The 144,179-nt window shown below is 36.2% G+C and overlaps 2 protein-coding genes across 3 annotated transcripts; one reads left to right on the top strand and one right to left on the bottom strand.

The window, feature by feature from the left end:
• Window positions 1-19,424: 19,424 nt before the first annotated feature.
• Window positions 19,425-22,263, bottom strand: LOC131031161 (uncharacterized). The gene is made up of 2 exons (XM_057962206.2): window positions 21,743-22,263; window positions 19,425-20,344 (listed from the first exon to the last, which is right to left on the bottom strand). Exons 1-2 carry the CDS (start codon window positions 21,908-21,910, stop codon window positions 19,778-19,780), a joined length of 735 nt encoding a protein of 244 aa, XP_057818189.1. The 5' UTR covers window positions 21,911-22,263; the 3' UTR covers window positions 19,425-19,777.
• A 5,466-nt stretch (window positions 22,264-27,729) lies between these two features.
• On the top strand, window positions 27,730-139,234 carry LOC131031137 (probable N-acetyl-gamma-glutamyl-phosphate reductase, chloroplastic). 2 transcript variants are annotated; one of them, XM_057962176.2, is made up of 14 exons: window positions 27,730-27,883; window positions 28,050-28,110; window positions 28,280-28,441; window positions 61,076-61,183; window positions 68,116-68,202; window positions 68,441-68,491; window positions 68,635-68,706; window positions 93,194-93,313; window positions 103,375-103,435; window positions 103,597-103,677; window positions 131,168-131,247; window positions 131,362-131,451; window positions 138,681-138,809; window positions 138,918-139,234. In XM_057962176.2, exons 2-14 carry the CDS (start codon window positions 28,054-28,056, stop codon window positions 139,023-139,025), a joined length of 1,206 nt encoding a protein of 401 aa, XP_057818159.2. In that variant the 5' UTR covers window positions 27,730-27,883; window positions 28,050-28,053; the 3' UTR covers window positions 139,026-139,234. The 2 variants fall into 2 exon arrangements, with proteins under 2 accessions (XP_057818159.2, XP_057818160.2); XM_057962177.2 differs by lacking the exon at window positions 93,194-93,313.
• Window positions 139,235-144,179: the final 4,945 nt, after the last annotated feature.

Below are 144,179 nucleotides of genomic sequence, written 5' to 3'. Positions count from 1 at the left end.
ACTAAGACATTCTTAGCCTCATACTAGTGCTCAAAGCATGCATGGGGCATCCAATTATCTTTTTAGTGTTTTACCCTGAGTTTTAATCAAGTTATCACTTGATTATGAGACTCCACTAATTGTTATTACCAGTGTACCACTTAGGGCCAAGGATACATTGGGTTTCACTCCCCACAATCAACTCTAGTACTTGATCCTATGGCTCATATCATTTAAGATGAAAGAGGGAAGAAAATGAATCTCAATGCAATGCCACATAGTGTCACATTCCACATTTTCTGCATAAATACTCAATTGACCATATCAACATAAAAACGGATCCGAATTGATCCAAATTTTAAATCCCATATAGTTTTTCCTTCATTCCATATCATAATATCACATAAAAATCATGTAATTTCAGTTTTGAATCATATCATAAAAATTCCCAAAAACCAAGGAATGGTTCATTCCACCATGGATGGACCTTGAAGAACACCCATAAATCAAAGTGCAAAACTAAAAAAATCGAGGGTACCCTTTTGGTTCATACTCCCCAGCACCACATTTTCACATTTATGTTTATGTTAAAAATTGGGCATGATAACATTTCTTGGAGCAAGGTTTATTAAATTTGTCGAAATCTATTGTTTAAATCATTAGAAAGTGTTTACTTAAACTAATGTCGTGTTCCAAATCACCTTACAAATCAAATGCAAGTATTTTATATTAAAATGAACGAAAAATCATGGAGGATTTAAGATCCTACCTCAGATTTGTATAAAACCTTTAAACACAATTTGTTTTGCACACACCAAATGGATGGATGAATCCTTTGAGCAACAAGCGAGATCTTTGAATGCAAATCCAATGATCTAATACCCATTAAATTCTTCCTAATACTCTTCCCAAATCAACAATTCAAATCTCCATTGTAGGTGGGTTTTTTAGCAAGAAAATGCACAATAAGTTGTGTTGAAAAATAGCTCTAATTCCACATTTAAAAATTCTATTACTATTCACTTTTTAAAATAAAATAAAATAATATCAATATTTCTTATTTCTAATTTCCTAAATGACCCCATTAGTCTAATTATGCATTTGCTAGCACAATAAATACAAATAAGGCACATTTAAGTTCTATTAACTAATAAATTGTAATATAATACTTAATAATCATTTTCATATTTAAAACTGATGATTAGATGTTGTTAAGATGATATGCACTAATAGTCTTTATTGGTTGACCACAAGGGTGTAATATGGCTTTTTGGACATTACCATTGTGGTATCTAAGGTGTAAACTTGCAAACACATGGGAATCACCCCTTACTTAGGTAGGATGTGTAGGGTTATTGCCCAGTGTTCCATCTGATGTAAACCACTGTCAAGAAAGGGTACACTTAGAATTGTGGGACCAGGTGGAGTTGATATTGATACGCAACACTCAAAAAATATTCGGGATAGCAGAAGTGCATATAAATCTCCCAATTAAGATCAACATCATAAACATAGTCAGTACATTGTAACATAATCATATCATTAGGAATATAATCAATCATTGAGTCTAACATGTATAATCAACTACAATGATAATCATGTAATATCCACATGATAAAAAATGTGATAATTGTATCAAGGGATGCACCACTTGGGTACCAATACAAAAGAATGATAATGCACACAATGCAATACAACATATACAATATCGACAAGAGATAAAAAAAAATAATGATGGCATAATGCATACACGAAAGGCATTACAATTGATTTGAGTATACAAATCTTAGTTATTTAAATCATAAAATTTTGTCCTCAAATTTTAGTTCAATTATTGTATGCGCTTTCTAGTGGCTACCATTAAGCCAAAAGTTGTGCGTTTTTGTGTCATCATAAGTTAGTCACTAACATTGGTCATAAAATATAAATTTCTCTTTTCTTGTGTCGAAGAATTATCAACTATATTATGCTCATATCCAAGATCAAAAGTTAGGCTTGTGTTTTTAGTTTGATTGCACAATATATTAAAAAGTCAACAAGATTATTTTTTATATACTACAAAAGATTAAAAAATCTCCATATAGGTAAAGCTAAGGATATTAGTTTAGTTTTTTGTTACAAGGGTGTTTTCCCTTCCAATTTGTTGAAAGGTTTTACTTAGATAAAATAATTTTAATTTGCACTAACTTGAAAGGGGCACAATAAGATTCTACCAATCTTCACTCTTGTTAATTCACACTGTATGCTCAGATTGTAGTACTTGCAAAAGAGACACAAACAACACAAACACACCAATGAAACATTATGTAGAGGTTAGAAAAACATAAGACAAGCAAATGAAACAAAATCTCGAAGCACGTCTCATTGTCCTCTATCTCCAAGGATCCCTTTAGATTCAAGGTGGCTCTCGGCTTGGAAGAGCACTTGATCTTGGGATGACTACTCAAAGAACAAGAGATTGTGTATATTTCTAAGATATAAATGAATGCAACTAAGATCCTAGTGATGAGATATGATATAGATATGAAACTATGATATGGTGCAAAATGATAAGATTAGTGTAAGATTAAACTAGCATGAACTTGATATGGATATGATGTGAGACTAGCATGATATACTAAGACATGATATGGAAAACATGATTATTATAAGATTATAATGCTATCAAAATGATCTAAAAATTCTATGAGAAGTAAGATGCTTAGTGTTATGAGACTATAGTGGAGATGCATAAAACATGGATCTTTGGATTGAAGAAATGGGCTCTATTTTTAGACAAATTGGTCAAATGGATGGCCAAGATTGAATTGGCTTGAGAAGGGTTAGGATTGAAAGTTATCAATCCATGTGAGATTTTCAACCCAATCTCATGTTGACAAGTGTCATCATGAGGAGCCCTGAGAGGATGTTAAATACACATTACATGCTTATTAAGCTTTGAGGGTTAACCTTAAGAGGATAAGCCATTGGATAAAGCTATTATCCAAGGATGAAGGCTATTGTCCAAGAGTTAAACTCTTGTGCAAAGTTGGAAGATGGTCGAAGGGACAACCATCATGGGCTAGGGTGATGTCTTGTAAGAGGCATTAAATGCTCTTTGAAGACTTTGGAGGTTAACTTGTTGGAAGGTAGATAACCTTCAAGGCTTTTGTAAGGTCCTTACAATTTTGGAAGACTCAAAAAGTTAACTTGTTGAAAAAGGTTAAGTCTTCAACACATTTTGAAGACTTTCCCCAAATTTGGAGAAGTTACTCCCCCAAATTTAGGGATGTGACATGATTAGAGGAATTTAGGCTAGTTAAGTAGGATTTGAGGACTTCTAGAAGAAAGATTAGGAGGTTAATGAAAAATGTAGGAGAATGCAAGTGGCATAAATAGGAATTTTATTGAAAATAAAAAGATTTATTTCAACTAAAATTAATGCATCTTGCATTTGTAGGAAAATGCAAGTGGGGGGGGATTTTACAAATAAATATTGATTAATTTATTTGCAGAAATGATTTTAATTAAATGTAAATTCAATTAAAATGGTGGAAGAGAATTTAATTAAATAAATAAAATTTATTCAATTAATGGAAGAAAGGGGATATTAATTAAATGTTGTATTTAATTAATGGTTAGATAGAAGAAAAGGGGATATTATTTAAACTTTAGTTTAGCTAATAGGATGGATAAATGATAATTAAATAAATAAAATTCATTTCATTAAGTGTACAAGTTTTAGGCGTCTACACATACATCAAACCAAAATCTCGAATAAAACACCTATACATTGAATAGACCCACCTTTAATTCTTTCTCTTCCATGTTATCTTTTCAAAATAGCGTTCATTGTTAAATTTACATTGATTGATGGTCATTGGACATTATCTATGTTGTTAGAAAGTTTTCAAACCCTAATGCTCTAAAATGTTTTCATATGCATTCTCATTTCCACACGACATTTCTTAATAATATTTGATGATGGTTTCAAAAAATTGGTTAAGTTGGAAGGAAATTGATGGAACTGCAAATTTTGTAATATTTTTTAGTTGCACTATTCTTTAGTAAAATTCTTGTTGTCCTTCCAAATTCATTTCTTGTTGATTCCTTTGAAATTTTATTTAATACTTGGTCAAATCAAGCCTCAAATCTAGTAGATGTGATCATATAGAACATGCCTAACTCTTGGTTTTCACCTCTACTACCTTGATTGAACTTGGTTTGATTGTCAAGCATTTCCTAGATTTTCTAAGAAACCAACCAAGGAGCGTATATACATAAATATGTCTAATCGATGGTTATCCATGCCTTATTCTCTTTTCAATTACCCTTTGTTTCTCATTATGGATTAAAATCTGTGTATCCACAAGTTCATTATAGTGCAAGCCATGCCGACCCAAGAGAATAATAAACACTTTTGCACCCTATTTAATGGATGAATTTGTTTGAAGAGTATATATTTATCATCAATAAATTATTTTATAATTTAGAATCTACTAACATTTAGTTGTTGTTGGTCATGAACTTGCTATGCTCACAATGTAGCCTCAACGTCCTTTGATGATTAATTATTTAATATTCTTCTCACGAATCTCCTAAAGTTATTTGACTATCTTCATTCGCCCTCATTAACCTCTTGAAGTTGATTATGACGCTAAATGTTTTTTAGGTTGTTAGTGTACTGATTCATTTTTACTCTCCTCTCCCTTGGATGATGATCATCGATTCCCTTATAAAATGGGTATTTGAGATTTTAAAATGAATTAATGCAACGATATAGAGTTGAGCATTCTGTAGAAAAAAACTCCATAGTGAACTCAAGGTTCTTTATTATTGTGACTTTATTGTGTTGAATCCGCTGGGTGCTTGAGATTTTGGGTCGATATCCTTCCTTATTGCAAGCATTCAAGGAGCTTTCCCTATCAATTTTCAATTTTATGTGAGTGCTTAGAAAAAATGGGACTAGTCTATAACAAACAAAAACCACTACCTTCCTTAAGATATAAAGGACAATATCCACCATATTTAGAGAGTGACTAAAACAATGATATAAGTTGGACTTAAACAATACCTAGAGACTTCACCGACCATGTATGATTATCATGAGCTATGAAATGACTCAAAATTTGAGTTAGTTTGATCCACGAGGGCTTCACTTAGTGAACCTACGTTATATCATGTGCATTCGTGACATACTAAAGAATTCTCCTATTTTCAAAAAATATTGCCCTTAACTCCTTTCTTGTCAACCCCTCCCAATACATAGCCCGAATTAAAAAAACTCCCTTATTTTCACCAAATATTATATGATCAATTTTTTCTTTAACATTTTCCATACCCCTTTATATTTCTATCTTATGTTATTGTTGAGGAAGTATGCCTCAAACTTACTGGTTGGAACCTCTCATAGAAGACTAGTCTCTTTAGAAAATTCGGTGTGACTCTAATATGTCTTGGCGATGAGCTGATTTCGGTATGACTTCAGAGTTCGGTAAGGCTCTTCAATCAGCTAGCCGAAGTCAAGTATTTCTCTGATGAGTTATTGTTTCGTTGAGACATTGGAGTGGTCTTCATGAAGAGTTGATTTCGGTGTAACCTTAGTGTTCGGTGAGACAGTTTGAGTGGTTAATCGAATTCATACTTCTTACCGATATTGATAAGATAGTTGACGAGTCTTGGCAACAAGCTATGATTTCAGTGTAACATGTGAGTTCGGTAAGATGCTTCAAGATAGTAGCAAAGTTCGCTTTCCTTGGTGATAAGATTATTTCAGTGTGACATTAGAGTTTGGTAAGATTCTTCAAGCCGGTAGCTGAAGTCACTCTTCTTATCGACAAGCTATGATATCGATAAGACAGTTAATGTGCTCTAGCAAAAAGTTGGACTTCGATGTAACATTAGTGTTCAATAAGACATTTCAAGAAGGATGTTGAAGATAGTCTCTACTGATAAGACCATATCAATAAGACATTGTTGAGTGTTGATGATAAGGGGATAGATTTTGGTGTAGCCTTGTTTTTCAGTAAAGCGTTTATGAGAGATTGTCGAAGTGATAACGCTTGCCGATAACCTTTGAGACTTAGTGGGGACCATGTTTGACTAGTTTTCTCCTGTTGATTTGGATGTCAATGGTTGTAGAGGTTAATCAATGACTTGACGATACCAATGTGGACAGATCGGTGAGATCATGCGCTTAGGAGAGGCTCTGATTCTATCTTTCCAACTAGCCTATGCACATGTAGATGGACACTCAAAAAGAGTTACCCATGCAATCCTTGTCTCTTTTTCTAATAATCTTGTGGTGACTTCTTGTAGCTATTTTTTGGTCTCTTAAGTCATGACTTAAGCCTTCTCATCATTTTTGTGATCGACGCCTTCTTGCTAGCCTCTCGGTTGCACGTTCTTTAAGTCACTCCTAAGTCATGGTCCCACCGAGAGGTCATCAATCCCAACAACGTGATGATACCAATGTGGATGGATCGGTGAGATCATGTGCATATGAGAGGCTCTAATTCTATCTTGTCAACTCGCCTATCCACATGTGGATGGACACTCAAAAAGAGAAATCTTGTTGGTGAGATTCTACGTCTCAGTGACATTTAAACATCATCTTGTCGACTTGTCGATGCATACATGGATGTACACATCAGAAAAAATGACCATCAACAAAATCTTCTTACACATCCCAACGACTCGGTGATGGAGGAGGTTGCTAAACCATGACAGATATGTGGCATCCAAATCATCAAATAGTGCAAAATTCATCAGTGATGGTTTTAAAATGTTTCAACTACCTAACGATGCCAAGTGTTGCAAAACTAATCACCAGTTAAAATATTTATAATTTTTTTGTAAATTTTACCGATAACCGTTGATCAAATCAAATCAACAACAAAGTTTTAAAGTTGTTCAACTGCTCGTTCCAAGGAATGAAAGCACCAATTTGAGATAATTTTCTCAATTTTGAGAAAAAACTCGATTGAAGGCGAAAGAAAACACAAGCTCAAGCTCTGGAGATTGTGTTGCAAAGAAGATAAAGAAGAATTGTAGACAAGGAAATTTGGATAGTGAGTTGCCTTCTTTCCCCTTTGCTTGCATTAGTCTATAATTTGTTAAAGTTTAAAGGCTAAAAAAAATAGAAACCATAGCCATAGAAAGAAGAAAACCAGAAAACAATCTTTAGGATTCCTCCGTAAAATTAAGAAACTAGAAAACATGTCAACCTTATCCAAATCCTCTACGATAGAGGGCCCTAAACCCAAAAGACAAAAGGAGACGAACCTCTATGATGACCTAAATGCTCAATTGCCAGGGTCTTCTCAAAGGCCAAGAACTGTAGGGCATGCAAATAGATTTCATGACTCACAGAGGAATTGTAAAGAAGCTTATATGTCATTTAGAGGCCATAACATTTTCAGATATTTTTACATCAAATCAAATAGAGAAGTGCCTGAGTGTAAAATGTGGAGACTAGGGTTGGCTTGATTGGTAGTCCCAAATGTCTTTGTAAATGTGGAATTGATTAGAGTAATTACAAAGCAATACAATCCCAATACAAGGTGTATTCAATCAATTTACGAGAATCTGATTGAAATCAGTAAAGCCACTCTTTGTAAAGTGTTTGGCATGGAGGATATAGTAGGTACTGACATGGTTATCAACCTGGGTAGCTTGAAAATAGAATACCAGAGTGTTGAGGGGGTTTATAGGAGAAAGTGGCTATCACTTCATAGGTCTAAATTGGGTTAAATTTTTTAAAAGTTTGACAAAACAAACCTACCACCTTATAGTGTTGATTTGTTTCAAAATTATTTTCAGATGACTTATTATGTTGTGTGTCAAGTGCTTGGTTTTGAGGGACAGTTACACATGCCTAAGGTACTTATAGTATTGATTTGTGATGTCCAAATAAATGTTGAAAATAGACCTTTTGACTATCCTTGCTTTGTAGTGGAAGGGATTCACAATGCCCTCATCCGTATCCAAAGGGATAGTTCAACTATCACATTCAATTGGTATTCCTTATTGATGCATATACTATTATTTTTTGGATAGAGAAATAGAGTCTAGAGTTATAATGAATCGTGCATTAAGGAATTTGATGATGATGGAGAAAGGTGTCTCGTGTAGTTGTGGACATCTATTTGGGACTGTGGTTTTATGCGTGCCCAATGTTGTTGTTTTGAGGAGCATTTTGTTAAAAAACTATATGGTTTATTTGGTCATAACCCTTCAAGGCTGTTAGATAAGATCATGAAGTTCTTGAGGCCTAAAGGAAGGGAAAATGAGATAAAGGTTAAAATAAACAATAATTGGGGTGATTGATACATCATAGAGAAGCATACTTACATAAAAATCTATGGATTTGAGGGATAACCACATTTGCTACCTTTGATAGTTCTCAAAAAACTGACATATCTAGAAATAATCAGACAGATGTGTGGGGAAGATTCTCCTATTGATAAGTCACATAAGGCCTCTTTTCTCCCTTCTTATCTTCAGATTGGAGATTTTCAAGTTTCTTCATCAAGTGGCTTTGCAAAAGCCATTAATCTCTTGGATAGCTATAAGTTAGCCCTACATTCAGAGGGCCAAAAATTTGATTCAGAAGGATACATCACATTTGTAAGAAGTTGTGTAACTTTGGGCTCATACAATCACACATTTGTGCTCAAATAGGAATTAACAAGGAATTTCCCCACTTATGAAGCCATTGTGGAAAGGGTTAAAGCATAGATAAGAATCTGACAAGTTGAGAAAGCAAGAAAGCTGGTAGACCCTACATATAAGGGTGCATTTGCAGACGTTGATGATAAAGTTAGAAGAATGGAGTTGTTACTGCAACATGAATCTAGGTTAACATCAAATGTACCAATCATTTCCCCACCTTCATCCATTGTCTTATCCATCATGGTGTAAGGACATAGGGATGTTTCTCATTTAGCTCAAATGTCTCCCGCTCCATCAGTAAGATTGGAAGTATCACAAGATGTGGAAGAAAGTGCAATAATCCATGGGGAAGAGGAAGAGGTTATGCAACAAATGCAAGTGCATGTACCATCTTACCAACCCCCAAATGATCAAGATGATGACATTGCTGAAATTGTTGATTTCTTAACAGATGAAGTTAGAGCTCTGGCTTCCAAGAAGTTTGTATCTGATGATGATTTCATCAATACAAGTGAGTTCAAAGTGTTTATTGGTAAATTCATGGGAATGAAATTGAATGAAATAACTCTTGATACTCCCTCAGAGAAAATAGATGAGGTTGTCAAACAATTTTGGGCAAAGGTCCGTGAAGAAACCAAGGACATGACCCCAAAGAAGGGAAGACAATTGCTAAAAGAAGCAGGATGTATGCTCCTTCCAGGGGCATATATGTCCTCTTCCATTTCCTTTGACAATCTCGGGAGATATCAAGATTTGGCTCTGAAGTTAAGTGATGAAGAAATAGATAAGTTGTGCTATGGTTCAGATTTTAGGCCTAGTGACAAAGTGTTGGCTATATGATGTTTGTATCCACCTTACAAGAGGCCTATCACCATTGTAGATCCACAAAATATTTTGGGGAAATTTATGGTTTACATGGTGGAATATGTTATTACAAAATAGGTTGTAGATTCAAATTTAAATACTGCATTATTTACCAAGGTTGCAGTAGAGAAGCTCATAACTAAGAATGAGGAGTTGGATCAGAAGAATCGTGAGTTAAATGAGAGATTAAGCACCTCTACACAACAAGGTCTTCTATTATATGTAGAGCATCATGCTACTCAATTGAAGATTGGCCTAGCCATTAAGAAGGAAAAGAGGATAGAAGCATAAATATGATTGATCAAGGCTTAAGATTAAACTAAAAGGCTTAGTAACGATCTTTGAATTTATAAGTTCAAAATGGCTCAAAAGTTTATCGAAGATAAATTTGCACGGATGCTACCTTATTTCCAAAGAATGTGGAACAAGTACCAAGATATTGTTGGTCTTCTCAAAAGACAGAGGAAGGTAGAGTTTGGATTGAAATTGACTCAAAGGTACATAAAGAGAGAGCAAGAATTGTTACGGTTTTTGAGCAAGATGGAAGTCATTTTAATAACGATGTTCAATTGCAATTAGTAACTATAATGGATGAGACAAAGGCTATATTATCAAATATCAATCTATTATTGAATGAACATCATAAATATTATAGGCATCTAGGGAAAGCTTTGAAAAATTTCAATAAACTACAAGGAACACAACCACTAGCATTTTTCAAGGACAGGAGAGAAGATAAAAATGAAGCTGAGTGGAAAGAAGATCTTGGGAAAGTATTTCTCCATGACACAATGAATGAAGTGTGTTGATGATGCTGACAAAGTAGAAGAAAACCTTCATAAGCAACAAGAAGGAGTGTCACAAATGGAGTTTAGTGTGAGGTTCTTGAATAGACAAAATGCTTTGGTGGCTACTAAAGCTTATGAAAAGTATATAAAGACCTGCACTGAATTCTTGAAAAAGGAGAAATGATTGCTCATGAAGATCATATTCTAGTTGAGGCTAATGAGATTTTGAAACATGTGCAAATAGCTTGAAGCTTGTTTGGCTCCTTTACCATTATAAAAAGGAATTCAAGGTCATCTGCAAGTTGTTCTAAAATTGTAAGATAAGTTGGTTGTTGTTATGACATAATCAAGTTCCATAAAATCATGATCTGTCAAATAATACTTGTACATGCGTTACCCCTTTATTCTATTGTACCAACATAATTGAAGCTTGAATCCTTCTGGCCTATCGAAAAGGTCAATATCATTATGGTAATCAAACACCTTATTACCATCCTTCCTCCATATTCTTTGAACCCTTCCAATGTACCAGGTTCCATAAGAAACACCTTGTCTTGTACTTCAAGAAATACCTTTTCTTGTAGCACGTTCAATGGGAGGTATTGAATTTCTCTCAAAAAACACCCCACAATCTGATCCAATTACAAAGCTTATTGAAACACTCTTTTGTGAGGCCCTCTCATCTCACATAAAGTAGACCCCATTCCTTACTTTAGTCGACCTATCTTTGGATAACATCAGATTTTCATTCAATTGACTAACCAAGCAAGCTTTGAACATATCCTTACCATCAAGTTGTGCCACTATTTTTACAATTTTGTTTTACATTTTCATCAATGGAATCTAAAATTTAATCTAACTCATGCCTCCACTCACTTTCCATTATTTGCAATTCACCATGATTGTTTGCCACTGAATACATAGATGGGAATAAAGAGTTGGAATGAGTCGATGCAGAGTCATCAGATACTTCATCCACAACTTGGAATGTTGGATAATTTTGGTCCTCCATCCATGGTTTAACCCACCAAGAAGATTATGTGGGATTCTCCAGTCGCATGCCAAGAGATGATAAAATATCTTGTGCATCTTTCATTCCTATCTTGAGGGCTTCTATAATTTTATCATTTGTAAATATTAAATCATACTCTGATAATATGTTAATGTTTAGTATCTTTTCTTGGTGCAATCTATTCCAGATACTTTATTGCTTCTTATGAGATTTATTAAAATGAAGCCCTTAAGGATTAAATTATTCTTCTGCAACTCAATTTAGGGTTCCAATGGTGTGAAGCAAGTTAGTGAAATCATATGCCTTTTTTCCTCCAACCATCCCACCAACTTTGCTAAAGAAGTTCTCACGTACATCTAACCCAATCGGGTGCAAAACATATGGCAAGTAAGAGTATTGATCTCAAAACAATCTCAACAACAAAACTACAGAGTGGCAAGAAATTTTCATGTCTTGATATGCCTCTCTGCTAATGAAATTTATGTTGACATTATTATTAGATTCTTTTCATAGCCAACATAACCATAACGTGAAGAAATGATGAACTCGTGAAGCATTTCACACTCTTTCCAAAGAGTCAAATTTTGAGAAATAAAAATGTCAATGTAGTTGGCTACAATCATTAGATATATCTTTGTACCTAGTGTCCTCTCTACCCTTTTCGTGGATGTGCTTCTCATCTCTTTCAAATAACTTTGAACATGCCTCAAAGCAATTCATTGTGACGAACCCGAATTTTGTCCATCTATCCTCTCTACATCTTCACTTTTAAGCTTGTGATCATCCACTTTAAAAGTGATGTAAACCATTCTAACATGATTAAAACTTATCATCTCTTCTCCTAAAATAAAATCTCGTCGACCGCTAAATAAAGGATTCACTAGCTTTTTGTCGTTGTGGATGTAGTCTTGGTCATGCAATCCTGTTACATTGTGATAATTTGACAACCCACTTAGTCTTCACCATTCCCAAGGGATTTGATATTGAGTACCTTTTTTTGAACAATAGTCCATCAACATAGGTTGTCTTCTTCTATTATCCTCATCTGAGGAATGACCAACAATAGGTCCCAAATCATATTCCATATGTCTCCTCCACAAAAAATTCAATTCTTTCCCATTGTTGACGAACAAAATTTGTATTGAACCTATTGCATGTTGGATGAGCAACCACAACAAAACGAGGAAGGATTTCATATAAAGGGTTTGCAATAATAACACATGCATAGTGGCGAATAACATTGTTCTTAAAAGAATGTTATGATATCAAAGCCTGCAACTCCCTCACCAACTGTCACCAAGAAATGTGATTGGCATTGATGTTCTTCTTTATTACCACAAAAATCCACCAATGTATCACTTTTTGCTACCCACCTAACATACTTTCTCACAATAGTTTCATCTTCAGCAAGGTAGATAGGAATTGGACAATCTATACCATGTTTGATTTTATAAGAAGCATACACTTTTCCTACTACCTCAAATATGTAGTCGTGTTCACTCAGGATGTATGCCAATGACTTTCTAACTTGTCTCAAAGTTGTAGAAATTGAAGGAGCATCTAGATTCAAGATAATAAAGCTATGTAATCTAGGACCTCCCCATAACTTGATCATCTCATAAAGGGATTTAGTGGATGTGCTATACCTTCTCCCTACCTTTGGATGCATTAGATTATGAAAGATATCCTTGACAAAATCCCAAACTGCATCTTTACCTTGAAATTTTCCTTGTTTATGTGCCTCACAAACATCCTTGCAAAACCTAAAGACGTCCTTCCTTTCATGCAATTCAAACAACTTCTCCTTTAGGGATCTCATTCTAACAAAGAGTATAACAACCTTTGTCTTTTACCACCAAAGAGCTTGCATTCTTTATCTTTGGCTAGCATTTGAAACCTAGCAGCTATTCTGAGTTCTTTTTGAGTCAAATAGTCTAGTCTTCTCCCTCTCCCTCTATCCCTCCCATGTCTTTTATTGGCACATTTTGATTCATGATATAAATGCATCCTAAAGTTATCACATTTTGGAATAATCTTACAAAAGTTGCATGTCAATGATTCAAATGGGATCCCTATCTCAGAAGCCCTCTTGTAATGAATATGTCTATATGTGCCATCAATACAATTCTCATTACCCTCACAACGTAACATCATCTTGGTATGCTTATCTATGGCCCATAGTTTTCCACCCCTTTGATCATCCATTAGGACATTTGTGTCTAATCTCTCTCCATTTCTACTAATATAGGAATACCAATACCCCCAACATTGCAACATCAATGGCCATGAATGACCTTTAATAAGATGATAAAATAAAAAATGAACAAATTACAACTGTAGACACCTAAAATTGTCATGTCTAATTAAATAAATATCTCTATTTATTTAATTACTTTAGCCTAATTCTTCTATTAATTAAATGAATCTTTATTTATTTAATTAATTCATTTATCCTCTTCTAGCCTTATTTCTCATTTAAATAAATACTTTTATTTATTTAAATAACCCTTTTCCTAAATTAAATAAATATCTTATTTATTTAATTGATCCCACTTCCTCTATTAATTAAATAAATCTTTATTTATTTAATTTATTTATTTTCTACCCATGACACATGTCATTCATCTCTTAATTCCTACAGTACCTACCCCTTTCATTATTTTATTATTTTCTTTACCTACCCTCTAATCATAGCCGACCTCTTTTACACCTCTTAATCTTATCCCTCCATTTCATATAGTGTCTTCTATATAAGGAGATGCTTCCTTCATTATCAACCCTGATCAGTGGACTACCCTACATTACACTTTCGAACTTGCATATGCAATCAAGCCTACTTGCAACCACATTTCCGTTCTTTGTTGAGCTCTTGTGCACATATAAAATCTGAGAGAAAATATATCAAGAAAGATCAATGGAGATAGGAAGAATGGAGATCCAAACCCTATTGGACATGTGATGGTATAATCTTTGTGATTTCATTTGATTTGCATGGTCTTAGGTAATCTTCATATGTTATGGTGGATCTTTGTTGTTGTTAGGCTAGGGTTTTGAGGTTGAATTCATTTAGTCTTTCAACATTGTTGTTTCCATTCTCACCATATACAACAACATATCATATTCAAAATAAATTTGACCTTGGGTAGTTAATACACCTAAAGTAGAAGGATATGCAATTGTAGAACCCCTGTGTAATACAGATGGTGATGATGGGACCAAGAACCTAGTCAAACTTTGTTGGGACTTATCATTGGTAGGCTTCTTGGGTCTCTCGATTGTGCCACTGCTTAAAACAATCGTATCATGTGAATCCTTATCTGTAGCAATGGTGTGCTTCTTTGATTTCATGTGTTCATTTAGAGAAATGACAATATTACCTCTTGTTGGCACCAAACAAAACCATTTATTGCATCGTGTACATTCCACTCTTACTTTTTTCTTATCCTCATAACCTGCAAGTGTTGCTTCCACCACCTTGAACAAATTAGGATCTTGTGTCTTGTTGAAATCATCTAGAATTTTAATTGCTTGATCAATCTCAAATTGATCTCTAACCACAATTGTCTGCTTTTCTATGCTACTTGAATGATTTTCACCATTTCCCTCCATTAAAATGTGACGTTGATGGGACATTGCTTTCATATGATTATTTCCGAAGTTACGAATTGTTCATGTTGCCATGGACACTTCCCTTGTTCCATAATCAATGCCACAACTTTCACAATGGATCTTTATTTTAGGCTCTCCCTTTTGTGAATATACTTTGAGAGCAAGTTTCTCATTGATAAATTCTTCCATTAAACTATTCACTTTATGATTCCAAGACACCAATACATCAGGATCAACAACTATGGTTTGTTCCACTGACTTAGACCCATCTCCAACTCTTGGTTGTTTATGCATACCTACCTCCACACTCTCTCTATTGTGTTGAGGGATGTGTGTACTTTCTACTATATTTGACTCAACCGTACCAACATACAATGTGTCATGTTTCCTCTTGATGCCTATAAGTGTTGTTGTAGCTTTCATTTTTTGTTCTTGCTTTATATTTAAAGGATGCCCAAGCGCACTGATAAATGCGGAAATATATTCAATGAGTTCATCATCGACAATTTCATGACAGATGTCAACGAGTGTACAACCTTTTGGACAAATCACTATGCTAACAACAAAATTTTCTTCACCAGTAACAATTACATATTTCATATCTACAATTGGATACATCTGCATTATTTTCCACATGCAACTATTTGTTGGTTAAGTAATGGATAAAATTATAATAAAAAATTTAGAAGTCTATTTCTAACGTTGCTATGAAATGATGTGTATTTTCATCCTAGTGCATTCATACCTAAATGAAAAAAGAAAGTCAAATTTAGACATGAAGGGGTTAATTTGGAAATGGGAAAATTAAGAGTCAATGAAGGTGTTTGTTTTCCTTGGTAGTTAGCCTGAGGAATTGTTTCTTTTCCTTGCTATTTGAATTGGGCTTACCGAGGCATGATTTATGAGATCTTTTAGTTTCAGATAAGTGTAAATCAACATTTTTTACTTGGATAGAATGACATGGCTTCACATGGAACTGCAATTGCATTCCGTAAGATTGAAAATCTCCATTTTGGTGATAAAGTTTTCCATTCGTGAGGCCATTGAAAGGATAAAATTGATGCAAGAGCATTGTGTTAACTCGTGGTTTTAGTGTTTTGCTTAAGCTTTGTGTAGCCTGGATCCGATTGGATGGTCATAGATCATATCACCACATGGCAAGAAGTGGGACAAGATGAGTTATTTGCCTTTGGGAAGAAGAAGATGAGCATTTAAGGGTAAATGACTAGTTTAAAAGAATTCATTACAAATGCTAGTGAAACAGTTAAGAAAGGTGGAGAAGTCGGTGAAAACAACGAATGGTGAAATAGGGGGAGAACCAAAAGTAGAAGGTTGGTTGGTAGAGATAACCAGTACATAACAGAAGAGGCTGGAATCGGTCAAACAAAAGAGAATGGAATAACAAAGGGAGCAGGTCAAGTTCGAGAGGCCGAACAGAGGGGAAAGGTCTTGGTTGGGAAAGAAAACCCGATTCAAATATGGAGAAAACCAAGTAGTTTTAGAATGGGGAAAACCATCATAAAATGGTTGTAACATGAAGGACGACAAGAAGAGGTAGTGGAAGATCATTGTATGAAAGGTCGTCGAATGATAGAAGGAAGGAGCAAGTAGAATGAGAGATGGTGTGGGCTTGAAGATATAAATGGTGAGTGGACAGAGTGAGGGGGGATGATGAATACAGGTAGAAGTGTGACATAAATGATAGGAGCAAATTGGGTAAATGGGTTGAAGGTCGACATTGTAGTGTAAAGAAATTGATTATAAACTTGTAAACATATTTGTGGAAGATTGAATAAACAAATAAACGATTGTTGTTCATTGTTTGCTAATGTTGTTTCCTAGTTATTGTTGATCTATTGATTCACTGTAGTTCCTATTGCATACATTTGAAAATGTGTTAGTTATTTGAAAACTTACATTTTGTTGCACAAGTTCTTGTCACGGCTCTAACAGGTCACTTGTAGGAACTTGTTATTTTCTTGAACTTCCTATCATTATTTCCTATGTGTTCAAAGTGTGTTTAGGGTTTAGCTTGGCGTCCCAATCAAAAACAAAGATTACATTGGAACTCGATGAGTTGATTTTCTGCTAGAACTGAAAAGTAATTGATTGAATTATCAAATAGTATCTATTTTTGCAGTCAAAGGTATAATATGTAGGTTTGAACATAACAGGTTGCAGATGGATGAAAGGGTCTTATCCTTTTCAACAAAATGACGATGATCTACAACAAACTGAAAATTTGGGCAATAATTTCAGAAACAAATCCCAAAAAGCTTTGTTTTGAGATTTGTTTCTATCGTTAGTATATGAAAGCTATGAAGGCTATGAAGCAATGATTCCTTCATCAAGACTATGTATAGAAAATGGTGAATTTCTTTGGTGTTAAGTGTTTGTGTGAGAGCACAAACAATCTCAAAGAATCTCTGAAGGAGTAGATTCCCCACCTATTCAACAAAGGAAACGATGAGGAGAAGATGTCCGTGGTAAACATCTTAGGGATAAATTTATGAGCTAACAAGCATGTACATGATGGAATTGTTTATGAAAACTTGTTCTCCCCCATCATTCACATTTTGGGATATGCCCTTAATGCTTATGGTATTGTGCATCGCATAGTGAAGGAGGAGAATGCTCAAGGTGTGAAGACTACGCTGGGGACCCTTGAGATTGTGCTACAGTCAAAGATCATGCTTGATTTTTTTGATCTTAATGCAGAAGGTAGAAAGAGAAAAAAGGTTGAAGCATGGAAGTTATTCAAACTTGGGGTAGGCCATAAATACGACATGGATGAGTTTGAGGCCTTCATGAATGATAATGACGTTTTGTTCCCTACAAAGATCTTAGAAAGGTTGAAAGTGATTGGAAAGGGGATAGGTTATCTATAACACTGATCACCCCTGTGTCCCCTCTCTTATCAATGATCCCCCCTATGTCCTCATGGTGTCCCCCCTCTTAATATCTATGCTCTTGTTTTCAGTTTTTGAACATATGGGAGTTGCCCCCTTATGACAATACTTATGTTAAAAAAACTTTATAGTTTTTTAATAAATTATGTTGTTGTGACATTTTTTTTGGCTCTATTTGAGATCTCCATACTCGCTCATGGGCATTTTTTCTAGTGTTTTTCTATTGGTATTGTTAGATATTGTAAACTGTAATCAGTATTCACTAGCTCTTAGTTACAGATCAAATGATGGTTCTTCATGTGTTCTTCACCCTACTTTACTAATTTTTTTCACAGATGTAATAGCGCTTTCCATGATCGACATTACTAAGTTAAAACAAATGAATGAGAATAATAGTTAAATGGAGGGTACAAGATTTTTTCGAAATACCTGATTAAGTATTGTTCCTCGGTCCTCTTTGACTGTAAATCTTGATAAGGGCTTGAAGTTGCAAGTTTCCATGAGGTTTACTTCCCGCCTTCTAAATAAACACTGTTTGACTCAAATGAATATAACTTAAATTCAAAAATGCATTTATTGCATGCAACTTGTCCTTCACAACACCAGTTTGTGCCTATGTTCAAATTGTTCTCACTTTTTTGGCGGTGTCTAACACTAGCCGCAGTATATTTCTATTGGCTAGTTAGCCATTTCATCACTTTTTGCCCCTACTTTTGAGTTCCAGCAAAGTTCAAATCTCATCTTGCCGACTTGACGGTGTATACGTGGAGGCACACATCAGAAGGGATGAGCATTGACAAAATCTATTTTTGACTCCCGCGATCCACCGATGATGACACTTGAAAGTCGCTAATGAAATTTTGAGTTCCGACAAAGTTCAAATCTCATCTTGCCGACTTGACTATGTATACGTGGAGGCACACATCAAAAAGGATGACCATCGACAAAATCTATTTTTGACTCCTGTGATCCACCAATGATAACACATGTGGAAGTCCTATGTCCAACCCCTACTTTTGACATTTGATGAATAAAAAATACCTTCAAATATTTGTATTCGGGATGACATTTTATAAAACCCCTACGTCCTTAATATATCAACAATATATTGCTTTGGATTTTTGAGGATATTAAACCCCCTAATATGAATGCATGTGATATCATATTACCTAGCAGGTGAAGCCCCCGTGGTTTGATCAATAGTAAATCAACCAAAAATATTAAAATAAGCATAAGCATGGAATGAAATATAATAATATAAATTTAAGTAATAAAAAATTAATAAACTGACCCACTTACATGTCTTGAGTTGCTATCCATTTGTAAGTTACTTTCTATAATAGAACGTCTTATTCCATTATTATTTAAATAGGAAAGAATAAGTTGTGATCAAGTTTGAATTCACATGATCGCATGTTCCAAAAAAATTAATAAAAATCTCAAATCCATACTTTATATATAAAATGAATGATCTTCAATAATCTCTCAAGATTTTGGGTTTTCCCTTTCAAACAATAGACTAAAACCATTTTCATTGCATTAGTGCCATTCTCTAAGTCTCACAAATCTTTGGTTTTCACTATAAGTAATATTACTTATTTACTATAAGTATTTAGAAAAATGTATAAATTTCAATAATGAAATTACACACTCTTTTAGTGAAAAGGGAAAGTACATAATTAAATATTACAGTGGAATGAAAGATTCCTTGAGCACTTGTTACCTTCATTGCAGTAATGGAACTCTTGGATCTAATTTATTTTTAGAGCACATATAATCCCCTTACGAAGATCTAATGCTGTTGGATTATCTTGCATCTTGAAAGCCAAGAGGTTAAACTTAGATCTTTCTTCTCTTTGAGGGTGCTAAATATACAGTTAAATCACTCATCTTCCTTGTGGATAAACTCTGCAAACTGCGATTCAACAAGAATGGGCGTGATTTGAAGAGGAAGAAGTGCAATTCTATAAAATTCGATAACATAATTTGGTTTTTACATCTTCTACCATGTTTCCTGCACTTTTGCCCTGTTTAGATATGAGAAGAAAATCTAGATTGTAGAGCACAGGCAGTAAGGCCAGCGAGCATAGCAGCACTGGAAAGGGTCCAAGAATCCACATAAGCAAAGGGCATGCAATGTAGAGTATTCTTGTTGCAATTATGTTGAATACACAGCCCTTTTCCAGCAGTTGGCTCACGTACTCTGATGAAATCAAACAGGGTTCATGCAGAGGAACATTTATCAAGAAACCCACCTGGTTGAGGAAGCGGATGGAGAGTGAACTGCAGAAGAAACTTAAGAGCAAAAACATCAAAGGAGTGGCATATTTGACTGCAACTAAGAGCTCGTTGTGATGAGCACCAAAGAGTATGGTGTTTTCTGCAGGCTGCTGCTTGTTCAAGCTGTATGTGCTGCTCATCACTGCAGCCAATCCTGTTGACAACAAAGCAGAAATTGTGCCCACCAATGTGGATTGCATTATCATGTTTCGCATTGTTTGAACTGCCAGAATGTTCTTCTTATCTGTGTCCTGCATCAATGGTGATATTATGTTCAGGAGAAGTTAAAATTGGCTTATGAGATTATAAAAGTATAATAAAAAATAAGAAATAAAAAAATTATAGATTGTACTATTATCAAATTTTATAGGAGAGAAGATTTCCATCATGTTCTCAGTTTTATGTATCTTTGTTTTTTATATTTTTATTCTTCTTTTCAAAAAGATATGATATTAAAAGTATGAAAATTTTATAGTTCATAATGTTAGCTTGAAAGATTCTGGATTAGTCTATATGATCATTTTTCTTCATCAATATTTCAGATCACGTTCTTTGATTTGATCTGTCATTAGGACGCGCAAGCAATAGAAGAGAAATGAGAGTTTTGAGTAGCAGATGAGTTGCTCAATAGAAATGAGGTGACTTTGAGAACCAAGAAATTTAGTTGGGAACGTCAATCAGTTTTAAGACAAAAAAATGAGAATTGGAGAGGTATAATATAGTAATGGAGTTAAATTTAAAAGCATAACAAAAAAATAAGACAACCAAATTGAGTAAGAAAATGAGAACGTAATCATAAAATTGCAATAATATAGCGAAGAATGATCTGCTACTCAATTCTCATTTCTCTACTCTTGCTTGTTCATCCTGATGATAGAGTATGAAGTGTGATTGAAAAAATGCTCTCATAATCTAATCTACAAAAAAATATGTTATATCAAAAACATTATGCAAAAATCTATTCATATCAATACTTATAAAAATAAGGAGAACAAAAGCTTTAGGCCCCCGGTAAAGCAGATCTTACATTGTGCAAGTTGTATGAAAAATTCAAATGCTTGAAAAGATTGAATAACTAATTGATCATTTGTCTAAATCTACTGACCATATTTACCGCTTCAAAGATTACAACAATAATAAATGTGATATACCAATATCGATATATAAACAATTTCATATCGATATATGAAATCCAAAAACCTTTCAAGCTATTATGGCAAAATGTAGAAATTTTAAATCTTTAAGAAAACTTGACGATTTAATAATTATGTTGATTATTTAATAAGATTCAACTTCAATACAAACTAACATTCACAAATTAAACTAAAACCTACTTATCCATATAAATTTTAAGATTAAAACTCTAAATTTTTTTCATCTAACTTGTACCAAAAATCATAAATAAATTTCAATGAGTTATGCTTAAATGACAAAGTCATAAGATTCTCAACTGAAAGATCCATGTTCAAATCCAGTCATATCATATCTTGAAATTAAAGTGATAAACTTTTGATTCGAAATAGAATTTGATGATGGGATGAGGTCCTTTGTGACCTCCTGTGATATCGGACCAGTCTAAATAGTCCCTTTAACTGATAATTTTTTTATTCTACTCTATACCCAAAATAGTGGTTGAAATAAAATCTCACCTCTATCAGAGTTTCAACCCAGAGTCGCCTTCCAACGCTGTTAACCCCTGTAATTGTCTGCAGAGGCGTTTTCTTGATTTTGTAGCACAAAAAAATGTGATATAGCACCAACAGAAAAAGGGAAGGAGGCACCAGTGCAAGATCTAAGTATATTTTCTTCCATGCCATAGCTCTTCCCTCTTCAACAGGTAACACTAACAAAAGAAAAAGTTTCACCACTAAACTACAGAGCTTGTGATTCCTTAATATACCAGAATTTCAATCCAATAAGAAAGTGGTGACCCGTTGGAATTCGTGGCGCACTGCGGAGATTGACAGAGAATTAAGGAATATTGAAAAGTAGTTAATTGATTGAGTGGGGGTGGGGGCAGGAGGTAAAGGGCACTGAACTTTGTGCTTTCATCCTAATACGGCACAAATAATTCATAAAAAAACAAAGCAACAAGAAATCAATTCCTCATCTTGCTCGCCACGATGGGGGCTCCTCTGTTTCAGCCAGTAGAATAGCTTTTCCACAGCAATTTTTTCGTCAGTAAAGATAGTTTATGATTGTACGTAATGTTAGTGGGCATCTCACTGAAAAGAAAGCATATCTTGGGAATGGTCGACGTGGATGATAATGTTTGGTGAATGTTAATGTAAGAAAACTGTCTGAGTGCAAAAAAGAAAAAGAAAATCTGTCTGAGTCACGCCCCACACATTTCATGCAAAATACAGTCGGTAGATGTGAGTTTGTGGGCACAGAGATGCTGATTCAGATATCATTACCTCCTCAACTAAAATATTGCCCAATCTAAACAAGATCGGCTAGTTTTTCGAATATTATTATTGACTGTCAAAACAATAATGGAAAAAAAGGTACATGTTTGCGATATGATTGTACATCTAACCATGATAATGAAGAATGAATTTTAATATTAATAGTTTTTATCAATGAAGGGGTTTAAGGATTCAAGAGGTCTAATTGGGGAGACAAGATTTCAAAGAACCAAAGATTTCTTAATCGAGATACATAATAGAAGAATTGATATCGAAAGAAATTTGAAAATAGGTCAACATTAGGTCTCTTGAATCCTTGAACCCTTAAACCCTTCATTTTGTGAACACTTTTAAAAGTCTTATCTTTTTTTTTTTGAAATCATTTTGCAACTGGACAATTTGAATGTGATTTTTGAGGAGACAAGACTTCGCAAAATGAGAGGTTTCTTTCAATGTCGACTCTTCTATCATGTATCTTGATTAAGAAATCTCTCATTTTGTGAAGTCTAGTCTCCTCAAAAATCTCATTCAAATTGTCCAGTTGCAAAATGATTTCAAAAAAAAAAGATAAGACTTTAGGAAATGTGATTACAATATATTTACTACAATTTTCAAATAATAAGATGATGGTATCATTCTCTTATCTCTTTGTGCAACTGTCATAATATAATAATTATAGGATCTAACAAGACCCACTAGTTTATTATCAAAGCTATTCTATTATGTTTATGTAATTGTTGGAGATGATCGTACATCCAACATTTGCTTATCTTAGTGTGTTGTTAATTTGAAGGGTGTTAAGAGTAAATTTTTAGTGGTATTGTCTATTCAACATTCTAGATGTCCACTTAACATTAATTAATTGATTGAAATTCAAAATATAACATGATTTTGAATTCAAATAATTAGATATGCATCTTCAAATAGGCATTGTCAACTCTAATAAGTATCAACTAAATCTTAGTTTGTTGAACTATTCAGATCTAAAATTTATAGGAATTTGTTGTACTTCTTTCAAGCTATGTATTGTAATCATCTCTTATTGAATAAACAAAGCAATTTATTCTTGGATAATATTTTTGCTATATTTATTTTCATAATTTTATTAGTAATAAGTCTCTTTCGTAGGAACTTCCTCTAGTAGCATGCTTCAAATGTTTGAATTTTATAATGAATGGAAATGATTATAACATTTTTTTTTATTAAGATCTTTAATATGTAAAATATCTTTTGAAAATATTCTTTACAATTAGGGTTAGATTATTGAGAATTTCACGAAGTTAAGGTTCACATAGTTCAAATTTTTTCTTTTGAAAAATTTCTCATTTACAAAATTTACCTAATCATCGTTAAGTATACATGCCCCATGGTTTTTCGAGAGTTCGTATCCCATTTTCATCGCAAACTAGAGACTTTGATACCATTGATATGGATAAATTCAATATTCCCAAATGTAAACCCCTCAAGCATTTCATATGTCATGAGTAGAATAAAAAATATTTTTTTGGACCTTGGAAACATATGGATTGAAATCACAACACTACAAATTTGTCCCAAGTTTGATGTAAGTCACAACTACATGGCTATTGTGATAATGCATAGCTAGTTGCATTCCTTCAATGCAATATTGATCAAGTATGATTTTGGCCACATCTAATCATGGTAAGGATGTCTAAGAGATAATTATTGCTTGATTTGTACCCCAAACCATATTGATCATAAGACATTGGTATGACAAACATATATAAAGGGATTTTGTATTCCATTTGTCAAAAAGTAAGGAAAACTAAAGTGTTTGAGCTTAGATATTTGAAGGCATGCTTATATATCTTTCCAAATAAATTCAAGTTCCTTAAAGTATTATTTGGATTTTTTCCCTCTAAAATTGAGTTAACATTGGAAAAATTACTTTGACCCCTAATGATTTGATGATGTAAGAAAAATTATAATCTCTCTTTGGTATATCATATGTAGGTCCATCTATAAGTATTCCCTAATCATGATCACTTGATTATCTAAACACTCAGAGGATTATAATGAATAATTGAGATCTATCTTCCTTGGCAATATAATTTAGATAAAAATTTGAGACTCCCATCTTCTCTAATTACACTCAATTTATCCCCTTGAGATCTTTGTAAGTCTTAAAGGACATCATTAATGACCAAAGGACCTTCTTCAAGGCCTTAGAAAGTATACAGATTTTAAGATTTAGTTATACAACCATGAGGATATATAATGGAACACCCTCATGTGTCTGTTTGATTGTGTAAGGATTACATTGACAAAAAGTGAAAAAATATGTGGCTTTTAATCTAAATTTGACTCCACTTTAAACCAAACTAGCCCAATTAATCATTATAGCAATTTAGATGCTTCTAATGACTATTTTGTAAGGATAAAACCTAGGTATTTAGGAAAGTTTTAAACATAACTTAAATATTTATTCTTTGATGTACAACACATATGAAAAACATGACCAATGAGTAATTTATCATTATTATCAATCAAGACTTAACTCATAGCTTCACATTATTTAGGAGATCATGATTCAATGGTTTGAAAAGCCAATAAGTTAGTTCTAATGATAAAGGCAGCCTTGGGGTGATTTGAAGCATCACAAGAAGGTTAGAAAATAGGGGATTAGATGATGAAAACAATCAAAATTTATTGGTGATGAAGTTATTAGTTTACAATAAGAGTTGATTTTGATTCTTCTCTAAACTTTTCATAACATTTTTTTCCCATTCTTGAAATTTATTTTCACCACAAGAAAGCATGTGAGAGCTATATGAACATTTGAAATGTCATATGCAATGTTTGACCTTCTTTAGTAAATTCATATAATATTCATAATAAAAATAAATTGACTATAGAATAAGGATTATGAATTTGTAGACATTATTGTTATGGTTCCTCACTCCAACTTTCTCAATTTTGACTTCTAGGTTGATAGATGATTATTGTTATATGCTTTATTACATGTTTTGACAATCTTGGGTTGTATAAATGTGACAATGTCATCTTGTTTAGGAGATTTTAATTTCATGATGCAATTTTGTATGAGGTTTGAGAACTTACTTTAAGGAGATTAAATTGAGCAACCAAATAGAACATACATGTGTGATTGTGAATAATATAGGGATGTGGAAGATTACAATTTAATTATAGAACTATAAGCACCACAATTGTTGTAAGGCTAAACAATTATAAAATTGATCTCTATTTCTAAATTGTAAGTCTCCATGCCTAATTTTCTACTTGGCTAGAGATTCCTTTATTTTATAATATGAGTGTGCATTTATAGACACAAAGATCCCAAAAAACTCATTACAATCCCCCCAAAATTGGGATGACCCTCCAAATTTGGCATGTTGTCACAATTTTAGCTTATCCACTTAATATGGATTAATACCCAAGTGAAATCTTTAGGATACACTAACACATGCCACATTTCATATCGAGTGATATGTTTTCCTTTATAATTATTTTATATATATATTTTGATTAGATCAACTAGGCTTGTGCAAATTTTGGAATCCAAACATGTATTGATGCAAGAATCCATTTGTCAACAACTCCTTGACACACGTCCTTATAACATGAATCCATGGTACAAAAGATTTAAAAATTTAACAATTTAAAATAAGGCATAAGAAATTATTCCTCCATTCGATGTAAATATGAAATTTATACTTGAGGAAGGCTTGCATGTAGTCTAACTTTTGAAAGATCAAACATGGATATTCATGCTAGGATATAAGCAATAAACAACTTTTGTGTTAAAAATCTAACCAGGCCATCACCACATGGTTCAAATAATTGAATAAGTTGTAGGATGTGTGTTTAGACCCTCTATGAATATGTGCAAAAATAATGACATAACCATTTATAACTTTGCATTACCACAACAATATCTCCAAACATTTTAAAAACATATTGATGAAATTGTAAATTAATTCTAAACTTAGACTAATAAATTACAACACACAAAACACTTAGAACATGGAAATAACTCTAGTTTTAGTTGACATCTAGGGGTGCTATTACATTAGACACTCGAGGTACAATGAAAAGTGAGCCTCTATTAATGGCTCTACTACTGAATCTAAGTGTGTGACCATAAAGACCAATTTTTGCAAGTGAAGACCATGTGACTTCTTTTCGAGCTTTGATATTTCGTTTACAAAATACTCAACAAATTGTTTGGCTCTATTCCTTTTGGTTATCCTTTTTCGATACAAAATATTCTCAATCTCTTCTCCTCGTCTTTATGGAATCATTCTCTTCCATTTTGGTCAATTTGCTGAAGTACACCTTCCTCTTCTTCAACTTTTGTCTCTATTTATACATTGAAAATATATTGGCGACTTTATAGTTTTGACATGTTCTTGTAAGGTCCAAAAATGCCTACGCAACACTTTCCCCCTTTAGTTTTGCACTTGCTTCAGCTCTTGCCTTCTATAACCATGTTTTTGACTATTTTGACCCCATTGTAGTGTAAATCATTCCTAAATCATCATTGCTTACCCAAACGTGTCCTCTCTCATACTCAAACCCTTATATTTCCTTTTGTTTTTAGCCTTTCTATAATCTAAGATAGTAATGCATGACACCCCTCCTTTAGACAGGACCTCACACACTTGCATCTTACAAATTCAAATTTCCATCTTCCCACCCAAGTGATTGCCTTTTCACGAGCCTTACATTCTAATTCATGTTTTACGATTAAATTGGGTCCATAACTATTTTTAAAAGTGGGATAGACTAAAATGGAAAGCATCTAACACTCAACATACCCATCTACCTATACACATCCTTTTTATGCATTTAGAACCCATTTTTGACTACAAGACTTCCACCTATTACAAACATGACCAATGACCAACCTTCATCACTACGATAATTTACACCTCCACCCATATTCACACATACTTAAAAACCTATTTCATACTATAATATTGAATCAATGTAAATTCACACATACTTAAAAACCTACTTCATACTATATTGTTGAATCAATATAAGTATTTGATTGAGGCAAGTCATTGGATATACCATAGGCACTATGTTTTCTATCTTTAGACAATAATATCAAATTATATGAGAAGAGACAAAAATACATTCAATACAATCCGGAACAAATTTGTAACAAAACATACTTTCTACTCTACCTCTTCTTTGACATTCTATTTATAGTGCTTCTATGTATCTTTGATTGATAAATATGTGAAAACTATTATATGCTCTGCCTGCTTAAATCAGATTTTACTATAAAATAACACACTAACTGATTAAATGCAAATTGCATAGTCGGAGTTGTTTTTAAATTTTTTGTCGCAGTTCTGTACTTTACTGGTTGCCGCTTCCCCTCGCGAACAGGTATCATGGCCGGCCTAAAAGCATCTCGAATCAAATTCCAAATGACAGGCATCTAGTAAAGAAGGAAAATAATTGCAAAAAGAAATGCTTATATCAAGAAGCCACATTGCTTTAGAACTTGTGAACGTTCATAAGATCTTAATACTAATTCTTGCTTATCTTTCAGAGTCATGGAGACTGTTGCTGCAGCCAAATCGGTCTCCTTGGCCTCGAAAGCCTTTTCCAAGGTATTTCTCTACAGCTTTCTCTCGGTTAATACATTATATTGAACTGAACAAATCCTAAATGTTGAATTGGAAATTTTGTTTGTCTCTTTTCAAAATCTATCTGAAAGCTTACAATGAATTTGAATGTCATATGACTGGAGGGGAGGCGTTTTGTTGGTCCGAATTGCAGGATGGAGGAGGCAGGTGGAAGGGAAGAAGCGCAAGTAAATGTATCAGAGCTTCTGTAGCTTCGTCTCCGAGAAAGTTAGAATTGGCGAGGCATGGCGAAGACAAAGCGGGTGAAGTTGTACGTGTGGGGGTTCTCGGGGCCAGCGGCTACACTGGTTCAGAGGTACCTCAATTTCTTCGACATCATATGCGATACTGTTCCGTTTTTATTTTTATGCTCGTTGGGTTCAGGGTTTTTATAGCTCATTTATTCCTAATTTACATACTTTTAAAATAAATAGATCCCGCAATTAATAAATTTCCGGAAAATGTTTATTTTATAAATTAAAAGAGTCGTCCCAAGGCTTACGATGCATTTCTATGAAATAAGTTCAATAACCGGCCATTAATCCTGTGGGAGTGTTGTGGTATAATGATTATAGGTAGGTTCAATTGTGATCTAAGTGAACTGGGTAGATAACTCAGGTTTAATGGAGTATCCGGGGATCCATATTCAAATAAAGAGTAGTTCGGAGGGTTACCTTAGACTAGTATAAAATGAGTTCAATGAGCGGTCAGTAACCCATTAGGAGAGTCACGAGGTTGTAGTATACTGATTATAGGTAGGTTCAGTTGTGATTAAATAACTCAGGTTTGATGGAGTACTTGAGGATCCATATTTAAATCTTAAGAATGTGGGTTAAACTTGTCCCACATAAGAATACAGTACAATCTTCCTCCACACAAAACGAAAATAATCCATTGCAGTGAAAGTGGAACAGTAGTAGGGAAGGAAGTGAGAATAGTCAAGCCACCGGAACTGAACGTTCATTTGGGAGTGCTTTGCATTTTGATTGCCCTTTCAAGATGCTAACCAAAATGCCATGGAGTCGTACAGGAGGGAGAACACAACTTTTGCAGTCTTGAATGGAAGGGCAACCTTATGAGTGTCAATTTCACATGTCCTATATGCATCTGTTAAAGTGGTTAGGCCTCATATTAAGTTGGTATCTGAAAAGACGGTAGAAATAATTAGGTTGTTCAATGTGGTCATCTCTATGTTATCTGCATCTTCCTCGAAGACTTCCAGATAAGTATTTCCACCCCATGGAGTTTGAGAAAGGAAAGGCCATGGGTTTAGCAACAACTTCAAACCTAGTTACAAATTTGTCCCAAGATCGTGTTAGAGAGTAGGTGGATCATGCTATTGGCAATTTTTTTTGCCAATGGTATTCCATTTCATGTTACTTGATCTTGTTATTTCAAGCAGGCTTTTACGGAGGCATGCAAAGTAGGTCCATCATATGTGCTTCGTGGTTAAACAAAATCAAGAACAAGATTAATTGACCAATGGAAAAAATTTAAAAAACTATGCCAAGGTTAATTTACCAATGGAGGAGATGAAGGTCAAAAGGATGATAAATGGATGTAGCACTTTCATGGGCGGATGAAAAAACATTAGACACTGCATACTTATCAACGTGATAGTTACATATAAGGAAGGTCCTCACTTCTTTCGTACGATAGTAAATAATTCTGAAAAATGCAAGGACACAAAATCCCATTTTTAGATTTTCAGAATCTCTCCACCCTAGTGAAAGTGGTGATAGATGTAACACATGAATGCAGGGCATTGGGGAAGTTAGTTGAGGTTAACCCACGAATGATCCATTAGACCTTGTATTGCGTGCATGCACTGAACAATGCACTCAAGGACTTCAACACAATTAATTAGGTTGAATAGTTTGTGGCAGATTTTAGGGAAGGTGTAGAGTTATATATACAATGATTGTATGACATTTGACCTCTTTTGATTTTGTTTGAGGAAGGAATTCCCCAAGCTGGTGGAGACTGTGTTTGCATCTTACTTCATTTTATTAGAGAGGTTGTTTTAGTTGTAAACTTGTAGGATTCCTTGCATTTAATGATTGTAACATGGGCGTGGACTAGATGATTGTAGAATCCCTTGCATCTTGCTTCAATTTATTTCTACTTTGCCTTTGGAAGATTGAGCTACAAATGCTAGACTCTTAGAACACTGAAGAATGTCTTATTGTACAAGTTTAGCTTGCTCCCTAGTAAGACACTCAACAAAAAACTCAAAGGTTTGCATCTGAGACTTAGATCCCACCGCATTCATAGTGGAGCAAAAGGTAGAAGAGAAGACTTGAAAATGACCCATTAATCTAGACAAAATAAAAAATCTGCACTCTTCATCTATTTTCTTCTTTCCACAAGCCTTCAGTTGTGACAATAATAACTTGAACTTTGCAAGGAAATCCTCAATGGAGGGATGCTCATGGATTACAAGGGAAGATAATTCTACCTCTAATTGCAATGCTTTAAATTCATTGATCTTGCCAAATTGATCATTAAATTTATCCTGTACCTGCTTTAGTTTTGTACACTGTTCAATATGAACATTCTATTTGAAATTTGCAATCCAATCAAGCTTTTGGCTTCATCAAGTTTGATTTTGTATGCAATTTTTTCAAACTCCTTAGTAGATTTTGGTGGTTTGTCAATCAACATTTACCATAGACCCTTAGATTGTAGTAGTTGTTGCATCTTTAATTTCCATGTGGAGTTAGGAGCTCAATTTCCCTAGATTTTCCATTAGGGCAACAAACACGGACTAAAAAAGACAATGAGCACTTAAATTGTGCCTTGCAACTCCCCCAATTTTTTTTGTATTAGTTCAGAAAATAACCCCCATAGCAAAATATTTTGTCGCTTTATATGTAGTACGAGAACAATTGATCTTAATGCATTTACAAGCTCCAATGTTGAAAGTACAATTTTGTAATAGAATGAGATAAATCAGACTGCACCAATGAAAAGTACATGGAAATTTATGCACATAGGAAAAAGTTGCACCAAAAATGCTATTGCATGAACTATTAAGAAGTCCTGGAAGTTCTAAAAACAAGAACTACTTAGCATCACTTCTGAGAATCTACAATTTTTGGCAAATTTTGTGACCAAAATCTAAAACCATGTTCACCGCTATGAATCTCTTGGAAAATTTTTCCCTAATAAAAAAAATTTGTAAAAAAATGGAGCCAAAATGAACAAGAACGAGGTGTTTGAAGACCAAATGCCAAAATCAAAGCTCCATTGAGGGGGCAAGTTAGGGAAATAGGATGCTGATGTCACCAACACTAGATGACAGAACATTTGTGGTTCCACAATCGCTGTTAGATTATCACAAAATTGCCCTTACAAAGTCAGAAAATTGTTGATTGGGGGTGGGGTGGTTTGGAGTTGTTGACTTCATTGTAACGGTGGCGGATTAATAGGTATGTAAGGCTATTACTACTGGTGGATGCTAAATGGTAGAGCCTATGGTAGTCATTGGTGGCAAGACTATAATCTTGCCACCTACTATACATGCAAAGTATTGTGCCACTTTGTACCCCGCAGTTAGATCTATGAATATTGGGTACCTTGAGGTACTTGTCGCATTAGCTGTTGTGGATAGGGTACTTTCATACACTAAAAAACTTGGCAATTGAAAATAAAAACCTTAATATTTGCAATATACCTTGTATGATGTTGCACCAGCTGTCATAGAGAATATGCTAGAGAGATGCTGCTTACATAGGAATTTTGCTAGATTATATGATTCATACTTGTGTACAAACGTTGTACAAATGAGGATACAGAGTCCCACAAAAGTACCCTTCCTAGAACAGATCCAAAGCTTTGCAAATTTTGTCAATCCTAGTGGGTCAAATTTAGGCTAGGATGCACTAGGTGAAAAAACCTGGCAAAATCTTTCAAAAAGTTTAGAGCTCTAATACCATGTAAGAATTAGCTACCCATTATCCATAATGTCTGAGAAGTGGGAACTAATCACATAAAACCTAGAAGACCAAAATGACAAAATAACAATATTTTATGCAAAGATATATATATATACCAATGGCTGACCTAGGTAACAAAGGGGAATCATTGAGAAGAGCTGACCACGGGAAATATTTTAATTAACGGTCAACTTACATTCCTTTACTTAGGCAGCGATCGGTTAAAGAAAAATGTCATAAGCAGCATTTGAGGAGGTACGACTCTTTGTGAAGAGATGGGTGAAGAGGTGTAATTCCTCCCGCATCCACCTAAATACATAAATAGGAAAACAATTTCTTGGGGGAAAGGCATTAGAAGGGATCAAGAAAATGATATGTACGTTTTTAATCAGAAAACAGATAAAATAGAAAATAAGCAGATATCTGAGTTGAGAAGTTATCAACCCTGAAATTGTAAGTTGTATTTAATATGAAACAAAGAATGGAAAAAGGAAGTGAAAATTGGAAATTAAATATCGAATACAGAACTGATTTAGATCATGATCAAGGGACCAACCAGATTAGGGGAAGTTATAAGCAATATTCAAATATTATTAATTTCTTTTTGAAGAGTTGCAACTCTTGCTAAGGGTAAGTGGACGTTTTGGATGGACATGACTATCCAATGAAAGATATAAAAGGAATGAGAAAAAGACATCAAGGGATCAATCAGAAACATCCAATCTCAGAATCGAAGAAGAGAAATAAGGCAATCAATCAAGGCAGAGACTTTCAGTTTCATATTTGATAAAACTAGTCAGTAGACCTATATACTGTTCAAGTATTTGATTATATATATATTAAAGACTCTTTAATACTTTAACCAACGAACCGTCTCATTATGGAGAGTAGAATGGAATACATAATAAGGGATGCGAGTAGCACATAAGTTCCATTCAAGTACACCAACCCCGGGTGGGGCCAGGAGGCCGAATGGCAGGTGTCATTCTGTGCTCTTGGAATAAGCTTGAGGCGTCTTATATCATTTCCCAAGGGACTCCACAATGGGATAGGTTGTTAGGGAAAGTATTATTGAATCCCACATGCTCTCAGTCATAAGAGGATGAACAGGAAACATGGATAGGGAAAGCAGATACAAGCAGCCCACTAGGTAGACCACCTCGAGTGGATGTCCAATGTGTCTACCATTGGGGCCAGGAGGGTGAGTATCCACTCTTGAGCTTAGTGCGGGGATGGCTTCGGGCAGACCTATCATCCTGTCTCCTCTGAACGGAATTGTGATTGAATACTAGGTTTTAAATCAGGGTTTATCTTGTTAAAAGGCATTTCAAAAGGTAAAGTTATGCCTCTAACTATCTTACATTTCTTATTTGAATGGAATTTGGGATTCTACAGCAATTCCCAAGAGGGTACATTACACTGAAATGAGAGCTAGAGTTGGGTATATATAGGATATACAACCAAGAGTACAATAATAGAATCAATAAGGATAATAGGAAATGTAGTTGTGTAGTACATCTCCACCAAACAAGGAAAGTGCAAATGCCTCAAGTGAACTTAATATGCTAGGCGTGATTAGAAGACAAAAGGAAACTAGTTTAATAAAAGATATGTTCACACCAACATCAACCTTGGAGAGATCTATAAGTGCATAGATAAACATGTTTGGTTGGATAAACTTGTGATTCTTTAGATACAATTATATCCCATGAGCATGCTCACTCGTCATTTAGAAGAGGTGGGAGAAGTTGAACACCCCCCTACATATGGACATATATAGTGAATCCAAAATGTTTTGTGGAGAAGCTTGGTAGAGTTTTTCGCATTGATGATGAGGAGGTCAAGAAAGTTTCATGTAGGCCCTCAAGAAAATGTATAGTGTTGAGGAATATTGCAATAATGAGAGTTGAGTGGATCAAATATCGATGCCTATCAAAGTTTGGCAAAGATAGGTAAACACTCAATGGCATTAGACAAACCAATTACTGGCTGTCCATAATTGTTGCATACACTTGTTGTGTACTTCCTTCATAGCTTTTTATAGCTCATTTGTTATTGGGAGGAATCACTCTATATATAATGTTATCCATTCTGGTAAGAGCAAAGAAATTACCTCTAGGAGAGCAGAGATGTAGTAGTCCTTGCCAATCCGACCTCAAAATGCTGATTAGAGGCTCAAGGAATATCATCAAACACTTTGCATACAACCTCTTTACTTGCTGTTTCTATGTTTCAGTCTGATAATGATTGCTTCAAATGATGTCAAATGTGATTTAAATGCTTTCAAATGGTTACTAAGATGTCTAGGCAAAGAACCATAATGCAATGCAATTCTTTTTGTCTTTTTGAATGCTATAGATGACCCACACAATGTAAATATGCACCTACAGCAACTAGACATTAATACAAACAGTTGGCATGTAAACTAAATATGAGAGAGACAAATCTTGACATTCAAACTCCTTGTGACTACAATGATATTAGAATGCAATGAGATTGCTACAAACTGAAATGACAAGCAAAAGGTCAAGACTCTTGGCTTACAATGATGTATCCAATGCAAGTACCAAACTGATATAAATGTGCATCTACAGCCGCTTAAGAACAGCGACTAATACAACTGTAAAAATGATGCCAACTACACTAGGAAAACATGAAAGAATCTGATGTAAAGAAGTTCTTATGATTGATGAAGATGTGGCAGATCCTTGTGCAAAGAATGGAGTCTCTTTGAAGCCAAATCGTGCCTCTCATGCAGCCGCCCCTGTTCTAGCATGAACTTTTAATATTAAGTCGTAGCAGCAATAATGAAGATCTTCAACAATGTCTCCTTCCAATATATTTAAATCTGCAAAAGATATTCTTTGAAAACCCCTTGAAGATTCTGAAAGAAATGTAAATCTTGTCCAATGAAGCACCAACTGGACCTCTGTATGAAGTCCACAGTCAAGCAATGATTCAGATGGTATTTCACAGCCTCAAGATTGCATAAACACTGAAGAGATTTCGTTCTCCAATGCTGAAGTTGCCTGAAACCCTAGGTCTCAATGCACAACACCCAAAAAACAAAGACAAATGATCATCAATAATGAGTTTGATTTGCTTTTTGAAACCTTTTATATCCTCTCAACTCTTAAATGCCTTTAATTCCCTTTTGAAATCCACTTTAGGGTTTTAATAAAACTTTATAATAACTTTTCAAAAGGGTTGATCCCTTCATTTGGTGCAAAACAAAATAATATAAAGTATATATATTTAAAAATCACTTATATCTCCCTTGATATTGGTACTCTATATTTTTTTTGATAGATAATGGGCTTTTGGCTGAATAATTATATTAATTGAATGAAATTATATAAAGTTTACAACCTAATTTAGTGTGGGCACCGACAGGAAAGAATCGGGCAAAGAAAACCTCCGGTCTTGCTCAAGGAATAAATTTCCTGGAAATAATTAGATAAAATACAATAAGTGGTCTGTTGCCATTCCAGAACAATACATTTGATATTTCCTATCAATTACATCATACTAATTCCAACGATGATGTTCACAGAATTTAACTGCAATGGTGCCATATCCTGATAATAATGGGATGGGGCAGTTCTGATTAAACCACGTTGAATGCCTCCACCTGAATCCTGCAAAACCAAATTGCCAAAACAAACTACGCATTTCTCCTACATACTGTTAGACTAGTCTCAATCAGAAAGTATATGCAATTGTAACCAGACTTATTGAATTCCCCTGTTTTATCTAAATAGAATCATTTTCCATAGCTTTCCAAGGTGAAACTGCACCAAAAGATTGCCCATAAAAGATCATATTACTCTCGAACCAACCTGACCAATTCTTAACAACAGATAGAAAAGCAAATCGAAGTATAAAAAATCCCAAAGAAAGATTTAGCTAGTAAGATCTGTTGAATTTAAGTAAACAAAGCATATCCCAGTCTAGGGCCATGATAGCCGTGGACTAATTTAAGAAGCCTAGCCAAAGTAAAACTGACACAGAAAGCGAAATACAAAAAACCTGCAACTAACTACACAAGGAGAATGGAATACACACACACACACACACACACACATATATATCGAGGCATAAACAAGAACGAAGAGCAGTCAAGCAAACAGGGGAACAAGAGCCAGAGAAAGTGCCAAACGGATGTATGAACATGTTTATGAATATATATATTCACAAATCCGTCCGCTTATGGAGTGAGTAAAAGGGCCATGGTACGGGCCAAGTCCAATAGGCCAGACCATCTATATCAAATTATCAATATATACATCCATATATATATATGTGTGTAACTCTGTGTATAAATCCAATTCGGAGAAGGCTTGCAGTTTAGCTCGAGACGGAAGGAACAAAAATACTAAGAATTAAACAAAACTAACCATAACCTGCTAAGCGTCAGTAAGCATTTTCATAAACAACCCATATGTCTACATTGCATTCATCAGAACCTAAAGCAAAAGATGGCATTAAGTATCAAACTTGCCCTAGTAGAGCCAAAAGAGACGATAAAGTCTAGTGTATGTAGAAGGAGATACAATAAGCTACCCTAAAGATAGAAAACAAGCCCTAGGACTCAGAAGGAGCTAGATTCCTTTTCATTTGTGCCTTGCTTACCGCCGGTCCTGGATCACAAGAGGATTCTCTTGGGCTAGGCGCAGAAGCAGAGGGGAGCTCTACGTCGTCAGGCACTACATCAATGCCTTCCGCCTCCAGATAGTTAGCTAGCCATCTTTTACATGTCGGTCTTTTAACATGCAAAAGCCACATAAGAAAATAGAAATTTCGCTGCCTTATTGGATTATAAGCAACGAAGCCAGCCTCATCTTCGATTTCCAAGATTGGAAATCTTGGCATTGGTTTGTTCTTCCACATGAACCTGTCGTAGTGCTTTGGCTTAGGGACAGTTAAATCATCAACCACATTAATGACAATCCTATCCAATTCGCCCAACAAGTCCTTCTTGAAAACACTTTGGCATAACTTCTTAACCACCTCCCTATCCTTCTCAAAGTGCATGGCCACCGCAAGAAACATCGCAGCTATGTCATAATTGGCCCTGGTTCGGTCTTTATTCTTAATATACTCTTCCCCTAATGTTTTCTTTACCCCCTGAATCGCCAGGTCGTGAGGAAAGGCCATAATGCCTCTCAATCTATCCTCTTTGATTTCCCCTGTGAATGCCATTTGTCTCTTAAGCCCTACTAGTCTCAGCCGTGTGTCCATAAAATTGGTACTCTATATTATTCCTCATATGCACTTTATAATTATTAAATGTTCTTTTGTAATAAAGTCAAATAAAGTCATTAAATGCTCTCACTTTATAATTTGACTTCATGATATTAAATCCCCTTTAATTATAAAGTCACATGAAGTCAATATAATGTTCCCTTAAAATAATTAATTATTATTTAAGTAACACTTTTATAAAAATTAAATGTCATAACTCCACTAATAACCATTATTTAATGATTTTGACTTCATCACTGGCTAGCCCACTGCTCCCACTGTCAATCTGGATGCCTTACTAAAAATAGTAAGGGTCCCTCTCTAACATCCACTGACTTACTATAAATAGTAAGTCCCTCAAAACGGAACTAGAAACCTCTAAATATCAATGCCTCAGAACAACTGAAAGATCTGGTGAGATAAACACTTACAACGACCACTTGAAGAGCTCCAAAACTCCCAAACTGGACCCTCTAATCCACCATACTAGCTTACGAGGGTCAAAATAATAGGCTAATCCCTCAAACTCTGATGCTCACGAAAATGGGGACATTACAAGAGAAGGTTGCTGTTTTACATAATGCCTTATGTCTTGTTGGTCTTAGGACACTTAAGTACTAGGAGAGCCTAGTAACATGATGGGATGTGGAGCTTGAGAAGTTGAATTTTTTTTGACAAGGACTGCAATGTGTAGCTAGGATTAGTTGGGGTCCTATGATAGGAGTTGATTGAGTCCAACAATTCTAGTGATCAAAAGCAGTTCATGATATTTCCATATGATGATGATTCCAAATATTGACTTTTCCACTTAATTCAACTACACGCATCTTTTGTTTTGGTGTTTTCACCCTTAGTTTTGAGTTTGTAATTTTTTGGTCTGTACTTTGTTTTCATGAATAGTTAAAATGAATATCATATTATTAATTGGGTCGTGGGATCAACGAATTGTCATTGTATATTCAACACCTTATATTTACTTTTTACAACTTTAGCTTCTTTTATTTTGTTTATGTTATATATAGAATGTATTTGAGTTTTAATATTCAAATATTAATGTCTATATATTATTTTAATAGTCATCCACCTAGTTCTTAAAACCCAAAAACTCTTTTTCCTTGAAACTCACCCTTTGGTACAAAACTTGGAGAAACACTAACATTTTGTATATTGTTTTTGGGTTGGTTTTTGTTTCGTTTTGATTTTATATGGCATGCTGACTTTCTTGAAAGGAAAATGGAAAAATGGCAAAATTAGATAGTGGAAATGGGTAGAAGAATGAGTTGAGGGCACTTGTTGAAAGTTCTGTTGGTTCTCAAATCAATAGATCACCAAACCCTAAAGGTATGCCAAGCCTTATACTCAGATCTAATGCTTGGTTTGGCCAACGAATAGGATTTAACCAAGGAGGCTAACATTCCCTACACTTTAGGCTATGCAAAACCTTGGCGGGTAAACCACAATCTTTATCATTTAACATTTACAATACTTAACAATGATGTTATAGCAGATATAACTTCATACATGATTCTTAGGGTTTGTTTATTTGATACTTCAACTTAATACCCCTGATTTTCTATTCCGCACTGGCATGAAGTGAAATAGAAAAAACTGAAAATAAACCTTAAACAAAAATAAAAATACTTTCAAAATGTAAGTCGACTTTGATTATTGTTTTGGGACATGTAATAGATTGGTGCCTTAATCCTAGGGCAGTGGAGTCAAACTTAATAATTAGTACATGTTCATTCAATGGCTTAGAATCAAATTGCTTGGTACTTTGAATGTTTATGCCTTACATAAACGTGCCAATGAATTAACCATGAAACTCTGCTTACTGATCTTGATTGTTTCTCAAAATCACGGCAATCTATTTGACAAAATTTAATTTCTCATTAAGAGAACCCACCAAATGCATTACACATAAGCATAGAATTGCAATGACAAATCAAATATCTTTGATACATTGATTCATAAATACAATCGAGAGACAATTTCAATGATATCTTTCTGCTATGCTCTTCAAACACTTGAAATCAAATTCAGAGCATGAAATTGGCACTGGTTCTCCATTGAAATACTGAGACTTACACAAAATTTGCTGGCCAAATTAAGCATTAGACCTGAGTATAAGGCTTGGTATACCTTTAGGGTTTGGTGATCTGTTGTTGATTTGGGAACTAGGAAGTTCAATTGGAAGTTTTTTTAGTCTCTGATTGTTCATGAAAAATGTTGGCAAAATATGCATAGGGGCCATTTAACAAGAGAATACATTGTGGCAGTTTGCAATGACTATTGACAAAAACAGGCTGAGTTAATTTTCTGATGGAGATGAAGGTGATGTGTGATACATGAGTGTTTTATCATCACAAATGAGTGCATAAATACTAGCCATTGTCTACTCATCAATGTTTAGTCATGTGTAAAGAAGACCCTCATTTTCTTAGGTTTGTTGGTTGAATTAGAAAGTGCAAGGATGACAAATTTAGATACCTAACCTTGAGGGATGGTATTGAAGAGGGGCTATAGATGAACCATTTGTGAGTAGAGAAGTAGTGGAGTTGGTTGAAGCTATTAATAAGTACATCAAGTAGATTCTTTGTTGTCTATGGTGAACAATGCCCTAAAGAATGTTGGGAAAATTGATTGGGTTGAAGAGGTTACGGTGAGTGCTAGGGAGGTGTGAATGTTCATATACAACTGCTACATCTCATTTGCATTGTTTTGATTCTTTTTGAGGAAGAAATTCCTCAAATCAATTGAGATCCAATTTGCATCCTATTTCATTTTCTTGAGAGGATGCTTGAGTTGCATGATTGTGACATAAAAGTGAATTAGGTGGGGGAGCCCATTGAAGAATATGGAATTATGGTGAAGGTCATTGTCAAAGATTATTTTTGTTCAAATCTGATATACACATTATATTCATTAGAATCCTTGTTTTTACTCTCATCATACGTAGGATCTCCAACAACATCAATCTCGGAAAGATATATGAGTGCATTGTTAGAATGATTGGATGGATAATGGTCCTGACTTATGAAAGAGACCCCACCTTCGCAATCTCTCACAACATTATTTAGCTCATCATTCTTTAAAGGTGGGAGAAGTTGAATGTGGATTTACATGTGTTTGCATATGTAATGAATGCTCAATGGTTTGTGCAGAGGCTTGGTAAATTCATTTGCATTGATGAGAAAGAGGTGAAGAAGGCTTTCATGACAATCACTAAGATAATATAGAGCGGAGGATGCTGCAATAATCAAGGATTGGTGGACCAAATTATTGAAGTTAAGGCTACAAGATTTTAGCTGAGATAGAAAAATTCACCATTGTGTAGGAATAGCCAACAAACTTATGGTGGCTATATGGGCCTCCATAATTGCTACAAACATGTGTCAAATTCCTTTCTTGTTGGGAAGAAGTGGTCTATATATAGCTTTATTTACTTTGTTAAGAGGAACTTGCTTACCTCTTGGAGAATGGAGATGCTTGTTCTTGTACATTGTGCCTTGCATCTCATTGATTGTAAGACAAATGTGTACAAAGAGTGTCCAACAACTTGTTGAGACATAGGGCTTGAGGCTCTAAGATAGGTTCATAAGGATCAAGATGTGCAACAGGGATCGCTAGGCATCCCCTTGAAAGAGCTAGAGGAGTTTAGTAGTTCTATTGATGATGAGAACTATGCATTTTCATTTTTGCGGTTTGATATTTAATCAATGGTCTGTAACTTTTAGACTTATATTTGAATTTAAGTCCATTGTAATGATTAATGATTAATGTTAGAATGTCATTCAATGATGGATCATGAATGTTATTTGATTAAACTTTTTTAACTTATTTCAAATTGTTTATAATATGCATTTTTCTTTTTCTTAAATAGCTAATTTTTTAATTTAATTTTCAAATTATATATATACTTTGGATAATATATTTATTGTATAGAAAGAGCACAATAAATAATTTGCAGTTGTAGAACTTAGAATACTTTGTCTGCAGTTTACGCTGCTAGTATTTTCAACTGTAGAACTAAGAATACTTTGTCTGCAGTTTACACTGTTAGTATTTTTGTAGTAACCCCAACGGGTTATGCAACCTCCAACTTGCAAATGCTTGTGTTTTGAATGATTTGATTTTGATTTGCAATTTTACTATGAAAAATAAACTTTTTGCCAGGCAAGATTTAACAAAGGAATTTGCAAATATTTAAACTATTGGCAAAGTAATGGCTGCAATATCATTTAATGATCAATACATTAACATATAAGTGTGCAAACAACAATGATCATACCCAGAAGTTAACGTAAAAGACTTTTAGCAATTCTGGAATAATCATCAAGTCTGGAATTTTTTGATCAGCAACCAAGGTGGCTGGAAACTACCACGTCCAGCTGAAAGGAAGCCTTGTAGCAGCTATGTATGAGTCTGTAGAAAACAACTGGTAATAATTGCAATGGCTGCCACAAAGAATCTGGAAATACTTTTTAAGAAATCTGCCTTTAAAAACTCTTGTTACTGTAGCGTTTTACTGTTCATGTGTTACTGTAGCAGCAATAAGAAAAACTTGAAATCTAATCAACAATGGCTGCCAATGAAGAATACAGGTCTGCAACTACTAATGCTTCAATAATCTTCAAACCTTAGATGAAATTCCTTCTCTTTTGAGCACAATTAGAACTTCTGGATGAAGTCCTCCACAAGCAATGATTCGGCTAATCTCACACAACCTCAAAATTGCAAAGACACTGAAGAGTTTTCATTCTCCAATGCTGGAAATGACTGAAACCCTTGTGTGTTTCTACACATATCTCTCATATCAAAAAGCACAAGTTTATAATCTTCTAGAATGAATAAGCATTTGCTCTTTGAGTCCTTTTATAACCTCAATCTCCGTAATAGCCTTTTAAATCCACTTTAGGGTTTGCATAATAACTTTATTTAATATCCTCATAAGTGGGCGCCCAAGTCTTGAATTATTAGATGCACATTAATATCATTTAAAATGATATTTTATATTTATCTTTTGACTTTATCAAATGCATCAATAAATAGGCCTCAAATACTAAAAATGATTAATTGCACTTTAATATTTTATATTAATCTTCTTGGCCTGGGTGTTCAAACAATTAATATTATGGCCCCCTTTTAATGATGACTTGACCCCTTCACTAAATGTGCAATTATAACATTATTTTATAACACGCCTTAATTAATTATCAATAAAGTATTACTTTATTAATAATTAAAATATCATAACTCCATAATTACTCATTATTTATCGATTTCGTCTGAACCAAGGAGTCAACCACTGCATCCATTGCGCATCCAACTGCCTTACTAAAAAATAGTAAGAGTCCCTCTCAATCAAATACTAACTTACTATAAATAGTAAGTGTGTGAAACAAAGTCAAACGAAGGCCAAACTGAACCAAACGAAGAGCACTCCTGAACACTTTTGACCTCTGGAATGGGGAAAAAGCCTCCTGCACTGCCAACTGGGACCCTCTAACCATTAGTCTTAGCCTACTAGGGCCAATAATAGGCTAATCCAATCATAAACCATATCATCCCAAAAAGGGGACATTACAATTTTCAACTTTTGATGACTTGGAATGGCTGTCTCTAGGTTTTAGTCTTGAACCCAATTGTAAAGCCACAAAATTTAAGGCTTCTAGGTAGCAGGTTCAAATCAAATCACACTTAAAGAATATAGTAGACTGGTAGAAATTGTTAGTTATATGAATCTCTCTCTTTTTAGTTTAGGGCAGATGGGAACATGACTGCGTCTAGAAAAGTTTCTAGGGATGATCAAGTCCCGATTCTAGATATGTTATTATACACGTGTGCTCATTAAGTTGTAGGTCACTTTGTTGCACCATGGAGGTTTGAACTTGAGTTACTCTCTTTATGGATGCATCACTTTAGCATTACATTGCAGTCCCTTCAACATGAATTGCTTTTTTTAATAGATGTGTTGTTTAATAAGATGTCTATCATGTGGAACTTTTTCATGAGTGCTGTGGCACCCTCCTTGGTGCCACTAATTAAAATCATGCAAATCATATTGAATAAACTATAAACTAGTTTTTCTTTAAAACATTACAAATGACAGTGGCATTCATACTTGGTTGATGCTGAAGAATTTTGTGTAAATACATGCATTTTGGTAACTTTAAGGTTCTACTAATTCATTATAAAGGGGATAAATGCTAAAATTTGATTATCATCACTTGGGGCTTGCATAGAACCTGCCATTCAATCCAAAAGATCCTAAAACTTATAAATCAATTATGCATTTACCTTGAATGCAAATTGTAAGAAGTTATGCTCTAGAAAGTGTTGACTCATTATAATAAACGTGACATGAATATTTAATTTCCACTTACCTAGGACTTGTGTGAACCACATTTTTTAGTCTAGAAGACCCCCAAAACCTGTAAATTGACAAGTGTTGGTCTCGAATGGATGTTGTATACAAAATTGATTCATTGATGAATGACTTATGGTAATGTACTAGAAATTGACAACTCAAATTGCTACTTATGTAGGATTTGCGTAAACCACACCATTCATTCCAAAAGACTCCAAAACCTATAAATGGACTATTTATATGCCTTGAGTAGACATTGCATGCAAAAAGAATATGCTTTGGTGAATGGGACCTCATTGTGACAAAAGAAGAATGATTTCCACTTTTAGAAGAGCTATGTAAACCACATCTTTCAATCTAGAATACCTGAAAACGTACAGGCTGATGGTTCATTTTAACTAAATGGAAGATTGTGTGCAAAAGATATGCTATGTTGAATCTTAACTTGTAGTAATGGAGAAAAATTGAATATTTTATTTCCATTCATCTAGGACTTGCATAGATCACATTGTTAAATCCAAAAGCAATGGCATTGACACACGTTTGTAGCAAGGTTTAGGGAATGACTACCAATGACATGATCATCCACTATGATGAGAGGGCCAATGCAAGTTCTAATTATGTCCATGAGGATATATCTAGGGCCAATGGGCCTCAATTGGACAATCCCATGAGGAAGCAATGTATTTGTGTAGGGGAGCCTCTCCTAACATGCGAGGCCGATGGACCATTGAAGCTAGAGAAAAGAATAGTTACCCATGCTTGTTTGATGACTAGGGTTGTGGGCCTTAGGGACTAGGAGGACTTCATTGTTCATAGAATAAAATTTGGTATGCGTAGAGTGAGAAAAGGTTGGGGAATTCTAGTAGTAGTGCACAAAGAGGAACATAATATTCTTTAACCTTTCTATAATTAGGGGTAAATTGGCAGTATTGAATGGACATTTAGCACCTACAATGTTTTTGATGGGATGAAAAAAGGATGGAATTAGTTTGATAGCTGTAGGATCTCTTATAAAATCTACATTTGAGAGTTAGTTTCTCCCAAATATAAAGGTTTGGGCACCGTTGATCCAAATGATAGAAGAAAGTGGATATAGAACTGTGTGAATTTCTATATAGATAGCGATCATTTCACCTAAGCTCATATGAAATAGTGTCATGTCCCCCCATATATAATTTTTGCAATATAATATGTTAAAATCATGTTAAAATTATAGTATATTGCATTGATGTTAAAAATGATATTATTATATTATATCATCAATTCACATTTTATATATTGAATGATGCTATTATATTAACAATGTACATTATATTAAAAAATGATGCATTATATATATACATTATATTATATACATTAATAATATTGAGTGATGTTATTGTATTCAAATATATATTATTTGTTTGACTGATTTCCCCAAGGCCCGATAACCATTCATATGAAATGGAGGGTTGGTATCAATTAATAACGTAGACTCCAAATTAGCTTATGGAGGGTCCTACCAGATGAGAGGGTAGTGATCCTTCAAAAAGAGGTGCTACCAAGTGTTGTGACGTTTTCACACATCGCCCCATTGCAAATGGGAACCCCTGTTTTTTGCTTTTTAGGGTTTTTTTTTTTTTTTTTTTTATAGGTCTTTTAGGGTTTTGTCAGTTGGCTTTTGCATTTTTGAGTACTGTCGGGGAGATCAATAGGATAGCAGGTCCTGCTGGAGTGAAGTCCTGATCTTGAAATTTGGCTAAGTCTGGAATGTCCTGATCCTGAAATTTGGCTAAGTCTGGAATGTCCTGATCTTGAAATTTGGCTAAGTCTGGAATGTCCTAATCCTGAAATTTGACTAAGTCTGGAAACTGAAAAACCTCAAAAAACTAGATTTTGCAATATAACTCCTGGAGGTCTGAAACCACTCTCAAACATCCTGAAAGTATATATGGAATATAACTTAAAGTATAAGTGACATTTATACTTAAATGTTATATTCCATAAAAATTATCCTGATAGAGAGTTCAAAAAGTCAAATTTCGCTCCTGTCCTTCACTGAGGATCCAGAGCGAATTTCGCTCCTGTCCCTCTCCAAGGGACCAAGGCAGAGCGCTCCTGTCCCTCACCAAGGGTCCAGGGCGAAAAGGCTTATTTGAGTCATTCCTGACCTTGTTTGGTCAAATTGGAACATCAAAGGCATGGTGGAGGACGAAATGAGCATGATAGAACATCCAGACTTGATCAAAGACAATGAAGTGATGGAGTTTTTGTCTACAAAGGTAAAAGCGCTCCTGTCCCTCCCTGAAGGACCAGAGCGATTTTCTTTATATACATATTTTTAGACCTTTCTTAGACTTGAACTCTTATTCATGGCGTGTAACAAGATGATATCTTCCTTAGCCAAGACATTCCATGGTGAAAAGTGAAGCATTTTGGCCTAGAAGACAAAATTCGCTCCTGTCCCTCACTGAAGGACTGGAGCTTGAATTTCAAATTTGCACTGTTCTTGCAGGATCAAGACAATTTTATGATTTGAAGAGACCAAGGAAAACATGATTTATCCATTGAATATAATTTGGAAGGCTAACAAAGGACAGATAAGCTTGGATTTGCAAAATCGCTCCTGTCCCTCTCCAAGGGACCAGGGCGAAAAACCTAATATCCAGTCCTTCTCGCCAAGTTTGGACAAATCTAAGCCAAGGCGCGAATTTGAAATGATGTTTAAAATGCCTTGAGGTTGATATGATCAAGAATTTGCGCAATGGATGCAAAAGGCGCTCCTGTCCCTCACTGAAGGACCAAGGCGAAAATCTCTAGAACATCAATTTTGCCTTGCAAAAAACGAGTTGAACATGCACTGAAGGAACGAAAGGGATCATTGCTAGCCCCACAACGTGAATTGGCAATTAAAAAATGAAGGATTGAGGACAAAAGTGAAAAGGCGCTCCTGTCCCTCTCCAAGGGACCAGAACGAAGTTATTGGCATTCACTATTTTCTACTTGGGCGTTAATATCCTCCAAATCGCATTAGATGCCAAGTTCGCTAAAAACTTCGAAATATTTAAAATTTTTTAATTAAATTGGCATTTATTAAAGGTGCATGGGTATTTAATAATTAATTTGAGCCTTAGAAAATTGATTTTTTTTTATTTATTAATTGAGGCATTTGAAATTAATTATTATTAAATTAAAATTAAAAAAGATGGAGCGCTTGAGGTATCATTTTTTTAATATTTTATCAAGTCGGCCTCTTCTTTTTTTCAATTTTATTTATTTCGGAGCCCATTTTATCAAGTCGGCCTATGGGGAGGTAAAATGGTGAGCGCTCTATATATTTGGGTGTGTTTGTTCATTATTCAAATCATTCACTCATTATTTCAAGTGCGATTTGGAGGGCAAAGAAGAAGTGCGAAAGCTGGCCTATTTGGAGCAAATTTTCCTCAAGTGTTGAAGACTTAAGGTGGTGGAGTTGATGCTTGTGAGGACTAAAGGAGGCGCATTTTGCTAAAGGGAGTCTTGATCTACATTTTGCCTAGCAAATTCACCTTATTTTTGCATCTTTTTTTAGAATTAATTCTCAAGTGGAGGTATGGCGAGATCATCCTAGTCCCAATGTTGAAATTTTGAATTTTGAACTTCAAGTTTTGAAAATTGCGTAGTTAATTAGGAAATGATAACTCAAGATTTATCATGAAGTTTCCTAATTAAAATCTTGAATCTTCCTTTTAAAGTTTAATTTTTAGATTTCAAGATATATTACTAATTTTGAAATGTTGTGTAGGTATCAAGATGGCGACTCCAAAGCCCGGAGGATCTACAAGTCGGCAGGTTCTCATCAAGGACGATCAAGCAAGGACAAGGGCGACCTCCTCCAGCCTAGCATCGACAAGGACGACCTTCTTTGGACTAACGTCATCAAGGGCGACTTCTCCAATCCAGTATTCCAAGGCGAGGTACATCAATCATCCTGCATATCAAGGACACAAGAAGTTAGAACAAGGGTTCGTTGAAGAAGCAGATAGTTCCAAATGAATTAATTAAAGCTAGCTTCTCAAGAACATCAAGTTGAATATTTACCAAGTTACAAGTGTTAGACGAGGTGGCATCCTAGTCATCACTTCTTCAGTCAGTGTGGTCCACCTCAGCATTTCCAGATTCAATGTACCTAACTCATGGAAGGTGGCACAAACTCCGATGTACCTACCCCAGCTATCCATTGGTGGAATTTTCTAGAGAGGACATGTGTCCAAGCAATACAATTTTATCATTGGTCAAGCATTAAATGTTATGTAATGGTTGTAACAAACCCTAATTAGGGTTTTCATTGTTGAATCTTGGCCATTGATCTCGAATTGATCTAAGCTATCGAATTGTATTGAGGGCACTATATAAGCCCTGGCATTTCATTTTGTAAAGGCAATAGTTAGAATATAGTTGGAAGCAGTTAGAAGACAGATAAAGAGTAGTTAGAAGGTGATTAGCTAGTTGATAGAATAGCAATTAGAGTAGAGTAGAGAGAGAAGGCAAAGATTGTTGCCAAGATGTTGTTGTAAAAGACTTGTAACTTCATTGAAGAAATGGTGAAATTTATGGGTCGATTCGACAATTTGCATGGTCTCTATACTTCTCGTATTTGATTTCGTGTTATTAGATGAGTGGAAGAAATGTGCTTGATTGATGGTGGAATTCGTATATCCATACTACTAGCAGTTTGTTGATTGCAGACTTGCCTTGTGTAGTCAACTGGAATCATTCAGCTTAAGCTTAACTTCAGTTGTTTTTTCTTCATTGATATGCATCAACCTGATGGTGTCTATGCCGGAAGTGATGATTTGAACATCATAAAGCTTTCCTTCGAAGATCGCACTAACCTTGTGGAGATGGTCCTGAGATGTCAAAACAAGACTTAGTTAGAATTTCATCAAAGATCAGTCATTGCTCTTACATTCTTAGTGTTAGGATTAGATCCTTTTCTCGCCCTCGTCTTTTTTTCTTTTTTTTAAAATCTAAGCTAGTAAGAGCCCGTGTTCTAGCAATATTTAAAGCAGATCAGACGTTCAATCGTCAAATGTAAGTCCCCTTGTGATTCTAGCAAATCACATCATACCACAGAGAGCTTATACACACGTAGAGACCCTACATACAAGAACCTTGAAGTCATCCCGATTGATCCTTTTCGCGACATCTTCAGCATTCGGAGGCTTTATTCAAGAGAGGATAAGGTACCCTTGGGTATTTTATTTTGTGTTTGATTGTGTACAAAATACACGTCAACACCAAGTAGAAAGAATCGCGACTTTTCACCATGATGGGGCAGGATAAATACCTCCCGTGCTAATTTGGAGATACATGGGAAACATAAAATAAAATCCCTAGCAAGGATAGAGGAATATATAGAGACTGCCAGCAAGGATTAAAAAAAGGAAGAAGGCCAGTGACAGGTACGTATGTACAGGACTTCTGATTTAATAATGGAATATAACAGCCAGTATTTTATATATAAAAAATCTTATATGATCTATATAATAAAATTACTGGCATTAATATGATATTAAGTTCAAAAGCAAAGTCTTCAGACATGTAGTGTCGCGGTTTAAACACTTCATTGGTGAAGCGGCCACCAAGGTTCAAATCCCTGCTGGGCCATTGTGCTCGCAAGGCCTTGTGCCTTCGCTGGGCCATTGTGCTCGCGGATTTGAACAAGTGAAGTGTGGGGATGAGGTCCCCCGTTTGTGGCCTCACCGGTTCATAGCTCCGGGTCAAAAGCATTCACGTGGAGCTGGAGGGCATGTCATGCCAGTGTCATCAGTCACGTTAAAAAGTTTACCAGGCATAGTTAAAAAAAAAAAAGAAAAGTTCAGAAGCAAATAATATATAATTATTAAAACAGCATTAAAATGGTTATACATAACAACACCATTAGACATAAGACACACATATAAATACATATCTGTTAATGAACCCAGAAGGAATAAGGCAATCAAATTCAGTTCGTATAAATTGCTATAATACTGTGCAGTGTTAATAATATAAGATGCAGCAGTGACAATTAATGAATAATTCTGATTTAAAGTAATACTAACAGAAAGAACTGTTGACGATCTGATATAAGACACTAAGATAATATTATATAATGGAAGTATAATAACTATGTCAAGTACAATTGATTATCATAATTAGTTGAACTGAATAACAAATGACTTCATTGGAATATCACAAATGGTTCATTGTATATGAGGGACTCTCTCTTAAGTACACCACTCCATAGTGGATGCCTAACACCTGACACATGGAGCCAAGAGGGGTGAAGCATCTGCTCTTGGGCTTAAGAGGGAAGGTGGTTGTGATGAGGGGGAACGGCGATAGGATACCTCACTGGGTATGCCACTCCATGATGGATGCTTAACACCTGCCATATGGAGCCAAGAGGGATGTGGCATTTGCTCTTGGGCCTAGGATGGAGGATCTCTTGGACACCCTATCCAACTAGCCTACCTTAGTGTACTAAGGAATTGGATAATTAAGGAAGGCAACTAACCTACAAGCTGATTTTGTCTAACAAATATAACAATCTGATTTTATCTAATAAATCTGATACTAATGGTAATTAATTCATTAAAATTTACATCATTCAATCTACTTCATTAGCATATGTTTCAGTTTATAAGTATTACTTCATATGTGTTCTCTAATTTTGTGTTGCAGGAAAACGATATACAAAGGTACTCCCATAAACTTAATAGTTAATTACCTATTTTAGATTTGGGAAAATTTAGGTTAATTTAAAGTATAACTAATTAAGGGACATTACAAATAGGACTCCAAAAAACAAAATTTTCATTAATTTGCACTAATTGGAGGGTCCCCAAATCTTATATTAAATAATGTATCTAAAAATAATTGCTCGAGTCTCCATTTCGTGGAGGGAGTAGAGACTATAGATCCTATTACCAATTTACCCCATGGAATGTACTAGTTAGTCTCAATCCATATCTGGTGGAAGCACACCTTAAATTATTTGAAGGGCATTCCAAACTAGTGTGATGAATGGTGTTGGCAGTAGGCAAGTTGTGTCATGCCTCTTTTTTAGAACTAAAAGAATTAATAATATTTTAAGTTGGGCCCAATCACTTTGTTTTCAAAAGAGCAACTTAAATATTATTATAGGTCCTATGCAATGTTTAAATAAATATTTTTAACACTTTATTCAAAATGTAAATAAAAAGGGGTCTATGGATGTAATTTAATAGTATTTTCAAATGCTTGGAGGGAAAATAATAAAATAAAAAATAAAATAGAGGGCACAAAGTAGATGCCTATAAAAGAGGTCAAGGCTCACATCAAAGCATTCAATTTTGTCATTTCGTTATTTCTTCCATTTTGGAGATTGAAGCATTTGAGGATGAAAACCCTTGGTGTTGGAGATTTGGAGGAGGAAAACCCTGTTGGTTTTGCATAATTGAATTTGGGGACAAAAACCCTCATATCCATTGAGGTAATTCTACTTAAGGATCACATTTGGGTTCATTGATTGCGGTTATCAATTCAAATTGGCAAGCAAATTATTTAAAGATCTTGGAGATTCAAGCTTGGTGAAGAATGCTAGATTTATTGAAGATCTTGAGATTTATAGAAGCAAATTATTATTCTAGTGATTTTGAGAAGGGCTTCATTCTGATTTGTACTGTGGTGCTGGCCTATCATAATAATTGCAATTTCAAGAAGTGTTTGCTGCTGGACACATTTTCAGAGTGTATATTATTGCTCATATTTCTGTTATTGTTTATTATATGTCTACCGTACAATATGATATCTATTATATCAGCAGACCATAGTAGAATTGAAGAGTGACAGCTAAATCACAACATTTTGGGAGTGTTGATACTGTTGCCGCATTGTCACTTGATTCACAGCATCTTATGAAGTTAAGCCACCATACAAGGTGGACAAGATAATAACAAATATCCTTGAATCAGATTGCAACTTTATACTTCATGGGACCCGCCACCAATCCCGACAAAAACCTCCAATGCAGCCTTGTAACAGTGTTTCATTGAAGGTATTTGATCTCTGTACCATTGTAAAGTTGTAAACCATACTTCTGGCACAACATAATATTTATTAAATATTTGGAGCTTCTGATAATCAAGGATAAAGCTCAAATTTCTGCTCATAATGGAGTTTGCTGGTATTTTCTGTTAACACTAGAATAATCAGTGTTAAGGAGATTTGATTTGCACATATACTATTGTTTGGCTGCAACCAATACAAGTGGATTTGCCAACATTTTGATTTCATATTTAAGCATGACAAGTGTCATAGTGTTTTCATAGTTCTGTCCATGCTTAAATCAGCAAGCATTCTTGATATCTATTGCTGTTGTAGGGTTTCATACTCACTGTTCATAAATAAATCTGCAAGCACACCCAATGAAACTGGTCATCTATATGCTAGATCTGCAGTTGCAATGCATTTAAGGGCTTATATCAGCATATGAGGGTTTATTTTCATTATTTTCTAGCCACTTGAAGTTGTGATCAGGTTTTGGTTTCATTTCAGTTTGCTGTTGTAGTTTCATTGTTGTTTCACAAATTAGACAAATGCAAAACAATTGATATGTTTCATTGTTGATCCTGATTGGGGACATTATGTAATACACAATTTTTAGGAAATGCTCGACATAGAAAGATAGTTTGGAGCTGGCAGTTGTGTGGGAGACAAATGATTTGAATGTAATGTTGGTATGTATCCTATTTGACAACAACATTGATGGCCTTCTTTGAGGAAGAGATTAACTTCACTCAAGAAAGAATAATGGGTGAACTCCACGTAGACATCAAGAAAAGGGTCATCGACAATATGTTGAGAAAACTTTATTGCATGTAGAGGGTATAAATGTGTGCAACTCGACTTATAATTTACTTTTGCATCAATTTAGTGTACTTTGTGTTAGCAGTGCATCCCTAATATAAGTGATTGAATTCAGTTTACATTTGGCATGTTAGCCAACCACATCTTTGGATGTGATAGACTATAGAGGATCTTGAGGGCACTGACAAGATTTCTAATTTAACTCATTACAAGTGATTTTATTTTAATGCCACAACTAAGGGTTATCTCTTTTGTCAAATTCACCAAGGACTTGCACTTGGCCTTGTCCTTTGAGGTATGCCACATGCAGAATTGGATGTAGTAGTTTACTTGATTCAATATTCAACATTTTTCACATTTAAATATAACAAGTCTTGTGGGGTTTTGAGCATGGGTTTCCACCATGAAAACACCTATGGTGTACGACTTGAGTTCATTCCCTTTAAGTGACTGCTACTTTAGAATTGGGTAGACAAGGTTTCCGTTTTGTTTGAATTACTTGTAGTCATTTTACTTTTTTGTTCACAATGTTTTTGATTAGAGGATAAACAGGTTTTGAAGGGACCCCTGAAACTCTTTACATAAAAATGTTGCCTAAAAGATAATCAATAGTGAACCAGTAGCCAAACACCAGCGAAACAACAAAAAACAAAACAGAGACAAGGAACCAGAAAACACTACTGTAATTCCTTCAGGATATGAGCAGCTTCAATATCTTTCTGGATCAGGCGGTCGTGAAGATTGGCCACCTCTTGAATACCCTAATTCTAATCTACCATTGGTTTGGAGTGGCTACGGAATCTGGTATAAGGCCCCTTCATTTGAGAACCAATCCTTTTTACTTTATCTTTACCAGCATCAATATTAGCTGTGCCACCTTTTCTGTCTTTACCAGCATCAACAATATCAGCACCAATGAAATTACCTTTCCTATCCTGCTCCGCAGTCTTCAAATTCTTAACATGGTTGTTAAGAATCCTGAGACCATCGGCACTATTTTGGGTGTTTGTTTGGCTAACTTTCACCACTGTTTCAAGTTTCTGATGCGCTTTATTGATAGTGTCCTCAAGCATTTTAATTCTACCTTCATAATCATTTCTGATAATAATCACATCCTTTGCTACCTCCTCTAGAATGGACAGCATTTTAGAGTTATTATCCTTGCTCTTCTCATGATTCATCCCTCCATCAACTTTGTCCAACCTGCTTTGAAGGTCCTGCAACCTCACAACAATAAGATTAATTTTAGCAAAGAACCATTTAGATAGCCTAAGGTGCTCCATAGCTCCATCTTTAGCGAGACTAGTGTCATCATCAAGCAAGACTAGTGTCATCATCAATATGTTCCCTACTTTTGAATCCAAAGACATCATCCTCTGCCATCGCATGATCTTCATAAGGATGATTAGCATCCGGCCCCTCCATCTCATCCATATGCTTTTCCTTGTCAAGATCTTTTTCCTCGTCAGCATTCTGATTCGCTTTCAAAATCTCCTTTCCTTTCTCGACATCCTCTTTCTTATCCTTATTGGAAACTTTGCCCTTACCAGATTTTCTCGTTTTCATCTTAGATGAAACATACTCATCCTCATCATTGCCAGTAAAAGAACCATTGGACCAAGAGATATGGGCTTTAGTTCGTTTTTTAGGGTTTTCCTTGGTAGAGGAATGCTCAGACTTTGCATCTTCTCCATCTGCAACCCATTCCTCTTCATCATCGGAGGCCTTATCCTCTGTATCCGTACTCGTGTCCAAGTATTGAACCCAGACAGGGTTGTATTTTAGTTTGTTTAGGATCAACCGACACAGAGACAGACTTGGCATATTCCATAATCAGCAAAATTAAACCATCATGTAACACAGGTTACCTAGCATTCTTTTTATAGTCCTTAATACCAGCTTCAAGAGAAAACACCAAATAGAAAGGAAACAAAACTTGCTTGTGACGAAATTGATTTAATAATATAAAATGACAACCAAATAAACTTGTACATCTTTCGTCGAGAATAAAGTATCGCATAATGACCTTTGTAACTCTGGCTTATAAGGGTTTGATGGAACTTCTATCATAGCCTCCAGACTTAATCCTCACAAGCTTGTCTTTCTCCTTTTCTTTGAAGAATTTATTCATAGCTGCTTCAGAGGCGTTGCGGTCCTTGAAAATTTTCCTTCCATTGGCAGGTAAACCTGTAACTTGAGCTATGAGATCTTTAGTGATTTCCAATTCCATCTTGTAGACATGTGCAATTCTGGTCTTTCAGCCTTTCACAAAAGCCCTAGTCGCTTGGTATTAGAATAATATTTTCCTAAGTTACTAGTTTATTATTAATGCTCAATCATGTAATATATTGTATACTAAGTTTCTTGTTAGAAACTTTCTATTTGTAATTTCCTTGTACATTATTTATTGAGCATTCTTGCTCACTGTTAATACAACAAAATTTTTACCAATTACTTCCCTGTTTTATGGTATTAAAGCAGTGAGAGCAGGAAAGAGAATAATTTTTTTTTCTCTCTAAATTTCAAAAGAATTTTCTAAGGTTTTCTAAAGATTTTTTTTTTTTGAAACTCTTTGGGCGGATTTTTTTGGTAATCTATCTGCAGTTTGCGCGATTTTTTAATCGCGTCGTGTCTTTGACTCTTTCTTTTCTGGCAGATTTTTTGTTTGACGCAACTTTCCTCTGCGTTTTACCTACAATTCATTGCTCCTGCGTTCTTATTGTTCGCGATTTTTTTATTGCGACCCTCTGCCTGTCGCGACCTCCCGTGCGACCCTCAGACGTGATTTTTCGCGTTCTTCGGCGTACTGTGGCAATTTTCTTATGCAACGGCTCCTCCAGATCTCATTCCGCAGTTTTATTTCGTGATTTATTCATTCTGTGAGCTGTGTGGACGACGGACTTTCTGCAAACCCGCGATTTTATTTTCATGATTTTTACACCTGCGTGACCTGCATTTTCTCTCGGCCGTCAAACTTCTCCACTGTTTATTTCGTGATGACCTGCAGGGTTTTCTTTGGCAGCAACGATTCGGTTTTCTGCACAAGGGTTTCTAGATTACCATTGCAGATCTATTATTTTCTACGATTTTCTGCAAAAATCGCCCTTGTATTCTGATACGACCTAGGGGTTTTCCTTCTGTCGGCTACGGTTTGCCGTAAATCCTTCAGTTTTGGTTGGAATAAATTTTTAATCACAGATTCTTTTTGGGTTTTCTGCATAGTTTTCTGGGTCGTCATCGGATTTTTTTGGGTCAGCCTGAAAATTATTCTCGGGTTTTATGCCAGCTGTACTTCATCTTTTTCGAAGTCTGTACCTGACTTTGACTTTGTTTCAGATTCACGCCTTTCTAGATTTCTCGTTTTTTGTGTGCATTGGGAAGCATGCAAAATGGTGTCGTTAACAGACTTAATGTTGGAAGGCAGTCAGCGATTTTATGGCAAAAATTACAACACTTGGAAGCAACGCATGCTGACTATTTTCGAATATTGCTGCCTTGATGATTTGGTTTTGGGAAAAGAATCTCGTCATTCCGTAGTCGGAGCAGATCAGGACAAATTTGATGACCACAATGGGGAAGCTATTATGCTTCTCAAGCTCTTTGTCACAGATGACCAGTTGCCTCAAATTCCTTCTGGCAAATCAGCTTCAGAAATTTGGAAGCATCTGAAGGAGTTGCATGAGATCCGACAAAAGCTGAGCGTTCTTCTTAAAGAACCAGTTGTTCTCCATCATGATGGATGAACACATGTCCTTACATGAGCATCTCACGAAAATTAAGGACATTCGAGATCAGCTTGAAGCTATTGGTTGGAAAATGGAAGAAGAGGATATGGTAGTAATAACCCTGAAGAGTGTACCAAAATCCTACGAGCACTTCATAGAGACTCTCAACATTATGTTTACGAATGTTGGTCTGAAATTTCCAGAGTTGTGCACCAAACTTTTGCAGCAGGATCGCTGGAAACAACAATTTGGTAGCGGTGCCACTTTGTCCTCCTTAGAGCAAGCATTTGCAGCCAAATCCTTTCACAAGGATAAAGGCAAAGCTTAGTCATCACAATCATCTTAGCAGAAGGGCTCTAGCCAGCCTCAGGAAGGTTCAAAGAAGAAGAAGGTTCAGTGCAATTATTGTCACAAATATGGCCATATGATCAAGGATTTTCGCAATTGGATAGCTTACGAACAGCGGAAGCAGGGAGGGTCTCAGCCTAAAGCCAATGTCGCCGAGCACACAAAACAGAAAGAGTCTGCCTTTTACGCCTTTATGGCTAAAAGATTTGTAGACCTTGTGAAATCTTCTGCTTGGTATATAGATTCTGGTGCTTCTCGGCATTTCACTCACAGGCGTGATTGGTTTACAAAATTCTCTCCCTATACCGATTCTGTCATATTTGGAGGAGGTGAAGAGTATACTGTCGTTCAAATACAGTCTGGTGGGAGGAATCTCATATTCCTCAATGTATGCTATGTTCCTGGCATGGAACTGAACCTTCTCTCTGTGAGTTAGATTATGCGGCATTCTCCTCAGCTTGATGTCATCTTCAGTGCACATAAGTGTTCGATTGTTGATCGTGCGACACACACTATTGTTGCTGTTGGTATTGAGGATCATGGTCTTTACAGACTTGTGGAAACAGGCGATTCTCTTGAGCATGCCTTCACAGCAAAATCCTCCTCTATCACCTGTCTATGGCATCAATGATATGGTCACCTGAACATCCATTACCTTGCTCAGCTTGTTCGGGAAGATTTAGTACATGGCCTACTTGAAATTCAAACTCAGAATCATCGAGTTTGTCACGCTTGTCACGCTGGGAAGCAGCACAGGACACCGTTCAAGGATGGTGACTCATGGCGAGCATCTAAGGTACTACAGTTGGTCCATGTCGATGTATGTGGTCCAATGAATACTCCTTCTGTTACTCGGTGTAGGTATTTCTTACTTTTTGTTGATGATTTCAGTCGTAAAATGTGGGTGCACTTTCTTAGACAAAAATCAGATTTGTTTCCTATATTTCAGAAATTTAAGGCCTTGGTAGAAAAAGAGTCTGGTGGTTTTATTATTACTCTTAGGTCTGATAATGGGGGGGAGTTTTGTTCTACTGCTTTCTCCACTTTCTGTGATACACATGGCATAAAACATCAGTTAACCACACCATACACCCCTCAGCAAAACGACGTTGTAGAACATCGCAACCCCACCTTTACAGAAATGGCTAGGTCTATGCTGGAACATAGAAATGTTCCTAAGAAATACTGGGCAGAAGCAGTGTTTACTGCAGTCTATCTCCTTAATAGGTCTCTCACTCATGTTGTTAAGGGGAAGACTCCTGAGAAAGCATGGACTGGTCGCAAACCCAGGATCAGCCATCTGAAAGTTTTTGGCTCTTTAGCATAGGTATGGATTCTAGATGCCAAGTGCTCTAAGTTGGATTCCAAGAGTCAGAAGCTTATGTTTACAGGGTACAATGACAACCATAAGGCTTACCGATTGATTGATGTAGACACTGATCGTCTCATCTTCAGTCGTGATGTTGTCTTTGATGAAGATCGAGGACCATTTCAACTTTCCTTGTCTGAGCATAATTCTGAGGATTAGCCTTTGAAGGATTTTGATTTGGGTGTCCATCTTCCATTTGGTTCACCTGATGGGAGGGATGATGCAGATTCTGTATTTGATGATGCACTACCTAAATTTCCTCTAGATGATGCTAATCTTCCTTTTGTTTCAGATCCTCTTCCACCTCCAATTCCCGTTATTCCTCCTGCATCTGATGTTGGTACCTCTACTCTCCGACCTAAATGGTGGGCTAAGACCATCAGTGATCTTCGTCCTGATGAGCTCATTGAGGGTAGATCTTCTAGAAATAAGGGCAAGCAGCAAAATACAGTTAACTTTGCTCTCATGGGCAACATACATAGTATTTATGAACCTCAGACCTATATAGAGGCAAAAGGGATTCCAGAGTGGGAATAGGCAATGGACGCAAAATACTAGAGCCTTCTGAAGAACAACACGTGGGTGCTCTCTGAGCTTCCTTTAGGGAAGAAGCCCATTAACTGCAAATGGGTGTATAAGGTCAAGTATAATGCAAATGGTACTTTGGATAAGTATAAGGCCATATTAGTTGCTCGAGGATTCACACAGCGGGAGGGCATTGATTATGAGGAGACATTTGCTCCTACTGCCAAGATGAATGCCATTCGTCTTCTTCTCGCTATTGCAGCTCAGTTTGGATGGAAAGTCCATCAAATGGATATTAAGAGTGCCTTCCTCAATAGGGAGTTGCAGGAAGAAGTCTACATGATGCAGCCTCCTGGTTTTAAGGTTGTTGACAAAGAACATCAAGTATGTGTACTCAAGAAAGCACTCTATGGACTCAAATAGGCTCCTCGAGCATGGTACATCAAAATTGATTAGTACTTGGTTGCTCATGGTTTTCAACGTTGTCCTTTTGATAGTAATCTGTATATCAAACACTCTGGTGATGATGTTCTCTTTCTTGTTGTCTATGTGGATGACTTGATCATTACTGGCAGTTCAACACATTTGATTGCAGAAATCAAACAGGACTTGTGCAAGGATTTTGATATGACAGATTTGGGGCTTCTCCATTATTGTTTAGGTGTTGAGGTTTGGCAGACTGACGATAGCATTTTTATTTCTTAGTCTAAGTATGCCAAGAACTTGCTTGATAGGTTTCGAATGTAGGATTGCAAACCTGCTTCCACGCCTATGGAGACAGGACTAAAGTTGTCAGCCAAGTCTGATTCTCCTCCTGTAGATGAAACACAATTCAGGCAACTAGTGGGGAGTCTCATCTATCTTATTGCTACTAGACTTGATCTCAGTTTTGCATTGAGCTACATTTCACGCTTCATGATAGCACGTAAGGCTGATCATTGGGTAGCAGCGAAGCATGTGCTGCGTTATGTGAAGGGCACCTCTGATTATGGACTTCTTTACACTAGGAGTCATGATCCTAGACTCAGTGGTTACACAGATTTAGATTGGGTAGGTTCGGTTGATGATAGGAAATCAACTTCTGGATTTGTGTTTAGTTTGGGATCCGGTGTAGTCACCTGGAATAGTAAAACGTAGTAGGCCGCATCTCTCTCCTCGACAGAAGCAGAATATCGGGGAGCAGTTAAGGCAACATGTGAGGCAGTTTGGCTTCACCGGATGCTTGCAGATATGCAAACATCTCAAGCAGGTCTGACTCTCTTGTTCTGTGATAATTAGGGGGTGCTCAAACTTGCCAAGAATCCCGTCTTCCATGAAAGAACCAAGCATGTGGAAACTCATTGTCACTTCATTAGAAAGCTTGTTGAAGATGGCTCAGTTCAGTTGCAGTATGTTCCAACTGCGGATCAGACTGCAGACATTCTCACCAAGTCGCTCAATCCAGATAAGTTTGTCAAATTTAGTGGGCAGCTTGGTGTAATTGATAGATTGAGCATTAAGGGAGGGTATTAGAATAATATTTTCCTAAGTTACTAGTTTATTATTAATGCTCAATCATGTAATATATTGTATCCTAAGTTTCTTGTGAGAAACTTTCTATTTGTAATTTCCTTGTACATTATTTATTGAGCGTTCTTGCTCATTGTTAATACAACTAAATTTTTACCAATTACTTCCTAGCAATACTTGGGTGTCTGCACCATGGAGTTTCTCCATGAAAGGAGTAACTCCACCTTCACTCAGTTTATCCCAAACCTGGGAATCGTTCTTCCATTTGTCACAATAGCTTGCCTCCGAATGGCTTTTGTCACCTCCCGTTTCTTTCTAAGCTGAGAAAGAACACACAAGCCAAGCCCACCCAAAGAAAGATCACAAAGAACATAATAGAGCTGAATGAAATAGAGGATCGGCCAAAATGGAGAAAGGCCCAAAACCCCACCCAAAATCTGTGCGACATTGATTATGAAATGATAGGGGTTCATAATGAAAATATAAGGAACCGGCACCTTAACATTTGAGAATTTCATGGCTTATAATTGCTTTAACATCAAGGTGTAGCGGATTGTTAGGACCCCACCTTTTAATAGAATCCATTGCGACTCCTAGGTTGGCAAAGTAGTCAGCCACAGAGTTGCCCTCCCGATAGATGTGAGTAAGATAACTCTCATCAAAAGAATCAATAATAGAGATGCACTCTATAATCAACCCTTGGATGGTCCAACTCAGGCTTTGAATCCGCTTGAGACAATTGATAATGTTTAGGGAATCACTCTCTATCCAAACTTTTTTGAAACCTTGAGATTTAGCCATTTTCAAACCAATGTAGGCTGCATTTTCATTTGTTCACAATTTTAATAGATATTCTCATCTTTGCTTTCAAAATGGTATAAAACAATTTTCTTCATTGTCAAGGAAGTGGATGTTTTCCTTGGTCACATACTTACAAAATATGTTCTTAAACTACCTAAATACATTTAGCAAGTGTTAGTGCCCAATATTTGTTTATTCTTAAATTGTTCTTGCTAAAAAGCTAGTAATTTTTATGCACTTCTGCTAATTACTTCATGAACCACAGATTGTTCGCCTTCTTGCTACACATCCATACTTCTATATCACCTTAATGACTGCTGACAGAAAGGCTGGGCAATCTCTGGGGTCAGTGTTTCCACACTTGATTAGTCAGGTGAGCATGCTTATGATACAGATCTTTTCACTGTTTATTAATGATGTGTTAGTGTCTCTTTCTGTGTTTAAAATTTTATATATTCTCGAAAGATGTGCTTTTAATACTTTTGAATGACAAAATTGCTGGAGCGTAAAGTTAATGTTTCTCATATGTCTTTAGTTTTCTTTTGAAAGTAATAGTTCTTGTTAAATGTAGCCATTGCTTACGTTTTAAATTTGGAATAAATATTTTTCTTAATATCTTGATTTAATTCCTAACAATTTGTTTTTTTGGTGCCAAATAAGATCCAAGCATACTGACTTGTATTGTTGTAATAGCCTACCCCGTTCTGTACTAATTTGATAACTCTTTCCACTGGGTAATTTAGTCAAACAGTTTGCATTCATGATAAACTTAGTTTGCATAATGTTTTTCCTAATTTGTAAGGATAATGGTAGACATAACAGACTTCTCACTCTATGTTGTATTGATCATTATATAATGAATGACCACCACGATTCAAATTTGCAATACATCTGAATGATTAATTTCTTCAAAAATACAAGCTGTTTAGAATTACAAGAATTGCAATATAACAGACTCACCTCAACAGCAAATAATCAAACTGAAGTTCAATATCATTGCACTCAGGAATAATGAACTAGTTGCTCCATTCAGATGTTACACAGCAGCCTCTACAATGGATCAACTATTCTGTAATTAATATGACAGTGCCCACGAAAATCTTAACAGTAGGTGAGTGATTGTGTCCAAGATATATGAAGGAAAATGGAAGTATATAGAGATGTAATTATGGCATGTAAATACTCATTCCGCCTTGTAAAATTGACTCCCGTTTGTATCACTATTCCCGACGTCTCTCATGGGATGGCAAAGTGACCCATAATGTATTATATTAGTATCTGCTTTACTAGAAGTGTTAAGTGTTGCCGTCCAACGTGAAACCCGCAATAGATATAAACACGATGACCAACTCCAACCAAATGCCTCATCACAAGGAGAACTCATGCCACATAGGAATGAAGCTCAACTTAACAAATGAACATCTTTCAGCAAGGAGTCACACCAAGATAGATAGAGCACATGCCATTGGAAATCTCCGTTCACAGAGGAAACCTTTATCAATGCTCCATGCACCAGCAAAATAACGTACCATGATGGTTCTTCATAACATACGACCAAAAGAATATCATATTTCCTGGTGACTATAGAAACGATGCTCATAGAGTTTCCCCAATTGCAGAGATGGCCACACACTAACTACTCACGGCAACAATAGTCCGTGAAAAAATGAATAAGCTCCCATACGATGTGTCCAGGATGATATGGCTCTCTTCAACTCCAATATCAACACAATAAAGAAAACTCAATTCCATCGAATAGGGATGCATGATAACTGGAACTGTTTATGTGGGTCGAACCAGCTAAGAAGAGCTTCATGGGCTAAATAGTAAATCGTTGCAAGAGGTGGTTTGCATACAGCTATGACCTCCTAAACTTAAAACAATATTATTACATTACCACAATTTTTTGAACAGGTTATCTTTGCCAACTTGACAATTTCCATAATAAAACACAATGCTGTATTGAAGCACTAATGCCATGAAATATCCCGTTTCCCCTGTGCATAAATCTTAACTCTGAATAATAAAATATTTATTCCTGAAATGCATCTTTTTTCTGAACAATAAAATACCACAGTCAGTAACTTATTTTGAATATCTAGAACAATTCCTTATTCTGAATATAACTTTATTCTGAATAAATATCATCTAGTGCCAACATTGTAGCAAATGGGGACACTTTGCAAGAGATCGCCAGAACATGCAAGACAGTGCAATTATTGTGCAAATGTTGTGGACCAAGTGACCATGAAGATATCGACTGCTTGAAGCAAAAGGGCATTAATATGTTGGAGGTGGGGGAACAAGACAAGGCAGTTCTAGCAATCATCAGAGCGTAGACAAAGAAGGTAGTATACCTAGACCCTCGTATGGAGAAGGAATGATTTCGAGAAGCCAGAGAAAAAGTAGAACGAGCTATGGTGAAGGAACGAAGAACCTCCAATGGAATTGTGATCCAAGTCAAAGAAGAACATAGTACAACAGGTGCTACAAACAACCATACCAATCAAGATGACAAACCTTCTTTAAACCATGACGTAATTAAGAGTGGCAATAACTAACATGGTCGGTGATGGACAAAGTCGGCGACAGGAAGGCCCAAGTAAAGATATGATAGTAGAGCCGCCACCGAAGGGCGAATAAGTCATTGACCTGATGCTGCTGCTGATGAACATAGGGAAGAAACCAACTATCGTTCAAGTGGATATCATGGGGAAGAATCTGACCAACACCATTGTTGATGGAGGATCGAGAGTCAATGTACACCCCAATACATGGAAGTGCCTTGGGAAGCCAACCCTTTGGCCACCGACATTCCAATGAGTAGGTGCTGACCAACATGTAATCAAGATGTTGGGGATGTTGATGGTGTAGAAGGTGATGATCGGAACCTAACGGTTCCTCTTGAATTTTGTAGTTATCCTATTGTAGAAGAAAGTTTACAATACATTGGTCGAGAGAGGATGGTTGGTAGTAGCTAAAATCGATCACAATTGGAAAAAGAATACAATCTCCGTTAAAAGCGAAGGGTCGGAAGTATGTAATTGATTTAAAGAACCAAGCTATCAATGATGAAGTAGCTTCCTCAGGTTCATCAGATTAGACTTTGGAGAAGAATGGATATAGAGTCAAGTTTTCATGAAACCGAATGATGAAGGAATTTTGGAGTTATAGTCATGCTCGAAGGATGAAATAAATTCTCTCTGTGGCCTATTTCACCAGCAAATGGAGGATTATGATGTATTTTTGTTGACTTGTAATTTTCTTGAAGCTACAACTTCCATTGTAGAGCAATTGATAAAAGAATGCAAAATTACGGTTGATACATCTCAGAGTACTAAGAGCAATTACAGAACAAGAAAAAGAAAATTAGAAAAAAAGGAAAGATTAGAACAAAAAAAGAAAAAACTAAATTCTAGTGAAAAATATAAGACGGATAATTATAAAGTGTAGTTAGTTAATTACCAAGTCATATGATGGTGTATAGTAAAGTTGCATTCGATGAAGAGAATAGTGGTAGAAAAGGTCGAGTAGAGTCATTTAATTATTACATTGTACAACATAGAGTGAAGGTGATCTCAAAAAAGGGAATAATTTGTAATGTAAAAATTAAAAGGAGAATTTTTGGGAAAAAATTATAGGACAGTCGTATGACTACCAAGAATTGATTTATTTAAACATTGAGCGACAAAGACATTGACCCATTCTCATTGTATGGCTACCCTCTATTCTCATCATACAACTACCTCTTCTCATCCTTCATAATGTACGACGATATTTTGATGTCTTTGCTTGATTTCCACACTTACCTATTGTACAACAACTTCTTTGTTATACTTGGTGTTGGTATTGCAATCACAACATACAACATTCTTGGCTTGACAACCACAAAGTACGACTATTGGTTCTCATCATACAACTATTGGTTCATCATACCATTGTTATTTCTCATCATATGGCCTCCTTGCATCCTTTTGTGGCACCAAAAGCTCTTAAACATATGACAATGGCAAGCTTGTTTGACCGTATGATGGTCCCTCTTCTCTAATGTATGGCTATCCTTGCACACCGTACAACTTCATTCTTGGCAAGGCGGCCTATTTCCTCCCTTGTGCATGGACGACATCATCATTTTCGTACGATGACACCATCCCCTTTGGAGACATGACACTCCAAATTGCACCAATTTAGTCATCTGGTAGTAGACAAATTTCCCCATCACTTGGTGACACTTTTCCTTCATAGTACAATAGAATGGATTCTTCAAGAAACATAAGACTTTACTATGTTGCATATGTTGGTTAAACACTCCAAAATTTCTATTTGTTGGCTTCATCAACATCGCTTTTTGCCTCTTAAAAAATCATGAAACTGATGTGCACCATGGAGTTTTGTGTGTTTTTGAAGGTCTTAATTTGGGCTTGGCGGTGATGGATCTATCGTGACAGGGAGTGTGCTAGGGGCGTTGCCCCTTGACCCCTACAAGGGGTGTTGTTCCTTGATCTTGTTGGGGGTATTGCTCCCTAGATCCCCATCACACTCATTTGATTTTCCAAGTACATTTCAAGTTTGAGTTTGCAAAGCACAAGTCATTGCCTACACTATTGTTATCAATCTTCCGCCATGTTACTTGATGTTTATGTGTCATCTAGAAGATGACTTTTTCTTTTGGGAGTGATGATGTAGCTGGTGTACAATGTCTATTATTATGTTTCGATAATATTGATTATCCAACTATGTATTAATTGTTCATATTAAGTATTTTTTGGCATCATGTAGTTATAAGTGATGGTTGGTTGATAGTTGTGTTCCTCTTGGCAACTGTTGGGTCCTTTGAATAGATATTGTATCGTCAAGGAAAGTAGTATGATCTAGTTGGATCAACTCCAATCCCTGGCTGATCATCTCATCTTCTTCTGTAATAATTTCATGTACAAATAAAGCTATATTTTACTCCTGTATCTAGTATGCATTGCCATCTCTATTATTAATTCATGTATTTAATTATCAGATATAGCAGTAAACACTTGGCCTTATGACCCTTTGTTCTAACAATATCTTTGGTTGCTCTTTAACTTCATTTGACTCAGCTAGACTCTGACAGTATAGCCCTATGTTAGGCAAATGACAATTCGGCAACAATTGGCTCTCATGCTCAATAGGAGGCTTAGAGTGCAGCCCCTTAGGCTTCAAGAATAATTCTGAAAATAGCTTCACCAACTCACCTATTTCTCACTGTTATGGGTGAGTATGTAGCCCATTTAACTTCTTAATCTCTGCCCCATTTTGCTTTTCCTTTCCTCTAAGCAACAAGAGATCAAGCTCTCTGCTTGCATTGATTGACTGTTTATCTTGAGATGTACTAACCATGGAAATTATAGCTTTGCTCACAGAGGAGTTCAATGTGAATGCTTTGCCATTCAACATGAGTCTATACTGATAGTTTGGTTGGGCACACACTTCATCTATGTCTTGGGTTTTTGCCATTAAAACATATGCCATTTTAGGTATCTGAACAGTCTACCTATGTATTTCATCAATATCTACTTGTCGATGACATCCTTCACTCTATCCTTGCCTTTGATGGAAGTCATTCCTTTTTGAAACCCTCTTTTCCTCATGACAAATTGGATAAGAATGCTTTATTAGTAAACCTTTGAAGTCTTAACATTTCGAAATTGGAGGAACTTTGGAGAATTCTAAGGATAAGGCATAACTCTACCAAGTTAATGCATGACCATTTAGCGTGAGTCTTGCAAAGGAAATTTGTTAATGAGGAGTTATTTTGTGAATGCTAAAGTAGACTTCAATATGAGAAATCCATTGATCAAGCTTCTTAGCACTGATTTTTCTCTCATGCTGTTGTATGTTTATCTTTGCTTCAGCATTGAAGAATCCTTTAAGGAATGTTATATCTTTCTCTGTTTTGAATTTCTCCGGTTCTTTTTCTTCTTCATGAAACATTGCCTTATCTAGCTGCATAGTCAAGGCCAACATGATTCTGTCAGGTCTATCAATCTTTTCAACCGAGTTCAATATCCTTGGAACATCATCTTCGAGTCTTTTAAGCAAGCTCCTCTTGTACACTCTCTTGTGCCAATTTGGGTTCGTAAGGGATCAAATTTCTACTTCCACTTCATCTTGTGGATGTTATAAGTTGTTCACAAATCCAAATTTATGAGCTAAATAAAGCTCTGAAACCACTCTATACATAAAAACATAGGAAATAGTCTCCTTGTGATCATGAAGTATGGATATCACATTGTCAACTCAACTATCAACCTTCAAAACATTGTTTCAAGTTTTCAACACCTTAAATGGATGCATTATGTAGTTGCAATTGTTAATTATGATAAAACATGAAAGACACATGAAAAACAGAGGTAAAAACAAGCAAGGAAGCATACACAAAAGACTGAAACACAAAGATTAACTTGGAGAAGTTTTAAATTGTGAAAACTTCAGTAAAAGTGAGCATTTTACTCCTCATCCGACTATCTCAGTCAAACATACAAATGTTACAATGCAAATGAGGCTAATTGGAGCCATTACAATGTTTCAAACTCCTGGACATCCTACAATTCAGAAACCCTATCTTGTTCTGTGTTCACTCTTAGAACATGGAAAATGGAGGTTACAAGAAAAGTATATACCTTTCTCCATGCTTTGGGATATCCAAAAAATTCATTTCAAGAGCCAAAGCCCTTTGTATTCCACTTATTGTCTGCTCAGTTGCATTTTTGCCACTTTTGAAAGAATGTCATTTGTGATTTCATCACATCATTTGCTTTTTCCCAGAGGCATTTGATGCTTTTGCCATCTGTGACAAGTAGTGAATTTGTCATTCTTTCCTTTAAACTTAGGGTTGAAGTATGCAACTTGCTATAGGGACTCCTGTGATGCTTCAGATATCTCAAACATTCCATTGACATGTTTACAACCTTGCTTACATCATAATGCAATGGTTCTATTCTAGTTTCGTTTTATCTACTTTGTGAAGTGAAAAATCTAGTTTCTAGCTGGAGTACACATCACAATCATAATTGTAACCTTATCTCACAATCTCACTATGTATTAGTACTTTTAGTGTATACTTTCAAAAATGCATTTTTCTTCTTTTATGTTTTTTTCCGAGCAGGTTTTACACATGACAGTTATAATAGTAACCTTATCTCACATCTCATTATGTATTAGTACTTTTAGTGTATACTTTCAAAAAAGCATTTTACTTGCTTTTTTGTTTTTATTGAGCAGGAGCTTCAAAATGACCTCATTTCATTTAAGTATTGATTATTAAATGTGCAGAACCTGCCAGATATGATTGCTGTAAAGGATGCAGATTTCTCAAAAGTTGATGCCGTGTTCTGTTGTTTGCCACATGGAACGACGCAGGTTTTTCATTTACTTGATTATAATCTCATATGCATTGTTTGCAGTACAGGTTGAAGCAAAGACAATGTAAGCTTATTCTAGAAGGTTCTATATTGGTGTATCAGAGTGTTATGATTTATGCATTCCGAAGTCATAGATTCCATTCAGGAGATAATTAAAGTCTTTCCAATTACATTGAAGCCTGAAGGTAATTTCAAGTTGGTTAATGCAATCTTTTAACTTAGTTTTCTGTCTTCAGGAAATAATTGCTTCACTTCCAAAAACACTAAAGGTCGTAGATCTTTCTGCGGTATGATTCTGTAATCTTGAAGAAAGTTTGGCTTTGCAATGCATTTTTAAGAGAATTTCATTTGGTGCTTTTAATTAGAATTTCATCCAACCATGATGAAAGAGATTGCATGTACTGAAAGTAGTTATAAACTTTATGTGCAGGACTTCCGTTTACGTGACATCAATCAATATGAAGAATGGTATAACCAACCTCACAGAGCACCAGATTTACAGGTACATTTGCTCCCTGATATATTCAGTTTATTGATTGCCTTATGACACTTCTTTAAAAGAATAAATATATCATTTTAAAGTACTTACATATGACACATTTCAGAATCTGCTATCTAAGAGGCGGGGGGTAACAATGCATGCAATCTGCTTCACTATTCAACTATTTTAATGCACAGTGTGCAGACCAACTCAAATGCTTAAAGACTGCTGGGGCCTTTGTCTACTAAATTTATTGCAAACTAATACATAGAAACAACATGAGACAAGAATAAGTGACAAAGCTTTGCAAAAGCTAACTTTTTTTGTCATATGAGAATTCTCAAACTGAACAATTATACTGAGGTCTCTTGAGACTGAGGAGGGCTTTCCAACAATCTTCAGATTGCTGCCTCTATCTTCTGGCCTGAATCTGGCCACCTTTCCTATCCTTTCAAGAAATAAAGCTCCTCCTTGTTGTGAAGGTTGTTATTGGTAACCTTCTCTATGTTAACCATTATAGTTTTTCCCAAGACAATCTAAATTCTTTTGGTACACCATGAAGATCCATTTTATGACTTTAATGGTGGTTTTGCTATCCAGTTATTACAGATCTTCCAGGTAGTGCTAAGGATAGCTGCCAAATATTTAAAGTTTCTTGTAACAGTCCTTCCAAAAATCGAGCAAAAATATTAGAATTCTTTTGTAACAATGTTCGCAAATTTACAAATGGTCACAATGTTTTATGACCGCCAATCCTTTTGAGTTTATAAGCATAGTTAGAAAGACAGTGCAACATCGTTTGAAAGCATGCTTTCAAGACATGGCGAGTACTCGCTAGACTCACAAGTATTCATGCCTAGAAAACCCTCGTGAGTTACTTGTAGATAAACTCGACCACATGTTTTGCAGAACTCACAATGACTTTACACCCTAAAACTCACAAAGTGACACAATTTAAACCATAAAACTCGTCATAGAGTGATTTGACTTAGGTTTTCATGTGTTTTTTCGACGCATGAGCATTGTAGGGGCGACGACATGAAAATTCGTGATTTCACGCCTGAAGTCTTGCAAAAAGCGTGATGAAATTTGTATAAAAAAGCATTGGTCAATCTAGAAGAGCAAATAGGAGGAGAAAGCATTGATCGGTTAGACCATAGTTGGACTGCTCGCGACTGGGCTCGACTTGCCAAGCCCTTGGGAAAAAATCTGGGCAAAAACTCAGGAAAAACTCGGCAACTTAAAAACATGCTTAATTTTAATAAAAAATGCATTTTTTTTGCAAAATTTAATGAGAAGATGCATCCAATGAGTCAATAAATGATAACACAAAAGAAACAAGCTGATTCTAGATATATTTAAATGCAGAGTGTTTACAAAATCGCATCCTCATGAGGAATGCTGATGGCTGGAAGGCTGAAAGCTTGGAAGCAAAATAGTAAATAGTTTTTGTAAAACCAAAAGTAAATACATCACTACAAATTACAATTACAACTTCCTCTTCCCAGCTCTAGCAAAAACTAGGGGAGAGGTAAAACTATAGGGACTAGTCCTAGAAGTCTGCAGTGGGCGTGACTATGCCTCCTCTCTCGGTATGGCTGGCTCATCCTCCATCCTGGATGAAGCTATGTCTCCACTTGCTTGTGGCACTAGCAATGACTCCTCATAATCATCCTCTTCCTCCTCAATGTCATCCAACGTGAAACCAAATCCACCCCCCTCCTCCTCCATAGCTTGCCTCTCCAAATCAGTGTTCTCATCCTCAGAAAAAAATGGAGGCTGCTCCTGTGGTGTCCAATCACTGTAAGGATCTATATCATCCAAGTCAAGTGGACCACCTGCTACTTCCTCTACCTTCCTTACCCGCAATCGAAGATTATATTACACAAAGACAAGGTCATTGAGGCGTTTTTGAGCTAACTTGCTCCTCTTCTTTGCGTCGATGGCTTCAAACAAGCTCTAATTGTGCTCACAACTGGATGAACTACAAGGTTGACATAAAATTCTAAGGGCAATTTTTTTGAGATTTGGGGTATTTCCACCCCAACTTTGCCACCAAGCATCTGCAAATTAAAATTAGGTTGAGAGTAGAGCCCCTCGCCAGGGTTTGAGGGAGAGAAAAAGAGGGGTAGAGAGATAGGTCTAGATCTTGGGGGAGAGAGGAGAGAGTGAGATGGAGTGTGGTAGAGGGGGATAGAGGAAGAGGGATAGGGAGATAGATAGGTCTAAAATTCGAGGCAGAGAAAGTGAGTGAGATAGAGAGAGCGAGAGAATGTTGATAGGAGCATAATGATTACTGAAATTTGACTGTCTGAAAAATTAAAGGATCTTCTAAAACCTAGAATTTGCATTATAACTCCTAGAGATCTGAAACCACTCTCAAACATCCTGCCAATATATACATGAAATATAACTTAAAATAAAAGAAAAGAAAAAGACATTGAAATGCGACTTATACTTATAACATGTATATATTCTAATGAAGAGAATGAAATTGACCTGAAAAAACAAAAATTGATAATTTTTTTCACATGTTTGGGCCTCTTTTTTTAGTCTAGCCAAGTTTTTAAAAGAAACTCACCGAGTTTTTGCTGCAAGTTAAAATGGTAAAAACTCACAGAGCTCAAAAACTCGCCCGAGTACTCTGCGAGTGTTCCATCTATGGGTTAGACAGAGACTATAAATATATGATATAATAGTTATATATTATATTATATATATAAATATTTTATTATAATATTTTAGTATTGGATGTTGGTGACACCCGCACCAATATCCAATGTGTCTACTTGTTCTCTATCCTCCTCCATTGCCATGACTACTACCTTCGACTCTCTATCCACCCAACCAAGGTCCTCATTACTAAAGATAGGATCCTCAGCCCTAGTGATCCAATTAGATTGTGGATCAACCTCCTCTAGTGTGATAGGGGAGAAGTCAGTGCCCAAAATTTGTTTGTGGCGAAGGCAAAGGTTGTAATGAACATAGTCTAGATCTTTCAATATTTATAATGACAGTCTATTGCACTTATTGGAGTGTATGTGCTCAAGTATACTCCAATTGCACTCACAACCCAAAGAACTGCATGGTTGGCTCAATACTCGACTTACAATCCTCTAAAGGTTTGGTACCTTAGCACCAAATCTTTCCCACCATGCATTTGAGATGAGAACAAGAAAAAAATCAATCTTATTATCTAATTTTAAGTTTTAATATTTAATAATAATATAAAAAGAGGAAAAAGTTTTAATTTGTAAAGTTGAATTATGCCCTTAATAGATTTTTACCTACCTACAATGTCAACCAAGTTGCCTTGCATATATCTCAAGCAAAGAGATCTCCTTGTGCATGTCTAAAGATCTCAATCTTGGTGACTATTTGTGCTCCGACACCAGAATCAGACATCATCTTCTTTATGACTATGTAGAGCCCACTCAGAACCTCCTCATTCGCCTTGAAATCAAGGTGGAATTGGAATACCCGATTGAGGAAATAAGTAGTTGTGTGTAGGGGCTTGTGAAGTTGGAGATGCCATTGTCTATCATTGATTTCCCAAATAGGGCGATACTTACTCTCAACTACTGCATAAATGAATCTAATGGCCTCTTGGCCCTATCCATGCCCTCATATATGTAGTCCATTGTGGGCTTCTCCTTATCGGCAACTCTTACGAGAATCACTAAAGGCTTTGTGAACTGCAATGTTTGTGAACATTAACATAAGTAAGTGTGAACAAAAATAGCAATTAAAAGAAAAATATAAATAACTATTAAAAAATAAAATGTTAAATTATATTTACCTGTACGATCTCTGCATTTAGTACCCAAAAGATTTGCTCATCAAAAATCCAATTTGCCACATCAACTCCTACTCTGGTCAAAGAATATGATGAGTAAGTCCATTTGTCACTAACTAGCATGCATCTCAAAGCTCCCTCTTCTTAAAGCAAGGATTGTAATCTGATGAAATTGGTTGCAAATTGGGTTATTCTAGGAGGAGCCAACTCCTTCTGCCTTGTGAATTGCCTCATTAAGTTGAGGACCCATGTGTGATTGTATATGAATTTACAAATATCTTTTACTATCTCCACACATGCTTTGATCCATGGAATCTTGCCAAGATCCTCCAATATGAGGTCAAGGTAATGAGTAGCACATGGAGTCTAAAACAATGTTGGGTGCCTATCCATCAATAGTCTACTTGCAGCAGAGAAACGGGACTCGCCCGGACTCGCCCAGACTCGGCGAGTCCAAGTACGAGTCATGCTCGGCGAGTCCTAGGGACTCGGACTCGGACTCGTCCGAGTTTGGGGAGTAAACTCGCCAGACTCGCTGAGTTGGCGAGTTTGGCTCAAAATTGCCAAACTCGGCGAGTCCTGAGCCCCAGACTCGGCTACTGGCTGGGTTAATAAAATGACAAAAAAAAACATTTTAAAAAGTTTTTTTTAAAAGTAATAAGTTTTTTTGGAAGGGTCAGGAGCGAAATTTGACATTTTGGTCTCTCCGTCAAGATTATTTTATGGAATATAACATTTAAGTATAAGGAACATACTATCAGGATGTTTGAGAGTGGTTTCGGGCCTCTAGGAGTTATATTGCAAAATCTAGTTTTTGGAGGATTCTTCAGTTTTCCAAACTTAGTCAAATTTCAGGATCAGGACATTCCAGACTTAGCCAAATTTTAGGGCATTTGAAGATCAGGATGACATTCCAGACTTTATCACTCACCAACTTGACCTAGCTCGGACCTTAAAGAATGATACTCACTCACCAAGCAAGACCCAATTAGCAACAAGAGCAAAACTAGGCCCTAAGGAAGACTCTCAAAGAAACCCTTATTCAGACTTGTAATAAGTTTTTTTGGCCTCGCGGGGCGCTGCCCCTCGACCTCGCCCTGTATCACGACAGGGAGCGCGCAAGGGGCGCTGCCCCTTGACCCCACCTTGGGGGCACTGCCCCCAAACCCAGGACCTACCTTAGACGCCTTCGCAGGGGGCTGGGGCCGGAGGGTGCAGGCTCCTCTGAGCCATAGACTTGTAGTTGTATTTACCTTTGGTATTTGTATGAAACATTTGATGATGATCATATGATGGCATGGATTTTTTATTCCATGAGTTTTGTAATATTGTATACATTTGACAATATTTATATATCTATGTTTGTTATTTTCTTCAGCTACAATTTGCGTTTATGCTGATGTGATTGATGTATACTTGTGTATGTAATCAAATGAGCCGAGTTTGATGATGTTATTGTGTCTTTAAGGTGTATTCAATAAAGGGTGTCTGAAACAAGTTTTAAATATTTAAAAATCTCTAAATTTCTTGAGTTTTTCACTATCCCGAGTCCAGCCGAGAGCCGAGTCCGAGTCCGAGTTGGCCTTGCCAAGTCTGAGCCGAGTCCGAGTCCCGTTTCTTTGACTTGCAGTGACATAATTTGCTGCATTATCCATAACCATTTGCACCACATTCTCCTCACCCATCTTGGCCAACACTCCTTCCAAGCATCACAAAGGAATTCAACATTTTTGGTGTTTTCTGAAGCATCAGTAGGTTTGACGAATACCATGCCACTTGAGAAATAATTCTAACCCATGCTCTCAGGTGATGTTTGGGAACCTAGACTAGTGCATGGTGAAATATATGAATCTAACCTAGATGCATGAACTCATGGCCCAATGCTAACACTACCATTGGCATTGGCACTAGCACTAGCACTACCAACACCTAAAGATGGAGGAAATGAAGGAATGGAAGAAGACTCGCCACTTCCACGAATGCTTGCCATATCCTCTCTTTGCCTCTTTTTTAACTCTTTTTACTGCTCAAAGGTTTCTCATTTAACTTGCGCTTCACGCATAACCTCATGAGTCACATGTGGGCATGGATTAGCATCTCAGGCTGGTCTATGTGCAAGATAGTATTTTAATCTGTTAATGCCTCCCACATGAAAAGTGGGTTTGCAATGAAAACAAGTTACTTCTCTTTTCTTTTACCCAGGGGTAATGATAGCATGTGTCCAACAAGGGTCCCTTCTAACTGGGGTTTGGGACATTGTGATAAAGACAATTTATAAAATCTTATGAATGCTGCAGTAACATATAAATAGAAAAAAATTAACATTTATGATTTATAGTTAAAGTATTTTTTAAAAAAAGTGGGGTTTGCAACTACGAAACTAGATTCTTTTTACAAAAACACCTAGTGTTTGTTAACAAAAAAATTAAACACACCTAGGGTTTGTTCTTTGGTTCACTAAAACAAAATAGAAAAAAGAAAGAGGAAATGTAAAAGGAAAATGAAATTTTTGTTTAAAAAAGCAAAAAAAACCTTCAAAATACAAGCTTACCTCTTAAATTGTGCCTGAAATCAATAGTGAGCTCTTTCCAATCCTTTGTAGACACCTCTAGATGCACCAAAAGCAGCTACAACTTGCCCAAATGTGAATGAACCCCCAATTTTTGCTGAATCTCCTTGCTGATTTCCCTGCAATGCAATCCAATTTTAGCTCAAAACTCTCTTTTCTCTTTCTCCTTTGGCTTGAAAATGAAATAAACTTGCTTTTATGGTGTAGGAGGCAAATATAAGTTAAAAAAAGAAGTTAAATTGCTGACTGTTATCTTTTTTCTTTTTACTTTTATTGCATAGCCGCATGGTCAAGTCTTAGGGTTAGGGCTCACTAGACTCGGCAAGTTTGGCGAGCCCACTTGACTTTGGGAATTTGGCATAGACTCAACTCTCGGCGAGGGTGGCTTGCCTTGGAAGTTGTCAAGTCTAGGCAAGTCTAGTAACACTAGTATTAGCATTGTTCATGCATGGCACCAATTGCATTGGAGGCAAGATAATTACTATCAAGGAAAGATATATATTCTTTGTGATTGTTATTTTTATCCCAATGTCAACAACGTAATGTTTAAACAATAAAATGGTGGAAAGAAGCATAGAAATGGAGCTCAAATGATGCAAATGAATTTGAATACATGTATTCCTTACTGAATGTTGAAGCTGGCCAACTATATAAGTAAAATGCAGAGTAATGTAATTTAATATTGGAAAATATTGAAATGTTGATTGAAGTTGAATTCTGAAGCTCAATTGTAATCCCTGAATTGGAATCATCATGCTAGAATTTGAGTGTTTTTGTACCCAAAGTCCATTAGAACTAGCAATCACACTTTGGTGTGCAATGGGTACGCTGAAGAAGTGTGGAAGATCAATTAGGGAAAATTTTGGTGTATTTTGAATACAATTGTTCAGTGTGTAGGATCAATTGGTAGGCTATTTAAAATATGATGTTCCGTGTGCATCCAAGGTTTGAATCTAGAAGTGATAGCTTAAAATCGACTGTGCATCTTATTAGAGGGTTCTGAACATGACTAAAACAAAAATTTGAATCAAGAAGATAACTAGATTTTGTTACCAACATGATCTTGTTATGTTTGCAATAGGTGGAGAGATATAGGTAGAGAGGGAGGGAGAGGAAAGGAGAGAAATAGCGAGAGAGAAGTAGAGAGATTTAAAGGAGGGAGTGATGGAAAGAGAGGGAGAGAGGGATACATAGGGATAAAGAGAGGGGGAGATGGGATAGAAAGGAGAGATGGAGAAACATATATAACTTGGAAAAGATTGAGGGTGTGAGAGAGAAATATGTAGAAAGAGAGTGATGGAAGGAGAGAACTAGAGGGAGAGGGAGACAATGAGAGGGGGAGATAGAGGGAGGGAGATGAAACAGAGAAATAGAGAGGAGAGAGAAGTATAGAGATATAAAAGGAGGGATCGATAGCAAGAGAGGGAGAAATAGGGATAAAGAGAGGGAGAGATAGGGATAGAAAGGAGAGATACATAAATATATATAACTTGGAAAAGATTGAGAATGAGAGAGAGAGAGGGGGAAATAAATATATAGAAGGGGAGAGATGGAAAGAGGGAGGAAGAGGGAGAGGGAGAAATAGAGATAGAAAGAGGGAGACAATGAGAGGGGGAGATGGAGACATAGAAAGATAAATATACTAGAAGTGATATATAGAGAGAGGTAGAATGATATTAGAGAAAGATAGAGTAGGAGAGATGGAGTTAATAAAAGAGAGATAGAGATAATGAGATATAGATATAGAGGGAGAGGGAGAGATGGGAAGATATAGCTAGAGGGAGCAAGTGAAGATAAAGGAGGTAATAGAGAGAAGAAGGGAGATGTAGAGATAGAGATAGGGAGGGAGAAACAAGGAATGTGTGTGAAAATGTGAGACATGTTGAGATAGAGGTGGGGAGGAGTAACAAGGAGTGTGTGAGCGAGAAAGAGAGAATTACAGATGATAGAATAATTAAAGAGATATAGAACGAGGGAGTGACATAGATAGATGGAGAGAGGGAGAGAGGAAGAGATAGGGAGAGATAAAGATAGAAAGAGGGAGTGATAGAGAGAGAGAGATGTGTAGATGGAGAGGAAGAATGAGATGGAGAGATAAATTATATGTATTATATAAATTAAAATAAAATTTCAAAATATAACTGTTCTACAATAAATTAAAATTTTAATAAGATAAATAATTATTAATTAATTTTATTCTAATAACTTTTAATTATTATAATATTATTTGCAATTTCATAAAAAGACAAAAATAATTAATTTTTTTTAAACTTACATCTAAATTAAAAATTAAAATAGAATAAACTAAATGCAAAGTCGAAATATATGTAACACATAAATAAAAAATTGAAAAATAATTAAATTTAAAATGTTAAATTAATTTTTTTAATTTATTAGAATTGAAATATTAATAAAATATGTACCTAAAAAATATAATTAATAGATGACAAACAATATTAATATTAATTGAATCATAATCCAATTCTTAACCCTAAGATTTATCATATCTTGAATGATGTATTATGTAGTTAGGGTATGTTCTTTCATTATTTAATTAAGATCTTTGCATATTGTATTGTGTCTAATAACTTAACAACAATTGTGTTTTTTTTTTCTTTTTTTCTATCGGTTCTTCCATTTCTTGTGAAACTTCTTGTGTGCACCTTGGGCTAGAATTATACCATAATTAACTATTATAAGGAAGGGTCATGGTTAGAAATGTTAATGTTTTAATTTCAATTTATAAATGACATTAATAATAAATAATAATAATAATGTTAGAAATATTAATGCTTTAATCTCAATTTATAAATTTGACATTAATAATGAGTTTAACAATTTTTGTGAGTACCATGGCATTAGAAGACATTTGTCTACTCCTAGGACCCCTCGGCAGAATGGGGTAGCAGAAAGGAAGAATAGAACAATTCAATAAATGACTAGAACAATGTTGAAATATGCTAATTTAGTTGATTTTTACTAGAAAGAGGTTGTGCATACTATTGTTTATATTCTTAACATAGCATAAGTTAGAAAAGGCATTTCAAAGGCCCCACATAATTTTTTTTTTAATTTTAAGTACTTTTAAGTACAATTCTATTTCTATGTGGGATTAAGTATTTTTGGATTTAAAATTATTAATCAAATCACTATAATATTTTTAAAGTTTACAATTAATTTTAAAATTATAATAAATTGTAATTTTTATACAATTAAATTTAAAAATAAATCAACAATGGCTAATTATAATTTTAGAATAAATTAAAGACTAAAATCTAGATTTTTAAGTAACTTTTTATTCTCTCTTATTCTTTTTTTTTTTGCTTGCAAATCATTTCATATTAGAATTTTTAAAAGATTAGAAAATTAAATAATCAAATATCAAATAGATATATATTAAGTAAAAAATATTCTATTTTATTTAGAAAATCACTTTTTATAAAAAAGGAAGTTATGTTTTTAATTATAAAAAAAATCATTCTATTTTACCAAATGAAGTTGATTTTATAGAAAAATCAACAAAATATTTTAGATTTTATATATGTCTATAAAACAATTGCATAAAATAAAATAAAACACTTTTTTTTTTAATAATTGATAAATGAATTTATAAAAAGTTTTTGTCAAAGGCATAGTTAATGAGATTTTTGCTGCTTTTCCATCTAAAGGCTAGCTTGCCGGTTTGGGTTCGGGCACCGGTTCGGGTTCAAAGAATCGGTACGCCGGTACGACAAAATTTTGAAAAGGGGTTTGGGTTCGTTTGGGTTCGTTAGTACAAAAACATGTAATTTTTTTTTTTTTAATATATATATATATATTTTAATATTTGTGCAGCCTGTAAGCATGAATTAAGATTAGCATGTCACATAGCATCATATAAACAACAAAACAAACATAAACTTGTAATCATAGCATCATGATCATACCATAATAGCATCATAAACATCAAGTTTAATATCAAAATGACAAAATATTCAAGTATCATTGTTTCAGCTTTCAACAATATAAAGTTTAATCATCAAATGGATCAGCTAATTCATCCTCCTCCTCCTCCTCATCATCATCATCATTGACATTGACATTAGATGGCCAACGCCACTTGCACTTGCACTATAAGTTTGCTCGCCCTCCAAGTCATCAAGTGTCAATGCAAGAAGCTGAGAAGCGAGAGCATCCAAATCAATATGCTCTGGCTCTATATCCCACATCTTTGTTTCCCCTTGTGTGTAGTCACGTTGTTTGTGTGAAAGAAGACGTAGGTTGGAATGTACATATACTAAATTCTCTGCTCTTTTTGATAGCAACCTATTGCACTTTACTGAGTGGATGAAAGAGTATGTGCTCCAATTTCTTTCTGAAGCAAATGAACTAGCAACCTATGAAGACAAAGTAAACAATTAAAGTTATACGTTAATAAAATTAAAATTAAAAATTACTATCAACCTATGAAGACAAAGTAAACTATAAATAAACTTGTGATAAATTTTAATTAATTAAACTTATTTGTGATAAAACTTTTACAGCGAGGGGTTGTAGGTGTTGGAAGCATGCACCATGAAAGTACCACCAGCTATGAGCATCCTTCTTGGATCTATGACTAAGTGCCTCAACACTTAGACCATTCCCATTTGCGAATTCTATGAACTCATTTGTAACACTATCTCACAAATCATCATCAGGATATAGTTTAAGAAATGCTGCCTTGTACCCATCAGATACTTCTAGATCTCTTCATGGTGGAATCCTTCCTGGTTTATCAAGAAAATGATTGGTATAGTACTTTGGTGTCAAGGCATAGGCAAGAAGATGCAAAGGAGTGGTCATCTTATTCCACCTTTCTACAATAATTGCTTTCACTTCTTTGAAGAATTTCTCCTCGAGGTCATTCTCTTTTGCATTTATAGTGAACTTTATTTTTTCAAGCATTGAGTCAATGCCATCATATATCTCACCAATGCAAGGCCTATCCATGTCGGTATAGTGAATCATACTCATAATGGGCTCAGTGATACTTAGGAGATATGTAACAAGATCCCACCATTTCTCATTCAATATTCTCTCCCTATTTTTTTCTGCCCTCTCACTGCTACTCTGCTTCCATACAGTCCAATTGTTGCTGATCACCATATTGCATAGTGCCACTCTAACTTTCACGAGTCGTCTTAAAACGATTGTGTTTGATGCAAAACGGGTCTCAGCAACCTATAACACAAATTAATGCCAAAATGATTAAAAAATAAAGCCAAACTTTAAAGAAGAATACACAATATAGCTTACACAATGATATTATGAACATTGAAATTAAAAAAATCAGAAAATGTAAAATTAAATATTACTATTTCACTTACCTTCAATAGCTCCAAAATTCGAAAAGGATCTAAAAATCCCTTGAGACATGTGGTGGTTTGTGATGAACATCTGGATGTCCTCAGCCTCTGCATACACATCTCTGATCCATTTTATTTTAGTCCCAATCCTTTGTAGCATAAGATTGAGTGAATGGACCGCACAAGGTGTCCAAAAGATGTGATCATAGTGTTCCTCAACCAACAAAAACCAGCAGCTCTACGATTTCTTGCATTGTCCATTATGACTTGGACAACATTGCGGGGTCCCACTGACTCAATGGCGGAGATGAGAATTTCTGCAGTAAATTGGCCATTAATTACTTGGCCCTCACAATCCACAACTTTCAAAAACATTGCCCCTTTAGGGGACACCGCTATGACATTGATCAATGGACAATTTTTAGCATCTTTCCACCCATCTGAAACAATTGTTACACCTGTCTCAGCCCATGAATCCCTTATGGGTTTCAATGCATCTTCAAGCCTCTTCACCTCGTTGTCCAATAATGTTCCACGTACCTTCTCATAACCTGGGCCCTTATACCCTCTTGGAGATTCATTAACACTTTTTATCGTTTGCTTCCAATATGGGGAGCGAACAACATTGAAAGCCAACCCATTTGCACAAATGCACCTTTCTATATCTTGGTCAGCAATGTCTCTACTCTCATTTTGAAATGCGGTTTCTAAAGGCCCCTTTGTTCTTTTGTGTCAAGGGTGGTTCATTTTTAGGTTCATTTGTGGAAAAGAAGGGGTGGTCTTGTACTACAACATCGGGATTAGATGGGGCTTGCATTCCCCTTGTTTTCTTTGTTGCGGTTTGATTCAATCTACGGGCTTCTCTCTCTTCTACCTCCTCATGCTCCTTAAAATATTTCATCACTGTCTCATCTGGTATAGGTTTACCATCTTTTTCAGGGCATTTTTTGATGCCTCTTCCTTTTATTCCACACAAATGGCCTACCACCCGATAATATGAACTATTACGTTCAATACCACATCCTTGGCATTTCCAACGGAATACCCCACCTCCTAGAAGTTGGTTTAAAATGTCAACATACTTCCATAAGGGAGAATTCGGATCATTTTTTTGTTTTGTAATTGTTTGTTCATTGCCAATGGAGGAAGAGGTAGATGCCATTCTAGTCCCTATGGCAATAAATAACATAAACATATTCAAAAACAAAAACAAAATAATGAAAAACAATTAATGTTTCATGTTTGACAATTTGTGAAACAAAAATAGTTGGAAACAAATGTTAAAAAACTTACCTTTTGTAGCCAATGAGAGCTTGCAAATGTGTGGAAATGATGCTGCAACACTTGTTGAAGCTTCAAAAATCAGTCTTCAACTCCTATTTGATCTTGGAAGCCAAACTTTGTTCACCCTTTTTTCAACCAGTTGTCAAAAACTTTTGTTTGCAACACAAATGAGGAGAAATGAGCCAAGATTATGTTTTAGAAGTCACTTTTAGGGTATAAAATTGACTTTTTACATGGCGGATTTCAAAAAAAAAAAAAATTTTGCATAAAGAAACCCGTTTTGTGTCGTCCAACCATCCAGGTTCGACCTGGGTCCGCCCGGGTTCAACTTGGTTCGATCTTGGTCCACTCGGGTTCGAAACAGGTCGAACCCGCTCTGGGAAATTCGAACCCTGGTCGAACCAAGGTCGGACTGGACTCGAACCAGGGACCCATACCGTACCAGACTCGAACCAGGGGGGTGTGGAGGTGAACTCGGTAAGCTAGTCTAAAGGTTGTAAACATTTCAAACACGCCTCTAAGATGATATCAATCGTAGATCGTCCAATTGAGCTTGTAAAACTCACATAGGGGCGTAAATATCAAGGCTTTTCGTCCTTGGATCTCCTTCAACCTCAAGGTTTGTTGGCGGCAATATTGTACATGAAAATAAAACTAGTTAATTAAGTTGTAATTGTCTTGGTTAGTTGGCAATCGAGGGTGGCAGTTGCGGTGCGACGGTTGGCGCTCGCACCCCCTCGGTATCTTTACATACTTCCGAATGTAACTTGTGACGGAGGAGAACGATTATGAATGGAATAACATCTTTTATATTTTATCTGATATCTATGGCATTGTTATTTTGCATTATGTGTTTTAGCTGTGTACTTTAAGTTAGCCACCCGAGAGGGTAAACAAGGTTTTTCATCCTCGTATTCAATCTCACCAAATTGATTTGAAAAATAGGGTTTGATAACATGAAAATTGGACTTGATGAGGGTGGCTTGCCTTGGGACTTACCGAGTCTAGGCGAGTCTGGTAACACTAGTATTACTATTATTCATGCATGGCACCAATTGCAATGGAGGTAAGATAATCACTATCAAGGAATGATATTGATTCTTTATTATTGTTATGCTTATCCCAATGTCAACCACATAATCTTTAAACAATAAAATGGTTGAAAGAAGCATAGAAATGGAGCTCAAATAATGCACACAAATTTGAATACATGTATTACTTACTGAATATTGAAGCTGGCCAACTGTATAAGTAAAATGTGGAGGAATGTAATTGAACACTGGAAAATATTGAAATGTTGATTGAAGTTGAATTCTGAAGTTCACATGTAATCCCTGAATTGAAATCACCATTCTAGAGTTTGAGGCTTTTTGTCCCGAAAATCCATTACAAATATCAAAGGTGATTGAAATGCTGATTGAAGTTGAATTCTGAAGCTCAAATGTAATCTCTGAATTGTAATCACCATTCTAGAGTTTGAAGGTTTTTGTCCCCAAAATCCATTACCAATATCAAAGGTTTTTATTCTTGGATCCCTTCAACCTCAAGGTTTTTCATCCTTGTATTCAATCACACCAAATTGCTCTGGAAAGTAGGGTTTGATAACATGAAAACTGGATGATCATTTGCTTGCTTTTCAAATGCTTTTATATGTTTACCTCTTTCACTTGGGTGCCCAACTCTTGAAATTCCAAAATTAGATCTTGATATCCTCGGGGGTTACAAAAGGCCTTTAGAGACCACCTAGATACCCCTTTTTAGTTTAATGTTTATGTGGTCCCTTTTTACAATAATTTAAATATTTTAATCGGACAAACTCAAAAGATTGTTTTTTCCCTAATGTATTCCCCTTAGCCGACATGAAATAAAGGAATGGGCTTTTGGGTTCCCCTTAATTAATTTTGGAAAAAGGGACATACCAAAAACATCAAGGAAGGCTTCCCTTGATCATTTTTAAATACTTATCCTCTTGCCAGTCTCAGGCTGCCCTTAGCTGCTCCATGAAAATTGAGCTTCATCCATTGTGTAAGTGTTTTCCATAGTTCTCTAGCCTCACTATGCCTATCCTACTGTATTCATTATCAGGTATAATGTGATCACTTTTCGAAAAAGTTTTTATTTCTCTGTTTCTTAAATATCTTTATTCTTGTTTTCATAAAGCTTCTAATACAAATTATTTTTCCTCTTTTAAACTTATTGTTTTGAATTTTTGGAATTTTGAAATGAAACTTTATTTAATATGTAGTTTGTTGGCTAATGTTTTGGAAGTTATCTTTTCATAGCCTTAATGTGAGGAGTGGCACCACTTAGTTGTATTCATGACTGCAGGTTGTCCAGTGGACACTGTGAAAAGGAGGGATGTGAAGTGAAGACAATTGTGTGGAATATGGATAGAACTAATTGAGATAGAAAGAAAAAACAATAGAGCAAAGGAGTGAAGGGATAAAAAGTGGAAGGGAAAGTGTATGTGAAAGTGTGTTTGGAGTCTGTGGAGTGAATGATGGTTCTTGGACGGAAATAGAGGGTGAAAAAAACAAAGTAGAGAAGAGTATGATAAACAGGATTTGCAAAAATGAAGTGTAAAATGGGTCTGTGAGACAGAAGTATAGGAAAAATGTAAAATAGTAGAGAAAATATGGAAGAAACAATGGTAGATGTGCAAGGGAAGAAATAATTGTACAATTTACAGTGAAAGAATATGAATATGTAAAAAATCTCACATTATGTGAGTGGTATAGGCCTGTGCATGGAAGGCAGAGGGAAAGAGAGGAATTTTCCTGCTTAAAAGCCTTCCAAATCCACTGCAATATTTGGTTTATATGTGTAAAACCTTGAATTCTATATGCACAAGTACTGTATAAACTTGAATCAAGTCGTACAGAATAATAAACTAGAATGGTTTTTCAATATAATAAAGAAATCCACCTCCTGCAATGAAAATATAGTTGAGATAATCGTAAAAATGATTGATGATAAATGAGCAGCATTCTCTTTGAACCATAACAGCAAGAAAGATCAGAATGAATATACAAAACACAGATAGTTAATACTCATTAGGCAGGGAGGCCTCTTTGGGGAAGAATCCCTTAGCTCAAGCTTGACTGTGACACATTTACACTACCCTTACTTGCAGCTCTTGTAAACATACTGTAACTTAAAGTACAGATATCTAATGCATGCCAAATCACCTTTAACTAAGTCAGTCTACATGCACCCTCTCACAGTGGGTGGATATGAGTTTAGTTAAAGCAAAATAGGAGTACCCTACTTTCTTCTGCAAGTAGGTAATTTAGATTATTAATGCTCTAATCACTACTATATTATGAATTACTAAGTCCTTAGTAAGAACCTCAATAATCACTTACAAAATATTTTTGTGAACTAAAAATTGTGTACTAAGTAACAAGCTCTAATGTACAGAGAACTTTTTATAAGTTACATCCTTTAAAATTTCCTCTTAGTGAGGAAACTGTTCTCTGAAATATAAGATGTTCTCTCAGCCTGTGAAACAGTCAAACTTACTCTTGGGAAATGGCATGGTCAGAATTTTGATGAACTAGCTATTCTTAAGTACATAATTATACCTAGATACAAGCTCTCTTCACTTTATACCTCATAAAGTGGAACTGGAAGCTGATGTGCTTTGACTGGTCCGGGGTTATTGGGTTGTCAGAGAGCTTGATGCAGCTTTGGTTGCTGTAGAAGATAGTCAGACACTAGGATGTCTCTGGTCAACTTCGAAATCAGCTTCAAAGCTAACAATGCTTTACAAGTAGCTGGGGAGGCTGCTGTATACTGTCTCCACTGAGCGCATGCCACCACACTTGTATACAACACTGCTAGACATCTAGATTCTATATAAAGACAATTTTTTAAGTTTAATGAATCCATCACTAAATATTATTAATGAGCTTGAATATTTTAGACTATAAATAAGTAGTTAAAGCTTGATATGATAAAGTCTGCTTTACCATGGTGTTGTGACCATTTCACACATCGCCCCATTAAAATGGGGACCCCCTCTTTTTGCTTCTGTTTTGCCTGTTCTTCTCTCTGCTCTTAGGGTTTTGAGTGAGTGAATGAGTTGTCTGGACTAGGGTTAAGCCTTTAAAGTTTCTTTTTGATATTTTCAGGCCGAGTCCAGTCAAATTTTGAAGGTTATTTCACATCCTCCTGAGGATTGATTACTGAAGTTAGGGTTGTCTTACGTTCAGTCAGGATTTTGAGGGCAAATTCAAATTTTGTCTAAGTGTTAGCATTTTAATGATGGAATTGTGCATTTTTTTTGTCTGGGTAATTTTTGACCAAATTTTTGATGGCTTGATAACTGATTCCTGGCCTTGGAAATGACCTAATTATGCCTTGTGAAGTGACTGAAAACCTAAATTTTGGATATTTTGGCTTATAGAGATGAAATCGCTCTTGTCCCTCTCCCAGGGACCAAGGCGAAAATGATATTTGGTGCATCTTGGTTATTGACTTGTCTTAATTGTTTTGTGCAGGGTCACTAGGGGATATGATCGAACGTGAATTAAAGATTTTGAAGATTTTGAAGACTCAAAAATGACAAGTTTTTAAGGTTTAAGGCAAAATCGCTCCTGTCCTTCACTGAAGGACCAAGGCGAAATGGCTTATTTAGATCATTTTTGGTCTTGGTTGATCGAACTGAAGCATCAAGGACGCAATGAAGGATGAAATGAGCATAATGGAGTATCCAGACTTAGTCGTTAACAATAAAAGGTTGAGCTTTTGGCCTAGAAAGATAAAGGCGCTCGTGTCCCTCACCAAGGGACCAGAGCGATTTTCTTCAAACACACCCTTTTTGGACCTTTTTTGGATTTGGGCTCTTGTTCATAGCTTGCAAAAGGATGGTATCTTCCCCAACAAAGGAAATTTGAGATGAAAATTGTAATGATTTGGCCTTGAGGACAAAAGGCGCTCCTGTCCCTCGTTGAAGGACCGGAGCTTGAAATCCAAATTTGCATTATCCTTGCAAGATTTAAGTAATTTCGCGATTTGAGGAGGACAAGGGAAGTATGTTTTGCTCGTTGAATATAACTTAAGTGGCCTACAAAGGAGAAAATCGACCCAAGTTGCAATAGGCGCTCCTGCCCCTCTCCCAGGGACCAGGGCAATTTTTAAAGGAAGCTCCTGTCCCTCTCCAAGGGACCAGAGCGATTTTCCCTCAAGACAAGTTTCTGGCCAAGGAAAAGCAAGTTTTACGTTTGAGATGAGTAAAGGAAGGCATAATCGCTCCATTGAAGATAATTTTGAAAGATTGCAAAACACAAGTGGAGCCTATAATGGCCAAGGCGCTCCTGTCCCTCACCCAGGGACCAGGGCGAAAAATACATTATCAAGTCTTCCCTTCCAAATTTGGTCGAATCCAGGCCAAGGCACATGATGGCGATGATATTTGGAATGCTTCGAGGAAGAACGAAGTTGCAAAAAACCACAAAACTTGATGAAGGCGGCTAGGGCGCTCCTGTCCCTCACCAAGGGACCAGAGCGAAATCTTCAAATTTGCTTAATAGCCTAACATTTTGGAAAGCTAGGGGGAGTAATATTCTACGTTTAGAAAGTGATGTAAAGATGATACGATCAAGGGTTTGTGCCAAGAGCTAAAAAGCGCTCTTGTCCTTCACTCAAGGACCAAGGCGATTTTCATAAAATTAACCATTCCCTTCCAAAACCACGTCAAGGCAAGGTTATGCAAAGTCAAAAATGTCTTTCGAAGGACGATGAACAAGGAATCAACCCTAAAAATCAACTATCTTAAGCACAAATGCAAAATTCGCTCCTGTCCTTCACTGGAGGACCAGGGCGAAAATCCTAAGAGGGTCAATTTTGCCTTGAGAAAGCAAGCAAAACATGCATAGAATGAGCGATAATGATCATTGCCTACCTCACATCATGAATTGGCGATTTGGAAAATGAAGTCCAAAGACAAATGGTGGGATCGCTCCTGTCCCTCACCAAGGGACCAGGGCGAAAGTGCTTTAAGGCACACTCCTTCCAAAGAAGGAATGAATTAAACTCAAAATTCCAAGCAAGAATGCTATTTTGGACGTCCAAGATAAGACTTTGAACGTGAAAAGCAAAAAATACAAGGCCAAAATGCATGGGCGCTCCTGTCCCTCTCCAAGGGACCAGAGCGATGTTGTTTGATATCCCTTATTTTTACCATGCCTAGGCGCCAATGTCCTCTAAGACTCATTAAATGCCAATTTCGCTAAAACTCCAAAATATTTTAAAAATCAAATTGACATTTAATAAAAGCGCATAGCATTTAATAATTGATTTTTGAAGCCTTAAAAAATCGAAAATTTCAATTATAAAGGCATTTAAAATTAATTATTATTAAATTAAATTTAAAAATGGAGCGCTTGGGGATATTATTTGCAAAGTCGGCCTCTTCTCTTATTTAATTTTTATTTATTTTGGCCTATTTTCCAAGTCGGCCTATGGGCAATTGCAATGGTGAGCGCCTATATAGTAGGGGTATTTTGAAGCATTTTAATCCATCATTCAATCATTTATTCAAATGCGATTTGGAGAAGCAATAGAAGTGCGAAGTTTGATCCAAGAAGGAGTGCGAAGTTTGATCTAAGAAGGAGTGCGAACTTTGTTGGAGGCTAGAGTTGGAGCGAATTTTCCTCAAGGCGCTGAAAACTAAAAGGTGGTGAAGTTGATAAAGGAGGCGCATTTTGCTAGAAGACTTCGATCTTCATTTTGCCTAGCGAATTTCCTAATTTTGCATCGTTTTTTAGAGTTAGTTCTCAAGAAAAGGTATGGCGAGATCTCCCTTGTCCAAATTTTGAAATTTTGAATTTCCAATTACGTAATCATATTTAGGAAATGATAATTCAAAGATTTATCATGAAGTTTCCTAAATTTAAAACTTAAATCCAGTCTATATTTCTACGTTCCAAGATATATTACTCATTATGAAATGTTGTGTAGGTGTCAAGATGGCGACCCCAAAGGCAGGAGCATCCACTAGTCGTCCAACCCTCATGAAGGAAGATCAAAAGAATGAAGAATTGGAGACCAAGATCGTGTCAAAATGGAGCAATATTGGAGATACCAACTTGGGAAACTTCAGTATGAAGAAGTTTCGAGAGGTCCCTTATATTGGAAAGCCATCACCTGTCGCAAGGAGAATAATTGAAAGTGGCATTATCAAGGCAGCCGGCTTCCCTCCAGCAGTCCAGTGTCCTGAGCTGATGATCGAGTGTGCCCGCCATTATGACCCGCAATCAAGATCAATCGTGTCCAAGGAAGGAAACACTTTGGCTTACCTTTTAGAGGAGGCTATCAGTGAAGCTCTCCATTTACCAGAACATAAAGATATGATTTACAAAAGCTTGGAAGGGGCTAGATCCATGTACGAAGATGATCCAGACACTTGCTTGAGCATCATCAATAAGAATTGGTTACTCAAAAGTCGTCCTCGCCTGAGCAAGATTCCCAACACACCACATAGGATCGACTTCCAGGAAGAGTACAGAGATTTGATAACTTTACTCAATCGAGTTACAGGGGCTCCTCAAGCCTTCTATTTTGAGAAGTGGATGTTCTACTTCATCCAAGTGATAGTTCAAGGAAAAGGAACAATTCATTGGGCTAGAATTATTAGCCATTGCTTGGACGTGCAGTTGAGAAGACTGAAGGCTACCAAGTCATTCCACATGAGCTCATACATCATATATGCCTTGATCAGGAGTTTTGAATATGCAGGACTACCTCATAGAGGAGTGATCGGAAGAGGACCAAGGGAAGTCAGAGTTTGTGAATCTTATGTTCATTTGCATCATCCACCTGGAAGTAACTACAAGTTAGTTAACGATACCTTCACGATGAACATCACCAGGACATTGCAAGGTGGGATTCACAATCGGATATCTCAAGATGCACAGGAGCTTGTGAAGAGGTATGGTGCTTGGTTTATCCAATTCCAGAAGTTTACATATATTAGAGTTCATGGGTGTCCTTCACCACCATATATGTTGCCAAGATATCCGACAGACAGAATAGTGTTATTGGAGGTGACTAGGCAGTTGGCGGCTTATGCAAAGGCATTCAGACACAGGCATGGAAATGGAATTCCTGTGCCTATCATACTAGGGAATTCAGTTGGGTATGTCCTAATGCTCTAGCCATGGATGATGCAGAGAAGGAATTGGCCTTATATTCATTTTCATTCTTTGCCTTGAGAGAGAATTTTGATCCTTATGGATATGTAGAAGAAACAGTTGGTAGAAAGTATAAGCATGAATTTCAGATAGAGGACTTTTTGATGAATCTCTCAAGTGATTTAGAGGTGAAAAGAAAGTTGCATTCCAGATTACCTTTAGATCTCATCAGGAAATGCAAAGTTTACAGAGTGGCCGATCAAGCCCAGGACAATGGCAGACATCTCCAATCATCTTATGACCGAGAGGACAAAACAGTGAAGATAGATTGGAATGAGCCTGAAATTACAGACTTGAGAACTTTGATGGCTCCGATTTTGTCTTGTACTTGCAGATGGGTGGATATACAACATCAAAAGTTGAGAGAACACAACACATCGATGACTTTTACTTTGGAGGAAAGGCCAGGGGAAGGAGGAGCAAGCACAAGCGAAGGCAATCCTCATCCTAGGAGCACAAATGAAGACAATCCTCACCCTAGATGCGTAAGTGAAGGCAATCCTCATCCTAGAAGCGCGAAAAGGAAAGAAAGACCTGAGAAAAGGGAACCCTCCAAGAAGAAGCAAGAGGCCCATCGAGGTCACTCATCTAGCACATCTTCTCGACATGAAAAAGGGACAAGTCAAGGACAAGAGAAGAGGGTACTTGAAGTTGAGGAATCTATGGAATCAATGGTCCAGAATGATAAACATGAAGAAAGGAAAGCACCTCAACGTTCATCAAGTCAATCTCCCCAAGTCAATGAGCTACATGAAGACAAGAATGATGATGAAGTGACATCTCCTCTCCGAGAAGAGGGATTAGTGCCTAAAGAAATACAAGTTAGAGAGACAAGGTCCGCCATTCCAGACTGGTTAAAGGAGAGGCTAACAAGGGTGATTGTGATCGAAGATGAAGATAATGTAATTGATTTAGAAAGCCTTGTTGGAAATTCTCAAGAAGTGACAGAGAGAAGGAAGGCTACCAAGATGTCCAAGATGATCAGAGATGAGACAGGGTCCAGGAAGTTGCAGATAGCTACACCGACAGTAGACAAGTATGAAGGTGAAATCCTTGCAGAAGAGTATGATGTAGAAACATTTGAGCTTGGTCCACTCACAACCGAGCAGACATTGGATGAGGCAACTGATTCATTTGAGGCACTTAAAGACAAGCTTAGAGAAGAAATGGAAAATAATAGAAAACTTGAGCGAGAGGTCGGTGCTTGGAGAGGCTACTTTAGCCATCTCAATCAGCCTTTGGGACGTTAGGATCCAGCAGTATCTCCTGTGCAAGCACTTCCCCTTGAATCAGTTGGTGAGGCAGAAAGAGTTAAGAGCTTGGTTCAGCTTATGAGCTCTTGGATTGACAAATCCCATACCGTTGCCATTGAGTTCGCAACAAGAATGATGCAGACCACCCATCGAGCTATCCAGGTCCTTGAGATCATTCACAACCTAATGATAACAGTAGCCGCCTTTGCCCACACTAGAGATGTTATCATTCCTGTTCTGCAAGTAATCAGGCAAACACCAAGGAAGATCTTAGCACAAGAAAGGATAATGGATGGAGGAGCTCATAATTTGCTCCAGTGGTCAACTCTACTTCAGATGAAGGAAGTTCTTTTCGAAGACATTAGTACGAAATGCAATCAAGTTGAGGAGGTCATTCATCCGATTCAAGACAAGGTGTTTGAGGTGTTGTGTTCCATTCTTGGCAGGAGGATTGAAGATGAGACAGATGTGAATCTTCAAGAGTTGGAGGAGAAGGTCAAGGTCATCTTTTGCAAAGATGAGAATGTTATCACAGATGAGCAAAGAGATCAAATGTTCGCTACTATGCTCCTGATTGAGAAAATCAAAGAACTCGAGCCTGGATGGGATGCAGCTCTTCTCAAGTCTTTTGATCAAGTCATCCACTTGGAGGAACGAATGAGGAATCTTCCAGAGATTCCTATAGCTGGGATCGAAGGAATTGTGTCCAGATTCACTGCATACGCTAAGAAGGAGCATTGGAAAGGGAACAAGGTTCTAGAAGAAAGGTTGTTATAGATGATGTGGCACCTTAATTATCATTGGTCTATGTTTCCTAGATTTTTGTGCCAATTAAATATTTGGCTATGCATTTAATATTGTTCAATAAAAGGGGAACTTTTTGTAATAAAACCCTAATTAGGGTTTAGGTGTCAAAATCTCAGCCGTTGATCTTCTTTTGATCTGGGCCGTTCATTGTAATTGAGGATGCTATATATACCCTCATTCATTTTCATTTTGAAATTAGAAATGAGATATTAGAACTAGAAATAGAGCTTTTGAAGAGAAGAAAGTTATTTTGTAGCAAGATTGAGCATTGAAGAAAGAATTTCAAGCAATTGTTGTCTATGTTGACTTTGAGATCAATAAAATATCGAAGTTATGGTGTTTTATTGCAATTCTCGTGGTTATCTTCATGGTTGTTTACTTTCTTGAATCATTCTCAGTCGAAGTAGTGTTTAAATTTGAAGGACTAAGTGTTGAGCTTGATCTTTGGTGAGATTCACATTCCAAACCACTAGCTTCTTACTGATTGTAAGGATGCCTTGTGTGGTCAACTGGAGATATTTGGATTACTTAAACCTTCAATCATCATTGAACTATTGATATGTACCTTCACGGTAGTGTCTATGATCCTTGATGATTTGAAAATCAATAATCACCTTAGAAGATCGCATCAATCTCAGTAGAGTTGTAATTCCTTGGCAATACTGAAATTGGTCGAATCCTACCAAAGCTAGCCTACATTGAGTCATTCCTAGGATTAAATTAGAATTCATCCTTTCCAAACCCTACCTTTTGATCTTTTGAGAACTTGTTAGTTTTAGGAAAATCTGTTCCTGAACGGAAACGTAAGGCCCCTTGATGAAACAGCATTCACAACGACCACTGGTGCTTATCCACACGTAGAGACCCTACATTACAGAACCTTGGAGTTACCCTGATTGATCCTTCTTCGCGACATCTTCAGCAATCAGAGGCTTTATTCAAGAGAGGATAAGGTACCCTTGGGTATTTTATTCTGTGTTAGGCAGTGTACAAAATACACGTCAACACATGGTAGTGGAATGAAATACAAAAAAATGTTGACTATGTCTTAAATAAACATTTAGTGTCGATATTAATCTGATAGTATGGTTCTTGAAATTTTTGTTTTGACACACCTTTGTTTCTATTAGTTTCTTTGGAGTAACCAAATAATGATTATATATTGTATGTATTGTAAAGATGTTTAGCCCTTAGAATATACATTTTTTGAATGATTTGAGCCTGGTTAGGCAATGAGGCCATGTTTGGTTTTACTGACTCATTTTGTGTCAATTCAGAAAGAAGCTGTTTATGGGCTGACTGAGCTTCTTCGGGAAGATATAAGAAATGCACGTTTAGTGGCAAATCCTGGTTGTTATCCTACTTCTGTCCAACTGCCGCTTGTTCCCCTGCTCAAGGTTTTGAACCTCTTCCTTCTTAGCATGCTTATCTATTTATTGGCTTCTCATCTTTTTGCTTATTGATTGCATTTTGAAAGAAGATTCTAGATCTTTAGTTTTACTTGCATTGTTTTTTGAAAGATTTTATGTCAGCTCCCATTGATATTAAACTACAGAGAATGCTAGCTTTCAAATGGCTGGTCTGTTCTTTGAAAGCCCATTTTTAAGATGAGTTCAACCACGTAGGACATGCCATGAAATAAAAGGCCTCCATGAGGAAAAAGATGGTGCAATTTGACAGCTAAATAATAAAAGCATGTCAGACAATAACAGACTCAGTCAAATTTACATATTGAACATAATGAACATAAAGAACATAATCAACCTAATAAATGAACAAGACAAGTAAACAAACTGCGGCTATATTCACAAAAAAATTAAAAAACAGAAAGTATATCAGATTTGTTTTGGACTTCTGCTGAACTACATGCATGTTCTTTGCAGAGATGCTCATTTAGTGGTCTCTCTTTTGACTTGACTTTCAGTCAGAACTTGTATAGCAACAACTAATTTTAAATACATTACAGACCTCTAATTTCTCACTATCCAATGATCTCTGTTATAAAATTTTAAAGTCGGGAAATGATGACAGCTAGGGTTTTGAGTATTGGAGACTTTTGATCATGGATTGACACAGCACTATTGTGGCATTGACTTCTCCAAGGAAAGACCACCTAGAGGACGTCATGGCCTCATCCAAAAGCTGCAACCTGTTTACATAAGGAAAACCCACAATTTCATGGAAGTGGTCAGATTGACCTCTAGTCCTTGGAGAAAACAAGATATGCAAGGATTCATCAAATACCATTCTCAATTAAGCATACCAAAGTTGATCCTTTTTTCCTCCAAAAATCAGCTTAACATAGAGTAAATGGAGAACAGACTGTGGCTCAAAGAAAGGGCATCAATCTGGAGATTCATGGGAGCCATCCCTAGACCCAAACCCTCAGAGCATGGGTCTATAGGGCAATGGGAAATCCTTTGGGTCAGTTGAACATCTGCTCATGCCAAACAGATATTTCATGGCAGCGTTTACAATATTGGAACAAAAAATTGGATCTTTCAAGGTGGTCCCTTGTTTGTGAGACAGGTTGGGTTATTCATGAAACATTGGGCTCCAACATTCAGACACCCCCTTCTTCCAAGTGATTGGCAGGTGAGTGCTCTAAGAAGAATCGATTTTGCTTTAGGAGAATAAATTATTGCATCAGGAAGACAGAAAGAAAGAAATTTTTTTAATGTCCACAAATCATCAAAAATAGATCAACAGCACAGCAATGCACTTTTTACTTTTACGTGGCTGAAGTATTTATTGCATAGTGATACAATGATAGAAATTAATTGTGCATGCCAGATAAAGTAACATATTCAAGTAGAGGTTGCTTACATACATTTAGGTCAGGGAAGCCTAAGTCAAGATCAGATGCTTTACTTGTCTACAATTACTACATAGAAAAAGTCTCCAATGGTTTTTTGGTTAGAACAAAGCTTTTTGGAACCACCATTTAAGCATGAGCAATTATCCCAAAGCCAATGTAGTCAACAGTTATGCCATATTGTTAATAAATAAATAAATTTTTAGCTGAGTATTAATTGTATGAGTTAGTCGGTTTAAAATGTAATGTTGTTATCGTTGATGGTATTTTTATGCACAATTGAACACAGAATAAAGTATTGAATACTCTATCCTCTCTTGAACAAAGACTTCTCAAATGCTGAAGATTAGCAAAAAGGATCACTTGAGATGACTCCAAGGTTCTTGATGTCAGGTCTTGACTTGTTACATAGTATCTATGGTATTATGTATTTTGCTGTACTTGCAAGGGGACTTACATAGTTCTTCTTTGCTAGATTCAATTCAAGCTCAATGGAATGATGTTTTGCGAATGATGTTGCAATATCGCTCTCTTCTACTGCTATTGATCTTTGAAAAAAAAAATGGAAAAAGGAGTAAGGTTTAGGAATGCTACATTAATGCTAAGAATGCAAGACAATGGACAACTTCAAGTGAGCTCAACTAAGCTTTGCTTTGACATGCTATAAACATCTCCACAATGCTAGTGCAATCTTCTAGGGATAGCTTGGTGATTTTCAAATCACTACCACAAACATAGACATCTTCAAGATGAAGCATATCAATGATAGAATAGTAATTGAAGTTGAGCTTTGGCTAAATTGAGTTTAGTTGACTACACAAGATACTTCACCATTGATAGAGTACTAGTAGTATGAAGTTATGAACAACGAGCTTCACTTTCAATCATGCACATACATCTTTCACTCATCTAAAATACTTGCAAATTCTACTTCAATTTTGTTTTTGTCATTTCAATATTAACTTCTCTCATAAAAAGGATGAAGAAACAAGCAAATGCTTCAAAACTCAATAAGTCACCAACACTTCAATGATTTTATTAATTTTTGCAGCATCGAGCAACAATTCTTCAAAACTCTTCTAATCGATCCTTTACAAATGAAATGAGTTGAGCTTATAGAGAGCTCTCAATTACAATGAATGGCCGAGACTAAATAAGAATCGAGGGCCCAAATTTTGCCACCTAAACCCTAATTAGGGTTAGCTACAACCAAAACACCTAATTATTGCAAATTATTTAATATCATCCAATGGGAATGTGACATCCATTTGGCACAAAATATGAGGAAAAATCCTCCAATAGGAAAAATTGACACCACATAGGATCATAACAAACTATCTTCTAGAATCTTGTTGCCCTTATCCTTTTCTCTTTTTGCAAATTCAATGAATCTGGATGTCATTGATTCAATCTCAGTTATTGGAGCTGCAGGCAGGTTCTTCAATCGTTCTTCCAAGTAATTGACTTCATCTAAGCTTGAGGCAAAGGTCGCCTCCCATCTTGGCCCAAAATCTCGTCTTGCTGGCAAGCACTGTGCATGAGTGGATATCGTCCAGCTACATCTCAAAAGGTGATTCATCTGCTCCAAAGAAGATAGTCTTCACTTGCTCAGCTAGCTGCTCGGCATCAATATCAATTCCTTCATTCTTCTCCTTCTTGAGAATGATCTTGGCTACTTCTAAGATCTTGCCATGTATCAAATTGATTGCCTGATCAACTTGGGTGCATCCACCACTGATGTCTTCTAATATGACCTTCCACATGCGAAGCAAATTACACCACTAGTGGAAATCAGGTTATTGTCCATCTTTCAATATTCCTTTATTCACCAAAGTTTGCCTTGGCATATTTTTTATTACTTGCAATATAGGTATGGTGAAATCTCTAGTGTAAACAAAAGTATCATACGTCGTCATGAGTGCTTGAGTTCTTTCAAGGATGCCCATAGCTTTGTCAAATATCTTTACTAGCTCCCTTATGAATGCATTCGCCCTTTTGAAAGTCTTATTAATCCAAGTATCCATCAGTTGTGATTTGGAGGAGGTGATGGCGGTGGTGCAGCCAAAGGATCATGTTGTCTTAGTAGTATCTTGAGCTGCTGGAGATGATTTCTCAATACACTGTTTTCCTTCTCTACTTGAACTGTCTTTACAGTGTCATTCATATCTTCTATTGCTTGATTAGTGGTGGGAGAACCTAAATCAATAGTCTCCAAGTCATACTCCTCTGCTGTAATCTTGTCTTCGGACTTGTCTACTCTTGGAGTGGCAATCTGTATTATTCTGGATCCTTCACCATCTCTTGCCATCTTTGACATCTTAGTTGTTTTCTTCTTCTTGGTTTGTTGAGTTGCATTCAGGTAGTTGCCTAGATCAATGGGATCCTCCTCTTCTATTATCTCTTCCTCTATCAACCTCTCCGTAAGCTAAGTAGGAATAGCCTATCTCTCTTCTTCGACTTGCATTTCATCCAATTGCTGATCTTCTCAGGGTGGATATGTAACTTCTTGATCTTCATCTTCAACGTTCACATATGCATCACTGCCTGCCTTGTCATTGACTGGCTTAGGTGGGACTGCCATGTCTTGATTCAATGGTTGCTTTCCCTTGTCTGACTTTTCACACCTATTCTGAATTGTAGATTCCACAGACTTTTTCATCTCATGATCAATGCTCTCTCTAGGTGGGTGATTTTCCTGGACAACTGCTTGATTCATTTCCATCTCATGCACGAAAGAGGTACTAGTAGAAGGGCGATGTCCCGAACTTGACTTATGCTTCTTCCTTGGAGGCTCTTCTTTGTTAATTTCTTTCCTCTTAGATCCTTTGGAATGGTCTAACTGGGTGGTGCTTCTACTCTGGCTTTCGCTTTCTGTCTCATCATCAGAAGACTCTACCTCTCCCATCAATTCAAATGTTAGCTGAGTGCCTTGGCTCTTCAATATATGGGTTTGCGCATCTACCCATCGCCTTGTGTATGATAAAACTAGCTTTAGTAAATCCTCTAAGTTAATGCTCTCTACCTCAATCCAATTGACTTTCACTTCTTTGTCCTTCTCTTGCTCATATACTGGGTGGATACACCTTCCACTGTCTTGTGCTTGATCGGGAATGTCAAATATCTTGCTTGCTCTAACAATATCAATAGGTAGTCTTGAACACATTCTCTTCCTTATGTCTAGATCATCTTTAGCGTTCATGAAATGGTCTTCTAACTGTAACTTATGCTTGTGTCTTCTTCCACTTGATCTTTTGATGTTGTCGTAGGGACCGAAACTGTCTTTGTAAAAGTATGGGATTAGAAGGAGAGACTTCAATTCTTCATCCACCTTCTCTACCGCTTGCAAGGATGGGCACACTTCCAATGACTGTCCAACTGAAATGGGAAATGAAATCCTTGACTTGTGTTTTTTCTTCTAAACTTTGTTGTATGCCATCAATTGCCTCACCAACTTGAGCAATATTAGCTTGTCGGTAGGATATCTCGGTAGCATGTAAGGCGGGCAAGAGCATCCTTGCACTCTTATATAGGTGAACTTGGGAAACTGGATAAACCAAGCATCAAACTTCTCTACTAGCTCTTTTGCCTATGGGGATAGTCTTTGATGAATGGCACCTTGTAAAGTCCTTGCTATGTGCATAGTAAGGGCATCATTGACTCTTCTATAATGTATCTTGCTAGGGTAATGCAGCTGTGTATATGATTCACATGCTCTCAATTCTCCAGCTCTTGTCTTGAGAATTTCACACTTATGAATACCAACAATTGAAGAATATTACTCAAAGTAGAAGTTAAGCATCCACATCAAAAGCTCAGGCTAACTTTACACATTGAATGAAAATCATCCATCCAAAGAAAGTATGAGAAAAAGTTTCACCAATCTAAACTATCAATCCTTCATTCATCTAACAACTTCAAAGCAAATTACTCAAAGCAAATCTATTCCAAGTGTTGAAGAAAATATGCAACCATGCAACCACTTGATAATAATAGGACTTCAAAACAATATTGATAATGAACTTTTTATTATTCAAGTAGCTCTACGCAACAATTTCATAAATCTCTCCACATTGAAATGAAATGAGAGAATGAGTTTATATAGAGTTTCTGAAATCAAATGAATGGCCGAGATCAATCTAAGATCAACGATCGAGATTAATTAGGGTTTCCCAAAATAAATCTAATATCTAGTGAATTCAAGACAAGTGGCACAAGGTGCTATCTTTTAGGATTGCACCCCCTTCTCCTATTGAGAGGCAGAATGTTCAATGAACTTGGACACAATCTGATCAACCTCTTCCATTGTGACATGTGGTAGCATACTGATCCTGAATTTTAATCCTTCCAAGTCATCTGCACATACAACAAAAGTGATTTCCCAATCTAGTTCCTTCTTTTGGAAAGCATCTCTAATAGACAGGAGGTTTGATGCCTTAAACAAATTCTGCTTCAAGATTGGTCTAGTGGAGAAGATTTCCTGTGTCTTGATCTTTAGGTTTTCCGGCTGCATATCCTTCTCTCGGATGTTTTCTTTCTCGAGCACTTCCGCAGCTACAAGGAAAACCTTGTCTTGGTTTTCTTTTATCTGCTATTCAGCTTTGTCAACATCTGCCTTCACTTTCTCCAAGACTTCACTGCGTGCAAACAATGTCCAATGCCAACTATTGAAGTCATATGCAACACCTACTTCAATTATATTTCCATCAATTAATTCTTGCTTCGAAACTCCTTTCAATTCTCTAAGGCATGGGACATTTGTGTCTTGAATATCTTGGAGATCAGCCCATGCTTTTGCCATGCTTGCAATCCTGGAGAATAAAGAGGAGGTTTGTCCATATGTCAATGCTAACCTTTCCACAAATGTGGCTGCCTTTTTACCTGTGTTTTCCATCCATGCCTTGGTCTCTTTGCCTGTCACTGCTTCTTCCTCAGAAAGTTTGACTGTTTCTTGTGAATTCAAGAGTAGAGAAGCTTCCGGGTTGGCTTGGTTAAGTGGTTTAGTCAAGTGCTGAATGTATTCCCTCAGGCTCTCAACTTCTCTTTTGTATTCTTTCTTCTTTTCTACTTTTTTTTTTAGTCTTGCCTTCATGGAATCAATTGAATTATCCAAGTCTTCAGCTTCGTGCTTCTTGGTAGTTGGTTCTAAACTGATTGTAGTGATTTCATATTCATGGGGACCAATATCCCCTTTTGCCTTGTCCACTTTTGGCACAACAATTTGCACTGTCCTACAACTGGCTTCATCTCTCTGGATGGTGGAAAACCTTCTGGCTGGCTTCTTTGTGGCAACCTTCATTAGTGCTTTAATAGAATGTGCTCTTTTGGTGGTCATTAACCTGCATAACACATGAAAATTCAATATTATTTTCAAAGTTTTAATTCTGATTTTAGACCTTTTTTACTTGGAAAATTTCACTTTCAGCTTGTCAAAAAGCTAAATTTCTATGAAAAAGTAGACTGAAAGTGAAGAATTTGGTCTAGAAATTGATAAATTTCAAGAGAAATAAAACAAAATAATAAAAGAATTCAGTCAAATTCAGATTTTGGATCATGAAATTTGATCTTATGACTGAAATCTACCTTCAATTCTGAAAATTTTGTCCAAAACTCAGAAAAAAGAACTTTGTTTTATCTTCCCAACACTTAGAAAATTTTACTCCTTCAAAATTCTTCTTCAAAAATCAACTTTCACAAAAATATGAGAGAGAAAACTTCTTCTCTATTGCTCTCCAAATTTCCAACCTGAATAATGAATTTGAAAGTGACTGGTTGAAAATATATAGTTTAAGGATTTTAAACTTAGAAGCTTCATCCTTGTGTTTTTTTGTTTTTTCTAATTTTTTATTTTTTTTTGTGTTTTTCTGTTTTAAATCTTTCCAAAATGGAAAGTTTTATTTGTCTCTCAAAATTCCATCCTTAGCTAAGGAATCTTCTAGAACTTTCTTTCAATTTCTAAATTTTTCTAAATTTTTCAAAAATATTTCTAAGCGTTGAAATTATTTTCCCTTTCAAAAATAATTTTGTGTTGGAAAATATTAAAAATATTTGATGTGTCAAGTTTATTTTCCAACCCGTTCGTTGATTGACCCTTGATTTCATGTGCAATTTTTGTCGTTGATAATTCGCCCAAGATTTGAAGGTTAGACATGATTTGAAGATTAGACATGATGATCAACTTGACCATGACGATCAACTTACCATGGCAACTGAATTATCCAAGTCTTTAGCTTCCTGCTTCTTGCTATGTTCATATATGATCTACCATATCAATACTGGATTTATCTAGAACAAAACCTTAATTAGGGTTTCCACCTTGCTTTTTGCACTTGGAGACCTAATTTTGCAGTTCCGAGGACATGGGTACTGATGAAATGGCTTGAGGAATGTTCTTCTCGAACAAAACCCTAATTAGGGGTTTTACCCTGCTTTTTAGACTTAGAAGACCAAATTTTTTTAAAATCCTGAAGACATGGGTAGTGATAATATGACCTGAGGAACAAAACCCTAATCCTACTTTCAAAACAACAAAAAAAGCAAAAAAGCAAAAAAGCAAAAAGCAAAAAAGCAAAAAGCAAGACAAAAAAGATGCTTCCTGAATTGTGCCCAAAGTGCCAAAAACAAAACTTTCTAAATTTAGAAAAAAGCAAAAAAAGTAGAAATTCCTAAAAGAAAAAGTTGTGAGAAATGACCCAAAGCAATTGCGATCCTCGTCCTTCAGACCTTCTAAGCACTCTGACAACGTTTAAACATGATTCTAAGGGGGTCCCCATCTGCGATGGGGCGATGTGTGAAATAGGTCACAACAAGCCCCCAACAGAGTTAAGGGGCAGCAACCCTCGTGGGGGTCTAGGGGCAAAACCCCTTGCAGGGGTCTACCCCCAGTGGAGTCTTTGGGCAACAATAGAGCAGGGTGAAGAGCGGAGCTTGCACCAGCAAGCACAAATAAGGCCTCCAAAACCTCACAACTTTCATTATGAATGTCATTTTCAAAATTTTATCACTTGTTTTGTTTTGACTTGGAGTTTTTGACTGGGGGCCATGGGAGATGCGTGGGTGTCCTTGGGATGATCAAGGGTGTCGTGAAAGTCCCCTTGACGTCTTGACATTCATGATGTCCACAATGTAGGTGGTGGTGTGGTGGGGGTGTTTCCCCCAAGTGCTTGCATCCCAGAAATGTCCTGGTCGCAGAAATCGAGGATTTTGGGGGAAATGTGTTCCTATGGTTCACTAGATACAAAAGACACATGGATGAGTTTCTGAAGGGAAGAGTTTTGGTTTTGCTACCATTGAAGAGACATGTTTCTTAAGATGAAGGCTTTGGAATGACCAATGTACATGATTTGAATTGTGTGGTGCTAGTTTATGCCAAACTAGCTGAATCAAGCTATTTTGGAGTCTGGTAAAAAATATGCTCCAAGCAATGGGGGCCTTGGTGGTTCTGCTTGACTCTTGATCACTTGGTGCATGAGACCTTTAAAAATTTGATTTTGAAAGAAAACATCTCCTAGTGGTGGTGTTAATTTTTCTTGTTGAAAAAGTGGTTATGGGTTCTTTGAAGGTGAACTATATAAAATTTAGAGAGGCATAGCTTTTCTTTATTATTTCTAGTTCCAGTTGGTCATTGCATGTAGGCATAAAATCACTTGGGAGATTATCAATTTCATATGTTTCTTGGTTCAATGCACTCGCTGTTCTTAGGTCTTGTGCATTGTCAAAAAAGTGTTGGAAATTGAAAGTTGCTTTGAGAGCTTCATACTTGATCCTAAGTGTAACACATACAGGGTTCAGGTAATTTAAAAAAAAAAATGATCCTTTATGATATGATCTATCTTTAACTATTATCAAATGAAATTTAAAACAATCCCGAAGGCTGTTGTACTTCCTTCTGTTCATTGCTCTTACTGATATACATATTCATAGTGCAAAACCTATGTATTGATCATTTTTGCCCTTTAAGATAAACACAAAGATTTTCATATTACTTGCAATTAGTTCGATTTTCTCATGGTGAATAAGATAAGTGCCATGGGTTCCACGCTTCTAGGGTGTGGTTTCTGATGTCTTTTTAATTATTTGACATAATTTGCAGTGCCTATGATGTAATGAACTTTTCTGGATGTTCAAACTGCAGTTACAGCATGATATCAAACCATTGCATATTTTATTAAGTTCAGTTAAAGCATAAAATTGTGTATTTGTTCATTTTTATGTCAAAATAATAAACAGGCTGTTGTACTTCCTTCTGTTCATTGCTCTTACTGATATACATATTGATAGTGCAAAACCTATGTATTGATCATTTTTGCCCTTTTAGATAAACACAAAGATTTTCATATTAATTGCAATTAGTTCGATTTTCTCATGGTGAATAAGACAAGTGCCATGGGTTCCACGCTTCTAGGGTATGGTTTCTGATGTCTTTTTAATTATTTGACATAATTTGCAGTGCCTATGATGTAATGAACTTTTCTGGATGTTCAAACTGCAGTTACAGCATGATATCAAACCATTGCATATTTTATTAAGTTCAGTTAAAGCTTAAAATTTTGTTTTTGTTCATTTTTATGTCAAAATAATAAACATATTTTGATGACTTTTCATCTCTGTATGCTTTTAATTCATAGCATCTTCTCAATTATTCAGGCTGGGCTCATACAAACAAATAATATCATTATCGATGCCAAATCTGGCGTGAGTGGTGCAGGTTTGGTTGGATCCTTAAAATATTATGTCATTTTTTTTATTTTTCAGTTTTTAGTTTCTTCATATATGCATTATTGACAACTTTGTCCCCATTGTCAATGAGCTGTTAAATAAAGAGGTTAGTGATTTAATTACACATAATGTGTGTATGTTCCTGTATAGGCCGTGGAGCAAAGGAGGCAAATTTGTATACTGAAATTGCTGAAGGAGTCCATGCATATGGTATAACCAAGCACCGTCATGGTGAGTGTTCCATCCTGTTGGTTGAGAATCAATTACTGGTTCTTGTTTTCTTTCATAGAAAGAATCAGGGGACATCTTCAGCTTATTTCATTTAGTCATCAGAGCTACCTTGATGACTGGATGAAATTTTGTATTTTAAGACGAGATTAACTTATTTCTTGTTATTGCTTCTGTGCCTTTGCCACCCATAGATATCAGCAGGTCTGATGTATTGGCAGGTTGCAGGACCAATTGTTCACCTTCTCCATGTCCTGATAACTAACTAACTCCCTAGCTTCAATCTAGGTCTACTTTACTGCTACCAATGTAACGCAACTTCCTAGGCTAAGGCAGCTATGGTTTTGTGTGTGTACATAATGTATCTTGAGAGTCAGTAAGTCATATGTGTTGGCAAGCTAAAGGACTGATAGTTTAGCACTTCACTGGCTCACCAACTAATTAACTCCCTAACCTGATGTAAGCCTACTCTACAGGTACCAATATATTGCAACTCCTCCAGAAAATGCAGCTAAGGGATTGTGTGTATATATATTTGATTGAACAATTCATGATAGAAATATTCTCCTGCGAGATTTTAAATATGCATTATCTCAAGTTTAGAAGCAAACAAACAAACATCAACTTACATATTTTTATGCTATCCAATCATCATAATTTGAAAATAGATATAATTTCAATTACGGGTATATATAATCAAAGAATATTCCTAACCTTTACATGTTCAGAATAGTCAGAGTTAATGTCACACCAAGAAGAATTGGCAGTGGTTGGATTCATCCACATATAAATAGAGGGATTCTCTCAAAAGATGGTCTGAACTATGGTATTGCAAGGAACCTGCAAATATAAATAATATCCTGCAGAATATAACATGCATAACAGGGCTCAATTAAGAAGGAAAATGCACAGATATAAAAGAAATTAAAATATATAATGTTCGTGGCACCAATGTGAGAGGGCACTGGGATAACTCCTGCTTGTTATGCCCTAAATTTTCAGTTTTGATTGTTTGGCATTTTGTCAAACACTTGGCATGCAAACCTCTGAATTCTGATTTTTCTGGGTCTGATATGAATTTCTGAGTTTGTTGTTTGAATTTTGGATTGATTGTGTTGCAATTACATGTACCAAATAAGAGAGAACATAACAAACAACACAATAATACCAAAGGAACCCTTTATTGGTAAAATATGAGGTCTGATTACAAATAAATCAGGTATTTATCAGACTGTAACAGCAAGTACAAACCTTAAGTATTTGAGTGTTCAAAAATTACAACATACCTGGAGGATGCATAACTCCAATGGCAATGAGACAAGCAATGTAGAAGACCATATGATGATGAAACAAACTCCAATCTGGACTCCAACAAGTGTGAGATTTCTATAGATTACTGGAAGGTCTGAAACACAATGCTGATTACAAATTTGGTGATGCCAAACTCTCCAAAATCTCCTCCAAACCCTAGCACTTAGCAATGAAATTACTAACAAACCCTTGCTCAAACAAATGTAAACCTGCTGCGAGCACTGTTCACGTCACTGCAGCATCACTGTTCATATCACTGCAAATAAGCCCCAAAATGAAACCTAAATGAATCCACCTCTTCAAGGAATGTTGGGGTTTTGTCCAACCTTCCAATCTCTAGGAAGTTTTCGTTCCCAGAAGTCTGTTTTGTTGCAGAAACTCTTCTCCAGAGCTCAAATCCAATTTTGTGTTGTAAAAATGAATGATTGAATGGCAAAAAGATGCCTCCTCATGTCACTTTATTGACCTTTAAAGTTCAACACCCTAATTAGGCTTTCTTGCATACTTTATTAAAGTTTATTTAAATAAAATAATGTCTCCTCAAAAGTGGGATTGCATGTTAAGCCCATTATGCAATTATTAAATTATTTTTCTTCATGAGCTAATACCCCTCAATGACCACCTTTTTAAAAGAACGTTATGCTGCTTGGACATGGGGTCCTTTTATTATTTACTAAGTTACCAATTCGGGTACGGATACGGGGTACAAATTCGGGTACGGATTCGCGGATTCGACAATTTTTTTTTTCTTGGGTACAAGTACGGGTACGTCCGTACACACACACACATATATATATATATACATATATATTTTTATTTTATATATATTTGTATACATATATTATATATATGTTCAAACATCAAAATTATATATATGTTGGGGCAAAATTAGGGTTTAGATGTTAAAAAAATATAAAAAAAGGTTTTTTATTGTTTTTTGTGTTTTATGACCCGTGGGCACTGTTTTTGGGAACCCACGGGCCTTGGTTCTCTTGGGTCCGCCTGGGTTCTCCCTGGGTTCCTCCCGGGTTCTACCCAGGTGGTTGGGTTCCCAGCCACTTGGGCAGGACCCGGGAGGAACCCAGGGAGAACCCGGGTGGACCTGAACCCAGCCACTTGGGCAGGACCCGGGAGGAACCCAGGGAGAACCCGGGCGGACCTAGGAGAACCAAGGCCCCACCCAGCCACCTGGGCAAGACCCGGGAGGAACCTAGGGAGAACCCGGGCTGACCCAAGAGAACCAAGGCCAGTGGGTTCCCAAAAACGGGGCCCACGGGTCATAAAAACACAAAAAACAATAAAAAAACACCTTTTTTTATACTTTTTGAACATCTAAACCCTAATTTTGCCCCTTATGATGCATGAAATGTATCAAAACATATATATAATTTTGATGTTTGAACATATATATAATATATGTATACATATATATATAAAATTAAAATATATATATATATGTACGGACGTACCCGTACTTGTACCCAAGAATTTTTTTTTTTGTCAAATCCCAAAGAATCCAGCCACTTGGGCAGGACCCGAGAGGAACCTAGGGAGAACCCGGGGAGAATCAGGACCGGGCAAGAACCAGGACTTGGACCCAGCCCATTTTGCCAAGAACCGGTATCTTAGATTATTTATTATAAAGTGACATTAATAATCACTTTATTTTATTTAATTAAATATTAAAGCCAACAGTTTAACATTTAATTTTTATTCAAACCTCATCACCTGGCCACCCTGAACTAAAAATTGATGATGCACGTGCCATCTTGGTGATGTCTAAAAATAGCGGGTAGGCTGATAGTCCCCTCCTAAAAAAAAGGGATCCTCCCTACAAAATAGGAACTGCAACCAAAGCTTCCAGAATGATCCTTGAGGTCTCCTAATGTGTTTTGGTCAACTCCCAATCAATCCCTAAAAAATAGGAACCCTCCTAAAATTTTGGAAATTGCCTCAGACTGTCAAAAATGGCTTATGAAGTCCCTGTGTAGCTCCACAAACCTCAGAATGGTTTCCCTTTCCACTCCACTGTCCTATGGGAACCTAATGGTAGGCCAATCCTTGCTCAATTGCCTATCACCTAGGGAGGGGACATTACAATCCTCCCTTCTCGAGATTGCTTTCCCTCAAGCAAACACCAATCAACCTGCTGCTCCACTGATAAAATTACCATACACCACAATCTATGAAGCAACAACATGGAATCCATGCAGACATCCAATCAATACTCAGATCCCATATCAAAATGTAGAACTTGCTGTAAGAGATGAAGAAGAAATTTGTCAACCAATCACCCTGAAGTAACCATCCATGCATGTAGGACATCTAGACAATGTGAAGATGAACTCCCATATGCCAAATAACCAACACAAATGGCCACCAACCCTTGCTGTCATAACTCTGATCAACAACATAGATGATATCAAACATGTCATCAAACCAATGCCAATCAAAGAATATCCAAAAGAAATACCCCTCAACATTCCCAGATTGAATCGTTGATGGAATCAATGCAAAATCAGTTAGTGCTAATGCTGGCCCAAAATATTGATTTTCTACACCTCTTGCATTATCATTTACCTTTATAGAAGTAGCTGTTATAAGTGATTGATTTTTTGAATTATGCAATGAGTTAGACATACACAAAAGAAGACAACGATCAGGTATCTCTTTATCCTCATCATTTACCAATTTGATCGCCATGGCCTTGTCTTTAAGCAACTGGAAGTAATCCTCTTTCATCAACTCCAAAGCCTCCTTGAAAGAGTGCAAATGTGAATGAGAGATACCACGTCCCATTCCTTTTTGTCTTTACTCTCTTTGGGCTGTCCAAATGAAACCCTCCAGGTGTTTGTGGGTGCTATCCATTCCGGACATTGCTTGAACAATTTTATCATCCTTCACCACCAAATGTTCTTGCAAATCTTCCCAAACCAAAGGCTTTTGTTCCAACTGTCCTTGGCTGCCATAGACTGATTTTTCATCATGTGTAGGTGAAGTAGAATCAATTATCACTCTAGAAGAAGCATTAAGATCACTTAAAGAATCCATACAATTGCTGTCCATATCACTAGCATGTTCCATGCTTTTGAAATCTTCAAGGCTAAAGTGCACTTGCATACACTCTGCTCCCCCATTTCGTAGCCTTTCATGTCTTGAAGCTTTGTCTTCAACATATTCAGTCAAAGTATCATCATCATAATCTGATATATTTTCCATTACTAACCAAACCCAAGATGTAGTATGCAAAATAAACCAAACATTATCAAAATGCAAGATCTTTGTAGTAAGTAACCTCTTAGTCTCTTTGTTCAGCTTTTTTAAATAAGCAGCTATATAAGATCTTAACAATTGTCCTTCCACTGTAGATGATGCATGAATAACCGAACAGAAATAAAGTATATTCCATTTCACACACATGGACATATCATTTGTGGCTGGTCCATCAAGTGTGTAAATATTTTCATCATTGTTTTGAGCCTTCGAGGGGCTCTTTAAAAGAGGGAAGTAATAAACTTCATGATGCAAATTATACCAAGCTTAATTTCCTGAACCATACCTCCTTTCTTCTTCACACAACTCAACATGCTCTTCTTGTGGGCTTACCTCAAGAAGTACTTCCCTTGTATGCTCACCATCTACACATTCTTCCCTTGGAAGGAGTAAGGATCTAATGTATGACTCTATTTGTCTTCTTGCATTATCAAGCTGGTTGCATCTTTCCTTGACCTCATGAAAGTGCTGTCTTGCTTGGGCAGCAGCCAACTTGGACTTCTTAGCTTTTAGTGATCACCCATCACACAACCCTTGTGTCCTTCTAACATCTTCCATAGTATGGTGAACAAAATCAGGCCCTTTGTGGTTTGAATCCACAATATATATCTCATGTGTAGCACTATCAACTTGAGTACCATCACTCAACAAGATCATTACCTTCATGTGAAATGGATGATGCTACACAATTAGAACTGTTGTTGCAAAAATCAGAATAGGTGTCAAATCTTGGAGGCATGCTTTCATCACCTCTAATGGGTTGATCCAAGATTGTAATCTCTTTCACTTTGTGATCAACATGCTGACTCAATGGTGTGCTACGTTTCTCCATATGATCCAAAGTTATTTCTTCTTAAGGACTCCCACATGATGACAAAGTTTCACATTCACTGTGATCACTTGTAGACTGCAAACTACAAACAAGTGATTCTTCTTCCTTTCCTTGTTCATGCACATTAAACTATTCACTTTCCCCCATGGCCATTTCAGTATCTTTTGATATTTCTTTCCTTTTTTGTTGCTGATATGGACTTGAAAACATCAAGTCATCTTCATCCTCATTTGGCATACCCAAGAATAGTGTGAAAGAAAGCATGTCTTATACCTTTTGAGGAAGAGAGTAATACTGGTCATAGCTGGCCATAATTGTTTTATTTGTTGGCAAGGCACGAGAACTCTTAGCTGTTCTTGTAGATGAAGATGAACCATTAGTGTGCCTAATTTTCCTTGAAAGAGAATCTTCAACATGCTGCAGTTTATGAATGATCTTGTGTTGTGTTTGTTCAAATTCTTTTCATGCTTGTTTATTGCTAAACAACCCTGCCATGAAGACCTAACTCACCGTCCCAACTGGAAACCAATCCACTGAAGTATGCACAACTTGATTTAACCCAACAGGCTGGCAGAATCCAAGCTCTAATACCCTTGGAATAACCCCTCTTGTTCTGCCCTAAATTTTCAGTTTTGATGGTTTGGCATTTTGTCAAACACTTGGCATGCAAATCTCTGAATTCTGATTTTTTTGGGTTTGATATGAATTTCTGAGTTTCTTGTTTGAATTGATTGTGTTACAATTACATGTACCAAATAAAAGAGAACATAACAAACAACATAACAATACCAAAGAAACCCTTTATTGGTGAAATATGAGGTCTGATTACAAATAAATCAGGTATTTATGAAACTGTAACAGCGAGTACAAACCCTAAGTATTTGAGTGTTGAACAATTACAACATACTTGGATGATGCATAACTCCAATGGCAATGAGATGAACAATGTAGAAGACCATATGATGATGAAACAAACTCAAATCTGGGCTCCAACAAGTTTGAGATTTTTGTAGATAACTGGAAGGTCTGAAACACAATGCTGATTGCAAATTTGGTGATGCCAAACTCTCAAAATCTCCTCCAAACCCTAGCACAACTGAGCAATGAAAATAGTAACAAACCCTTGCTCAAACAAATCTAAACTTGCTGCAAGCACTGTTCACGTCACTATAGCAGCATTGTTCACGTTACTGTTCACGACACTGTTCATATCACTGCAAATAAGCCCCAAAATGAATTCTGAACGAATCCACCTCTTCAAGGAATGTTGGGGTTTCGTCCAACCTTCCAATCTCCAGGGAGTTTTTCGTTCCCAGAAGTCTGTTCTGTTGCTGAAACTCTTCTCCAGAGCTCAAATCCAATTTGCTGTTGTAAAAATGAATGATTGAATGCCAAAAAGATGCCTCCTCATGTCACTTTATTGACCTTTAAAGTGCAACGCCCTAATTAGGGTTTCGTGCATACTTTATTAAAGTTTATTTAAATAAAATAATGTCTCCTCAAAAGTGGTGTTACATTTTAGGCCCATTATGCAATTATTAAATCATTTTTATTCATGAGCTAATACCCCTCAATGACCACCTTTTTAAAACAATGTTATGCTGCTAAGACCTGGGGTCCTTTTATTATTTATTATAAGGTGACATTATTAATCACTTTATTTTATTTAATTAAATATTAAAGTGAACACTTTAACATTTAATTTTTATTCAAACCTCATCACCTAGCCACCCCGAACTGAAAACTAATGATGCCACATGTCATCCTGATGATGTCTAAAAATAGCAAATAGGGGCCCTCCTAGAAAATAGGGGTCCTCCCTAAAATATAGGAACTGCAACAAAAGCTTCTAGAATGATCCTTGAGGTCTCCTAATGCGGTCTGGTCAACTCCCAATCAATCCCTAAAAATAGGAATCCTCCTAAAATTTAGGAAATTGCCTCATACTGTCCAGAATGGCTTATAAAGCCCTTGTGTAGCTCCACAAACCTCAAAATAAATTTACAATTTGCATCATAAAATAGACCAACATTAAGAGTACCTTTAACATACCTTAGAATTCTTTTTGCAACTTTAAAATGAGTTTGTTGTTGTTTAGACATGAATCTAGAAACTAAACCAACACTATATGACATATGAGGTTTGTGAGAATTAAGTAATTTAAATTATGTACTAATTGTCTATGTAAAGTAGAATCAAGAAAAGGAGTTTCGATATCAACCATTAGTTTAGTTTTCAATTCACAAGTAGTAGAAACAAAATTAGCATTGTTCATTTTGAATTTATCCAAAAGATCTTGAGCACATTTGCTTTGAGAAAGAAAAATACCATTAGGTGTTTGTGAAATTTCCATACTTCAAAAATAATGTATTAAGCCTAAATCAATCATTTGAAAGTTTTTATTGAGTGAGACATAACATCACAAATCAAATTGTTGGAACTTGAAGTGAGAAACAAATCATCAACATATAAAATAATGATCACAACATCATCTTCACTATGCTTAATATATATTTTGGATCATTTTTGTTTCTAATGAAACTTCGAGAGATAAAGAAAGCACCGATTTTAGAATACCATTCTCTAGGGGATTGTTTTAAACCATAAATAATTTTTTAAATTTGCAAACAAGGTGTACTTTACCTTCCTTAACAAAACTAGGAGGTTGAGACATAAATATTTTCATGTAAATCACCATTCAAAAAAACACTTTTAACATCCATTTGATGAATAGGCCAATGCATATGAGAAGCTAAAGAAAAAACTAATTTAATAGTGTTGGCATTTTAGGTATAAGAGCAAATATTTTATTATAGTCTAAGTCATCCACTTGGGAAAAGCCTCTAGCAACTAATCTAGCTTTAAACTTGTTAACCTCATTATTTGCATTGAACTTAGTTTTATGCAACCATTTACAAGAAACAAGATTCTTACCTTGAGGTAAAGGAACTAAATCCTAGTTTTATTAGCAAGAAAAGTATCATATTACTCTTGCATAACCTTTTTTCCAATGAGGTTGATTTTTAGCTTGCTCAAAAGATTAAGGATCATTTGTATTCATAATATGACACATTAAAGCATTGTTGCAATAATTGGCCTTTCTAGCCTTAGATTGATTCATTTGTAGCTAAAATATCTTCACTTTCTTGAAGCAAATTTTTAAACCATATAGGCTTTCTTTAGATTTAATAGAATATCACTTGAAGAAGAATTATGAGGAGAGGAATGATCATTATCATCATCACTATCACTATGATTAAGAGATGCATTAAGAGGGTTTAGAGAAGCAGGATTATCCTCAACAACCACAACTTTGAGCAAATTCATTATCATACACTTTAGAACAATCATGAGCACTGTTTTCAGAACTATACACATCTCTAGCAACTTTAACTTTGTTAGTGATAGGATTATAAACTCTATAAGCTTTAGAATGTTCATTGTACCCAACAAAGATATGATAAGAATATTTAGAATCTAGGTTTTTCTTTTTTGTTTAGGTTTATGAACAATCCTAGCAATCAAACCAAAAATTCTTTAATGCTTGAGATTAGGCTTCCTACTAGACCAAGCCTCTTCAAGAGTTGTATCCTTTAAAGCTTTGGTAGGAGTCCTATTAATAAGATAAGTAGCACAAGATAGCTTCAACCCAAAATTTATAAGGCATATTTCTTGCATGTAACATACATCTAGCCATTTCAACAATAGTTCTAAATGATGAGACTCTTAATAGTGACTTTAATTGCCGAAAAATGTTTTAAAATTAAATTAAATCACTTTTTGAAGTTGAAAGGCTTAATAACTTAATAAAGTAATTTTAAAAAGGCGATTCTGGAGATATGGACTTGGTCCAACTCAGTCTTTTTGAAGATGAAATGCCTCTTGTAGAAGACTAGCTATGGTACTGAAAGATCTTATGGTATTTTTATAGGTATTTCACAGTATATTTCTAGTTTGGTTTTTCTGAGTGTTGTTCAAGTTTCAAGAGTTTTTGGAGTCATTTTCTAGTGCTGGTTGTACCATTCTAGCTACCCTAAGATTCACATTTTTGTTCATATCTCCGAAAATAAGACATTATTCTGGGTATTGTCTCAAAGATTTTCTCATGACTAGGCGATGAGGATGCATATATAATATTATTAGAATAATATCTTTCTCTTTGTGTTATTAATGGTCATTTAAGTTGTTTCTAATTTCGCCTCTAGTTAACGATTGTTTCTTTTAGAAACATCGTCTTTGTAACTCTATTTAAAGGAGCTTTGTCTCCTTGATTAATTGAACAACATCGATTCTTTGAAATCCATATGCTTTTGCATCTGTTTTATGGTATCAGAGCTTGAATAAAGAATTTGTGAATTCTTTTCTGAGATTTTTCGGGCCTCTTAGTTTTGCTGCAGAATTTCGAAATTTTTTTTTTGTGTTCAAATGTTCGTTTTGGACTGTGTTTATGTCGTGTAACGGGATTCTTCTTGTTTGCGTCTATCTGGCGAGGGTTTTCGACATTTTTTGGCGCAGTACAAACCCGCCATTTTTTTCTGCAACCTGCAACTTGGTCAAACCTGCGTTTTTGACTTTCGGCTAGGGTTTTGACCCTCCAGATTCAGTCAAATTTTTTTTTCTGAGCACAGATTCGTGGTGGGTTTTTCGAGATCTCAATTGGGTCGTCATCATAATTTTCTGGGTGCCTCGATTTTTGAGCCAACGGATCCAGATTCCGACAACAGATTCTTTCTGGGTTTTTCGCAAGGATTTCTGGGTTGTCTTCGGATTTTTTGGGTCAGTCGGAATTTTTTTCTTGAAATTCATGCCCATCGTACTTCTTTTTTGAAGTCTGTACCTACATCTGCCTCTGTTTCTGCATTGGGATTCAATTATTTTGAATTCCGTGCCAGCGCCTCTTAGTTTTTTCATTTTTTGTGCATTGGGAAACGTGCAAGATGGCGTCATTGACCAACTTGATGTTGGAAGGCAGTCAGGTTTTGTGCACTTAGCATCTTCTTAGTACCTCGTTTTTCGTGCCTCAAAAGCGTGAAGATGGCTTAAGGGCATCGATGTTTGTTTCGGTTTTTAATATTTTTTTACCTGAAAAAAATTCTGATGGGTTTTAATATTTTTTTCCCTTAAAAAAAGTCTCTGGGTTTTTAAATATTTTTTGTCCCTGTAAAAAAAATCATGGGAGGGTTCATGATTTTTTCCTCAAAAATTGTACTTTGCTGCATTCTGTTTTTCGTCGCACCTAGAGTTGTTGTGCGAACATCTGCACTAGTCTCTTGTTTGCAGTTTGTTTTCGGGCATCGTGCTCATGTGCAATAGTTTGGAGGGTTTGCCGATTTTTTCCTCAAAATCGTGACAGCTGTTCTTGGTGTGTCTTTGGTTACAGGGAGGGACAATTCTCCAACATTAGGTTGGACGGTTGGTGTTGTTTTGGGTATCTCCAGAAGTTTTGCAGTTTCTGGGAGGGTTGGTGGCAGACTCATCTCAAGTGGCAGAGTTAGTGGCAGGCTCTTGTCTTCTGTTGCAGCGTGTCCTGAGAAGAAGGGGGCAACCTTCTTTGTTATTTTTCTTGGTAGTTAGAACGATGACCATTAAGGGAGGGTATTAGAATAATATCTTTCTCTTTGTGTTATTAATGGCCATTTAAGTTGTTTCTAATTTCGCCTCTAGTTAACGATTGTTTCTTTTAGAAACATCGTCTTTGTAACTCTATTTAAAGGAGCTTTGTCTCCTTGATTAATTGAACAACATCGATTCTTTGAAATCCATATGCTTTTGCATCTGTATTAAACATGTGGGTTTTGGTTTGACATTTATTTTTCAAGCCCAAGTCACCCCTTGTAGGTAGTCCTTAACTTGGGTATTGGCACATGGGATTTTGTGAGGTATTTCCTTGTGTTTGTAGGCTGCAAAATCATTTTTTGGAGGCATTTAAGGGTTTTTAACAGATCTGGATCAGTTTGGAGGGTAAAAGAAGTGACTAGAATTTCTTATGGGAATTGCCCCTATGCTTTTCCTTGCATTCAGTTGCTGGAGCAGACTTCTGAGTTATATTTTCTGAGTATTAAAGGCTCGGTTTGGTGGTTTGTGGATTGTGATATGATTGAAATATCATAGCAGACCTCTTCATCATGTAGGCCCTTTGGCAAAAGACACGCCCTTTCACCAGTAGTACCCTTTGAAAGAGTGCAACTCTTCATTATTTCTGCCCTTTGAAAGGGACAAAACCTTTCACAATCAGATCTACACTTCTGATTCCCATATTATCACCCTCAAATGAGGTTCTCTTCTCCCTTTTATATCTCATGTTTGAGGGAGACAACTTTTCATTTCATGCCTTTGACCATTCATTAACTTAATTAAAATTTAATTATATTCTTTTATATTTTAATTTTAATTTTATTATTATCATTTATCATTAAATTGTATTTCAAAGTGGGGACATTACATTAAGGACAAACAATCTTGGAGAGGGAGGATTGTAATGTCCTTGGCACTTAGCCAATTCTTGCACATTTAGCCAATTTCCAAGTCTTTTAGAGGTGTTGTGACCTTTTTTACACATCGCCCCATTGTGAATGGGGACCCTCTCTTTTCCTGCTTTCTAGGGTTTTTTTAGTGTCTCGTGGCCTTCCGCTTCAGTTTAGTAGCCTTGCTCAGTTTTGAACAATTCGAGTCCTAGAGATTGAAAGATAGTTTTTGCAAACCAAGTGATTCTAGAGTCAGGACACCGTCAAAGTGCCTAGAAAGGCCAAAGGATGAAGATCGCAATTGATTTGGATGAATTTGAACAACTTTCTATTTTTAGAAAGTTTGCTTTTTTGCTTTTGCAAACCAAGTGATTCTAGAGTCAGGACATCGTCAAAGTGCCTAGAAAGGCCAAAGGATGAAGATCGCAATTGATTTGGATGAATTTGAACAACTTTCTATTTTTAGAAAGTCTGCTTTTTTGCTTTTTCCTATTTTTTAGGAAGTTTCGTTTTTGGCATTTTTAGCCCAATCCCCGGTATGGCTATTTTTAGAAAGTTTTCCCTATTTTTTCGAGATGTCTGCTTTTTGCTTTTTCGGAATGGGGACCTAGGGTTTGCATTGATACCATTGACCTGCTTCGACCGGGATCCAAAATTTCCAAGTTTTGACCTAAAAAGCCAGTTTCCTACATTTTAGGCGTCATGATGCTTCAGATGGTTTGCTTAAGTATGGATTTCAAATTTCAAGTTAATCTGGTTAAATTTGGTTAAATTGTGAAATTTTGAAATTTTCCAAAATTTTTCTAAGTCTGGCTAATGGATGACGTTGAGTGTTATGGCAGGTGTTCAAAAGTCCGCCTTGAAGAGGATGGGATGAAGGCCTTCCAAAGTTCGCCATGCTTGGTGGAGAGGTCATAAAACTCCGCCCTATGGAATGAAGGGATGTTTCAAAAGTCCGCCCTAGGAGATGCTTGAAAAGTCCGCCTTGGTGGTCATGTCTCAAAACTCCGCCCTCCTTGATGTCCTTCCTAAACTCTGCCCAAGGAAGTAGATACAACGTTGTAGACCTCCAAAAGTCCGCCATGTAGGGATAGTTCCTAAACTCCGCCTTGAATAGTAAGTCCAAAAGTCCACCCTATCATGGGGAATGTCCAAAGTTCGACATGTAGGGGTAGTAGAAAGTCCGCCCTATGCCTTGGGAGTGGTCTCAAAACTCCGCCATGCTTAAGGAGGTAGCCCAAAACTCCGCCTTGGTAGAGGTCTTCCCAAACTTCGCCTTGGTAGTCATAATAAAAGTCCGCCCAAGGTGCTAATCATGTTGGAGATGCATCAAAAGTCCGCCCAAGGAGATGCATCAAAAGTCCACCCAAGGTGCTAATCATGTTGAAGACCTTCAAAACTCCGCCCTATGCCTTAAAAAGGTAATGAAAAGTCCACCCAAGTTTGATAAAGAAGATAGTGGAGTCATGAAAGTCTGCCATGCATGGTGAGAAGGAGAAAGGCCGCCCATGGAGAGAGCCTCTAAAAGTCTGCCCAAGCTTAGAATTGAAGGCAAATAAACATGTTGGAGTCCTTCCAAAAGTCCGCCCAAGTATGAAGTTGAACATTCAAAACTCCGCCCTACTCTTGGAAGTCAAATAAAGTCAACAAGAATGTGAGTGATGTCATCAAATCTTCCCAAAAATCAAACTCCTAATCAAATTAGAAAGTTGGAAAAAGAGATTTTCAAAGATCATCGAGTTGAAAAGTCAAAATGGAAACTCAAAATTAAAATTGGAAAGAAGATATTTGCAAGCCAAAAGGATTTTCAGACTGAGTTCCATATTAGAAACTTTTTGGAAGATGCTAAATTGTAAGCCTAGTTCGAATTTATGGACTAAAAACAATTTAAAAACTTGCACGAGTAAAGGATTTTCGAACTAAAGAAGATGACAACACTTTCCCAAGATTTGAGTTAGATTTAGAAACATGAGTTGGATGATTTTGCGTGTTTTTAATTAGGAATTCAACTTCATTACAAATGCATCATTTGTAACTTCATTCTTACACCAAGAAGTTCGAAACTCTTTAGCTAAGGAGAGCATAAAGAAGTGTTTGCAGATTGGAGTTCATCTGGAGAAAATTTCGATATTGCTTGCAGTTGGACAGGCTTCTTGACAAAGGATTCACAGATTTTTGAGTGAAGCCAGCTGGTACAAGGAAGAATTGTTCATTCTTTCTGAGTTTTCAAAGAAACTTCCAGCCTTATTTCAATCTATTCGAAGGTGAAGTTGAATGTACAATGCAGATTTGTGCATTTTCTGAGTTTTTCAGAGTCGTTGAAAATGATTTTAGTGAATTTATTCGAATTCTTAGTGAAGGAAAATCATTTTATTGACTAAGTAAAAGAGAGTTTTTGAAGTTATAACACTTGGTGTTAGATTGTGATCACAGTCATCCTTAGGATTGAAGAATTTATATACGAAAATCCATTTTTTTGGCTAAGTATGAAAATGAAATCAAATCTTCAAACACTTAGCCATTCGCAGTCCCTATTTTCTTCAATTCACGAATTAATTTCTAACTTAAGCTTCATTGTCTAATTGCAGATTCTAGGCACTATGATATTTCAAGTGGACAAAGATACTCCTCCTGAGTCAAGGATGACTTCAAAGTGGAAGAATGTAAGCGACACTAACCTTGGGCACATCAATCTAAGGGAATTCAAGAAGCGAATGTTTGGTTTGGACAACCTCGTGCCCACCATGCAATGTACAAAATTAGTAGCTGAATGTGCTAGGCATTACAACCCCGCCAGTAGAGATATTGTTGCACCCAATGGGAGAATATTGGCGAACATTAATGATGAGGCCATCAGAGAAGCCTTTAGAATCCCAAAGTATCATAACGCTGTGTACGTGGCCAAGGATGAAGCTGATCGCATGTATCAGGATCACTTGGAGGAATATGACACCATTGTCAATCATTCCTGGTTGGATAAGCCAAGGAAAGGTGTCTCCAAACTTCAGAGGAAGAGCTTGGTGAGAGCATACTTCAAGGAAGATATCGGAGATATGATTGTTTTGCTGAACAGGATAATGGGGAATCCTCAAGGTGCTCCATTCGAGCCCTGAATGTATTATTTTATTAATGAAATAATGAATGGAGTAAAGATGATAGACTGGGCTCGGATGATAAGTGACAACCTGGATAGCCAGCTAAAGAACCTGGAAGCAAATAGGACCTTCTTCATGAGTTCGTACCTATTTTATTCCCTGGCTAGAACCTACAGATATAGAGGTCTCACTTGTAGAGGGGAAGTGGGAAACAAGGAAAGCCAGTTTCTAGTCTATGATTGTTATCCCCAGCTCCACATGGAAGAAAAGTTCCATTTTAAAAGGGTGAATGATACATTTCTCATGTACATCACCTGGACGTTGCAAGGTGGACTGCATCAGAGACTCTCTCAAGAGTCTATGGACTTCATCAGTAGATTTGGATATTGGTATATCCAATACTCGAAGTTCACTTACCTTAGAATTCAGGGGTTTACCGAGTCTCCCTATAAGCTTCCAGCTTAGCCTGCCAACCGAGTTGTGTTACTCGAGGTTGTGAGGCAATTGGAGGGGTATATGGCAATTCAAAGAGATAACCAGAAGAAGGCGGGAACCTCCTCTCTCACGATTGTGAATGGATTGGAAACATGTCCGTCATCACAAGTTGCTGCCACTGCTGAGAAGGAATTGGCTTGGTATCCCTTTTATGAGTACAAGGCGAGGAAGAATTTTGATCCGTTCCACAAAATAAAAAGGGTCGAAGGGATGACATTTGAGCACAGAGCTGATTTAGAAGATTATTGGGCTAACACAACCAATAGTTTCGAAATCAGGAAGAGATTTTGGTCGAGGATTCCCTTGAGCCTGGTAAGAGCGACAAAGGTGTTTAGAGTTGCTGACCAAGTAGACGACAACCTTGAGCTTCAGCAGTCGGGCTTCGAAAAGATGAAGAATGAACCACTAGCCTTGATAGATTGGGTAGAGGGAGAGAAATCAGATCTGGCAGACCTCATGAGGTCGGTGGTCGAGTATTCTAAGTGGTGGACATCTGAAAGGACAAAACAATTGAAGTCTAAAGGTGTGGCCTTCACCTATGACTTGATAGGAGTAGATGACTCTTTTTCCTCCAACCTTTGTATCTCTGCAAGCAATGCCCGAAATCCAGAGAGTGTTGGGTCCCAGAAGAAAAAAGAGTTAGTTGGAAGCTCTGGAAAGGCCATAGGAAAGAAGATTGTAGGGGGGAGACGGGAATCCAACGAAGGTCATTCCATCCTGAGTGCCGCATCTGCCGTACTGTTGTGACCATTTCACACATTGCCCCATTGCAAATGGGGACCCCTGCTTTTTTTGCTTTTTAGGGTTTGTTTTCTAGGTCTTTTAGGGTTTTGTTAGTTAGCCTTTGCATTTTGAGTGTCGCCAAGAGGATCACCTGGATAGCAGGTCCTGCTGGAGTGATGTCCTGATCCTGAAATTTGGCTAAGTCTAGAATGTCCTGATCCTGAAATTTGACTAACTCTGAAAACTGAAAATCCTCCAAAAACTAGATTTTGCAATATAGCTCCTGGAGGTCTGAAACCACTCTCAAACATCCTTATATTCCACAAAATTATCCTGACGGAGAGTTCAAGAAGTCAAATTTCGCTCCTGACCCTCTCTAAAGGTCCAAAGCGAATCTCGCCCTTGACCCTTCCAGAGGGTCCAGGGCGAAAATCAATCTAGGACTCATTTCTTGCCTTATTTGACCAAATTTTGACTTGCAAGGCATTTTGAAGGAAAAGTTGGAAATGTTTGAAAACCTTGAAAAAATGATGGATTTTGGCCAAGATTAGGAATTTCGCTCCTGACCCTTGCTGAGGGTCCAGAGCGAAAATCATCATAAACTTTATTTGCCACCTTGTTTGAGCTTGAAATCTTGTTCCTGGCTTTGAAAACGATCTTACCTTGCCCTGTGAAGTGATTTGAAACTTGAAGATTGAGCAGTTTAGCCTAGATTGTGAATTTCGCTCCTGACCCTTGCTGAGGGTCCAGAGCGAAAGTCTTATTTAAGCCTATTTTGTCACTAATTTTGGCTAAATTTTTATGTGCAGTGTCTCCTGGAAGGAAGGTTGAACATCATTCAAAGGTTTGGACACTTGCAAATTGATGAATTTTGGGCAATAAAAGCAAATTCGCTCCTGACCCTTGCTGAGGGCCCAGGGCGAAATTTTGAATTTCTCTCATCTTGCAACGAAAAAAGTCAAGTTTTGGACATAGACGAAACAAGGACATCTCCCTTTACCCACCTGAGAAAGTGTCAATTTGAAAAAGTGAAGGATTTTGTTGAAAACTTAAAATTCGCTCCTGACCCTTGCTGAGGGTCCAGGGCGAAAATCTTGTGGGAGATGTTTTTTGCTTAGTCTTGGTTGAATTGGAATGTCAAAGAGGTTTCAAGGTGAGAAATGAAACATTTTGGCCTAAATGGCAAAATTCGCTCCTAACCCTCTCTGAAGGCCTAGGGCGAAATTCTCAAAAACACCTTTTTTGCAAAGTCAAAATGATGTTCTATGATTGGAATGGATGTGAAAAGGCATGTTTTACCCTTTGAAGATAATTTGGATGGCGAACAAGAAGCAAACAAGCTTGATAAGCAAAATTCGCTCCTGACCCTTGCTGAGGGTCCAGGGCGAAAAACCTAAATGTGGACTTTTTCCTCCAGAATTGAGCAAAGCTAGGCCTATGAATAAGCTTGAGATGATGTTCTAATGCCTTGGATAGTTAGTCAGGAGTTAGAAGGATGAAGGAATATGCCTAAAACCAAAAAGTCGCTACTGACCCTTGGAGAGGGTCCAGGGCGAAAATCATAAAACCAACATATTTCCTTCAAGATTGTGCTAAGGCAAGGTTATACTAAGGTAAGAAAGGCCTTCAAAGACATGATGAATAAAGATTTGCTTCCAAGAATTGATGATCCTGGGCTAGGAAGGAAAAATCGCTCCTGACCCTTGGAGAGGGTCCAGGGCGAAAATTTTAAAAACTCTCATTTTACCTTGCAACAACAAAGCAAATTTGGATGAGGTGGATAAGGAGAGACGTTGCCTAGTGATGAATAAAAGTTTCAACAAAAAATGATGGAGTAAGCACAAATTTGAAAAATCGCTCCTGACCCTTGCTGAGGGTCCAGGGCGAAAAATCCCTAAATGCACTTTTCTTCCAAAATTCAAGTGAAATCAAACCCAAACTCTAGTAAAAGATGCCATTTGGAGTGCCTTGGTGATATTTTGGATTTGCAAAAATGAGGTATGCAAGGCCTAAATTGAAAGTTCGCTCCTGACCCTTGCCAAGGGTCCAGGGCGAAGTTAGTAGCATTCTTTATTTTTACCATATTTGAGCATTGATATTCCTCAAATTCCTCAAAATTGCTCACTTCGAAGCCTTTGGAAAGATTAAATCAAATTCGCATTAAATTAAAGGCATTGTAATTTAATAAATTTATTTTGTACCTTGAAATAATCAAAATAAGCATCTTAGAGGTATTAAAATTAATTTAAAAAAAATAAAAAATTACAAGTTGAGCGCACAAGGCATTATTTTGCCTTTATTTGACAAGTCGGCCTACTCTTTTGAGGTTTTATTTATTATTTCACCTTTTATTTGGCAAGTCGGCCTTGGAGAGAAGAGGGGTGAGCGCTCTATATATTGGAGGGGTTTTGTTTCACATTTCAAATCATTCAATCATTGCCTTAAGTGCGAAATTGGAGAGCTAATTGGAGGTGCGAAATAGTGCTGATTGGGAGCGAATTTCTTTCAAGTGTTGAAGGCTAGAAGGAAGTGGAGTTTATTCTTTTCAAGCTAGAGGAGGCGCAATTCATCCAAGAGAGGGCTTCGATCTACACTTTGCCTAGCGAAATCTATTTTTACATCATTTCTTAGAGTTTAATACTCAAGAGGAGGTATGGCAAAATCATCTTAACACCCTTGTTCAAGGTTTGGTTTTTAGACTTTTTTTTAGAAAAATCTAAGTATTGCATGGTTAATTAGGAAATGATAACTCTAGATTTATCATGAAGTTTCCTAATTAAAATCTTAAATCTTCCTTTTAAGTCTAGATTTCTACACTTCAAGATATAATGCTTGAGAACTAATTTTGAAATATTGTGTAGGTATCAAGATGGCGACTCCTAAGGCTGAAGATCTACAGGTCGGCAGGCTCTCATCAAAGAAGATCCGGTCCAGGACAAAGATGATCTCCTCCAGCTCAGTATCATCAAAGAAGATCAAGCAATGATAAGGGCGACCTCCTCCAGTCTAGCATCGACAAGGACGACCTTCTTCGGTCAAGCATCATCAGGAATAACTTCTTCCAATCCAGCATTCCAAGGCGAGGTACATCATCATCCTGCACATCAAGGACAAAAGGTAGTCAGAGAAGAGATAGATAGAGAGTAGTTAGAAGGTGAATAGTCAGTTGATAGAGTAGCAATTAGAGTAGAATAGGAGGACAAGGCAAGAAATTGTTGCCGTTGATTGTAAACAAACTCCATTTTCATTGAAGTAATGGTGAAGTGTGTCGTTTCTTGCAATATGCATGGTTTCTTGTTGAATCTTCAATTCTAGATGGTAGATGATTAGATCGAATGAAGGAAATTGTTGAATGCACCTGTGTGGGATCCGTCAAATCCAAACCACTAGCCTCTTGTTGATGGTAAGTGCGCCTTGCGTGGTCAACTGGAACAAATGAGCTTAATCATAAGTCGTTACACGTCTATTGTTTCATGCATTTTCTTGAATGGTGATCATTGTTAGATGGTGTACGATTTAAACATATTAGAAGCATCCCTTAGAAGATCGCACTGAGTTGGTGTTGAATTGTTCAGCATGATGGTGAGACCTAGCCCAGTAGGAATCCACCTAGTCATTCATCCATCTTCTCGCATTCTAGGTGGTAGAGTAGACTTCTTGAACCTTGTATCTTTTGCCATTTATTTGTCTTCCAGTTAGTTAGTAGGACTTGTGATTCTAGCAAATCAGACGTTCAGGTCATTGAGTGTAAGTCCCCTTGTGATTCCAGTAAATCACATCATACCATAGAGAGCTTATCCACACGTAGAGATCCTACATACAAAGAACCTTGAAGTCATCCCGATTGATCCTTTTCGCGACATCTTCAGCATTCAGAGACTTTATTCAAGAGAGGATAAGGTACCTTTAGGTATTTTATTCTATGTTCGCATGTGCATAAAAAACACATCAACACGTACCTAATCAGAATGCCGTTGAGGAGCAAGAGATGGACATATGTATGATTAATAATGAAGTGAGTGTCTTCTCCTTCGATCGAGGAAATAATGAAAGCAGTCGGCCAAAGTCCGGACAGAGAGAAAATTGAAACACCTGCATCTCCAGTAGTCTTCTTGGATGGTATAGCTACTAATCCAGGAAGGATAGATGATGGGTTTGATCAAAATACCGTAGAGCAATCAACTATCCTTGATTGGCTAAGGGAAAGGATAAGGGCTAAGGTCCCTAAGGAAGCCTGTTCTGAGGAAATCACAACAACATTTCTGGAGAAAGTGAATGAGCCGGTCATAGCTAAACCACCCAAGCCAGCCAGAAAGTTCTCTTTGATTCAAAGGGATAGTGCAAGATTTAGGACAGTTCAAATAGCTATGCCGAAGGAAGGGAAAACTCGGGACAGTGTTGCCCCAGAGGACTATAAGATCACCACTATAGAGCTGGGTAAGCCCACCCAAGACCAAGAGGTCCAGTACTTTGATGACTCTTGTAACGCCCTCAAGGCAAGTTTAGCTCAAGAGAGAGAGAAGAGAAAGAAGGTTGAGGAAGAAAACCAACAATGGAGGAAGTATGTTCTCCATCTTACCAGGCCACTTAACCATGAGATCCCGGTCACCCCTCCACAGCCTCTTCAACAGGAATCGATGAAGGCTTACGAGGATATGAAGGGCACATTCACATAGGCCAAGGAGTGGATTTCAGATGCTTCAGCACATGCTGATATACTGGTGGAAAATTTAGTGTCAGCACATGAGTCAGCCTCTTCGTTGGTCAGCTGTATCCAGGACCTAGCTACCAATTGGGAAGACGTGGAGGGAATTCAAGATGAAATACTTTTGCATCTGAAGGTTATTCGAGGCTTGTCGAAGATAAGTTTGGTGGATGCAGGTGTCATACAGGTCGGGGATAGGTATGACTTTAACACCTGGTATTATGCCTTAGTCACCTGGATTGAAGTCTTGAAGAAATCCGAGACTAAGTGCTTTGAGACAGAGGAGAGTGTCAGGGAGATCTTGAGCAAGGTGTTTCATGTAGCATCAGAGATCTGGAAGAAAAAGAGTATAAGGGAGAAGTACTTACAGGCAGAGAACCTGAGAGCTAGGATTCAGTCAAGCTTCTTCAAAGACTCAGGGATGATTGACAAGGGTGATCTTTTGAGGATTGCAAATTTTCTCTTCATCGATGAGAACTTTCTTGCCCAAGCAGTTGAGTGGGAGAACATCCTTGCCACGTGTACCGATGATGTGGACGTCATCGACTTCCAGATCGGCAGCTTGCCAAGTGTCACTATGGAGGAGGTCAGGCTTATTGTGTCCAGGTACATTGAATCTGCGAAAGAGGAAACTGGACACTCACCTCAGTGAGATTAGCAACTGTGCCATATGTCACTTTCTTATTCATTCAAGTTGATAGTGCTTTGGGAAACGCTAATTAGGGTTTGTAGCTTTCAATCTGGGCCCTTGATCACTGTTTTGATCTTGGCCATTCATTTATTTTTGAAAAACTATATAAGGCTACCTCCTCTCATTTGGAGAGTGTGAGGTTTTTGACATATTGTTGCGTAAGGTCATTTCCAGATAATATATTGCATGTGCGCTTTCTCTTAAGGCTTTGTAATCCCTATTGTTTGAATGATTTGCATGGTTTCAATTTCCTCAACACTTAGTTAAAGTTAATTTAGGTTTGCTTTCATTGTTGTAAATTTGAATAAAGGATTTGATAAGTGTCAATCGATGGTGTATCTCCACTCATACTTTTGGTGAATGGATGATTTCCATTTCACCGTGCAAAGTTAGTCTGAGCCCATCCTCTGTGCATCCTAATAGCTTAATCATAAGCACAATCCATTGAAGATTGCACCGGCTTTGTGTAGTTGTCCCTAGTGTGGCAAAGCAAATTTTGGTTTCCCAAGAGCACCCAATTGATACTGTCTCCAGAGTTCGTAGGATTAGATTAGCTTTCCTAAACCCTATCTCTTTTCTCCTTTTTGAAAGTCTAAATCCTGGAAACCCCCCCCCAAAAAAAGAAAGAGCTTAAAATTGCCAAATCTGTCTAAGTCCAACAGTTCAAAGACATTTGTTAACGTAAGTCCCCCTTGAGATTTTCAGCATACACTACCCAAGAAGCTATTTCACTAAAGTCGCTTGTTCCCACATATAGACCTTGGAATCAGTAGTGATTTTTCAGGAGAGGATAGAATGCCTTCGGGTATCCTATTCTAATGTTTGGTAGATGACAAAACAAACACCAACAAGAGGCTAATTGGTTAGTTAGGTAGAAATTAAATGATATTGGAGAAGCATTTGATCAGTCTCATAGAGCAATTGTTCATGGGTTTGAGTTCAATTGATTCGTTGGAGTCGTCCAATGCTTTTAGAATCATGACTTTTTGGGTGCTCTCCAAACTTCTTGGGGGAACAAACAATTTTTAGAAAGTCACCTAGTTGCCTCCAATCATCAACCCTAGTTTTCAATGTTACCTTTGTATGATCAAAACTGCAAAATCATATCTTTTGGGTCCTTTCCACAACTTGTATACATTATTGAGTTAGTTAATTAATATTTCACTTAAGTTGTCTAATGTTGGAAATATTAAAAGGGAAAACTAAGTGTAATAGTTCATTTTAAAGGTATTGAGAAGTTATTTCTAATGGACGCCTTGGAAAAAGGGACTTTATTCTTGAGAAAACATTATTATTCCTCAAAAAGGTGAAAAGTGCTCCTAAAATTAATTATTTATTTTAAATCAAATTTTTAATGGTTCATTTTTTAAATTTTATTATTGGTACCATTTTGGACACTAAAGCACTTGCAGTGTGGTCTTGGACTTCAGCATAGCTGCATTGTTGTCCTTCTTATCTTGTGTTTATCTATGTTTGATAGAGTCTACAATTTTGACAAACACTTGTCCTTGCACCTGAAACTCGTCCTCTATTTTTTTCTGTGTGTTACATATGTTTTTTAGATCTTTTTGGATCAACAAGGGGGAAGCCATTGTTAAAATATCGAGTGTTTAACATCCCTTGTCATGTCAAACCTTTGGTCAAGACGAAAATCAAATAGATGGATTCAACTTCTATGAAAGAGGTTACAAATGATTGCTTTATCACTCCATTATCACTAGATGAAATTCATGACATCATTGAAGAGAAGAGAAAGATGAAATAATAATTGATTGTTATATTAAAAAAGGAGAGGAATGCTTCTTATATAAGCAATTACAAAAGATCTTTCCATAACAAAAACGATTGAGAACTAGAGACAAAATAGAAAGATTCTAAATACTAACTGACTTACAGAATAGAAAGTTACTAAAAACTAAGTAAACAACTTAAATGACCATTATAAGCTAAATATTACAATATTACTTTAATAAAAGATACTTCTAGACTTGACTTACTCTTGCTATGTTGAAGCTACCAGATCAACATATTCTCTTATATTTGGGTGATGTTACAAACCTAAACTTGAAAACCTCTATTCCAATTGTAAAGTTACCTCCTATGGTCAAGTCCAAGTTTGAACTGCAAAAGAAACTAGTAGCGGTGGATTTTTTTAAGATGAGGAAGAGTATTATAGTTTATTTCCCTTCGAGGATGAGAAGAAGGGTACGGCTGGTGATGATGGTGTGGATGAGGCTTTGCATGACTATCCCTATAACCGCTATAGTTTTTCTGACATATTTACGGCTTGAGAAGTCTTCTCCCCAAGACACATCCCATTCCCTTTGAGTTGCTTTGAGTGAGACTACTATGTGTGACTCCAGGCATGTTTGGTTGTGAGTCAACTATTTGTTCAGCAGAATTTCTCACATAACTGACTTTTCTTCTTGAGTTTTCAGACATTCCTCTAGAATTGCTTTCTTTTGCTTAAGGCACATTTGTGCTTATTTGTTTTCCATCAACCGTTGCATTTGCATCTTCCTTGATAGACATTCTCATCAATTAGTACAATTTCTGTTGAGTAACTTAGTAGTACAATTTCTTTTCATTTGCCTTGTAATACAAAGCTTGACATTTTATATAATGTCAGCTACGATTGTAAATAAAGAAATGGTATGAGCAAACAAGCTATTAGTTCATATATTATGTTTGTGTAATGTATGAACTGATTTTAGTTTTGATTGAGTCTTCAGTCAGTTCGGTAATTGTTGATAGTTGGGTGCCATCATCACATTATTCAGGTGTACATCTATATGTTGTCATGTCTTGGACAGAGTTAGGGAGCTTTCATGTGAATTCTTCTTGGAGTTTTGGCTGCCCCTTGATCTACATTTTATTCATATTAATATACTTTGATGTTCTAGGTATAAATGTATTATGCTCGTCTCGTATACTAGAATTGTTAGACAATCATTGAATATTCTACTTAGGAAACTTACTCTGCCCTGTTTAATAATTCCACTTTTTTTCTATTATTATAGTATTGTACTGTTGCAAATATTTATAAATTTAAATGACAAAAGTCAAGGTACTTGGAGGCTATATCATAGGGTTCATTGAATATCGACTATTAAGTTCAAAATCTAGTGAATATCATTACAATTCCAAAAATTCATTTAAATTTGTGTAATATTCATCCATACAAACACATAAGGGACCTTGAGTATGTTGTATTGCTATTCCCTGTCAGAAACCCTCATTCAAGCCAACATCATCTGATGACTGTTATGCTGGCACCATCTGAGCAGTGTCAATGGGTTCCGATGACAGAGCTCAAGTTCCAATGTTGGGTTCGGTTACATTCTGAAAGCATTTGTGGTGACCCTGAAATGCATGTTAAAAAACTTGAAACAAGGGAAAGGGGCTACTGCATTTTTAAGTTCAAAAACTTGAATATCAGCTATTAAGCTCAAAATCTAGTGAATATCATTACAAATAAAAAAAAATCATTTAAATTTGTGTAATATTCATCATACAAACGCATAAGGGACCTTAAGCATGTTGTATTTTCACTTACATTCAGAAACCCTTGTTCAGGCCACCATCATCAGATAGCTGTTGTGCTGGCACCACCTTTGAAGTGGCAATGGGTTCTGATGATATCTCAGGTTCCAATGTATCTGAAGGCACTTGTGGTGACCCTAAAATGCATGTTAAAATACTTGAAACAAAGTAAAGGAGCTACTGCATGTATAAGTATTTAGGAATTATAACAGTGTTCCACGGCCGTTGGGGATGGGGGGACGCGGGGATGGGTTTCAGGGATGGGGGGACAAAGGGCCTAAGTTTGGGGACGGCGGGGGAATGGTGGTGGGGTGGTGGTGGTGCTGATATAGTTATACATATAATTATAGTACTTGAAAAACTAGTTGTGAAAAGGTGTATAACAGTATAAGAATTACATTTCAAATGAAACAATAGGAAATTAGTAAAATCATAAATTAGCAAAAATTGAAATACTAAATCTAAATACGAAGATTTCTAAGTTTTTTCTCCTCTTCAGCTAGCTGGTAAAATAAATCAGAATTAGAAATGTGAATGAAATCAGTAGTTTTAGTGGTTTTGTATTGCAGTGAGGCCCACGTTAAATCAGAATTAGAAATGTGAATGTTCATCTTTGTTGAACTTGAACATGAACATGAAACTTGTGACATAGAATTACTTGATCCAAAGTCAAAGTTGAAAACCTGTTGTGCAATTAAATGCTTTGGAAATTTTGAAAATTCACCTGAAAGATGCTATGAAAACAAAAAAATCCACTGCAAAATGATGAAAAGAACTATAAAATTACTGCTTATAGCCAAAAAATTGTGCAATCAGGGAAAAATTGCAATTACATTTTATTGTAATTGAATAATCGTAAAGCCATAATTTTATGGAGATTTTTCTCCAAAAAAATTGTTCTGCCCAAGTTTATGCAAAAATCACAATTTTGTTTGTAAAAAAATTGGCTTGTAGTCGGATTTTTTGAGTTCTTGCAATAAATTGTGATTATATGGCAATATTGGTAAGTATGCTTCAGGGTTTTCCCATCTAGCTATGGTCACATTGTTTTAGTGTTCTATTATTTTTTTTAATTTTCAGCATCTAGGCTTGTTTTATCTTAGTACTTTTCTATTGTAATTGGATGTACTTCCTAGTCCCATGGACCTAGTTTCATCACTCAAGTACATTGTTGTCATTTTTTCACTTCTTTTATCTCAAATAGCAGAACAGAATTATTACCACTTAGACAATGTTTGGAGGTTTTTTGTGTCGATAAAATACTCCATTTCCAGTTCTTGGACGATTCTTTTCACATCTCAAGAGATGTACCTCTTGTACATCATTTCACAAAGACAACTTTGATTTGCAATAAAGGCCAAGAGAAAACTGCACATAACAATCCTCCTACATGATTTGGCAGCCAATACCTTTCCCTTTTTCAGGTACATCCACTCTGAAGCTAATATTTACTCTGGTGTATTTGTAATTCAAATAGTTAACACATTTCTCACTATTGAGAAAGTTCCACTAGATCTAATTGTAGCTGGGATAAATCCATGTTCTCAAAGTGTTCTTCTGATGATTTTATAAGATTAAATCATGGGCTGTAACTAAGAATTTTGTTCTCCATCATGCTGTAACAATTTTTTGGTGTTATAGCTATAGATGCTCTCAGGTATTGCATTCCAACTTCACATTTTACTGGATTCTATGTTTTTTATGCAAAGAAGGTTGTACATTATAAATGAATACAAGTAATATACATTAGGAATAGGGGATTCTAGGGCCAGCTCTGATTGTACATCACTGTCATCAGTGATCACTTAGTAAACATTTTCTGTGAAATAAGAGCCGAGCATGAAGTTGAGCACCTAAATCATTACAATAGTACATTTTGGGGACATGAAAAGTGATGTTGCATCTGACTTTTCAAAGGAAGAACAGAGCAGGTAGACTTATCACATCCCAAAGGGCTCAAGTAGATTGCTTACAAATTGGTTGAACATATAGGACTGCCCTCCAATAGATATTGGACTGCTGCGTCATTGATTAAAGATTGAATCACATTTGTATAGAAAAGTTTTAATCTTAAAATAAATGCTTAAAATTCTCTTGTTTGCCATGCTGAAGACATAACTTATCCAAAGAGTCCACTCTAGCTACTTATCCTGCTAGGACACTCTTTAACTGGAACCATTCAAGAAACATTTAAAAGCATACAAAGTAGCTGATACACTTTTCTTTCAAGTTTACTGTTTTCTTCTTTTTTGTTTCCATTGTTTTTCTAAGATACTAGAAGTTATGCCATATGCAACTTTTCTTACGAGTTTCTGCTTATGATATGAAGTGTCTCAAATATTCTCTATGTTCTTATTTCAGTTCCTGAAATTGAGCAAGGCCTAAGTGATGCTTCTGCTTCCAAAGTTACCGTCAGCTTTACACCTCATCTAATGCCAATGGTAAAAAAATATGGAGTGAGGTTATAAATAGCTGAATTATATTCTTGAACAGCCTTATATCTATATATATTTTTAGTGGTTTATCTAAATCTATGAGAATTGGGTCATGGTCAGAGTCGGGGAATGCAGTCTACCATATATGTAGAATTGGCATCTGGTGTGACTAGAGATGATCTTTATCAGCACTTGTCTAGTATATATGAGGTAAGATTTCTTGTTTCCATTTTTCCATGATATAGTCTACTACATTTTTTAATTCTTCATCACTTGCTATATGAATTTTGCATGCAACTTGTGTTTAGGTCTTTCCCTTGGTTTAACTGAATCAAAATACATGTACAGCGGCAGCCATAGTGATTGCTCCTCTGACTCTATTTATGTCTGTAGTTGTTGCTCCTTTGGTGTGTTGTGCCATGCCTCCATGATTGTTGCTTCTCATGTCACTGCTTTAGTCTGTTCTACTTTTCTTCGACAACCATTTCTATTGCTTGTTCTTTTGGCTCTTTAGTAGATGAAGTATTTGAGATTCCTTCACAAATACTCTAGTCCTCATGCTGGTCTTAATACTCTACATTGTGGATTTCCTCTGTTACTTTTTCTTCCCTAGTCCTCGTGCTGGTGTTAATATTCTACTTTGTGTCAATTATATAGATGCTATAGGTGAATGTGGTAAGAGACATATCAAAGCATTTACAAATAAATATCTAATTAAGTCTATAACAATTTCGTGTCATATTTTTTGCTAGTAAAGTTAATGTGTAAATTTTAAATGGGTAACAAGTTTGCTTTTAATCTTTCTTCTCCATTGTTCTAGAGTGTTTTTGCAAATTGAATGATGAAATAATGACAAAGAAAATTTGTATATACAGCATTATCTGCACATTATAAAATTCATGAAGGCTCTGTCTCAGGCAGGTAGGCCTTAATTGATTTTGTACCCTATAGAAGGTCAGCTCAGATTTAGGAATATTTTTTTCTTGACATTTCTGCAGGGGAGTAACAGAAAGCAACCATACTAACTACACCAACAAGATAAATCACAAAAGAAAAAAAAAAATCTGCTTGCCTTTCATTCCCTGGTCACCCAAAAATCCACTACTACTCACTGATCAGGAGTGCAGCTCTGTTTACTGTTTAGATAAGCTTTTAACTATGAAAAGGTATGTGCCACTTTATTGGCCAATGGAATTTTTTATGTAGATGCTTTATTGTAGCCTAGGAAGGATTTTTGCTCTGAAATAGTTGTGAGTCCATTGTTTGTGATGGATGAAATGATTGTAAAAACAAGCCCCTAATCAATGTCGTTGTTGTGTGTCCTAAAGGGGGCAATGATTTTTTTTGAGTAGTTAATTTATAGGGAAGAGTCAAAGATGCAAAATTCATTACCAACATGCTCATAGTGGTTAAGAGATTGTATAGTTAGGTGAAAGCAATTGATGGCCAAGGCATTGGAGTTTGTAGAGGGTAAACTAAACATCATTGGCAAAGGTACTAAGTCTTGTGTATGTCAACAAGCAAGAGGAGGTAGACCAAACAGCCAAAGAATTTGATTGAAGTTTCATTCTTTATTTCAAGTGGTTGTTGTGCATCCATTTTTAGTGTCTTAAAAAATGATACCCCTCTTGCCTGCAAAAAGAACAAATGATGTAGGCCCATTAGAAAGAGCACTCCAAAAGTAAGCAAGGGACAATGCAGATAGCTCATTGTAAAGGTTACATAAGTTGTTAACTATGAAAAGGTATGTGCCACTTTATTGGCCAATGAAAGAATTATGTAGATGCTTTGTTGTATCCTAGGAGGGATTCTTAGTCTGAAATAGGTGTGAATCCTGTAATATCCCCCTTTGAGATTGCCCTAAATTTTGCCCTAGAATCACAAGTTCAATAGAAACAAGAAATGTAATGTAGTTAGGGATATAACTTTACCAAAAAAATGTTTAAGCAAGATAGATCTTGGTTGAGTTTTGTTGATGTGTTTTTTACGCACATGCGAACACAGAATAAAATACCCAAAAGTATCTTATCCTCTCTTGAACAAAGCTTTCTCAAATGTTGAAGATTAGCTTAAGGATCACTTGAGACAACTCCAAGGTTCATAATGTCAGGTCTTGACGTGTGGATAAGCTTCTGCTGGAATCATGAGGGGACTTACGTGGAATTGTCAAATGCTTGAATCGCTGGAACTTAGATCATCCGATGTTGCAATCTTGTGATGCTTTTTGATCCTAAACTAGCTTGAGTTGAAAAAAGGACAAAAGATGAAAGGTTGAGAGAGTCTATTCTAAGACCTAGAATGTAAGAATATGGGGAATGATTCGATAGAATCCTACTGAGCGAAGTCTCACCATCAAATTGAACAATTTGACACAAGTTCAGTGCAATCTTCTAAGGATATTTCAAATATATTCAAATCATTATCATCAAACATTGATCACCATCCAAGTTGCATAAGCAATGGATGCATAATAATTTGAGGTTAGGTTCATATCATTCCAGTTGACCATGCAAGGCACACTTACAATCAGCAAGAGGCTAGTGGTATGGACTAAACAGATTCCACACAAATGCATTCAACAAATTCCTCCATTTAATCTAATTAACATGAAAGTAAATTGAGAAGTAAAGACCGTGCAAGTTCTTGAAGTAACAAATCAAATTCACCATAACTTAAATGAAATCAATTGTTCTTTACAACAAGGCTTTGACAACAATCTTTGCCTTCTCCCAATCTAACTTCTATTCTAATTGCTATCCTATTCTTCTCTTGCTACTAACTATTAACCTTTACAAATGAAGAGCTTGAGCCTTTTATAATGCTCTCAATACAATTCAATGGATCAAATCAATTTGAGATCAGTGGCCAAGATTTTACAATGAAAACCCTAATTAGGGTTTGTTACAACAAACTCAATTCTGGCCAATGAAGTAATTACAACATTTTGACACGACCAATAGATAATAAGGGTAGGTGCCTCGAAATTTGTGCCTTCGTGGACGAGTTAGGTACATTGCATCTAGACATGCTGATGTGTAACTTCTTTGATTGGTGGAGTGGCGACTGGGATGCCACCTCAATTTGCTTGTAGACCTAGAAGATTTGATACTCAACATTACAAGCTTGCTCGAAGTAGTGGTGATGGGAAACATTGGGGTAGCTGAGTCCTTCCTTCATCCTCGCTTCGTTGCCTTGGGGTGATTGTATAACTTCTCCTTCGCACTCCTTTGATCTCTTCATGTCTCCATAGTGCGATGAGAGTTGGGATTCTTCTTGGGCATTCTCGTGCTTGTAAATGAAGTTTTCCCCTTTGCATGGTGGTGTAGATCTTGCAATCTTTCTCCTTTTGCTTTGCAATCACCATCCTCTCCCATTTCTTCAAGGTGCTGCTTTGCAATTTGCATCATCTTCCTTTCATATCTGCAAAACAAAACAATTATGGCATCGAATACACATAATATATAACCTTGATAGTTCTTTTAACTTGATATATTCTTTGATTTTATGTGTTTTGCAGGTTTGGTAAGAGGATTTAGAGAAAATCCGTTCTCATGAAGGAGCACTTGAAGTTGCTTTTCGCTCCTAGAGAAGTTTGCTCCAACCTTGTTGCTCATGAAGTTACCCTTAAACTCGCTTTCATTCATTTCCCTTCATTCTATGGGCTCTAACATTGAGTCTTCACACCATTTATTGATGCAAACATGATAAACTATCCTTAGGGAAGGCCTCTAGAGGAAATTCGCTCCACATGGTGTGCACATGAAGTTCGCTCCCCTAGGCTTGAACATGAAGTTTGCTACCCTAAGTGAGCACATGAAGTAACCCTCTAACTTACCCTTCATCATCTTAAATTCAAAATTGTTCTCTCCTAAGCGTGTTAAGACATCAAATTAGCTCAAGGAAATGATCTATTAGTAGTTTTGCATCTTATTTTGGGCAAATGAGACAAATTCTCTCCAAGGCTTATGCACATGAAGTTCGCTCTCCCAGGCTTGAACATGAAATTCGCTCTCCCTGCCTTAAACATGAAGTTAGCTTTCCCTGCTTTGAACATGAAGTTCACTCTCCATGCCTTGAACATGAAGGTCACTTTCCCTACATTGAACATGAAGTTCGCTCTCCTGGGCTTGGAGATGAAGTTCGCTTTTAACTCAAAATCACTATTTCTAGAGATCAAATCGGTTCAAGGTAAATACTCTCACATCATCTCTTGGGCAAATGAAGGAAATTCACTCTTATTTAGGAAGACATGAAGTAAAAATATTCACTCCATTACCTTTGCATATGAAGTTTTCTCTTGGAGGCCATCTTATGAAGTTCGCTCCCAAACTCATTCTCATGAAGTTCGTCCATTAGGCAAGCACATGAAGTTTGCTCTCCTTCCTCAAGACATGAAGTTCGCTTTCCATCCTCAAGACATGAAGTTGATTTCAAACAAACTTTCCACCAATCACTTCATTGTTTCATCAATTCAATTGTAGGTTTTTCAAGTCTTCACCTACAAAATCTTGTCAAATTTTCCCCATGAAGGCCTAAAATACAAAATTTGCTCCTATCAAAGAATACATGAAGTAAATTTTGCTCTAAAGAAGAAGTACTAGGTGATCTCAAATCAAAACCATGCTTACTATCTTCATTCAAATGCTCTAACTCACACTCAAACAAAGTTCCTAGGGGAAATTCGCTCCAAAGTGATGGTCATGAAGTTTGCTCCTGAGGCTAAGCACATGAAGTTTTCTCCTGAGGCTAAGCACATGAAGTTCTCTCTTGAGGCTAAGCACATGAAGTGAATTTCAAATCAGAACTCTGACTCATCTTTGCTCACTTTCACTCACTCTCTCAACTTTGATGCATGATGCCATGCTCAACATGAAGTGTTAGGAAGAATTTCGCTCTGAGGGAGAGGCACATGAAGTGGATTGAACTTTGGCACTTAGTGCTTTCTCACTCGCCTGCCTCTATTCTATTTGGTTGAAATCATGATGAAATTCACTTTATCCATGACCAAGGTGTTACTGAAGGTTAACAAACTCGTTTATTTCACACCTCACACAAGGCTATCCACATGACTCCTGGCTTCTTGACTACCTATACCCCTCTAATGCAAAGGCTAATAGCTAAGGACAACACTATCCTAGAAAGCAGGAAGAAAAGTGGGGGTCCCCATTTGGAATGGGGTGATGTGCGAATACCTCACAACAAGTTCCTGCAATCATGTTAAACAATTATCAAAAATATAATTAATGAATTATTTCTACTAGAGTGAAAGATCAAATAACATATGGCACATGTATATTCATAATCATCTTAATTTAAATAAATCATACAATATCTATAAATTTATTATTTGAGTCCAACCATAATAGTGCTGGGATGGGGAGACATGATAGGGTGCCAGAAGTAATCCTCACACTAAGCCCAAGAGTGGATATACCATCCCCCTTGGCCACATGTGGCAGGCCGCCAGCCATCTAAAATGAGGTAGCATACTTAGAAAGGTAGCATACTTAGAACAGGATCTCATATCAGTTATCCCGCCTTGTATTCCCTTTGTCACCTCCACATGATTGCTTGTAGCAGTTTGACGAATAAATTAGGAAATCGAATTATGTATGAGAGTAAAATATATTATCATATTGCATACATCCATATAAGAGAGATTATATATCAAATAGACTATCATGTTATCTATACATTATTGCCTTTACCATTATGTGAGGAATTATCCATAAAACGTCACCATGTTGCATACCACAGATGAATAAGATTGCTATTGTCTACAATATATAGTAATCTCTGATCTGATCGATCTATATGCTTGACCACTGATGTCTTATAAACTGATCTGCTCTTTTATGAGTACCGATGTTGCTTGGATTGATTGCTTGATGAGTGCAGTTTAAATAACAATTTCTGATCTGTTCCTCGATCCTTCTTGGATGCCGATTCTATGTATAAGAATTTCTGATCTGATTCCATGCAATAATCAGAATTAGACCTTCTTAATCCAGATCAAAATAGCTATTCAACTCCCATTTCATGCTACATAAACTTCCTAATTTCAGGCTGGTAATATTAGATTAATTTCTTCTCTTAATTTCTTTATTTTTGATATCTTCTTTTTCATTTCTATTCTAAATCCATATCCCGCTTTCTTGCTCCCATCTCATCTTTTATTTATATCATACAATACCTTTATGCAGACAGGCAACTGATTGAAAAGATCTAACCCTTCAAAATAAGATGACTGTTCCTTCTTTTATACCCTTTTAATGCACCCTTTAACAACAAACTTGGGCACTCCATAATTGGTCGGCCCATAGAATAAATTAAAGATAATTTGATTTGATTATTTGAATTTATTTCTGATATCAAAGAAGGCGCCAAGCTTGAGGAGGTCGGCCCTGTTGTGTCTATTCCTAGGTCACCTTCTTATTATCTCTCTTACACCTGGGTCGACCCTTAATAAAAAGCCATGTCTTGGATCTTAAGTTGGCCTCTCAACAATGGAATATTATTATAATTTATGTGATGGAGTCGGCCTCCCTGGGTGAGCTGCTGATTTGAAACTACCTTTCACTTATTACATATATCATAATATATATATTTTTTCCTTGTCAGACCTCTTGATTCCTTTTATTTAATTGCCTGGGCATTAATATTAGGTTAGGCTGCAAAGGTAATGTTTAAATTGCGGGGCATGACAAAACCATTGTTTGTGATGGATGAAAAGATTGTAAAGAGAGCCCCTAATTAATGTCGTTGTTGTTTGTCTTAAAGGGGCAATGATTTGTTTTGAGTAATTAATTGCCAACTTGCTCATAGAGTCCATTGTGATGCCAGAGTATTCTGACTTGGTTGCTTCCATTACACAACTTTTCTTAGTCTCAATCAATAAAAAGGGGAGTGAAGTTTTGACATAGGAATGGATAGCATTGCTAGTGGGAATGGCATTGGTGCTGCTTGTGGTTCGAATGAACCAACTTATGGTGTTGATGGTTTAGACGACGACTAATTTGATGATTTATACTGATTTTGCATGTTTAGTTTCACTAAGTTGATGTAGTTTGATCACTGACAATTGCTTTATTTTAAACATATGCCATAAATAAAAAATATTTTTGTTTATCATTTAGTATTTGGCTTTGATTTGTTGATTATGAACTGTGTTTTGTGGTTAATTTTACATATTTTGAGGAAATTGTGGCTATTTTCTTATATTTTTAATATTATATATTTTATTTTATGGTCGTACCCAAGCCATAATGAACCTGGGCAAAAAAGAATCAGTGAACTGTCATATTCAAACCCCAAACCTAAACTGGTAACATAGTTTTGAATAGTATAATTATGAAGTGTGCTAAATACATTTTCTTAACATGGAATATATCTTATATTGGAAAGTTATCTGTGAATATTGACAAGATGTATCATTACAGGATGAGGAATTTGTTATTTTGCTGCAAAAAGGTATTGCACCTCATACTAGGAATGTTCGGGGTTCCAATTATTGCTTTATAAATGTATTTGAAGATCGCATCCCAGGAAGAGCTATTATTATTTCTGTGGTAAGATTTTCCATGCTATGCTGATAAAATATTTATTTTTTGTAATGTATTTTCATTGGGAAACTGGAAAAGTTTAACAATCAGATTTTTCATTGGTTATGGCTACAGATAGATAATCTTGTGAAGGGTGCATCAGGTCAAGCACTGCAGAATTTGAATTTGATGATGGGATATTCTGAAAATGCGGGACTTCTTCATCAGCCTTTATTTCCTTAGTCATCTGTCATAAAATTCTATGTCAATTATTATTTATTGTGTAAGCATACTAATGTAAGGATTGTTTAGTCAACTCAAATCAGGTCTGAAATTGTGTATGTGAGCTTGCATTCCCCCTTCAGCCCGAGGGACTGATTATACTAGTTCACTTTTCAATTGCAGCTGGTAATAAAAAATGAGAATGCTCATCTAGGAAGAGTTTGCAGTTACCTTGGTCTTGTCAAATTTTTCGTATTTGTGTTTTAATGTTGGGAAAGGAAATTTACTTATAGCACATTTTAGTGCATGCTCCTTTACAAGCCATTCAAATCAAGCTATTCTTAGCTAATTCTTGTTTTATGCCACTGTTTACATTCTGATGAATTCTGCCTTCGTTGTGTCACAATTGCTCCAGGAGAATAGCATAATATTGCAGTTTTTAAAAAAGAACTATCGTATCGGATGGAAAAATGTTACAAAGGAAAGAGCCTCAGTAGATCAAATTCAGATCTATATCAAAATTACAAAAGACATCAGGCACATTTGATGTTATAGAGGCCACCATCTACCTAGAGCAACTCATTACAAAGAAAGTCAAAACAAAGAGTTGAGGCTGGGTATTACAATTAGGGTGCTGAAAAGCATCCCTTCTATTACTACGAGAAACTTTAGAAGTTAAATCCATAAGAATACAAACAGTGTAGGGTATTTTGTACTAACGATTACCTAAATGCCATTGATTAGCTGGCTAGATTAATATGCCATGGGAAAGTACCACAAACATTTTCTAAAAAGGTCTGTAATTACTATTCATTGGCTAGGAATAACCATGAGTTGGATGGAGACAACTTTCCTTTCGAGAATCATGCAGCTGCCAAGGATTCGAGATCATAATCACTTGCTGGTGTATAGAGGATTGTTGCCTAGAGATTGGTGGAGGTTTCCTCTGTAAGTATCTTTTCTTTTTGGGGAACAGGAAGATCATCTTATCGTAGGAGAATTTCTATAATTCTTCTTCGGGCATATTCAGATGAGGCAATTGATGGCTGTGTAATGTTTCCTCATGATGCTCAATAACATTCAGCTTGCCAATCCAAGAGCTTAAAGAATTATATGATATATTGAGATTGTTAGGTCTCTAAAATAGAAGTGGATTGTTGCAGCTAACAATGAACAATTCAAAAACCATTGATTTGATCCTTGGGATTGAAATATAAGCATTCTACACTTAGAGATATAGACATTAATAATAGAGATATAGACATTAATAATACTTCTGTTACTTTTACCTTGCTGGCATTATGAAGGGGTCTCCTACTGATTCTGAAGGATCAGATTCCATTTTGGAAAAAAATCAGGATCACGCTTAGGATTTGAACCTACGACATCAGGTTTTGGAGACCTGCGTTCTACCAAACTGAACTAAGAGCGCTTTTTGTTTTTTTGAAAACAAGCAAAGAAGGGCCTTTTTGACTCTTAAAACATTTTTGCATGTGGTATGCCTCAATTACCGATTATTGATGTTTCTTCGAATAAACATCACTCAATTTTTTATTTCTTTTCTTTTATAAAAGGAAACAAAGAATACTAGGTAGGGATGACAAGATTTGAACCTGCGACATTTTGTACCCAAAACAAATGCGCTACCAAGCTGCACTACATCCCTTTTAATCGTGAGTATTTTTATTCAATATTTCATATTAAATAAAATCAATTTTGTTTTCTACATTTATCCGCCTTGATTCCCATTTGATTTCCATTTGAATAGACTATATACACGGATCTATATGATGTCTATTTATTGACAGTACTACTTGATTACTATCACATGTTCATGTTCTGTTTAAAAAAAAAAAAAAAACCAACTTGTGCAAATATCTGTTTGCAGTTACTCATAAACTACGGATGTAGTTGACCATATAATATATCCATCACGATTGACAAGGAGAACTTACGAACAATGCAAGATATAAAAACATCTTTCCACAATGCCTGTGTTAGCTGCTTTATTGTTGGGATTTTTAGCCGGTTTATTAATTGAGATAAATCGTTTTTTCCCAGATGCCCTGATTTTTCCCTTTTTTTTGACTTTCATTTTCCTCTCCCGCGAACCTGAAAGAAAAAAAATGATGTTAGATTCATTTCCTTTTCTTCTTGGATAAAGAAAATAAATTAGATTCAATCTCTTTAGAATTCAAGGGGGGGTTAAGTTAGAATAATAAAAAAAATCTAGATCCAAAAGTTCCTCAAATAGTAAACTACTGAAAACTTTTAATTAAAGATTTTATTACGAGAATGAATTAAGTAATAAAATCTTTAATCATTCTTCGAAAACTTCTATTCCTTTCTCTTTCTTCTCTTTCTTCTCTTTTTTCCGAATTGAAAAGAAAAGAAGTAGATACAATATCCAAAGTAAGTTATATGGCCAAGGGTGGAAATGTAAGAGTAACAATTACTTTTAGAATGTACTAGTTGTACTCAAGATAGTGTTAATAAAAAATCACTGGGTATTTCGAGATATATGACTCGAAAAAATCGACGCAATACTCCTCTTCGATTTTGAATTAAAGAAATTTTGTCCTTATTGTTACAAGCATACTATTCATGGAGAAATAAAAAATAGATTGAATCTATCATTTATACCCAGGAATAGAAATATATGAAAGATATTTCTCTATCCTTGTATTTTAACAAAATGTCACTGTCAATATTTCTTTTCGAAATATTTTGAAAAAAAAGTATTTGAAAGGTTCATAAAACAAACAATGATTAAAATGAAGCCATCTTTTCGGAATACATCTCCCTCTTTTTGGAATAGATCTAAGCCATATTTTCGAAATAGATCTAAGCCATTTTTTCGAAATACATCTAAGCGATTTTCCCCAAATCAGCAGTCTTTTCGGAAACGTTTTCGCCAAAGTAGCCATGTTGAATTCTCTAGATTTGAAAATGTTTTGCAATGTCTTTATGATGAAGAAGAGGATACATGTCAATAGAACAACATTAAGGAGAGGTTTAAGAAGAGGCTTAAGATTGGGAAGGTGTGATAGTGAAACATAGAGGTGGCAATAGAATTAGAAAATAATAGAGTATGGGTGAGGTTGCATGCATTAGCAAAGAAACTATATGCTAGTGGGCATAAAATATTGGGAAAGGGGTGATAAGAGGATGGTAATCTATGAAAATTGTATGAAGGTTATAGGTAATGTAAGAGTATGGGTGGAAAAGATTCATAATGGAATAAATTGGTGTTTCAAATGGGCCCCTACTATTTGAATGGGGGTGTGGTAAAATGTGTAGAAGGGGTGAACCCTAAATGGATAAAGAATTTATTACATACAAGGATACATCACATTAGCACTAGGCTATAATGTTTGGACATCATCTCTAAGATGGTACTATTTGTGATATTGATGGAAGGTTATGCCTATGATAAATCATAGAGATTCCTTGTTTAGGTGTGAACTTGGACTTATTTGAAATTACTTAAAAAGTTAGATTAGTTTCATTGCAGAATTCTAAAGGGCCCAATGAATTTAGGTGTAGCCATGTCATTGATGATATTGTTGTAAGAGACAAATCACAAGTTGGAAATCCCCTTTTATTTGAATATTATCGAGTCAAAACTCTCTAATGATCCAATGCCATGATAAAAAAGCTAGAATTTCAATCACATTGTTTGTTTGGATTCCAATGTCAATGTGAAAAACAAATAAGAATAGGCTATTGGTTTGTTTGGGATCATGCTCTGAAGCCCCATAAAAATTAATTTTGACTTAATCACCTGTAAATGGAATATATAGTGAGGATATCTTGTTAGAAGTCAAAAAACTAGTATTTGGAAGGGATATTCAAGTTGATTGCCTATCACATGGATAGAATCAAATAAGTTCATTTTTGTGTGAAACAAATATTGGATTGTTCTTGTTTTCTTTTTTATTAGTAGGCATTTGATTTTATGGAAAATAGATTTAAATTTAAATCCTATCAAACTGAAGATTACTCAATTTTCCCAATTCAGTCAATTTCTTATCTCTTTATACCATTAATTGCTCTACAAAACTTGACACTGCTACAACTATGGCAGACCAAATTTGTTGTGCATAACTTGATTTTAATTCTACATACTAAAGCCAACTCTCTCGCAAGAGATCCATCTAATTCTCACAACTCACGATTGTATCCCTCATTCCTTAATCGACATTTGGAATTGTTTACTTGCTAAATGAATGCATACCTAAACCATTAGCTAATAGTCTTCAAAACACAATGAATAACTGATGCACCACCACACTAGCTCACTAAATTTCTGTTGAGTGCTAATAAAAGGAAATACTCAACTAAAAACACCTCTAATATGATCTATAAGTTCCAAAATGCAATGTTTTTTTTTCCAGCCCTACGTTACCAACCATACATTTGATTTTGAGCAAAATTTGAGTTTCCATAACCAATTTGCAACTTTGCAATCATCTAATCTCAATCGATCTCCATGGAGTCTGTGACCAAACCAGACTCTCAAAAATTACTAACCTTTCTCCCTTTAATAATAGGGAAAGATGATGTCCTTGGCTAAACCTTTCAATAATGGTGACACTATTTTAGACTCTATCCTAGAATGTTTCCATTCCCACATTTTGAAGAATATGTGACCTCTTTAATTCTGTCAATTTGTGTACCTATTAAATCCTTTATATATAATACCTATTAACTTGCCGCTTCCTGCTTGTCTCCATTCTTGGGATTGTCTATCTTTTTGCAAAATGTACCATATGGCCCTACATTAGCAAGTAAATATGCCTCTCTCTCTCTCTCTCTCTCTCTCTCTCTCTCTCTCTCTCTCTCTCTCTCTCTCTCTCTCTCTCTCTATATATATATATATATATATATATATGATTGATTGTTAAACTGTTGAACACAAAAAACTCTTCCAAAATTGATTCCAACATTGGTTGTAATTTCTAATTTAAGGCTTTTCTAGAACTAACCACATTCACCACCAAAGAGGAATCTCCTTCTACTTCAATATTATCCATCTTGAGTTCCTGACATAATCTAAGACCATAAAGTAATGCAAAAAACTCTGCATTGTTGTTGGTGCCAACTAGTAATGGAGAAGACAAATTACCATCCACTTCTCCCTTTCAATCTCTTACTAGTCATCTTGCACTTGAG

Source organism: Cryptomeria japonica, chromosome 7 (assembly GCF_030272615.1).
Source record: "Cryptomeria japonica chromosome 7, Sugi_1.0, whole genome shotgun sequence".
NCBI lineage: Eukaryota > Viridiplantae > Streptophyta > Pinopsida > Cupressales > Cupressaceae > Cryptomeria > Cryptomeria japonica.
The sequence above is the reverse complement of the archived record's forward strand: the minus strand, read 5'-3'. Positions and strand labels throughout refer to the sequence as shown.

What these genes read in the sequence shown, in the direction of transcription:
- LOC131031161 (XM_057962206.2), bottom strand. Translation starts at nt 21,910, where the DNA reads ATGGCATGGAAGAAAATATACTTAGATCTTGCACTGGTGCCTCCTTCC. An exon ending in GGGTTGAAACTCTGATAGAG is followed by an intron (nt 20,345 to 21,742) that starts GTGAGATTTTAT and finishes CCATTGATGCAG; the next exon opens with GACACAGATAAGAAGAACAT.
- LOC131031137 (XM_057962176.2), top strand. Translation starts at nt 28,054, where the DNA reads ATGGAGACTGTTGCTGCAGCCAAATCGGTCTCCTTGGCCTCGAAAGCC. An exon ending in CGCTTGTTCCCCTGCTCAAG is followed by an intron (nt 93,314 to 103,374) that starts GTTTTGAACCTC and finishes TCAATTATTCAG; the next exon opens with GCTGGGCTCATACAAACAAA. An exon ending in CACCTCATCTAATGCCAATG is followed by an intron (nt 131,248 to 131,361) that starts GTAAAAAAATAT and finishes GGTCATGGTCAG; the next exon opens with AGTCGGGGAATGCAGTCTAC.